This window comes from Osmerus eperlanus, chromosome 12, assembly GCF_963692335.1.
Source record: "Osmerus eperlanus chromosome 12, fOsmEpe2.1, whole genome shotgun sequence".
Classification (NCBI taxonomy): Eukaryota; Metazoa; Chordata; class Actinopteri; order Osmeriformes; family Osmeridae; genus Osmerus; species Osmerus eperlanus.
The window spans coordinates 866,831-1,011,009 of NC_085029.1; the positions used below are offsets into that span (position 1 = coordinate 866,831).

Consider the following 144,179-nt stretch of genomic DNA (forward strand, 5'->3'; position numbering starts at 1 on the left):
CAGCAAATGAGAGGAAAAAAAGCTATTTTATTTTTACAACTTTTGATCAGGTGGTCAATACCTGACCACAAATAAAACAAAAATACAATCACCACACTGGCAACATTTCTTTTTTGTACAGTTACAGTAACAATTTACAGAAGAACAGAACATACTGCCCAATACTGAGGCTAACATCAACTGTTAGAAACACTACATCACCCCCTAAGCTTGTTCATGAACACCCAGTAACGCTACCCCTGCAGCTGTCTCACTACCCCAGTAACGCTACCCCTGGAGCTTCCTCACTACCCTAGTAACGCTACCCCTGGAGCTGCCTCACTACCCCAGTAATCACTGACTGATCATTGACAATCTCCCTCTGCTTTCTCACATCTCTACAGACACTACAGCAACCACCAACCCTCCAGTAACAACAGACCCGACAATAACAACAACAGAGGCACCAGGTTTGTTGTCGCTTCATGGTTTATTACCAGATGTTACTTAACTTAAAGGAGACATGACATGCTGTTTTTGGATGCTTTTATATAGGCCTTAGTGGTCCCCATATACTGTATCAGAAGTCTCTTTCCCGAAATTCAGCCTTGGTGCTGAATTACAGCCACTACTAGCAGTCCCACAAGGAGCATTCCTCAGAACGCGCTGTTTTGGTGTCTGTAGCTTTAAATGCTAATGAGGAGCGGAGGGGCGGCACCATGCGCTAATGTTTACAATGGATGTATCGCAATGGCTGTATCCCCGTTGCTGTAAGATGCCTCGAATTTGCCCATTCTCATCTGATAACCCTGGTTTGCAGAGGTACACACTCAGTCATTTCAATGAGGGGAAAGGCGGATATCGCGCGCGCCATAACACCAACAGCAGAACGGTTATCCAAATAACAAAGAAGTGTACAACAGCAACAGTTACAGCATGTGTATTCACACACATACTTGATGCTATCTACCTTTCCATTAGCGACAGTAACTCAGCTGTTAGCTGCAGAGCTAATGTTACAGCCACATTCTAAGGGTAGCAAGCTAGGTAACCATATACAGTAAAGCTACAAAATGATATAGCGTTAGTTAACTTACTTGTCCGAGGTTAGTAGCTGGACGAAGGAGAGTTAGTACTGATCCAGAATTTAATTTCAGCAAGGCCAGTTTTGTATTAGCTCAAGTTGAGGAAACAGTTGTGGCTGAAGTGTTTGGCGCAGACATACAAAACAAATGCGCCTACAACAGAAGTTGTGTAGGCGCATTTCCAGAGAAAATAAAATTAAGATACTGGGTCTTCAGAGGCTCGGATGAAGGAACTGTAAAATATTTTTGTTTTCCTTTGTACATCCAAACTGAGCAAATGTAATGCTTCGTTCGTTTGCAAGCCATGATGTCTCTCGAGGATAAAAACACTTGCACGGTCGTAGCTCAGTTTCTTATGGGCGGGCCAGATTCTCTGGGCGGGCAAAGCAGAGAGAGGGGAGGTAACCTTCCTCCTTGTGACGTAACAAAGAGGAGATTTTCAAACTGAGCAATTGAGCTTTCATTTTCTGAAAGGCGGAGAAGAACACCCAGGGCTTGGTTTACACCGATCGAAAATTCTAGCCACTGGGGGACCAAAGGCAGGCTAGGGGAACTCATATTAATGTTAAACTAGAGAGGGTACAATTTCTGGGGAAATTGTAGGGTGTGCTTGCTTGCGTCGGTTGGACAGGGGTCCGTTTTTTAATGACATTTTTACAACTGATATTTCTGTATTTTATATAAAAATGCATACTTATTATTTATAAAGATTACATAGATTTAAAAGCATTTTTTTTTGCTGCTCATTTACAACTGAAAATACGAGCGAAGTGTAGAATGAAATAGATGTCTTCTCATTTCCCCTGCAAGAGGCAGCCTCATCGTTGAATCAAAACGAATAAATTTGGCAGACCGGTGTACAAATTGACCTAATCTCTAAGACTTAAACGTCCTTTTAAGTTTTCCCTTCTCGTGATATTTTCAGGCATTTAGCCTACTCATATTGCATTCATTCATGAATAAAGAACCCCCTTTGAAGATTATTCTACGACGTTACCGGCAGTAGAAGATGGAATCGCGATTCAAACAGTACCATCTGCTAACTGAAAATATGCCCCCAAAAACGTAAATAAGCTTGACATTTATTTAGTGGAAAATCGCTCATTCATAAAAAGCTCACTGGTAGCGATCATTGTCAGTAACAACGCAAAATGCGATATAGCCCTGTGTGGAGAAGCTGCCCCGGTAAATTGTACTACTACGGTACAATACTAGACTACTGCTGTGTTCGTCTCGGTAGCGATTGCGTTGGTTGAATTGGATTTAACGTTCCGTTGTACGGTTTAGGCTGAAATTAATTATTTTCATGAACAGATTGACAAAGTTTAGGCTGTGGCAATGAAGTTCAGGTTAGTAGTTAGATAGACTTTTGATTTAAGTAAGGGGAGTGCCGAACATGTTCTGTCGCCGTTTGACTTCCTACAGCTGTGTAGATGTTTTTGTAGTGTCTCGCGTAGGCTACAGCGTTGCAGTGATACACTGGAATTAAACCACTGGTAATGATAATTTCACTCACAAATCGTTTACTTGTAATCTAATGTCATAATAAATCCTACAACGAAAATGTATATGTGAGGAATGTTTATTTTACCGATTGAAAACAGATAACGCTACATCATAGACCACTGTAGTATGTGTTGCCCGGGCAACACAGGCTAATGTCATGATGCTAATACTTCAGTGAAATAGTAGACTACTGTTTCCGAAAGTAGATGTACTTCCTTAATAATATCAGCTTATACTGTACATTACACATCACAATTGTGTGTCATATCACAAAGTAAAATGAGTAAATAGTTATCACCCTGGCCTCTTTGCTTGTGGCGTTTCTGCAGCTGCCTTGCAGTAAAGCTATAGTTAGCCTAGCTATCCCCCAAGTTAACAGATGCGAAACGAATGTTCTGCCAAAGGTAGTCACGCGTGTTTTCGTGACGTTAGTGACGTAGTGACGTTAGTAACGTCAGTGACTGTGGCTAGCAAATTAGCCACCGTTAGCTTCACTTTTCGCCACAAAAACTTAACTTCAGCCTAAACCATGCAACGGAACGTAAATTCCAATACAAGCAACTCAATCGCTACCAAGACGAAACTTTTGACACCTACGTTGTCTGTGTAGGCCAAATATTGACTGAGTTTTAGGGGGGCGAAAATAAACAATAAATAATAATAAATATATATGTGAGAGAACAAAGGTTGTGCTCTCGCCGAAGGCTTCAGCACACCCAATAACCTCCTAAAGTGAAGTTTTCATGTCATGTCACCTTTAAGGCTTCTCACTTTAAGAGGAGATGCAATGTTTAATGAATGTAGTTACAAATGTTGGTCTAAATGTGGAAGTAGAAGCTTAGATTGTGAATGTGACTGTCTCAACCATCTGACACATGATTAGGCCGATGTCATAATTCCCTGTGTGGTCCCTGGCCTTGTCACTGTTGCTTTTTGGACCTTGAACTGGCCAGGAAATAATGATGGTTTAGCGCTGTTCATGCCTCGGTTTTAGGCATAACTTAAATTGGCAAAATACTAGGGCGCCCTGAGTTCTTTTCACTAATATCTGCAAAATATACAGTGGTGTGAAAATGTTTTTGCCCCCTTCCAGATTTCTTATTTTTTTTGCATGTTTGTCGCACTTAAATGTTTCAGATCATCAAACAAATTTAAATATAAGACAAAGATAACACAAGTAAACACAAAATGCAAACCTGCCTCGCCCTGTGTGAAAAAGTGATTGCCCCCTACAACCTAATAACTGGTTGGGCCACCCTTAGCAGCAACAACTGCAATCAAGCGTTTGTGATAACTTGCAATGAGTCTTTTACAGCGCTGTGGAGGAATGTTGGCCCACTCATCTTTGCGGAATTGTTGTAATTCAGCCACATTGGAGGGTTTTTGAGCATGAACTGCCTTTTTAAGGTCATGCCACAGCATCTCAATAGGATTCAGGTCAGGACTTTGACAAGGCCACTCCAAAGTCTTCATTTTGTTTTTCTTCAGCCATTCAGAGGTGGCCTTGCTGGTGTGTTTTGGATTATTGTCCTGCTGCAGAACCCAAGTTCGCTTCAGCTTGAGGTCACAAACAGATTAACCATTTGTACATAAAGAGGAAAGTTTTGCAAAACTGATCACTAACACTGGTTAACTACATTTACATTTAGTCATTTAGCAGACGCTCTTATCCAGAGCGACTTACAGTAAGTACAGGGACATTCCCCCGAGGCAAGTAGGGTGAAGTGCCTTGCCCAAGGACACAACGTCATTTGGCACTTTCTGATTACCAGCCCGATTCCCTAACTGCTCAGCCACCTAACTCCCAAGTCAACTAAGTCAATACCAGGCTATAAAATACAATAAAACAAAAATGATAGGCAGCAAATGAGAGGAAAAAAAGCTATTTTATTTGTACAACTTTTGATCAGGTGGTCAATACCTGACCACAAATAAAACAAAAATACAATCACCACACTGGCAACGTTTCTTTTTTGTACAGTTACAGTAACAATTTACAGAAGAACAGAACATACTGCCCAATACTGAGGCTAACATCAACTGTTAGAAACACTACATCACCCCCTAAGCTTGTTCATGAACACCCAGTAACGCTACCCCTGCAGCTGTCTCACTACCCCAGTAACGCTACCCCTGGAGCTTCCTCACTACCCTAGTAACGCTACCCCTGGAGCTGCCTCACTACCCCAGTAATCACTGACTGATCATTGACAATCTCCCTCTGCTTTCTCACATCTCTACAGACACTACAGCAACCACCAACCCTCCAGTAACAACAGACCCGACAATAACAACAACAGAGGCACCAGGTTTGTTGTCGCTTCATGGTTTATTACCAGATGTTACTTAACTTAAAGGAGACATGACATGCTGTTTTTGGATGCTTTTATATATGCCTTAGTGGTCCCCATATACTGTATCAGAAGTCTCTTTCCCGAAATTCAGCCTTGGTGCAGAATTACAGCCACTACTAGCAGTCCCACAAGGAGCATTCCTCAGAACGCGCTGTTTTGGTGTCTGTAGCTTTAAATGCTAATGAGGAGCGGAGGGGCGGCACCATGCGCTAATGTTTACAATGGATGTATCGCAATGGCTGTAGCCCCGTTGCTGTAAGATGCCTCGAATTTGCCCATTCTCATCTGATAACCCTGGTTTGCAGAGGTACACACTCAGTCATTTCAATGAGGGGAAAGGCGGATATCGCGCGCGCCATAACACCAACAGCAGAACGGTTATCCAAATAACAAAGAAGTGTACAACACTCACGTTACAGCATGTGTATTCACACACATACTTGATGCTATCTACCTTTCCATTAGCGACAGTAACTCAGCTGTTAGCTGCAGAGCTAATGTTACAGCCACATTCTAAGGGTAGCAAGCTAGGTAACCATATACAGTAAAGCTACAAAATGATATAGCGTTAGTTAACTTACTTGTCCGAGGTTAGTAGCTGGACGAAGGAGAGTTAGTACTGATCCAGAATTTAATTTCAGCAAGGCCAGTTTTGTATTAGCTCAAGTTGAGGAAACAGTCGTGGCTGAAGTGTTTGGCGCAGACATACAAAACAAATGCGCCTACAACAGAAGTTGTGTAGGCGCATTTCCAGAGAAAATAAAATTAAGATACTGGGTCTTCAGAGGCTCGGATGAAGGAACTGTAAAAATATTTTTGTTTTCCTTTGTACATCCAAACTGAGCAAATGTAATGCTTCGTTCGTTTACAAGCCATGATGTCTCTCGAGGATAAAAACACTTGCACGGTCGTAGCTCAGTTTCTTATGGGCGGGCCAGATTCTCTGGGCGGGCAAAGCAGAGAGAGGGGAGGTAACCTTCCTCCTTGTGACGTAACAAAGAGGAGATTTTCAAACAGAGCAATTGAGCTTTCATTTTCTGAAAGGCGGAGAAGAACACCCAGGGCTTGGTTTACACCGATCGAAAATTCTAGCCACTGGGGGACCAAAGGCAGGCTAGGGGAACTCATATTAATGTTAAATAACCTCCTAAAGTGAAGTTTTCATGTCATGTCACCTTTAAGGCTTCTCACTTTAAGAGCAGATGCAATGTTTAATGAATGTAGTTACAAATGTTGGTCTAAATGTGGAAGTAGAAGCTTAGATTGTGAATGTGACTGTCTCAACCATCTGACACATGATTAGGCCGATGTCATAATTCCCTGTGTGGTCCCTGGCCTTGTCACTGTTGCTTTTTGGACCTTGAACTGGCCAGGAAATAATGATGGTTTAGCGCTGTTCATGCCTCGGTTTTAGGCATAACTTAAATTGGCAAAATACTAGGGCGCCCTGAGTTCTTTTCACTAATATCTGCAAAATATACAGTGGTGTGAAAATGTTTTTGCCCCCTTCCAGATTTCTTATTTTTTTTGCATGTTTGTCACACTTAAATGTTTCAGATCATCAAACAAATTGAAATATAAGACAAAGATAACACAAGTAAACACAAAATGCAAACCTGCCTCGCCCTGTGTGAAAAAGTGATTGCCCCCTACAACCTAATAACTGGTTGGGCCACCCTTAGCAGCAACAACTGCAATCAAGCGTTTGTGATAACTTGCAATGAGTCTTTTACAGCGCTGTGGAGGAATGTTGGCCCACTCATCTTTGCGGAATTGTTGTAATTCAGCCACATTGGAGGGTTTTTGAGCATGAACTGCCTTTTTAAGGTCATGCCACAGCATCTCAATAGGATTCAGGTCAGGACTTTGACAAGGCCACTCCAAAGTCTTCATTTTGTTTTTCTTCAGCCATTCAGAGGTGGCCTTGCTGGTGTGTTTTGGATTATTGTCCTGCTGCAGAACCCAAGTTCGCTTCAGCTTGAGGTCACAAACAGATTAACCATTTGTACATAAAGAGGAAAGTTTTGCAAAACTGATCACTAACACTGGTTAACTACATTTACATTTAGTCATTTAGCAGACGCTCTTATCCAGAGCGACTTACAGTAAGTACAGGGACATTCCCCCGAGGCAAGTAGGGTGAAGTGCCTTGCCCAAGGACACAACGTCATTTGGCACTTTCTGATTACCAGCCCGATTCCCTAACTGCTCAGCCACCTAACTCCCAAGTCAACTAAGTCAATACCAGGCTATAAAATACAATAAAACAAAAATGATAGGCAGCAAATGAGAGGAAAAAAAGCTATTTTATTTGTACAACTTTTGATCAGGTGGTCAATACCTGACCACAAATAAAACAAAAATACAATCACCACACTGGCAACGTTTCTTTTTTGTACAGTTACAGTAACAATTTACAGAAGAACAGAACATACTGCCCAATACTGAGGCTAACATCAACTGTTAGAAACACTACATCACCCCCTAAGCTTGTTCATGAACACCCAGTAACGCTACCCCTGCAGCTGTCTCACTACCCCAGTAACGCTACCCCTGGAGCTTCCTCACTACCCTAGTAACGCTACCCCTGGAGCTGCCTCACTACCCCAGTAACGCTACCCCTGGAGCTTCCTCACTACCCTAGTAACGCTACCCCTGGAGCTGCCTCACTACCCCAGTAATCACTGACTGATCATTGACAATCTCCCTCTGCTTTCTCACATCTCTACAGACACTACAGCAACCACCAACCCTCCAGTAACAACAGACCCGACAATAACAACAACAGAGGCACCAGGTTTGTTGTCGCTTCATGGTTTATTACCAGATGTTACTTAACTTAAAGGAGACATGACATGCTGTTTTTGGATGCTTTTATATATGCCTTAGTGGTCCCCATATACTGTATCAGAAGTCTCTTTCCCGAAATTCAGCCTTGGTGCAGAATTACAGCCACTACTAGCAGTCCCACAAGGAGCATTCCTCAGAACGCGCTGTTTTGGTGTCTGTAGCTTTAAATGCTAATGAGGAGCGGAGGGGCGGCACCATGCGCTAATGTTTACAATGGATGTATCGCAATGGCTGTAGCCCCGTTGCTGTAAGATGCCTCGAATTTGCCCATTCTCATCTGATAACCCTGGTTTGCAGAGGTACACACTCAGTCATTTCAATGAGGGGAAAGGCGGATATCGCGCGCGCCATAACACCAACAGCAGAACGGTTATCCAAATAACAAAGAAGTGTACAACAGCAACAGTTACAGCATGTGTATTCACACACATACTTGATGCTATCTACCTTTCCATTAGCGACAGTAACTCAGCTGTTAGCTGCAGAGCTAATGTTACAGCCACATTCTAAGGGTAGCAAGCTAGGTAACCATATACAGTAAAGCTACAAAATGATATAGCGTTAGTTAACTTACTTGTCCGAGGTTAGTAGCTGGACGAAGGAGAGTTAGTACTGATCCAGAATTTAATTTCAGCAAGGCCAGTTTTGTATTAGCTCAAGTTGAGGAAACAGTTGTGGCTGAAGTGTTTGGCGCAGACATACAAAACAAATGCGCCTACAACAGAAGTTGTGTAGGCGCATTTCCAGAGAAAATAAAATTAAGATACTGGGTCTTCAGAGGCTCGGATGAAGGAACTGTAAAATATTTTTGTTTTCCTTTGTACATCCAAACTGAGCAAATGTAATGCTTCGTTCGTTTGCAAGCCATGATGTCTCTCGAGGATAAAAACACTTGCACGGTCGTAGCTCAGTTTCTTATGGGCGGGCCAGATTCTCTGGGCGGGCAAAGCAGAGAGAGGGGAGGTAACCTTCCTCCTTGTGACGTAACAAAGAGGAGATTTTCAAACTGAGCAATTGAGCTTTCATTTTCTGAAAGGCGGAGAAGAACACCCAGGGCTTGGTTTACACCGATCGAAAATTCTAGCCACTGGGGGACCAAAGGCAGGCTAGGGGAACTCATATTAATGTTAAACTAGAGAGGGTACAATTTCTGGGGAAATTGTAGGGTGTGCTTGCTTGCGTCGGTTGGACAGGGGTCCGTTTTTTAATGACATTTTTACAACTGATATTTCTGTATTTTATATAAAAATGCATACTTATTATTTATAAAGATTACATAGATTTAAAAGCATTTTTTTTTGCTGCTCATTTACAACTGAAAATACGAGCGAAGTGTAGAATGAAATAGATGTCTTCTCATTTCCCCTGCAAGAGGCAGCCTCATCGTTGAATCAAAACGAATAAATTTGGCAGACCGGTGTACAAATTGACCTAATCTCTAAGACTTAAACGTCCTTTTAAGTTTTCCCTTCTCGTGATATTTTCAGGCATTTAGCCTACTCATATTGCATTCATTCATGAATAAAGAACCCCCTTTGAAGATTATTCTACGACGTTACCGGCAGTAGAAGATGGAATCGCGATTCAAACAGTACCATCTGCTAACTGAAAATATGCCCCCAAAAACGTAAATAAGCTTGACATTTATTTAGTGGAAAATCGCTCATTCATAAAAAGCTCACTGGTAGCGATCATTGTCAGTAACAACGCAAAATGCGATATAGCCCTGTGTGGAGAAGCTGCCCCGGTAAATTGTACTACTACGGTACAATACTAGACTACTGCTGTGTTCGTCTCGGTAGCGATTGCGTTGGTTGAATTGGATTTAACGTTCCGTTGTACGGTTTAGGCTGAAATTAATTATTTTCATGAACAGATTGACAAAGTTTAGGCTGTGGCAATGAAGTTCAGGTTAGTAGTTAGATAGACTTTTGATTTAAGTAAGGGGAGTGCCGAACATGTTCTGTCGCCGTTTGACTTCCTACAGCTGTGTAGATGTTTTTGTAGTGTCTCGCGTAGGCTACAGCGTTGCAGTGATACACTGGAATTAAACCACTGGTAATGATAATTTCACTCACAAATCGTTTACTTGTAATCTAATGTCATAATAAATCCTACAACGAAAATGTATATGTGAGGAATGTTTATTTTACCGATTGAAAACAGATAACGCTACATCATAGACCACTGTAGTATGTGTTGCCCGGGCAACACAGGCTAATGTCATGATGCTAATACTTCAGTGAAATAGTAGACTACTGTTTCCGAAAGTAGATGTACTTCCTTAATAATATCAGCTTATACTGTACATTACACATCACAATTGTGTGTCATATCACAAAGTAAAATGAGTAAATAGTTATCACCCTGGCCTCTTTGCTTGTGGCGTTTCTGCAGCTGCCTTGCAGTAAAGCTATAGTTAGCCTAGCTATCCCCCAAGTTAACAGATGCGAAACGAATGTTCTGCCAAAGGTAGTCACGCGTGTTTTCGTGACGTTAGTGACGTAGTGACGTTAGTAACGTCAGTGACTGTGGCTAGCAAATTAGCCACCGTTAGCTTCACTTTTCGCCACAAAAACTTAACTTCAGCCTAAACCATGCAACGGAACGTAAATTCCAATACAAGCAACTCAATCGCTACCAAGACGAAACTTTTGACACCTACGTTGTCTGTGTAGGCCAAATATTGACTGAGTTTTAGGGGGGCGAAAATAAACAATAAATAATAATAAATATATATGTGAGAGAACAAAGGTTGTGCTCTCGCCGAAGGCTTCAGCACACCCAATAACCTCCTAAAGTGAAGTTTTCATGTCATGTCACCTTTAAGGCTTCTCACTTTAAGAGGAGATGCAATGTTTAATGAATGTAGTTACAAATGTTGGTCTAAATGTGGAAGTAGAAGCTTAGATTGTGAATGTGACTGTCTCAACCATCTGACACATGATTAGGCCGATGTCATAATTCCCTGTGTGGTCCCTGGCCTTGTCACTGTTGCTTTTTGGACCTTGAACTGGCCAGGAAATAATGATGGTTTAGCGCTGTTCATGCCTCGGTTTTAGGCATAACTTAAATTGGCAAAATACTAGGGCGCCCTGAGTTCTTTTCACTAATATCTGCAAAATATACAGTGGTGTGAAAATGTTTTTATTATGTAGTACATGTGATGTACTGGCTAAGTTCAAAGTTTATTCTTGTCTGCCTCGGAGTAACTAGATGTTCTTACAGAGTTTTTCCCACCATTAACATTATTTTGCTGTGAAGTTACACCCAAAGTCTGAGTATTTTGTTAATTTGATTTTGAGTTGTGTGAAATCCTTGTTTATTTATGGTTTGATCTTTGGGTTGAATCTTGCAAATTGTGTGTTTGTGCGTGTTTTCCTTTGGGGAAAAACTCAGTAAGCCATAGATGTTTAGCCCCTTGGCTCATTTTATGGATAGCAGTGCATCTGTTAATGTAATCTTCTTTTATACTTTTATTGTACTGCTGTACAGTAAATTATATGCATTTGGGAAATCACATCTCTGTGTATCATTTAGTTGACAGACCCACGACTTTTAGAACAAGTTATTGTGCCCATCAGGCACTCCTTCCAGTGTTCCAGCCTGTACAGGGAATGCTGACACTTTTCAGAGTCTTCCCAAGGAACCAAACACTCGACGGGCTGTGATGTTTGTCTATGAAAAGATCCCTGTGCAGTTCGACCCTCAATTACACATTTGCTTGAACCATTTCACCGAGGACAGTTTTGAAAACCTGGGACAATGCAAAGCAGGATTTGCTATGAAGCTGTTGCTGAAAAGAGGTGCTGTTCCGACCTTATGTTCATCACAGCCGCAAGCTGTAGTATGATGTTGTCGCTAACAGTTATTAGCAATGCTAACGTATCCTGCCTGTATCTAGCATTGGTAGAATGTGTGATGATTTAGTTTACTGGCAATGGGGCTAACGTTATTTCATGCTCCTGACTGTTTCATTCAAATAAATAACCTGTGTTGTCATGTAAATCTACAATTCAAGATGCATGTTTGTCCAGATCTATTTTTCAGCAAGATAGCTAGAGCTAACTGAAGCTGAGTTGAATCACGATAGTTTGTTTGCTAAAGGCCGCAATATGCTTCTCCGACTCCGTTTACGGATGGGCGGGCTTACGGATACGGACGGATACGGACGGATAGACTGCGTTTATGGTTTCTCCGTAGTCTGTGGGTGCTGAAAACAATTCACCGCCAGAAGAGTAGGTGGCGCAACGTTTTTTTGTAAGTCGTCGTCGAGTGGTTATTTACCTAGGTTATCGAGAAGTCGGAGCAAATTTACAAATTAGCCATTTCATCAACAAAATATGCACATTTTCAACAACTACACTGCCCATTTCTCATCACATTTGAATTCAGATGCTGAAATACATGTACTGTTTAGCTGAAATATGAATTGTAAAAACTTACAGCAATGGCGGTCAAAGGATTCTGTTCGTCCTGTTTATCACGGCAATCCCTGACGCAAGCGGTTCGTAATACTGACCAATCACAGCCAAGGGGGTATCCGTAACTATCCAAAATTACGACGGATAGTTAGAAAATTCAGGAGGTGCACGTCGAGCTCTCCGGGGCTCTCGGAGAGGGCGTTCCCCGTAGAGGAGGGCGTTCCCATGTGTCCGTTTTTTGCAAAACGGAGAAGAATATATCGGCCTTAAGCTGTAGTGCTATCGTCACACACCTAAGTCGATCCTGTTTGCTTTACAACAGAAGTGGAAACAACTAACAACAATCATTTCAAATTATATCTAGTCAATCTGTTGAAAACAGTGTTGTGTAGACACAATAGATTTATTTGTAAGTTTTTATTTCAAGTCTCCACCTTCGATGTTTCAGTGAGTGCTGTTGGCCGTGTTGCGTCTTTGGTCCGCAGCTTCACTTGTTGTTGACCAACCAATCAGCGCGCAGCTCATCTATATATTCATGAGCATATCATAAAAGGAGAAAACCTAGCGTTTTTTCCCGGGACAAATTCACTGGAAGCATCAGGGGGCATAGAACAGCACCCGGGCCATTTTCAACCCAACAAATGTTACATACCCTATTCGGAGACCTTAAGGAACAGTGTGAAATACCCAAAAGTTTTTTACAGTTTTTTACTAATTGAAAATAAAAAAAAACAGTCCGTCGAATACCAGATGTATTGTGGCTCCAGTACGTTGGCCCACAGCACGAGATGGAGGCGGCCGTCTATGGGCAACACGCGGCACAACCAATTACCTTGTGGCTTGACGATTAGGGGTGGGGAAAAAAATAGATTCACATTTGAATCACGATTCAGTCTTCTAGCGATTCAGATCGATTCACAAATGTAAAAATAGATTTTAAAAAATTACGTTGTTTTATTCTTGTACGACAAAAACACAACTGCCTATCACAGTAAAATAGAAACAAGTAACAATAAACAGCAAACTGGAATCAAATGTAAGCATATATTACATTTGACAATGTAAGCTTTTTTTATTTCTGATTAAATATCGAAAAAATCATGAATCGATTTTTTATTGAATCGTGACCTCGGGAATCGATTAGAATTGTGAGGTACCAAACGATTCCCACCCCTAGTGAGTGGGATTTAAAAAATAAAAATGTTTTTGTTATTCTTGTACGTTTATTTATTTTTTTGTACGACAAAAACACCTAACTGCCTATCACAGTAAAATAGAAACAAGTAACACTAAACTGAAAATTGGAATCAAATGTAAGTATATATTGAATCGAAATTTGATGATTTTCTTTCTGATTAAAAATCGTGAATCGATTTTTTATTGAATCGTGACCTCAGGAATCGATTCGTGAGGTACCAAAAGATTCCCAACCCTAGTGATGACGGTAGGAAAGTTTGGTGACCAGATCGACGGCGTCCAGGAGAATATCAACAGAGTTCGTCGAAGAATGTGAGGGTCCAGATGAATGGAAAGTTTCCTGTATTTGGCTATCCGTCAAATTATGTCCTTTTCCAGTCTGACACAGTCCCTTTTTGAATTGTAACCCACAGTGGATTTGCCTATCCGACAACTCACCAATTACATTCCGAAAATATGGTAACCTAGTTGGCAACACAACCAACTCACTTAACTTTACTATCCTAAAGTTTAAGTTTTATAAAGACGGAAACACTATAATCAAAACTCGACACACACAAACTCGGATCTGATCTCCACCATCTTCTCTCCTCACTCACTCCTCTCTTCCCCTTTGACCCCGGACACAGATTGGACAAATCAAACAGTGATGAAACACAATTGATTGAACAAAAATATTAAATTCAACATTAACTTAACAAACATGATGATTTTATAAAACCATATACAGTAACAAAACACATTCATAAAATAACAAACAAATATAAATTATTATACTGGGTTGCAATGGCTTTGCTTATCATTACCACCCCATCCATAGTCCTAGTTTGGTTAATATTCTATCCATATCACAAGAGATTGCAAAGCCCTGAGCACATCAACGCAAACTGTAAATACCAGCCATTGACCAAATATTCATCTGTTTGATAGTGTTTAAGTTAACATAGACATTAACTGAACATCTCACTGTGTGCAGCTATGCAGGCTGATGGACCCACCCCTCCTGGCATTTCCCATCCAGCAAAAGACTGTAAATAAAAGTAGGCTTACATGGGGAGAGAACTACCAGTAGCTACCATACATAGGCCTCTCTGCATCCATCTCTGTGGCAGCAGTCAACTTCTCTTCATCATCATAATCATCATCATCATCCTGTGATGGAAAATAACTGCACTAACTGATATTTACTTTGTATCATGTCCAATATGATTAAAGCCAAGGTAATGTATACTACAATCACAAGCTTACAGGCCGAAGCAAAATATGCCAATCACATTCCACCACTTTTTCACCGGTAATATTAACGGACAGTGTTGTTAAATGTTCAATGTATGGACTGGCTACTGGATTCAAATGTATGCATTGACTCCCACGCTAATTGACTCTCCTTCATTGCAACATCCATGTTGATTTTTTCAGGTATATGCTTAGATTCACCAAAAACACATATTAACACATCTAACTGAAGTGGGGTGAAGTAGGAGGACGTTCTTTGTCGATGGGTGCCATGGTGGATCCTAGTGTCGGAGTTCCATTGATGTTGGCTTTATATAGTCCTCATGCCTGCGCTTAACTCAGAGTGGACATGTCCAATCAACTCTGAATATGTATATTCAGAGTTGATTGAACTAATTCAAATAAGCGTTTATGCAACCGAAAATTCTTGATTTTCCCATTTTAGAGCTCAGGGTTAGACTTACAGTTTGTTAAACCCGCTTTCTGGAATACCCCCCTGGCCAAGATAAAGCAAAGCAATGCGACAAAAACAACAACACAGAAGTTACACAGGGGTAAACAAATGTACAGTCAATAATATACAGTAAGTGAAATAAAGAAAAGGCAATAAATAAGACAAACACTTAACAATAAAAGAGTTACGTGGAATAAGGTAGGAACAATATGGGAATGAGGTAGGTAGTTGGATGGGCTATTTGCTATTTGCTGTGTACAGCTACAGCGATTGGTGAACTGCTCTGATAGCTCCGAGTGGTGGCATACAACTAACGTGGATGTGGTCTCAGCAATTGATAATAAATTTTGGTAAAAAAAATTGAGATTTAGCAAATACACATACAACATGCCACAACTAACGCCCACACCAAGAATGGCCCATATCAGACCTTAGGGGGCGCCACAGGCCACGCCCAAATGTACATTTGTCAACGTGATGGCATTGCCACCGTATTGCTCCAATCCTTACAAAAGTTGGTGTTCATGCCTCATTTTTTATGAGGAACGAAAAAGCCTCAAGGACCCATAAGGTCCGCCAGGATGGATTTTCCTGTACAGTGACATTTTGCGAAAAAACCTTCTTCTCTTGAATCAAAGATCCAATTTACTTTATATTTCGTATATATGTGTATAATTGATGTCTTTCAAAACATTACTTGGGAAAAATGAATCAAATACAACATGGCAAAAAGGGGTGTATGTATGTAAATGTACACATTGCCCCAATAGGTTTGTGTCACTAAATCAAATGTCATTTTGAATGATGGTTTTTCAAACGTAAAAGGCTTTAAGATGACATCCGTACCTTGATATGTGAAAATATGACAGAATTACAGCTGTTTGAGCTTGGACCAAATCTGACAATGCTTGCCATTGAAGAAACGTCTTATTTTATCCTCCAGTAACTGAACTAAATAAAGTCCTGGGGCCTCATGTATAAAGGTTTGCGCAGCTTTCATACCAGAAGATGGCGTACGGCCAAAACTCAAAGTACCTACGCACAGAAATATTCACACGTATAAAACCGGTCGTACGCCAGGTCCTGCGCACCTTTCCTTTATAAATCACAATCAACGTGAGATTGACCGCACGTGAACGAGCCACTGACCCCGCCTTGCTTCCTCCCATAAATGAATATGCAGATGGACTATAAATGTGCTCCTGAGGTCATTTATTTGTCTGAATTACTGTATTTCTTCGAATAAACGCCGCCCTCGAATAAACGCAGAACCAAAAATGAACGTTATTTAATAAACGCTGCAGCGTTTATTCGAAGAAATACGGTAAAATGGCTTAACACGCAAAAAAGAAAAAATTCACAGACTGTGAGATCGAGGTTCTAATAACAGAGGTGGAGGCGAGAAAATGTGTCCTGTTTGGCGGCCTGTCATCAGATATTAGCGACAAAAGAAAGTCGGCGGAGTGGAAAACTGTCACTATTGCGCCCTTTCTTGTTTTTAACCTGTAGCACTTTGAGATTTAGCTCAATGTAAAGTGCATTACAAATAAAATCATTATTATTATAATAGGGCCATAAATGCTGTGGGTTCGGCGAACCGGACCATGGCAGAAATTAAGAAGACATGGTCCGATGTAAAACTTTAAATTAAGAAATGAGTGGTGGCGCATCGTAACAGTGATTTTGTTGTTCGTTTGACACCCTCAAGTTTAACAGAAGTTATTAAGTGGTAGCGGATTAAACAGAAGGCTATATAGGATTTCCCGTTTTGGGTTTTGGCATTTTGATGTGATCATCCACATTCATGATCAAACTTTTATTTTTATATTTTTGAATAGTCAACGTCATAAACGTAATAGTGGTAACTTTATTTTGTAATGTTTGGTGAGTTTCGGCACTTTGCACAAGACTTTGCAGACGGCTCGCACATTCTCACGTCAAGTAAATCTTTATACATCACAAAGTGTGCGTGAAAACCAGCGTACGCAAGCTTTTTGTGCGTACGCAACGTTTATGCATGAGGCCCCTGGTCTGGGAATGGCTCAATTGGATGAGATACTGTGCTGGTAAATGTATCCTAGGTTCAAAACCATCCTAGGTTCCTAGGTTCAAAACCAATCAGTAGCATAGTTTTTCATTTTTTCTAGACGGTTTCTAGTCTTCTGGCCAATCCTCCAGTTGTAAAACATAGCAACGAGACAAATTGCTGCTTGCAGCTATATTTTTTACTTGTTATTGGAGAATGTTATAAACCAGGGGTGTCAAACTCATTTTCACCACATCAGCATTATGGTTGCCCCTCAAAGGGCCAGTTGTAACTACGATGTAACAATGTTTACGATGTAAAAACATTTTAGCTGTAGCTTTTGTGAAAATATTTTGCTGCGATTGCAGTCCGCCTTTTAATTCTTAGACAATCTGCTGTTTTTCTTGGAGGCTACATTTGGCATATTTATCTCTGTGTTGTCAATATGCCAACAGAGATTGCCCTCTTTAACGACCAATATCACCTCATAACACAAAATACATACCGGTTTTTCTCCTTAAAGCACAAATATGTATTTGCTTTCCCATCTTTCTTGAAACTGCCTTCCATCCAGAGCCGGATTCAGCCTGCTTTGACTGGAGGTGCAGTGAACATTTCTGGGGGGTAGAATGATTACTGAAAGGGATTGTATTATTTTTTTATATTAATACAATTTTTGAGACTGCTTATCGATTCGAGTGTTAATCATGCGCGGAGCCACACTTCCTAAACATTTGGGGATTAGCCCAAACTTTGGACGTATTCTGGGTTTGATGTGATACTAGATAGGGACTTCCACAGTTAATGCGAGCGCACATAGCGCACAAGCAAAAAAAAATTGCCTTAATTTGAGTGTAAAATAGCTGTTTGAGCTCTATGTAAAATAAACATTGCCGTTTTCCAATTGGTAAAACTTTGTTTAGTGAAGGTGATGTCTTTATCATTTCTGGCACCAAATTGTCAACAGGGGAAGCATAAATATGCATCTAGCTTGGCTGAGTACTCGAACCAAGTTCGAGAGCGATACCAACTTGGGTTGAATGCCCATGGACCTTGGCTGAAAATGCGCATGGGGTACGTTTGCAGAACCGGCTGCATAGGAGTGCTGTCATTCAAACAATGCTCGCCTTCACCCACAGTTAAACTTGGAACTTTGCGTTAAGTAGTTTATGGTCAATGCACGCTGTAAAGCAGCATAGACTTATTTCAATACACCATTTAAGTTTCCGCGGGCCACATAAAATAACGTGGGCTTCAGTTTGACACCTGTTATAACAATAAGAAACATTTCATTTTCCATAAGACCGTCCAGTGATTTCACTTTAGGAGGTTATTTAACATTAATATGAGTTCCCCCTAGCCTGCCTTTGGTCCCCCAGTGGCTAGAAATGTTGATAGGTATAAACCAAGCCCTGGGTTCTCTTGTCCGCCTTTGAGAAAATGAAAGCTGAAATGCTCGGTTTTGAAAATGCTGGTTTTATGACGTCATAAGAGCGAAGGTTACCTCCCCTTTCTCTGCTTTGCCCACCTAGAGAATCTGGCATGCCCATGAGAAACTGAGCTACTACGACCATGCGAGTGCGATATCGGTTTTTACTCAAGATCATGGATTGCAAACAAACGAAGTACACAACAAGTTGCTCAGTGTTTGGATGTACAAATGAAAACCAAAATGTTTTGTTCCTTCATCTGAGCCTCTGAAGACCCAGGGCCTCATGTACTCACGCTTTTGCGCCCATTTCAGGCGTATTTGTTTCGCAATTTGCGCGTAAAAGCATGGCGAGGTATGTACAAACATGCCGCACTGAGGTAAAAGCGCAGACTGCCTGTAGCGGGAACTGAAAATGGCAAATTGTGCTTTTCCATTTCATGCATATGCATTCACGGGAGGGTCAAGGGAAAAGTGGGAGTTTCCCATAAAGAGATGGGAGGGGATGCGTAAAGTGCGCCTAATTATGTATTCCGTGGTATGTACAAAAACCGCCTGTGAAAGCGCACCTCTATTTTGCGGTGACAATTCTCCGCCTGTTAAAAGCAGACGTAAACCAGGATGTGCATATGCCTCCTGGTGAAATGGCAGCCGTAACCCGAGCAAGACGAATTTTGCCACAGGGATCACACTTTTTGAGTTGAGTGAACACAAAATCATTACGCGTTACAGATTAAGCAGCCATGCAATATTACAGTTCCTGGAAGAAATCAAAGATTACATCGAATCTCCGACTCGGCGTTCACATTCCATTCCAGCAGTTGTTAAACTCCTTGCTACATCACAAATATTGGCATCAGGATAATGTCGTCGCTGTTTTGACTTTGGTGGCTGATCCATAATAGAAAGAGAAAAGGAGGCCCATTCAATTGCGCATTTAAATGCTTGCAATGTACGGTATCGTGGGCGGAGAAAGGCGCTGATTACCCGATGACCTGCAGGCTTCGTAAATACAACGTAAACTGAAGTATCACAGCGTGCGCAATCTGCGGGTTGGCCATGGCGCTAATAACGCTACGTTTGCAAATGTACGTACATGAGGCCCTCAGTGTCTTAATAAAATTTTCTCTGGAAATGCGCCGACACAACTTCCTAAAGTTTTGTATGTCTGCGCCAAACATTTCAGCCACGACTGTTTCCTCAACTTGGGCCAATACAAAGCTGGCCTTGCTGACCGTCTGAAATTAAATTCTGGATCAGTACCAACTCTCCTTGGTCCAGCTACAAACCTCTGACAAATAAGTCAACTAACGCTATATCATTTTGTTGCTTTACTGTATATGGTTACCTAGCTTGCTACCCTTAGAATGTGGCTGTAACATTAGCTCTGCAGCCAACAGCTCAGTTACTGTCGCTAATGTAAAAGTAGATAGCATCAAGTATGTGTGTGAATACACACACTGTAACGCGAGTGTTGTACACTTCTTTGTTATTTGGATAACCATTCTGCTGTTGGTGTTATGGCAGGAGCGATATCCGCCTTTCCCCTCATTGAAATGACTATGAGTGTGCACCTCTGCAAACCAGGGTGATCAGATGAGAATGGGCAAATTCGAGGCATCTTACAGCAACGGGGCTACGAGCCATTGCGATACATCCACTGTAAACATTAGCGCATGGTGCCGCCTCTCTCCTCCTCATTAGCATTTAAAGCTACAGACACAGAAACAGCACGTCCTGAGGAAAGCTTGTTGTGGGACTGCTCGTAGTGGCTGTAATTATGCACCAAGGCTGAATTTCGGGAAAGAGACTTCAGATACAACATTAGGGGACCACTAAGGCCTATATAAAAGCATCCAAAAACAGCATGTCATGGGACCTTTAACAAATGTTAAGTAAAAACATAATTCAAACAGACATGAAAAAATAAGTGCATTATGTTAATCTTTTAGCAGTAATCAAAATGTAGTCAAAGGTATATTAACCATTTTTTATTTTTAAATATTTCTGAATTGGTTACCTAGCTGGTCAGCACCTCTCCATTGTGTTGTTTACAAAGTTTTACAAAGTGAAAATATGAAATTCTGGACTGCAGAATGCAATTATAGAGCAGTTGACGTATCACTGCCTTAACATTAAATATTCAAATATGAAAAATATAGTTTTTTTAATTATTTTGAAAAATGTGACAGGTTCCAGTCACAGTTTTTTTTAATTTTTTTTACAGTTTTCATTTTAAAAAACTGTAAAAAAAAATTACACATAACACAAACCATAATTGGGCCGGGTACAGTGCAATGTAGTCAGTACAAAAATACTGGGTGTTAAAACACATATCTAGGATAAGTAAAGAAAGCAGTATCCTGGAATTTGATAGTGTGAATATTGTTTTATTTTTATGTACTGAAATAATCATTAGAACGTTGAGCGCCGGTTAACACAAAACAATCACACCTCTCTTAAGCTTTCCAGGTTTATCAACATTCAGATACGTGTATCTTCTACAACTAATTTCAGATTTCAACTATATTTCATTTAAGAAGCATACGGATTCTGGTTTGGCATAATGAAAATTACTTTTATCATATCTTTGATAAAAAGAGGTGTGATTCGGTAAAATAGTCACAAGAGGACCTTATGTTACTAAGGAATCTGTTTCGTTATGTGCTGATTTGAGCCATGGGATGAATCATGTCTCAAACAGGAGGGATGGAGATAACGAAAGAGTGTTTATAGCATTTGGATTTAAAACTATTCAAGAAAACTTTAAGAAAAACACTTTTTTAGCATACCCTATTTGCTAGATTAATAGTTATGGGAACTGTATATTTTATGTGATGATTATGTATGACTATGTTTCTTTGATCTTTTTTGATCTTCGAACCCTGGAAGATTAGCCCTTAAAGGGCTAAAGGGTATCGCAATAAACAGAATAAACAGAATACCTTTATCAAAACTCTTAAAAACCGTAGATTTGACTATTTTGACTTAAAATGTTATCCCATATACCTTCAAAGTATATTCATAGTTTCCTCTTCAAAACATCAGTGTTTCAGTTCATAACCTTGCATGATCCTCTCTAAACCAATCTTTTATGTAACTTTCTAATCGTTTCCTCATAATTTTTCACATACATTTCCTCAAACCATTCTTTGACCAACACAGCTGGTTGGCGTTTACCGTCTATTTACTTAATTTCGCTCTAGTATAACTCTTCCAATTGTATTAGATCCAATTTATAAACCAGGGGTATACCCTCTGGGATCACCTTTGTAAGAGCTCAACGTAATGGGACTCTTTTAGCCCCCAACTTTCTCCATCTCTCCTCGGGATTTCTGTAACTTCTTGGTCAAAGGAGAAAAAAAAAAAAAACACACTCCTCTCTATATTTATTCAACTCAATCTGACTCCACACAAATATTACAAGTTCAGGGACTCTAACCCTTGGAGAGGACTATAACCTCTCCTTTTTTATAAACACAAAACAAGTTCAGGGACTCTAACCCTTGGAGAGAACTCTAACCTCTCCTTTCTTATAAACACATAACAAGTTCAGGGACTCTAACCCTTGGAGAGGACTCTAACCTCTCCTTGACAAAGACAAAACACGTATAGGGACTCTCACCCTCTTGAAAAGGACTCTAACCTCTCCTTGACAAAGACAAAACACATATAGGGAATCTTACCCTCTTGGAGAGGACTCTACCCTCTCCTTGACAAAGACAAAACACGTGTTAGGACTCTCACCCTTTTGGAGAGGACTCTAACCTCTCCTTGACAAAGACAAAAACAAAACACAAAAACGGTTGATTTCCCACCACTGTTGGTTTGATTAGGTACGATGAAACATAGTCATCGTCTAAATTTGGTTCTCAGTTCCGAATAGCAGTACACTGAATTAACAGGTGTCTGCTTACCTTTTTTTTTATGTTGAGGGGCCCCTGACGATTACGTCTGCCTCCTCGTACCGGTGTATGGGTCTCTCTCCCGATCCGTCGGTCAGGCCGGAACCCTCTGGACTCCCTCTTTTCAGCGTCGGGGTCAACAGTTGAAGGACTTAAATTCTTTGTGTCTATTCCAATATGTAATGATGGTATTCAATGACACAAGTCTGTGTTCTAGAAAGAGTGGTCTGGAGTCGCAGAGGTCCGATAATATCAGCTTTAATACAGCAGTTGGAAATCAACAAGTACAGAGCTCTGGGGTTGTCTACGTTTCCCTACCCGCAACAGAGTTTGGGTTGGTTCACGCAGTCCAACTGGCTGTCTGTCCCTGCTCCAGCATATATTATACAGTGCAATTAAAACAGAAAGATGAAAAGAGGGTTGAGCTTGTTCTCTCGTGCATCAGGGAGTTGTTCTTGCCGACGCATCCCACCTGCTCAGGTGCCGTCTCTACCCCACAGATGAAACTGGCCCTTCTAAATGTTAGATCACTAAATAACAAAACATTTCTAGTTAATGATCTGGTCAAAGAAAACAACTTAGACTGCATCTATCTAACAGAAACCTGGTTAAACAATGACACGGCAACAGCAACTTTGATAGAAGCGTGTCCGCCTGATTACAGCTTTCACCAAGTTTCAAGGACATCAAAAAAAGGTGGAGGAGTCGCAGCTATTTTCTCCTCTAAACTGTTGTTCAAAATCACTGAGCTAGGTGAATTCACATCATATGAATATCTTTCTATAGAGCTCAAAACCGAATCAATACTTTTTGTTATTATATATCGGCCACCCAAGCACTCGCCAATATTCATACAAGAATTCTCTGAACTATTATCACTATGTGTCACTAGATATGACAAAGTAGTTTTAAACGGAGACTTAAATATCCAAGTAAATAAAAAAGCAGACCCAAGAACTATTGAGCTCTTAAATCTCCTTGACAGTTTCAATCTAACTCAACACATAACAGACCCAACACACCGGCACGGAAACACACTAGATCTAGTGATAACAACTGGACTAAATATCAATAATATTTCAATAACTGATCTACCCCTCTCAGACCATCATTATATACTTTTTAATGTGGAAATTATCCTAACAAAAAACAAAAAAGAATTCTTAGTCCATAGAAGATATTTAGACAATACAGCTATGATGACATTTTCTGAACAATTTGCTCTATATGAGCCGACTAACCATGATTGCTCTCTGAATGAAATGGTAGAGAACCTCAATGATGCACTATTATCTGTGTTAGACTCTGTTGCACCACTGAAAACCAAAAAGAAGTGCACAAGCATAACCTCCCCATGGCTGAGAAATAAAAATGTTAGTGAAACGAAAAGAAAATGCCATGCAGCAGAGAGAAAATGGAGGAAAACAAAGATCAATATCCACTACAATATCTACAAAGATACACTAACCACCTATAACAAAACCATCCGTCTAGCAAGGAGAGAATATTTCTCCAACATTATTACAGAAAATGCCAGAAATTCCAGTTCTTTTCCAGTTAATATGTTGTTAGTTATTTACTCATGCTTTGTAAAGGTAATGTAAATGGTTTGTTCACCATTTGCTAATGCTTTCTATACCAGCTCATGTACCATTAACAGATTATAAACTACTGGTTTGCAACTATATTAACAAGCTGTCTATAAAGTATGGTAATGCAGTTATCAAACACCTTATGAATTGTATTATGAATCAAATCCATAATGTTTAACAGTGTTTATTAATGATTAACATAGCATTTAATAATAAGCTTATTAACTATTTAATAATGTATTGTTAATGTTTCAAAATGTTTTATAAAGGGTTAACTACCTATTAGTTAACACTTTGTAAATGCCAAAAAGCGTTGACTTATTATAAAGTGTTACCAACATTTTTCCTGTTGCTATATTCACTAGTGCACAGTTCCCGTGATGCATTCGGTGATTAAGATGCCACAAATATTAATAACTGGAATTATAGATAGTGCCGTGCCCGTGATGCAGCTGGTGATGACAGTTCAAGAATTGTACTGTAATGTATTATACATTCTTTACCGACCACCGCCCCTTTTCACCAGAGCGTGTTACAAATGTTTTGTGTGTGCCTTTTTTGTTCAGATCCTTGTATCCCAAACCCATGTGGGGTGGGTAGCACCTGTCAGAGGCGTTATAATGGCTCCATCTGTTTATGTGAACCCGGCCAATCCTACTCTGTCAACGAGAAACGTTGTGAAGGAGGTGGGTATCTTAACATGCATGCAACCCATAAATAACCTTTATCACTCAAGGTTAGTATCTGTTGGCATATCAGCCTCCTTAAAGGCTTTTAGTTTGTTTTTTGAGTGATTTGCATAAATTATTTGGGGGTCTATGCCTGTACGTATTAGGTGTTAATATGTTTCAATCAAGTAACTAGGGAAGTTGATAGATTTAAAGCTATGATAAAAACGTTTTAGGGGGGGACAAACTGTCAATTATAAAGTGTCTTCCCTCCCTGGGAAGACATTCATCTATTTATTAGGTTTTTATCTTTTTGTGGTTTAGCATATTTTAACCTCTTGTTTTTACATTTTAGCCAAGGTTTTCCCTGGATCTCTGGTCCTGTCGAGTGCCTTTAAGAAAGGGATGGAGGATAAGGCATCAAAGCTGTTCCAAGAGAAAGCTGACAAAATAATTAATGCGGTAACATTTTGTTTCTGACAAAGTTTAAAGGATTTTCTTGTCACTTTCAGAACAGTGTAAGACCGCAGCCTTATCCACCACTATACCAAAGAAGGTGGTAAACCTAAATCTATTGACCTAGCAAAAAAGTGGTGGTTTGGTCTATTAAAACTAATGATCAGCCCGGGATTTTAACTAGGCGTATTATGGTTTGGGATGACCATATGATTTTCTGGGTCACAAAAACTCATATTGATGATGTCTTTATTAGGACATGGGGCCAGTTGCAAAAAATAGACAGTCTTAGACTTAAATGTTACTTTGTCAGACTTGCCATAGACAGGTATTTTACCTGTTGCATAAAGCTTCCCTTTGAGTGACTAATGTAACGGTGCGTTTACACTGCAGCGATGCAAATCGCTTACCATCGCATGCTTTCCCACAGTGCACCACGCTCGGGGGCGTGTCAGACAGATTAATGCAGAGTTGTAGTTCTCTAAAGTCACTGTTGTAGTTCGTATAATGTCATGGAAAAGTGTGCAGACTTGGGTTTACGTACTCGCAAAATTGATCAAAATACAACTTGTAGCCTATACAAAATACAAAAATGTTTAATAAACATACAAGTTGACGTGTAAAAATGTTTGATTATATTACTCAAAGTGTCTGCTAATCTGTCGATACGACTAGGGAGTCCCAGCCAGGCTAGCTAGCTAGTTACCACAGAACGAAGTTACGTAATGTGACAAGACTGAATTTGAAAGTACAAAAAACCCACCAGGAGCACCGACAACATCGGCAACCCTGCGCCAGGCCTCATTCTTTTTATTAATGTCTCTGTACAAATACAGAGACGTATCGTACAGGACTGGATATGCAGCTACACAAGCGATTAGTTTCTCCTCCATCTTTAAACTGAAAGCTAGAAATGTTTACCATGGTTGCTACGTTATGAGAAACAAGAAAACACTCCGATTGGCCATCGCTAGCGAAAATCGTTCCTCATTTGCATAAAGTTGAGAAAATCTCAACTCGAATAGCTTGGATCGCGTTGCGTCGCTACCCACAATGCACCACGCAAGCGATTCGCCTGGTTCAATTGAAAATGAATGGAAAGCATGTTGTCACGTCGCTCGCGACGCTGCAGTGTAAACGCACTGTAAGACTGACTTTTATGTGTTGCCTGTCGCGACACAATAACGGCAGAAGATTGACACATTTAAACTTGCTGAAAAGCTGTATCTGTTGGTGGAATACAATACTAAAAAAGTTGTGTCATTAAGTTCATTTGTATGCGTCTTTAAGCTTCTTAATTTAACCTCAACACTACTTCCATTTATCTCCAACAACTCCGACGCAGGTGACTAGTGTCAATGCAATGACTTATGTTTTCATCTACTCACTCGTTTAATAAAATTACATTTTAGTCGAAAAGCAGACCCCAGTTAAAATTCTGAGTTAACAAACGTCAATTTCCTTTTTGTAATAGATTATGCTAAGATAACAGATGGTTGGCATAGCAACAAATCCCTTACCGCAGGCTTAGCCAGGGGGAGAGGGGGAACTTTCAAACCTCAAATTAAGTCAGTCTTACTATTTATGCAACAGGCAGACTTAATTAGACTAGTCTAACTTTACAATTTAAGACTGTGTAAGGCTAAGACTAGTCCTTAACTAAGTTTATGCAACTGGCCCCAGTCTCAAAGTCAAAAAACAAGTTCAAGTATTGAAATTAGGTAATTGATTCAGTACAAACTTAACCCTAACCCTAGCATTTTCTACCCCAATCGCAGATGAGGAAGATTTTGGGTAGTGATGTTGATGGATACCTCCAGTCCACAGTGTTGGAACTCAGGTCAGTGTTGTTATTTTGGTGGATTTTGATCTTTTGTAAATATATATATATATTTTTTTTTTGTTGTTGCATGTTTATCACTGTGTTATATCACACTTCCATTTAATTACACTTTTTAATAGTTTACGAACTGAGGATACAAGTTGTTGTAGCTTTGCAAGTGGAATTGTTGCCCATTCCTGCTTGATACAAGCTGCTCAACAGTCATAGGTCACTATTGTCTGGTTCTTCTCTTCATGATGCGCCATGCATTTTCAATAGGAGATAGATCTGGACTGCAGGCAGGTTAGTCATGAGCTCGGGCCAAGAGAACTCTGCAGTGTTTTTGCATAGCGTTGATGTCTGGCTTCCTCCTTGAGTGACAGAGTTTCAGGTTGCATTTCAGGATGCAGCGGTGAACTGTGTTAAGTAACAACGGTTTTCTGAAGTACTCCCAAGCCCACGTGATTATATTTATCACAGTTGCATGAAGATTGCTCAGGCAATGCCACATGAGGGCTCAAAGGTCAAACACCTTTAACAGTGGTTTCTGGCCTTGCCCTTTATGCAATGAGATTTCTCAGAATTACCTGAATCTTTTCACAATATCATGCACAGTAGATGATGAAAGACTTAAATTATTTTACAATCTTGAGTTGAGAAATGTTCTTTTTGAACTGACTGACAATGCTCTCATGAAGTTTGCCACAAAGTGGTGAGCCATGACCCATTCTTGCTTGCAAAGACTGAGCTTTCGGGGGATGCTCCTACCATGTCCAATCTTGATACCCTCCCCTTTTGGTTATAACCTGATTATTGTAGAACCCTCCAAAATGGTGTTACATGAATATTCCCCCCAAAATTCAGTTTGTTTAGAGTGCAGGTATCAAATTCTAAATTTGATATTTACAAATCACAATTAAATTGGTCAGTGTAAACATTGAATATATTTTATTTTTACATTTGTTGGTCAAGGTTTCGAGAGACTTGATAACCCATTTTTGTTTTTATTGCATTTTAGAAAATATCAAAACCAGAAGTCCAAGTCAAACATTGGAATTCTAGACTTACCATTAACAATAACAGTTGGAAATGTCAGCTAAGAAAGTTAATGCTTCCAAAATGATCTTTGAATTGCACCTACTGAAGGCAGTATTGTCACTGAAATGAAATGTAATTGTAAGAAAAACACATTGGATAAAAAGAAATATAAGGAGAGGGTTTAACAATGGTCAATTGTGAAACTAAAATACATTACAAATTAGGAATAGGCATTTGACTATTATTCGACTATTTCACTGTTAAAATAGTATCCGAAAAAACGTGAGGATATCCGTATAGTTTGTATTTTTTAATGCTGCTGCGGATCTGTTAGGCAATTAGCCTGATATGACACAAAGAATAGGCTACAGTAAAAGTGGTACAAGTATTGTGACCGTAAAGATATTAGATTAAATAAGGGTTAAATAAAGAAAACAAATGCAGATCAATTTATTGAACATGATGAAAAGACAATGGACTTGAAAAGATGCTGCGTCTTCAGACGAAGGCTCTTAACCGAGCTAAGCCTATTACCGTGTTAAATAAAAAGTACAAACATTGTATGAACTTACACACATTAGGTTTTAAGTTTAGGTCATTGGTAAAAGCAAACAAAAGACACATGGAGAAATGTTGCATAGGCTATTAACTTGAAAATAAATGAATAATTGGAACTGGAATACGGCGCACAACCACACGAATGTAGAGTACGGAGGTGATTTAGGATCAGGCCGGCAGTTGACAAGACTTGATGCTGGACCTGAGGTTACTGGTAGGGATGCACCGATACCATTTTTTAAGGACCGAGTACGAGTACCGATATTTTTTCTCTGTTACTCACCGATACCTATACATTTGGAATTTCAATTTTTTTTGGGGGGGGTGATGTGGCAGTTTTCCAAGCACAACACAGTGAGACTAATGAATGTAGGACAGCTTATTTATTATTACTCGAATGAAACAAGTATTATTTGTATGTGCTTATCACAAACTTAAAGCACAAATGTCAGTGAATGTCCAATAACCTTCAAAGGGCATAATTACCTGTAAGAAAGGCTGGTGGGATCAGCCAATAGGAGACAGAATACGCTTGTCAGACTTTGGTCTTCCGCAGTAATACCGCACTAAGTTTTCTTTTATCAATGAGCAATCTTTAATTTAGTGAAATGGTGCGTTCATGATAAAATTAAGTTGGTTGTTGTTCTTAGTCCTCGGATTGTTTAACCTTATTTAATTCTGCAAAGTTTATAAATAGTCTATGTAGCGGTTGGAGAATTGTGTATACTGCGCTGTGGAAGTTTCGTTTTCGACAGTGGTCGGATTTCATCAATAGGGCTTATAATGTTAATAGACCGTATAATATTTGTTTAATTATGGCATTGGTAACATATTATTTGTGGTTTATTCTGTAATATGCTGTGTCGGGAGTGTGATGTTAATTGTCTACATTCTGTGTTGTTTTAACACCACCACACTCATTCATGTAAGAAACTGAAAATTGAGCTAATTTCCTAGCAATAAATCTACAGAAGAAAGCCATGTCCAAGAGTTGTGTTTTAACAGGCACCCCGGGAGCGAACACAACGCACCAACCAGCTATATATATTTAGTTATTTAATTTCTCACCTACATTACCACATATAGTCATAATATTATTTTATTTTTTTAAGGTGAGGTATCGGTCTTTGGTATCGGGGGTATTTTTACGAGTACAATACATGAGCCTGGTATCAGTGTACAGTGAGGTACTGCTTAGCCAGGACATGAGCCTGGTATCAGTGTACAGTGAGGTACTGCTTAGCCAGGACATGAGCCTGGTATCAGTGTACAGTGAGGTACTGCTTAGCCAGGACATGAGCCTGGTATCAGTGTACAGTGAGGTACTGCTTAGCCAGGACATGAGCCTGGTATCAGTGTACAGTGAGGTACTTCTTAGCCAGGACATGAGCCTGGTATCAGTGTACAGTGAGGTACTGCTTAGCCAGGACATGAGCCTGGTATCAGTGTACAGTGAGGTACTGCTTAGCCAGGACATGAGCCTGGTATCAGTGTACAGTGAGGTACTGCTTAGCCAGGACATGAGCCTGGTATCAGTGTACAGTGAGGTACTGCTTAGCCAGGACATGAGCCTGGTATCAGTGTACAGTGAGGTACTGCTTAGCCAGGACATGAGCCTGGTATCAGTGTACAGTGAGGTACTGCTTAGCCAGGACATGAGCCTGGTATCAGTGTACAGTGAGGTACTGCTTAGCCAGGACATGAGCCTGGTATCAGTGTACAGTGAGGTACTGCTTAGCCAGGACATGAGCCTGGTATCAGTGTACAGTGAGGTACTGCTTAGCCAGGACATGAGCCTGGTATCAGTGTACAGTGAGGTACTGCTTAGCCAGGACATGAGCCTGGTATCAGTGTACAGTGAGGTACTTCTTAGCCAGGACATGAGCCTGGTATCAGTGTACAGTGAGGTACTGCTTAGCCAGGACATGAGCCTGGTATCAGTGTACAGTGAGGTACTGCTTAGCCAGGACATGAGCCTGGTATCAGTGTACAGTGAGGTACTGCTTAGCCAGGACATGAGCCTGGTATCAGTGTACAGTGAGGTACTGCTTAGCCAGGACATGAGCCTGGTATCAGTGTACAGTGAGGTACTGCTTAGCCAGGACATGAGCCTGGTATCAGTGTACAGTGAGGTACTGCTTAGCCAGGACATGAGCCTGGTATCAGTGTACAGTGAGGTACTGCTTAGCCAGGACATGAGCCTGGTATCAGTGTACAGTGAGGTACTGCTTAGCCAGGACATGAGCCTGGTATCAGTGTACAGTGAGGTACTGCTTAGCCAGGACATGAGCCTGGTATCAGTGTACAGTGAGGTACTGCTTAGCCAGGACATGAGCCTGGTATCAGTGTACAGTGAGGTACTGCTTAGCCAGGACATGAGCCTGGTATCAGTGTACAGTGAGGTACTGCTTAGCCAGGACATGAGCCTGGTATCAGTGTACAGTGAGGTACTGCTTAGCCAGGACATGAGCCTGGTATCAGTGTACAGTGAGGTACTGCTTAGCCAGGACATGAGCCTGGTATCAGTGTACAGTGAGGTACTGCTTAGCCAGGACATGAGCCTGGTATCAGTGTACAGTGAGGTACTGCTTAGCCAGGACATGAGCCTGGTATCAGTGTACAGTGAGGTACTGCTTAGCCAGGACATGAGCCTGGTATCAGTGTACAGTGAGGTACTGCTTAGCCAGGACATGAGCCTGGTATCAGTGTACAGTGAGGTACTGCTTAGCCAGGACATGAGCCTGGTATCAGTGTACAGTGAGGTACTGCTTAGCCAGGACATGAGCCTGGTATCAGTGTACAGTGAGGTACTGCTTAGCCAGGACATGAGCCTGGTATCAGTGTACAGTGAGGTACTGCTTAGCCAGGACATGAGCCTGGTATCAGTGTACAGTGAGGTACTGCTTAGCCAGGACATGAGCCTGGTATCAGTGTACAGTGAGGTACTGCTTAGCCAGGACATGAGCCTGGTATCAGTGTACAGTGAGGTACTGCTTAGCCAGGACATGAGCCTGGTATCAGTGTACAGTGAGGTACTGCTTAGCCAGGACATGAGCCTGGTATCAGTGTACAGTGAGGTACTGCTTAGCCAGGACATGAGCCTGGTATCAGTGTACAGTGAGGTACTGCTTAGCCAGGACATGAGCCTGGTATCAGTGTACAGTGAGGTACTGCTTAGCCAGGACATGAGCCTGGTATCAGTGTACAGTGAGGTACTGCTTAGCCAGGACATGAGCCTGGTATCAGTGTACAGTGAGGTACTGCTTAGCCAGGACATGAGCCTGGTATCAGTGTACAGTGAGGTACTGCTTAGCCAGGACATGAGCCTGGTATCAGTGTACAGTGAGGTACTGCTTAGCCAGGACATGAGCCTGGTATCAGTGTACAGTGAGGTACTGCTTAGCCAGGACATGAGCCTGGTATCAGTGTACAGTGAGGTACTGCTTAGCCAGGACATGAGCCTGGTATCAGTGTACAGTGAGGTACTGCTTAGCCAGGACATGAGCCTGGTATCAGTGTACAGTGAGGTACTGCTTAGCCAGGACATGAGCCTGGTATCAGTGTACAGTGAGGTACTGCTTAGCCAGGACATGAGCCTGGTATCAGTGTACAGTGAGGTACTGCTTAGCCAGGACATGAGCCTGGTATCAGTGTACAGTGAGGTACTGCTTAGCCAGGACATGAGCCTGGTATCAGTGTACAGTGAGGTACTGCTTAGCCAGGACATGAGCCTGGTATCAGTGTACAGTGAGGTACTGCTTAGCCAGGACATGAGCCTGGTATCAGTGTACAGTGAGGTACTGCTTAGCCAGGACATGAGCCTGGTATCAGTGTACAGTGAGGTACTGCTTAGCCAGGACATGAGCCTGGTATCAGTGTACAGTGAGGTACTGCTTAGCCAGGACATGAGCCTGGTATCAGTGTACAGTGAGGTACTGCTTAGCCAGGACATGAGCCTGGTATCAGTGTACAGTGAGGTACTGCTTAGCCAGGACATGAGCCTGGTATCAGTGTACAGTGAGGTACTGCTTAGCCAGGACATGAGCCTGGTATCAGTGTACAGTGAGGTACTGCTTAGCCAGGACATGAGCCTGGTATCAGTGTACAGTGAGGTACTGCTTAGCCAGGACATGAGCCTGGTATCAGTGTACAGTGAGGTACTGCTTAGCCAGGACATGAGCCTGGTATCAGTGTACAGTGAGGTACTGCTTAGCCAGGACATGAGCCTGGTATCAGTGTACAGTGAGGTACTGCTTAGCCAGGACATGAGCCTGGTATCAGTGTACAGTGAGGTACTGCTTAGCCAGGACATGAGCCTGGTATCAGTGTACAGTGAGGTACTGCTTAGCCAGGACATGAGCCTGGTATCAGTGTACAGTGAGGTACTGCTTAGCCAGGACATGAGCCTGGTATCAGTGTACAGTGAGGTACTGCTTAGCCAGGACATGAGCCTGGTATCAGTGTACAGTGAGGTACTGCTTAGCCAGGACATGAGCCTGGTATCAGTGTACAGTGAGGTACTGCTTAGCCAGGACATGAGCCTGGTATCAGTGTACAGTGAGGTACTGCTTAGCCAGGACATGAGCCTGGTATCAGTGTACAGTGAGGTACTGCTTAGCCAGGACATGAGCCTGGTATCAGTGTACAGTGAGGTACTGCTTAGCCAGGACATGAGCCTGGTATCAGTGTACAGTGAGGTACTGCTTAGCCAGGACATGAGCCTGGTATCAGTGTACAGTGAGGTACTGCTTAGCCAGGACATGAGCCTGGTATCAGTGTACAGTGAGGTACTGCTTAGCCAGGACATGAGCCTGGTATCAGTGTACAGTGAGGTACTGCTTAGCCAGGACATGAGCCTGGTATCAGTGTACAGTGAGGTACTGCTTAGCCAGGACATGAGCCTGGTATCAGTGTACAGTGAGGTACTGCTTAGCCAGGACATGAGCCTGGTATCAGTGTACAGTGAGGTACTGCTTAGCCAGGACATGAGCCTGGTATCAGTGTACAGTGAGGTACTGCTTAGCCAGGACATGAGCCTGGTATCAGTGTACAGTGAGGTACTGCTTAGCCAGGACATGAGCCTGGTATCAGTGTACAGTGAGGTACTGCTTAGCCAGGACATGAGCCTGGTATCAGTGTACAGTGAGGTACTGCTTAGCCAGGACATGAGCCTGGTATCAGTGTACAGTGAGGTACTGCTTAGCCAGGACATGAGCCTGGTATCAGTGTACAGTGAGGTACTGCTTAGCCAGGACATGAGCCTGGTATCAGTGTACAGTGAGGTACTGCTTAGCCAGGACATGAGCCTGGTATCAGTGTACAGTGAGGTACTGCTTAGCCAGGACATGAGCCTGGTATCAGTGTACAGTGAGGTACTGCTTAGCCAGGACATGAGCCTGGTATCAGTGTACAGTGAGGTACTGCTTAGCCAGGACATGAGCCTGGTATCAGTGTACAGTGAGGTACTGCTTAGCCAGGACATGAGCCTGGTATCAGTGTACAGTGAGGTACTGCTTAGCCAGGACATGAGCCTGGTATCAGTGTACAGTGAGGTACTGCTTAGCCAGGACATGAGCCTGGTATCAGTGTACAGTGAGGTACTGCTTAGCCAGGACATGAGCCTGGTATCAGTGTACAGTGAGGTACTGCTTAGCCAGGACATGAGCCTGGTATCAGTGTACAGTGAGGTACTGCTTAGCCAGGACATGAGCCTGGTATCAGTGTACAGTGAGGTACTGCTTAGCCAGGACATGAGCCTGGTATCAGTGTACAGTGAGGTACTGCTTAGCCAGGACATGAGCCTGGTATCAGTGTACAGTGAGGTACTGCTTAGCCAGGACATGAGCCTGGTATCAGTGTACAGTGAGGTACTGCTTAGCCAGGACATGAGCCTGGTATCAGTGTACAGTGAGGTACTGCTTAGCCAGGACATGAGCCTGGTATCAGTGTACAGTGAGGTACTGCTTAGCCAGGACATGAGCCTGGTATCAGTGTACAGTGAGGTACTGCTTAGCCAGGACATGAGCCTGGTATCAGTGTACAGTGAGGTACTGCTTAGCCAGGACATGAGCCTGGTATCAGTGTACAGTGAGGTACTGCTTAGCCAGGACATGAGCCTGGTATCAGTGTACAGTGAGGTACTGCTTAGCCAGGACATGAGCCTGGTATCAGTGTACAGTGAGGTACTGCTTAGCCAGGACATGAGCCTGGTATCAGTGTACAGTGAGGTACTGCTTAGCCAGGACATGAGCCTGGTATCAGTGTACAGTGAGGTACTGCTTAGCCAGGACATGAGCCTGGTATCAGTGTACAGTGAGGTACTGCTTAGCCAGGACATGAGCCTGGTATCAGTGTACAGTGAGGTACTGCTTAGCCAGGACATGAGCCTGGTATCAGTGTACAGTGAGGTACTGCTTAGCCAGGACATGAGCCTGGTATCAGTGTACAGTGAGGTACTGCTTAGCCAGGACATGAGCCTGGTATCAGTGTACAGTGAGGTACTGCTTAGCCAGGACATGAGCCTGGTATCAGTGTACAGTGAGGTACTGCTTAGCCAGGACATGAGCCTGGTATCAGTGTACAGTGAGGTACTGCTTAGCCAGGACATGAGCCTGGTATCAGTGTACAGTGAGGTACTGCTTAGCCAGGACATGAGCCTGGTATCAGTGTACAGTGAGGTACTGCTTAGCCAGGACATGAGCCTGGTATCAGTGTACAGTGAGGTACTGCTTAGCCAGGACATGAGCCTGGTATCAGTGTACAGTGAGGTACTGCTTAGCCAGGACATGAGCCTGGTATCAGTGTACAGTGAGGTACTGCTTAGCCAGGACATGAGCCTGGTATCAGTGTACAGTGAGGTACTGCTTAGCCAGGACATGAGCCTGGTATCAGTGTACAGTGAGGTACTGCTTAGCCAGGACATGAGCCTGGTATCAGTGTACAGTGAGGTACTGCTTAGCCAGGACATGAGCCTGGTATCAGTGTACAGTGAGGTACTGCTTAGCCAGGACATGAGCCTGGTATCAGTGTACAGTGAGGTACTGCTTAGCCAGGACATGAGCCTGGTATCAGTGTACAGTGAGGTACTGCTTAGCCAGGACATGAGCCTGGTATCAGTGTACAGTGAGGTACTGCTTAGCCAGGACATGAGCCTGGTATCAGTGTACAGTGAGGTACTGCTTAGCCAGGACATGAGCCTGGTATCAGTGTACAGTGAGGTACTGCTTAGCCAGGACATGAGCCTGGTATCAGTGTACAGTGAGGTACTGCTTAGCCAGGACATGAGCCTGGTATCAGTGTACAGTGAGGTACTGCTTAGCCAGGACATGAGCCTGGTATCAGTGTACAGTGAGGTACTGCTTAGCCAGGACATGAGCCTGGTATCAGTGTACAGTGAGGTACTGCTTAGCCAGGACATGAGCCTGGTATCAGTGTACAGTGAGGTACTGCTTAGCCAGGACATGAGCCTGGTATCAGTGTACAGTGAGGTACTGCTTAGCCAGGACATGAGCCTGGTATCAGTGTACAGTGAGGTACTGCTTAGCCAGGACATGAGCCTGGTATCAGTGTACAGTGAGGTACTGCTTAGCCAGGACATGAGCCTGGTATCAGTGTACAGTGAGGTACTGCTTAGCCAGGACATGAGCCTGGTATCAGTGTACAGTGAGGTACTGCTTAGCCAGGACATGAGCCTGGTATCAGTGTACAGTGAGGTACTGCTTAGCCAGGACATGAGCCTGGTATCAGTGTACAGTGAGGTACTGCTTAGCCAGGACATGAGCCTGGTATCAGTGTACAGTGAGGTACTGCTTAGCCAGGACATGAGCCTGGTATCAGTGTACAGTGAGGTACTGCTTAGCCAGGACATGAGCCTGGTATCAGTGTACAGTGAGGTACTGCTTAGCCAGGACATGAGCCTGGTATCAGTGTACAGTGAGGTACTGCTTAGCCAGGACATGAGCCTGGTATCAGTGTACAGTGAGGTACTGCTTAGCCAGGACATGAGCCTGGTATCAGTGTACAGTGAGGTACTGCTTAGCCAGGACATGAGCCTGGTATCAGTGTACAGTGAGGTACTGCTTAGCCAGGACATGAGCCTGGTATCAGTGTACAGTGAGGTACTGCTTAGCCAGGACATGAGCCTGGTATCAGTGTACAGTGAGGTACTGCTTAGCCAGGACATGAGCCTGGTATCAGTGTACAGTGAGGTACTGCTTAGCCAGGACATGAGCCTGGTATCAGTGTACAGTGAGGTACTGCTTAGTCAGGACATGAGCCTGGTATCAGTGTACAGTGAGGTACTGCTTAGCCAGGACATGAGCCTGGTATCAGTGTACAGTGAGGTACTGCTTAGCCAGGACATGAGCCTGGTATCAGTGTACAGTGAGGTACTGCTTAGCCAGGACATGAGCCTGGTATCAGTGTACAGTGAGGTACTGCTTAGCCAGGACATGAGCCTGGTATCAGTGTACAGTGAGGTACTGCTTAGCCAGGACATGAGCCTGGTATCAGTGTACAGTGAGGTACTGCTTAGCCAGGACATGAGCCTGGTATCAGTGTACAGTGAGGTACTGCTTAGCCAGGACATGAGCCTGGTATCAGTGTACAGTGAGGTACTGCTTAGCCAGGACATGAGCCTGGTATCAGTGTACAGTGAGGTACTGCTTAGCCAGGACTTCTTGTACTGGTCCTGCTTGATATTCCACCACTCCAGTGGGTTGGCCTGGGCCTTTGCTTTTTTTAGTAGTCCTCTCCAAAAAGTGTGTCACCCGGGCAGGGTGACCAGAAGCATGACCCTGAAAAGGACAATCCCAAAAAGGGGGGGGGGGGGGTTGAGACAAGTTTAGTCTAAAGATAACTAAGAAAATAAGACAGTACCATTCCCCAAACTATTTTGATTGTAATAGAAATTAAAATATATAATTTGGTCAGCTCAGCAGCTGTTGTTTTATCATCTGTTGTTGTGTTCGGAGCACAAAAGGATGTTAAGGAAGAGTGCCCGACAGAACTAGCATTATCCTTGTGCCGTTGCATAGCGCAGACATGCTGCTCTAAAGCCCCTTTCCCCCTAATACTCACGTATATATCAATGTGACAGAGCTTACAGAAGGCATGATATTGATCTTTGCTGCTCTTATTGGAGTTCTGAACTCCAAGTAGGTTTGAAGGTCTTTTTTTTTTTACATCTGAAAATTATGCGAGTGGTAAATTGCGACGGCAGGAACGGTCAAAAAGTAGGACAAAAGGGTGAAAAGGTGGACACGCAACAGCGGTCCGGACAAAGGGCTGGAAAACCTGACGAAATCCGAACATCTGGTCACCCTAGTTATGGGGTGTAGCGATGTGGGTGCGGGAGTGCGTCAGTGTTATTGGTGTGGCAGGTGCTGACTCTGCTACACATTTCTGACAGCTTTTCCGTGATCTAGAGGTGGAGAGGCTGTTCCAGTGCTGTGGTGGAAATGGCTCACCAACCTCGCACTTGCTCCCACTACCCAACTCACACTGGCCACTTTGAAGCCATCATTTAAAGCCAGCTGGAGGGTATGGGCAAAGCAAGGCGCAGACTCCCACTATAAAATGCCCTGGTTGTCCAGCACCATGTTATTGCCATGTTGTGTCCCACTCCTCGGTGGGGAAGTTGGGAGTTTATGTTTACTACTGTGTGCCTTTCGTTGGAGCATCATTTGCACAGCGCTCCTCATGTCCGGGGAGATATGACAGGTGATAGTTGTGTATGACTCAGTTGTCAGAGCAGTCCGCTCATCTGTAGTGTTATCAAAATTCTGTGACTTCAAGCTCTGCTTTCTGATTTCGCACGTATACTCTGAGGTAGTGCAAAAGGGTAAAAGTGTGTTCATTTCCTTGGCTTGGCTCATAGATTTCCTTGATTTTGCATGGAAGTTTGCACTGACCATGACCTCACCGCTTATACCTGCAAAGGCATACAGTGGCATGCAAAAGTTTGAGCACCCCTGGTAAACTTTTCTGTTACTGTGAATGGCTAAAAGGTATATATGACACATTTCTTTATTTTAAGCAAGATTACTTTCCATCTTTTACAAAATAACTAAAAAGGAAGAGGGCCCGAAACAAAAGTTTGGGCACCATGCATGGTCAGTACTTAGTAATACCCCAGTTTGGCAAGTATCACAGCTTGTAAATGCTATTCACGAGTTCAGTAATCACACCATTGATTGAATATAGTTTTTTATTGAAGCAGGGCTGGTAGCAAGGCCAAGCCCGATGGTGGAGGAGGCTGGTAGCAGAGCCAAGCCCAAGGCTGGTAGCAGAGCCAGGCCTACTGCAGTGTTGTGGAGGCTGGTAGCAGAGCCAAGCCCGAGGCTGGTAGCAGAGCCAAGCCTACTGCAGTGTTGTGGAGGCTGGTAGCAGAGCCAAGCCTACTGCAGTGTTGTGGAGGCTGGTAGCCGAGCCAAGCCCGAGGCTGGTAGCAGAGCCAAGCCTACTGCAGTGTTGTGGAGGCTGGTAGCAGAGCCAAGCCTGAAGGCCGATATATGCTTCTCCGTTTTCCAAAAAACGGACACATGGGAACGCCCTCCTCTACGGGGAACGCCCTCTCCGAGAGCCCTCGGAGAGCTTGACGTGCACCTCCTGAATTTTTCTAACTATCCGTCGTCATTTCAGATAGTTACAGATACCCCCTTGGCTGTGATTGGTCAGTATTAAGAACCGCTTGCGGCAGGGGCAGGGTTGTCGTGATAAACAGGACGAACAGAATCCTTTGACCGCCATTGCTGTAAGTTTTTACAATTCATATTTCTAAACAGTACATGTAAATCAGCATCTGAATTAAAATGTGACGAGAAATGGGCAGTGTAGTTGCTGAAAATGTGCGTATTTTATTGATGAAACGGCTAATTTGTAAATTTGCTCCGACTTCTCGATAACCTAGGTAAATAATAACTCGACGACGACTTACAAAAAAACTTTGTGCCACCTACTCTTCTGGCGGTGAATTGTTTTCAGCACCCACAGCCTACGGAGAACCATAAACAAAGTCTATCCATCCGTATCCGTGCGCCCGCCCATCCGTAAACGGAGACGCAGAAGCATATTTCGGCCTTGAGGCTGGTAGCAGAGCCAAGCCTACTGCAGTGTTGTGGAGGCTGGTAGCAGAGCCAAGCCTTGAGTGGTTGGTGTAGGCTGGTAGCAGAGCCGAGCCTGGTGCTGATGGAGGAGGCTGGTAGCAGAGCCGGGCCTGGGGTCCTGGGAGGACGAGAGTGTGATTAGGGGATGCACAGAATGGTGATGGAGGTGATGTGAATGGTGCATGCATAGTTACCAGGCGTGGACTCAGGGTGTGGCAGAGAGTCCTTATGGGTCACAGCCGAGCAGCAGCTCAAGCAGATTCCCAAAAGGAACAGACTCACCTACGGGCTGCAGCGAGGCTGATGCGAGCCTGAGTGTGGTGAAGGTCAGGGAGGTTGGTTCTGACATATGAGCGGTATGCCTGGGAGGACCAGCGACCCAGGAGCTGTATGGTATGGTCGGCAACGCCCTGGCTGGAAGCCGAGGAGGCCGCGCCGATCCTTGGAGCCGCACCAGAAATACTTTTCCATTGGACAGCTTGGATAGCCATCTAATTAGACAACATTCCTTGGAGGAATGACATCTTGGGTGTGGAGGTGGAGGTCTTGGAGGGGTGCCGTCATGGGAAGATGGTACAGGAAACAGAGGATCCTCTTGTGCCAAGAGTCTGCATTTCTGGAGGGAGAGATGGGAGAGGGAGTTAGTGTAATAGCGAGGCGGGGCTGGTAGCAAGCCGAGCCTGATTGAGTGTAGGAGGCTGGTAGCAGAGCCAAGCCTGATGTGGTTGGTGGAGGCTGGTAGCAGAGCCAAGCCTGATGCCGTTTGGGGGCCTTGCGCCAGTGGAGATGAAAAGGGGCCGATAGTGAGGAAGTCGTCCAGGAGATGAACGAGGAGGGACTCGGAGGAGGATCCAGCGGAGTGCTTCAAGAACAGTCGAAGATGCACGGTCCGCTTTTGCATACAATGCCAGGCGGACGGCACGCAGTTCGAGTCCTGCCAGTGAATCCCAAGAAAACCTGGAAGGCGGGCGGATGGGAGGGCCTCGAATGCGGTCACGAGGCCTGAAGGCCGGTCGGGCAAGACGAGCGAGAGTGGGTCCCGCCGCAGAAGGATCACACACGGAGGCTCCGGCAGGAAGACAAGGAGCAACCTCCGCCATCGAAATCGTGGCGGTCCACCAGGGTCGTGCCTGTGGGGCTGGACGGGAGGGGCTGCGGGGAGATGGGGCGGGGAAGGGCAGGGCAGGGGAAGGAGGGCCGGAGGAGACGAAACGGGGGCAAAGGGCCAGGTGTGGGGGCTGGGGACGTGCACCCCGGGGCCGGATGGGAAGGAGCACCGTACAGGGAGCAGGGCAGGGCAGACCGGGAAGCGAAAACCCGACAATAGAGCAGGACAGGGCCACGGGACCCGTCAACGGTGCGAGGGGCAGTAACCCGGGATGGGAGAAGGTCGTCCAGGTCCACGTAATTACCACGGCTGCCCGGAGGGAGGGAGACACAGGGGGGAGGCCAGGAGGCAGAGGGGGCCACGGAGTGGGCAGTGGGAGGCGCCGCGGCCAGCGAGAAGGCGGAGGCAGGGGTGGCCGGGCCCCGACAGGAAGGGCAGGACGTCCAGAGCGGAGCCACCTGCAGGAGGGAAGGCACAGGGCAAGGTTAGAGGGGCGCGCCTGGAGGAGGCAGGGCCAGACCCAGAGCAAGAGTTGACGGGAGCCGGGGCAGGGGAATGGGGGGAAGGGGCAAGGCAACAGGCAGGAACCCGCCAGGCATGGCCCAGCAGCGGGAGAGGCAGGGCGGAGCGGGAGGCGGAGGCAGGAGCGGGCAGGGTGCCGACGGGAAAGGCAGCAGCTGGAGCGGGCGGGCACGCCAGAGCGGAGCCACCTGCCGGAAGGAAGGCACAAGGCACGGTTAGAGGGGGGCAGCCAGGAGGGGGCGGGGCCGGGTCGGAGCACGCAGGGGCAGGTGCGTGGCAGGGGGGCGGCAGAGAGCCCATGGAGGCGAGGATCGCCGTGAACAGGGCAGGAAGGTCGGCGAGGGCGGGAGCCGAAGGAGGGGCGGGTGAGGCAGAAGGCGGGGAGTCGCGTCAGCCCCCGGACTCCCAGAAGCAGAGGCAGAACAGCCTGGCCTACAGATCCAATCTGCACAAGCGGATCCCCCAATCCCGGAGGAGGTGCTGCAGGCCTGCAACGGTCCAATCCGATGGCAGCGCTGGCAGGTCCGAGGCGTGGGACCGCGGAACGGTCGTAGCGCGGCAAGAAGAGCCAGAGGAGGAGGGGAAGCAGGGCCGCGGCGCCGCAGCCAAGGCCGGGAAGGCCGAGGAGGAGAAGTCGGGGCCGGCACAGGCAGCCGCCGAGGCCGGGATCAGCGGCGAGTAGAACAAACTGCAGCGGAGCAGGAGCAGCGGGAGCTGGAGCATCAAACACAGAGCAGCAGGCAGGCATAGTGATAGCGAGACAACGGTTGTACGCACGTTCGACATGATGACAACATGCTAGCAGAAGGACCAGAGGAACAGAAGAGACTTTATAGAGAACTCTTAATTGACAACGGGGAGCTCGTCGCATTCTTCCGTGCTTTCGCTGGGCTGATGCGTATTTAGTTGATTGGAGTGGAGAAGGAGTCTTGGGGCCCTATCTTGCACCCAGCGCAATTGACTTTGTCAACGACGCAAGTATCATTCCTAGTTTGCACTCGACGCAAAGCGGACTTTTCCCTCCTGTTACGCACTCCCCTTCTGACGGAGGAGACCGTAACGCACCGCCACACGTGGGCGCTCTACAATGTGGTTGAGGAGGTGAGGTGGTGCGGGAGACCAAGCAGACAAACAAGGGGGTACCGTTCAGAACTAGGTTTATTACAAACCAAAACACGGTAAATGGGAAAAGGGGCTGGGCGGAACCAAAGCAAAGAAATTAAAGATCCAAAAGACCCCTAAGCTTTCTAGCCTGCAGTACCTGCTAGGCTCACTACCTAAAATAAGTACAGGGGGTGGTCCACCCAGGTCTTACCTAGTGTTTGTAGACAGAGGTTAGCTACGGGTGATGTAAGCCCCAGGGCCTCTAGCCTAAACACTCCTGGGGTGCTTTCCCCTTTTCCCTGGGACAAACGAGGAAACAAATAGTAAACGGATGCGATTGGTTGATTGGTGACGGATGATTAGTGGATGCAGGTGGGAGCTGGTGATGACGTGATGGTGCTGACTCGCTGCTGGGTGTAGGCCACTCCCCACATCGTGCCGACAGAGAAGAGCCAGGGATCGGCAAAAGGACTAAAACCTGATCCCCTGGATTCAAGTCACGGCTTACCGCTTTCTTGTCATACCGGTGTTTCATTCTTTGTTGTGAGGCAGACAGGGCCTCTTTGGCTACTGCACATGCATCATGCAGCCTGTCACGCATTTGTCTGACGTAGTCTACCACGCTTCTTTTAGCAGAGCCTACTGTGTTAGGAGCCAGTATTTGTTCCTTCAGGACTTTCAAGGGTCCACGAACCGTGTGTCCAAACACAAGCTCCGCTGGACTGAACCCTAAGGATTCTTGCACTGTCTCGCGTATGGCGAACAGCACTAGTGGCACACCCTCGTCCCAGTCTTTCTGGGCATCCGCGCAATATTTGTGCAGCATCGCTTTGAGGGTCTGGTGCCAGCGCTCCAAGGCACCTTGGCTCTCCGGGTGGTACGCACTTGATATGTTGTGGGTTATGGACAACATCTGTAACACTTTTGCAAACAACTGAGACAGGAAGTTTGTTCCCTGGTCTGTTTGCAACACTTTGGGTAGACCGAAGGTAGAAAAGAACTTGATCAATGCTTTGACTACAGCCCTGGCAGTGATCTTTCGAAGAGGAATAGCCTCTGGATATCTAGTGGCACTGCACATCACAGTTAATAAAAACTGATTACCAGCTCTAGTTCTGGGCAATGGGCCGACACAATCTACTATTACTCTTTCAAATGGCTCCCCGATCACAGGTATGGGGTGGAGAGGAGCCCGAGGTATAGTCTGGTTAGGCTTCCCCATCAACTGACATGTATGACAGGTTTTGCAGTATTTAGCTATGTCGGATTTCATCCCTGGCCAAAAGAAATGCCGAAGGAGACGATCATACTTTTTCGTTATCCCTAGGTGGCCTGACCAATCGTGATCATGGGCCAGGGACAACACCTGCTGCCGAAGCGGTGTAGGGACTACTACCTGGTATACTGCGCTCCAAGCTCTGTCAGGCGTCTGTGCTGCCCACCTTCTCATAAGAACCCCCTTCTCCAAGAAGTAGGCTCTTTCCTCATCTCTCGCATCTTCCAGCAACACAACAGAAGCAAAGCATTTACAAAGAGTCACATCGTCTTTCTGCTGTTCAATCACTGTCTCAGGGGTGATCGACACAAGAAACGCATCTAACTTGGGCAGGTTTACTGCGTCCCCTCTTCGGTCAGCCGGGCTCAAACCAGGCGACTCAGGGAGGACACATGGCTCCTCACCCTTTTCGGCATCTCGGCCAAAAACGGTCTCAGCCAAATTCACTACATCACCGAGCCTTCGGGACTGAGCTCGGGTAACCACACACGCCGAGAAAACATCTGGAAACGTCTTCGACAGGTCCTCCTCTTCTGCCTCAGGGGTTGGTTTGTCTGACACTTCTAATACTGGTGTCACTCTACCACCTGCTATGTCGTTTCCCAACAGCAGCGCGACCCCTCTTATAGGCAGACTGTCCATGACTCCAACACGGAAACGCCCTGACACTAGGTCGGACGTCAAATGGACCCAATGCAAGGGCACCGACTTTGTCTCCATTTCAATACCCTGCAGCATAACATGTGAACCACAATACGTCTCTGCAGACCAAGGCAGCGCACCCGTAAGCATAACTGATTGCGCCGCACCGGTGTCTCTTAGGATCTGTATGGGCCGGTGACCAGCTTGCGTCCCCGTCAGAGAGACCAAGCCAGTTAACAGAAACGGGGTGTAAAGGATGTCGGGTTTTATGGGCGCGGACTCTGCGCAGATTTCCACCGGACGTTTACCATAACAAACCAAGTTAACCCCTTTTGGTTTACTGACGAGAGGCATGGGATTTCTGTCTTTGTTTCTCAAAACCGGACACGTTGCGATCAGATGACCATACTGGTGGCAATAGAAACACTCGCGTACCTCCTTCGTAGGAGATGGTCCGCTGGTGGAAGGGCGAGCCGGACGAGGCACTGACGGCACGAACTGTCTACTCTCAAAACGGGGTGCAGAGAATACACTCTTATGTGTCAACGTGTACTCGTCTGCTAACACTGCGGCCTGTGCCAAAGTGGCCACCTTCTGTTCGTGCAAATGGACCACAATACTATCGGGGAGGGTGTTCCTAAAATCCTCTAACAACATTAACTCCCGGATACCTGCGTAATCCGTAGCATTGCTGGCCGAACACCAGCGATCAAACAGAGACTCCTTGTCTCGTGCAAACTCAACAAACGTTTTAGTCGCGGTCTTCTTGTGGTTCCTAAAACGCTAGAAGCTTCGGGAACCAACTCATACGCTCTGAGAACCGTGGCTTTAACCACCTCATATTGAAGACTGTCTTCCAGGGAAAGAGCAGCAACAACATCCTGGGCTTTCACAGACAATTTGCACTGTAAGAGAAGCGGCCAAACTTCGGGTGGCCAGTGCAGCGCGGTGGCCACACGCTCAAAAGCCGAGAAATAAGAATCAACTTCCGACTCCCTAAGTGGAGGAACTAGAGCAATATGCCTACTCACTTCAAAGCGAGCCTCAGGCTGAGTAGGAGGCGGAGTCACACAGGAGCCAGCCTCTAGCTCCAGTTGTTGGATTCTTATTTCCTTCTCTATCTCCAGTCTCCTGATTTCTAACTCGAACTCTCTCTGTCGAATGCTCTCTTTTTCCTTTAGCTCCATCTCCAGCCAAGCCAGCCTCACCTTGAGCCTAGCCGTGCCATCAGAAGATAACGGGTTGAACCGGGGTGAAGTGAAGGGAGTACGAGGAGCCCCTTCCTCTTTTCCGTCCTCAGACGATGCAAAAAGTGGTCCACCTGTCCCCCCTCCTGAAGCCCCTACTTCCTTCTCCTTTATGGACATCACTCCCCTGTCCATTAAACCATCCCTGACCTTTTGTAACAGCTCATCTCTAAGGGCTTGTTTGGGAACAGGTATCTGGAACTGTTCAGCTATCGCCTGTAACTCCGCCTTCCGAAACCCCACCAAATCTGTAATAGTGGGTGCCTCTAGGAAACGGGACAAGGCTGAAGCCACCATACCCAACACGGCACTACGCCCACACAGACAACAAACACAAACCGAATCCCGCAATGCACATCCACAAACAACCACACCTGCCCCCATCTGTTACGCACTCCCCTTCTGACGGAGGAGACCGTAAAGCGCCGCCACATGTGGGCACTCTACAATGTGGTTGAGGAGGTGAGGTGGTGCGGGAGACCAAGCAGACAAACAAGGGGGTACCGTTCAGAACTAGGTTTATTAAAAAACAAAACTAGGTTTGTAATAAACAGGGTGGGACACGTAACACCTCCACAGACGCACGTCGGTAAATTCAGAATCAGAATGGGTTTTTATTCACCATGAAAGTTTGCACAGACAAGGAATTTACTTTGGCCGAAAGATACCGACCGAGGCAGCCATTATCGGCACCCCCTTGAAAGATTTCAGCAGAAACATGAGGAGAGGAGAGAAAAAGTCAACCCCCAGACTATGCTCCTAGAGGAGTACAGTGTGGGAACAGGAAAAAACACCTCAGCACATAGGCACATACATTGTACAACATTACTCATGACATGCAAAGGGGGTGGGAAGCCAGCGCAAACAAGCAGCATCTGGATCTGCGGCCGTAAAAGGCGCTGGTCACAGACCCGCCTGCCACAGACCCGCCTGCCACACTGGGGGAACGAGCAGACATAGGCGTTGGATGGGGGTGGGAGGATGAGGCCTGGGCTGACGCCTTCGCCTAGGCCACAATCAGTCAGATTCACAGTTCGCAGTCTGTATTGCCATGGAGACATCCTTGGTCATGACCCAGACAGAGACCGCAATCCACAGGTGTCTGTGGGAGGGGGGAAGGGAAGAGACCACAACAGAGTCTCACTGCAGCGCTCTCCAGGGGAGTTGTTGTTCCAGCAACGGCCTTGGCCAAGGCCTGTGCTGGTTACGGGGCCGAAAGCAGATAAGATTGTGGTTGTTGTTTGATCGAGTAGCCGTATTCAATTTCCACGTCTACACATTATGGTCTCAAAGTCGGTCCACTTTCCTTTGCAGGGCCGCTAACTTCTCCATGATGTTATCCATATTGCGTTGTAAAGTCACAGTCTGAGCGCCAACAGCTCTGCCCATCGCATCAATCATGTCGGGCAGCCTTAGGGGGCTTTTGACAGCTGTAGCCGTTTCATCAATTTTCCGATATACCAGGGCAGCGCCCAAATCAATCAGCAGAAAGCTTGTAATCATGGTTCCGAATAGGTAGATGTCTTCCACGTCCTCCACGGAAAGCCCCGCTAGGCACACGACACGCCAATTCTCCCACACGTCCATCGAGTAGCCAGCTGCGAACGTCCCGTCAGGACAGTTAGGTTCCCCCGAACCCAAGCTTCTCTTCGAGAAGATGGTGTCAATTGTGTTGAGAGACCAGCTAATCTATTCCATGTTTCTTGCTTCGGAGAGTGATGCGGAGAGAGTCTCTCGAGTATACAAGACAATACGATAGAAGCCAAGCAGGGAAGGTCAGGGGAGGGGAGGGGAAAAATGCGACCGCCTTTGTCGAGAGCCAAAAGGTTTAGAAATTTAGGGAATGAACTTGCGCTCCCGGGGGCGGTTCAGCGGAAAAAGGAGGCGTGTTCTGGCGCAAACGTTCCCTGGTGCTATTTTGCAGTTTCAGAAAAACAATTCCGCTACAGACCAGGAAAAACGTAGTCTAAAGTCAATGGCGCATTATTCAGAAGCTATTTTAAGGGCGCATGCGGCATTCTTGACCCGTGTGCACTGCTGGCTAGGCCAGGGTCTTCTTCCTGCGAAGCGATACATTGTTTAGATTTATTGTATGGCTGTGTTACATTTCTTTCATGTCAATTATTAAAAAGATTTTCATGAGAAATGTCTATGTATGTGAACTTTATTTGTAACAATTGTGGCAATTTCCTCCCACGCCTGTTTAACCGAAGCTAATTTGGGTGAGTTTATTCTCCCATCCCAATCAGAATCAGAATTCGGTTTATTCGCCATGTATGTTACACAAACACGGAATTTACTGTGGCAGGAAGGTGCAAACAATAAACATATACAGGTCTTAAATTAAGTAAAAAAGTACAATGGTTAAACTAATTCTAAGAATTAAAAAATGTAAAAATATAACAATTAAAAAATGTAATATATATAAAAATAAGACTAAGAATTTGAATTAGCTGCATGAGTGTGAAACTTAGTGCAATGAGAAAACTGCTCTGCCTTTCCCATACAATGTCACTTCTCTATCTTTTACGGCCCTGACGAGAACGTCGGTCTCCTCGGCTGTGAACGGCTCCTGGCGTGTGCCTGGCAAATCCGCCGTTATCATAGCAATCCGCCATGGAACAAGCGCTGCTCTTAAAGGGAATGTGAGATGACGCTCTGATTGGTTTATTGCACTTTACGCCCAAACCACACCCATTAGTAATGTAGCTACTTCAGACCAACCCATTTTAGATTTGCGCCAGACGCAAAATCATTTATCCCGCCGGTATAATAGCAACAGCGCGAGTCCCACCCACAAAACTACTTGCGCTTAGCGTTTTGATACTTGCCTTTCAGATCGTTAAAATAGGGCCCTTGGTGCGCTATCTTCCTCCCGAACTTTAGTTGGTTAATCTAACTCCATTTTATAACCAGCTAAGAGTCTTTAAATTCTTGTTTGGGGGATTTTTGCCCATTCTTCTTTGCAAAAGGCAAGGATTCTGTGAGATTCTTGGGCCATCATACACTGTTCTTTTGATTTTTGATTATGTTGAGGGACTGTGAGGGCCATGTCAAAACCTTCAGTTTAAGGTAGTCCATTGTGGATTTTGAGGTGTGTTTAGGATCATTATCCTGTGGTATGAGCCATCCGTTTTCCATCTTGAGCATTGTTATAGTGGGATGTTTGCTTCCTGAATTTGCTGGAATTTAATAGATTTTTTATCAATTTTGACTTAATTCTTCCCTCTACCAGTGAATGTTCCTCTTGTTTTGAGGCCTATCAGATTACCTAAACCCTGCTGCAGTTTTGAGGCCTATCAGATTACCTAAACCCTGCCGCAGTTTTGAGGCCTATCAGATTACCTAAACCCTGCTGCAGTTTTGAGGCCTATCAGATTACCTAAACCCTGCCGCAGTTTTGAGGCCTATCAGATGACATTGATCTAAAACGCAGCATTTTTTAGGCCTATCAGATGACATGATCTAAAACGCTGCAGTTTTGAGGCCTATCAGATGACATTGATCTAAAACGCAGCATTTTTTAGGCCTATCAGATGACATGATCTAAAACGCTGCAGTTTTGAGGCCTATCAGATGACATGATCTAAAACGCTGCAATTTTCCTTCATCTATCTGTATTTCCGTGCTGGGAGTTTGAGAAATTCTCACAGAAAACTTGCTAGGAAGTGTGAATTGCAGTTTATCAACGCTCAAAATGTTAAACAGAGGCACTCACAGGCCTTATCAACATTCCCAAATTGAAAATCTTAGCTGTTTTCACAGTCCTGTAGACGAGACTTTCGGGAACAGATTGACAAACTTAAGACCATGGCATTAAAGTATTATGAAAAGAAAGCTCGCATTTTGGATTTGTTGCTTTTTCCTGTTGTACCGAACTCCTATCGAACTGTGACCCCCAAACCGAGGTACGTACCGAACCGTGACTTTTGTGTACTGTTACACCCCTAATGAACACATACTCCACATTGTAGGGGGTTAAATATTGGCCAAAACGAATTCCCCTGTGGTTTAAAGGAAGATGGGAAACTGAACAGTGTATTTGCATGAACCAAATGATGTCAATACCAATGGAATTACAGTTTTGACTATTTATGGGTTAAATCAGAGTAAGAATGGTCAAAGTAAGGTTAAATGAAATATACATTTAATAACATTGCAAATGAATTAAATAAATTACAAAGCAAACGTTACAAAATGAAGGGTAACTCTTACCTACGCTACCATGATTATTATAAATCAGAGAGAGAAAGCAAGATGTGAGGAAGGAGAATGAGTACAAGGACGAGCCAGAGCTGAAGAGAAGGTCACAGGAGATTAAGAATCCAACGAACAATGCTTCACAATTCCCTTTATACACAAGATCAACCAATCAGACCACTTCTTGACCCTTACTTATCAACACATGACTAGCAATGCTACAGTAAGTTACACAATAAGGTGTGAGAACCATCAAGCAGAGACACCGTCCAGTAACTTCATATTTTAGCATATGAGAGGTGGGGGCAGGATGACACCCATCCTTACAGTTCAGTCACCTTTGTCATTCAATTTCACTTTACAGTAAGATAAGAACAACATTTTGTTTCAGTGGGCTCAGGATAGTGCAGGGATGTTCTTACATAAATGGGTATATACTAGTGGTGGGCATAGATTAATTTTTAAAATCTAGATTAATATCACTGTAATCTTGGCGTTAATCTAGATTAATCTAGATTAAAATGGCTGTAATACTGTGTAATGTGTAATACTATATGTGTAATACTAGTGGTGGGCCGTTATCGGCCCACCACTAGTATATACACTATGTATCAAACCTGTCTAAAATATATATTACATATATTACAGCCAGTTATATTAACCTATGTATAAAAATGCTAGTAAAATTATGTATAAAAATGCGAAATTATATAATATTACACAGTCCAGTGAAGCAGTCCTGTAACGGTGTGTGAGGGGGGATGGGGGGATTATTATTTTAACCCTTGTGCTGCTTTCGGGTCACAATGACCCGAAAGCAGCACAACCCATCAACAACCCATCGTTGTGCTGCGACAACTTTACCCAATACAAAAACAAATAAAAAGCATTTTCTTTTAACCTTCGCGCTGTGGGGGGTGTGAGACAGCCCGACGGTTAAAAGAAAATGCTTCACTTTATTTTTGTATGAGTTGTCGATATGTAGAGGAAATTCTGGGCTTTAGTATGAAAAGTAATGTCTTAAATAAGATTTGAATATAAGCTTCTTTGTTCATTGATAAAGGACTGCCAGTGACTAGATTTAAGTGAAGTGTAAGAGGCTGAGGCTCTGTAGGATACTTTGCTCTGTAGGGAAAGAAGTCAGATTGTCTTAAGGTATTTATGATACCTAACTAAGAAGCCAGAGGCATGGAGGTTGGGGGATTCTTGAGTTCCCGTGGCTTAAAGGGAGCTGACCTTTTGGCCAAGAAGATGGCCAAGAAGATGTGTCCTGTGTTCTGTTTGTGTTTCATTAAAGGTATCTTTACTATCCTCATTTAGAGAGGGAGCTGTGACATCAAAGAACTGTGGGACACTTGGTGTGGAGTCAAACTGTCACTGAGTAGTGCTGGCCAATCACAGAGACCGCTATATTGATTGACTGAACATCTAGAAGATCCTTTGTTCTAAGTTCATATAAGGTAGTGCATGTGTGATGGCTCTTCACCTCTCTTCTGAACGACCTGAACGTTGATAATCGTCCATGGTCGCTTGTATAGCGCTGGTATAGCGCCAGAAGAGCGTTATGTGGACGCTGGTGACGCTGGTAATCTTCGGTAATCGTCGGTGATCGACGGAGAACGCTGGTCCAAAAAAAAAGTTTTGAACATGCACAAAAGTACTCATGGTGACCAGCGTTCTTCAACGTTTAATTTTAAACGCTGGATAAAGCTGAAGAACGTTTGTGGAACGTTTGACTAACGTTGCACACGTTTGGCTATCGTTAGATCATGTATCACAGTCGTTACCCTAGCGTTACTTGGTTGTTATTCATCGTTTGCTTTGAAGTGAACAACTCACTTGCTAGTAGCAGAAGCCCCCCTCGCACCCTTATGTCATCTAGGCGGCATGATGTTTACTGTTCAGAACAACTGAATCCACTGATTTTCTAGTGTTTTATACCCGTTTGGTCATAAAACCCACACGCCAGCAAAACGCTACTCTGTCGTAATTCACACGCCAGTGACAGGTCGTCACACGCTAATAGTTTTCAGAGGTGTCTTACTTGGTCGCTGTTACACGCTCCTCATGCATAAGTCCCACCCTAGTCATGTGTTAGTCACACGCCAGATGTGTCCACCTCGCCCTAGAACGCTCAAAATTTAACGATTAGAACGTTCAGAGAACTTTGACCAGAACGTTATGGTGTGACGGGGCCTTAACCCTCGTGCTGCCTTCGGGTCACATGACCCAAAGGTTCATAACGAACCATCGTTGTGTTTACCCAATTTTACCCAATACAAAAACAAATTAAAATAATTTTCTTTTAACCTTTGCAATGTGGGGGGTCTGAGACAGCCTAGCTGTTAAAAGAAAATGCTTCACTTTGTCTTTGTATGCGGTAAATTTGTCGCAATACGACGGTGGGTCACAATGACTGATGGGTCAGAATGACCCGAAGATAACACAAGGGTTAACAGGCAACGCTAATTCAAGCTAGACCTCAATAAGCTTAGACTGTGCAGCCCAGATCAGGCGATCGTCGAAAAGAGGAGTTATGTCGCAAAAAGTAAAGCGTAAACCAGCAGAGGGGCGTTATTTTAAGCAGCATAAATTGAGTTTTTGAGTTTTTTTGGAGTTGTCCCCAAAAAGTTCAATGTTGCCGCAATTAACACGGCAAGGGAGACAACTTGTCAAACCATTACGACCGTTAAAATGCGTAAATTGTAGGCCTACCAAATCTCCTTAACATAACTATATGCAGTTAGGCCTACTGATAATTAGCGTAATTTGATGAGCTGTCTGAAACCGTTCTGACAGTAGCCTATGGCCAATATTCTCAACAGGAGATTGAGAATAATAGCCAGCAATTGAAAATTGTAGGATAAAATTCAAAACACTGAAGAAGGCCATGACAGTTGATGTGGGCTAATAATGTTTTTGTCTTCACATCTTGAACAAAATTAATAAATTAGCCTACTTCAAAATAACTTTGCCATACACATTTATTAACTGATAGGCTAAGTGCTGAGCTTTAATATAAAAGGGAAAGATAACCATGACTCAAATGGGGATTCACTGAAATATGTATTATTGCACAGATCCAGCACAAACTTTCAGATCAGAAGGTGACTCAAACTGTAGCACACTTTGCTTGGCAGAACAGTCATTTAAAATTGCTCAGCATGACTAAGAATATATAATTATTATATTACACGTGCATATTTAATCCAAATCCTATTATTACTATTCTGGCTGACAGTGTATGGACAGCTGCCCCATATTTCCATATTTCCAATTAACATAGTATGCCTCCACAGATCCAGAGGGGGCTTGGACAAGTGGCAGACTGTGGCTGTTTGAAGGGCAGGGGCAGAAAAATTAAAAGGGCTGCTACTGCACAACATGGGCTCTCACCAGTGTAACAATGGGAATGGGACGACACCCCAAGTGTCGTCACAGCCTCACTTTGGGAAAGCATGCCCTAGTAGGTACATTGTAGGGGAGACTGTTGGGCACAGCATCTAATCGTCCAATGGTGCCCCTTGGAAAGGGCACCATTTGGGACACTGTCATGTAGGGGTAGCATAAAGGGCACTTCATAACAGCACCCTTTTCCATTGGAAGTAAGGGCACAGGAACAGTCAAATATATACCATTGTAAGGGCACCTTATAGGGTACTGCATCACATTTTCTCTACTATAAAGGAACTCATTAAGACATGTTTTGAAATTTATAGAGGGCACACTATCATTTATTGCGTTAAGGGACACTCAAGCATATTTCACAATGTGAATGGCAGACAGTAGGGCACTTTGTCTAATTTTTGCCACTCTAGAGAGCATTTTAGAAACGCCTTTTCAACCATGGGGGCACCAGACAGTCACCCCCTGAGTCTTCCAGTGGGCCTGGATACACCCATGGGGACAGTATATTGCACCTATAATATTGGGGAAGCCAGAATTAGAGGTAATATAGAGGCTTGTCAACATATAGGCTACTTTAAACAATGAAAATACTCCTGGCAGAGTTCAAGTATGTCCCACATGCAAAGACACACAGAGATGCAGACAGACAGTGTCAAGGCTTGGCTACAGTGAGTTTGCTTCCTTGTGTGTGATTCCAGCAGACTACATAGTTTAGGCCTACCTACATAGACTGCAGTCTACTACCCTCGTACTCTCCTTTCTATTACTTTCTACAAAGGATGGTAAGCTGCTCTTGTGTTCATTGCCATCTTTAAGAGTTGCTAAAGTGTTTATTTTTTTAAGAATGACAATTAAATCTATCTAGATAAACTATGCTGAACCTATACTTCTACCACAGATACTGGTCAGGGAAGCATTACTTCTGTCTCTGAAGACCCTTGGGGCTGGTGGGATAAACGCTCTTTGTATGATCTGAGCACCTTCATCCACCACAGGGTTGTCAAAGAATGGATACGCCAATTGATTGTAACTTGTCTAAACACTTTGCTTAGTTTCTAAGGCCTTATGTCAATAACCAATGGCTTTTGAAAACAGTTAGTTACATTATTTCTTGTTTATTTAAATTAATATATTTTCTGGAGACGAAGTAAACACGTAAATCATTCATGTCTGCACTTCAAAAAGTCTGAATTTACGTTTCCGAACACGGACTAAAGTGCTTTGCGCGCAGGAATTTAGTCGACGGAACTGTCTTTTGAGATTCTGTTTCCGCCTGTTTGAAATTATTTGCAACACATTTTAGTTTAGCTTGACTTTTAGCCTGACACGGATCAGGCTAGTTCCGAAGTATAGCTAGAACTAGAATAAGCCACCTTAATGGAACGGAACTCTCGCTAAAGTAAGTGAGACTTACTTTAGACTTACTGAATGGTCCAAGATGGCGCCGATGAAGGCTGCCTAGGACGTTAGGTGCGCTCTTTTTTGTCTTGTTTTGTCTGTTAATTCAGTGTTCTGCCAAGATTTCCGGGGTTCTCTAACAAGAGAAGTACTTCTAAACATCAGGACTACAATTCCTGTGGATTTATTTCCCACTTTTCTGCTTCCAGCAGCAGAATTAGTGGGAATTATAGTCAAAGCCACCCTCGGCTTTGTCCTAGCAGCGAAGCGTCGTAGGAGAGGCAAACGAGCCGGTGCACTGGTGCGACTCCGTCGGCTTGGGGCACGCACAGCGTTACCGGGGATATTTCTCTACAACGTGCGTTCACTGAGCAACAAACTGGATGAACTTCAGCTACTGGTGTGGAAAAACTGAGACTTTCATTCATCTTCCATTTTGTGCTTTACGGAGACATGGCTGAGTGAACTGATCCCAGACTCTGCGCTACAGCTACTTTTATCACCCAAATAAAAGTACCCACCGGAATAAAAGTACCCCCTGGAAAATTGCCAAATCAGCACGCAAACTGTGTCCATATGCTATCAAAATGTGTTCATACCAGTGTAAGTGCGCATCTTTTACTGTCACTTGCAATCAGGAATAGAAATGGACAGCAAATATACCATTGCTAGTGTAGCCGATGTGTATCGGTGAAACTCACTCCTCAGGTATGTAACAGGCCACCCGCATCAACGAATAGCTAGCTTTTCGTTGGCGTAGTTGGTAGTGGTGGCGCTTGGGAAGCCAGAGGTGGTAAGTTTGAACCCAGTGCGGGACGATTTGCCCGATACCTCTGACGGAGCTTGCAAGACCACGTCTGTTACACTGGTGCCGTGACCCGGATCACTAGGTTAGCATCAGCTAACCGGCCGGAGTGAGTTTGAGGGGTGAATGTAGCCGATGTGTATCGGTGAAACTCACTCCTCAGGTATGTAACAGGCCACCCGCATCAACGAATAGCTAGCTTTTCGTTGGCGTAGTTGGTAGTGGTGGCGCTTGGGAAGCCAGAGGTGGTATGTTCGAACCCAGTGCGGGACGATTTGCCCGATACCTCTGACGGAGCTTGCAAGACCACGTCTGTTACACTGGTGCCGTGACCCGGATCACTGGTTAGCATCAGCTAACCGGCCGGAGTGAGTTTGAGGGGTGAATGTAGCCGATGTGTATCGGTGAAACTCACTCCTCAGGTATGTAACAGGCCACCCGCATCAACGAATAGCTAGCTTTTCGTTGGCGTAGTTGGTAGTGGTGGCGCTTGGGAAGCCAGAGGTGGTAAGTTCGAACCCAGTGCGGGACGATTTGCCCGATACCTCTGACGGAGCTTGCAAGACCACGTCTGTTACACTAGGAAAAAACTTCAACACTTGTAGTTTGGAAATACATAATCATTATTAGAAAATTTCAAAAAAGAGGCTGTCTGGTTACAAATATATGGTAGTACTTTTCCTCAAAAACTTACAGTCAACATGACTGCAACATAACATGAAAACCACTGGAAATACATAGTTATTACAAAGTAAAAAAAAGAGTCTGTCTAGTTACAAACATACATGTACTAGTACTATCACTTTTCCTAAATCAGCTTACAGTCAACATGACAACCACTACCAAATAAAGCATTGCTAGGAAAATACTTCAATGCCTGTAGCTTGGAAATACATAGTTACAAATCTGTCAAATAACAAACATGCCATGACTACTGGTATACCTCAACAAACTTATAGTAGACACGACTGCCGCGCAGCAAGTGCTCTGATATTTCTAATGACATCATCTCGCAGCACCTCTTATTTGACGATGAGAGGCTCGTTGTCTATAGGTTGTGACTGTCATGCTGGTGTGCTGAATTGGAACCGTTATGTGAGTGTACAGTAGCTAGAGCTAACATCAGAGCCATAATGAGGCTCTGGCTAACATTTACTAGCTTGCACTGACAACCTTCAGTTGGTAGCTAACGTCGTTAGCTAATGTAAGCTACTTGCCAGTAGCTAGCTAGCTAAGGTAGCTAACGTTTTCACATCAAAGAGTTCAAATTTATCTTCCCTTCCGAAAAAAATGCATGGAATTTTCTAAAATTGTCTCGATTTTCCCCCCAAAAAATAAAGGTACCGTCCAAAATAAGAACGTACCGGGTGGACTTTTTGGGTAAAATAAATAAACATACCGGTACGTTTATTTGGGAGATAAGAGTAGCAGGTTTCAAACTGCTGAGAGCGGATCGTGACCCTGTGCTCTCTGGCAAAACGAAAGGCGGTGGTATTTGTTTTTACATTAACAGTGGCTGGTGTGAAGATGTGACAGTGATTCTGCAGCACTGTTCTCCTGATCTGGAATAACTTTTTATTACCTGTAGATCTTTTTACTTGCCACAAGAGTTTGCATCATTCATTCTGGTTGGCGTCTACATGCCTCCGCAGGCTAGGGTCAACGAGGCTCAACGTGTGATCGCCAGCCAGATACTGAGTGTGGAGCATGAAAATCCGGATTCCTTGGTTATTGTGCTAGGCGACTTTAACAAAGGCAATCTCACTCAAGAACTCCCCAAATACAGACAATTCATCAAATGTCCTACCAGAGAAGGAAACACCTTGGATCACTGCTACTCTACAATCAGCAAAGCATACCATGCGGTCCCCCGAGCAGCACTGGGTCACTCTGACCACGCCATGGTCCACCTGATTCCTGCATACAGGCAGAAGCTAAAGCGTTGTAAGCCTGCTGTGAGGACATCGAAACAATGGACCAGTGAAGCTATGGAGGATCTGCGGGCGTGCTTGGACTGCACTGACTGGGACATTTACATTTAGTCATTTAGCAGACGCTCTTATCCAGAGCGACTTACAGTAAGTACAGGGACATTCCCCCGAGGCAAGTAGGGTGAAGTGCCTTGCCCAAGGACACAACGTCAGTTTGCACGGCCTGGAATTGAACTGGCAACCTTCGGATTACTAGCCCGATTCCCTCACCGCTCAGCCACCTGACTCCTATGGGAGTCACATGGGTTAGGGACATGTTCACGACTGCTACCAATAGTTTGGATGAGCTCACAGAGGCTGTGACATCATACATCAGCTTCTGTGAGGACTGCTGTATACCAACACGCACCAGGGTGAGCTACAGGTGGCTGAGCGGTGAGGGAATCGGGCTAGTAATCCGAAGGTTGCCAGTTCGATTCCCGGTCATGCCAACTGATGTTGTGTCCTTGGGCAAGGCACTTCACCCTACTTGCCTCGGGGGAATGTCCCTGTACTTACTGTAAGTCGCTCTGGATAAGAGCGTCTGCTAAATGACTAAATGTAAATGTAAGCTACAACAATGACAAACCCTGGTTTACAGCTAAACTCAGAAGGTTGAGGTCAGCGAAAGAGGCTGCGTTTAGGAGTGGGGACAAAGACAGTTTCAAAGAGTCGAAGAACAGGTTTAGCAAGGCGGTGAGGGAGGCTAAACGACTGTACTCGAAGAGACTAAAATACCAATTCTCTGCAAACGACTCTGCTTCTGTCTGGAGAGGGCTCAGGCAGATTACCAACTACAAGCCCAGAGCCCCCCACTCCACTAACGACTCCCGCCTGGCCAACGACCTGAATGAGTTCTACTGCAGATTTGAAAGACAATTGGACAGTCCTGAACTACCCCTTCCCACCCAGGAGGCCTCCCACCTCCCCCCCTCTACAGTGACGACTCTCTCCATTCAGGAGGGTGAAGTTAACAGAATTTTCAAGAGGCAGAATCCCCGCAAAGCAGCTGGGCCGGACTGTGTCTCTCCAGCCACCCTCAAGCACTGCGCTGACCAGCTGTCTCCGGTGTTTACCTACATCTTTAACACCTCCCTTGAGACATGCCATGTGCCAGCCTGTCTCAAGTCTTCCACCATCATCCCTGTGCCCAAAAAGCCAAGGCCAACAGGACATAATGACTACAGACCCGTCGCCCTGACCTCTGCAGTAATGAAGTCTTTCGAGCGCCTGGTGCTGGTACACCTTAAATCCATCCCAGACCCTCTACTGGACCCCCTGCAGTTTGCCTACAGAGCCAACAGGTCTGTGGACGATGCAGTTAACATGGCCCTCCACTTTACCCTACAGCACCTGGACTCCCCAGCATCCTATGCCAGGATCCTGTTTGTGGACTTCAGCTCAGCTCTGGGAAACGGCCAACTTGGTGACCTGGTGCAGCCAGAACAACTTAGAGCTCAATGCTCTTAAAACAGTGGAGATGGTTGTGGACTTCAGGAAGAACACAGCCCCACTCACCCCCATCACCTTGTGTGACTCCCCAGTCAACACTGTGGAGTCCTTCCGCTTCCTGGGCCTCCCAGGACCTCAAGTGGGAACCGAACATCGGCTCCCTCATCAAGAAAGCACAACAGAGGATGTACTTCCTTCGGCAGCTGAAGAAGTTCAACCTGCCAAAGACAATGATGGTGCACTTCTACTCAGCCATCATTGAGTCCATCCTCACCTCCTCCATCACCGTCTGGTACGCTGCTGCCACTGCCAAGGACAAGAGCAGGCTGCAGCGTATCATCCGCACTGCTGAGAAGGTGATTGGCTGCAATCTGCCTACCCTCGAGGACCTGCACACCTCGAGGACCCTGAGACGAGCGAGGAAGATTGTGGCCGACTCTTCCCACCCTGGACACTCCCTGTTTCAGTCACTCCCCTCCGGCAGAAGGCTGCGGTCCATCAGGACCAATACCTCACGCCACAAAAACAGTTTCTTCCCTTCCGCTGTTGGCCTCTTCAACAAGGCCAAGGGTCCACACTGACTCAAATGACTTCCTGCTTAAAACATTTTGTAATATTTGTATTTTTGTATTTTTATATTGTAAATTACGGCAACTTATATTTTATTTTATTGTATATTTTATTTAATTCTAATTCCACTTAGTACTGCTAGTGTATGTACCCTTAGTATAGATATTCCACATATTAAATTTTTAGGTCCCTATATGTTTATTGTATGCATCTTCCTGCCAAAGCAAATTCCTTGTCTGTGCAAACTTTCATGGCGAATAAATCCCATTCTGATTCTGATTCTGACTTGGCGAAATAAATCTTGCTTTTCCTTAATCGACGTTGATGGCACACCCCCCTGGTAGGCTAATCCACAACGTGTATGTGTTTACATACTTCGTGGATCCTGATTGGTGTCGGCGCCGCAGCTGCAACGCATTGATTGGAGGGTCACAGACCATATACAGCGCAGATGAAATGATTCAGACTACAGCATTTATATGTTTAACAATATGAAATTGAGTTTTTGGTGTTTTAAAATTACACCAAATTTATTTCGGATTATTCCAACATCAGAATACAAGGCGCAGGGAACTTAGATGTTCGTAAACGCACAAACTGCAAATGTTTACTCCTCGACAGGTCTGCAAACGCCTTTGTAAACCGAGATTTGTTAAAACGTTTGTTAACCGAGACCGTAGGTTGAGGTTTACAAACAAATCGTTTTAACAAATCGCGGCGACAGTTTTCTCAGATCGGCTACCGATAGCTGGGACGGGCGGCCCTACAGTAAAGATACGCATCAGGGAGGATGGATGGGAGCATGGCCGTAGTGATGGCATCACTAGACAAGGTTTTACCAATTGAAAAACATCTGTTTATTTTACATAAAGCTCAAAAAACTATTTTGCGCTCAAATAATGGCCAAAAGATTTCGCTCGCGCGCTGTGCGCGCTCGGATTAAGTCTTGAAGTCCCTATCTTGCATCACATCAAAGCCATACGTCCTAAATTGGGGCTCCGAATGTTTACAACGTCTGGCTCCGTGCCTGATTAACACTCGGATCATTAAGCAGTCTCAAAAATTGTATCAATATAAAAAATAATACGATCCCTTTCTGTAATCATGATACCCCCCAGAAAGGGCCGGTCTTGGGCCTGAAACTCCCGGGCTGAAAAGTGCCCCCACTCCGGCCCTGTATATATATGTGTGTGATATCCTGAAGATCAATCAGAAATATATGGTCTTCAGGGGCGCACTGGTGGTTTACTGGTTAAGTGTGAGTATCATTGAGGCTAAAGCTTTAGTGGCCTGGGTTGGAATGCGGAGCAGGCCCTTAGTTGCATTGTTATACCTTCTTTATGCCCCCCAAAATATATTTTACACTAAATATATTTATAATCTTCAGAAGCTTATCTTAACTCAATGACTGGATATTGATCTTCTAGAAGATTTAAATGACAGAAAATATATTGTGCGTAGATGTACCAGTTACAAGAAGTTTGGTTCCTTTTTTTGGTGGTGAGGATGAAGTAAGAACCATGCCTCACTTTGTGGTTGCCAACTTTCTCTTCCCCTCTGTCTGAGTTATTGAACTTGTAAATGGTTTTGTGGTTGCTCTTGGCAATAGTAATAGTATATGAATTGCTTTTGAGTGTTTCGTTCATTGTCACTTGTCAGTTGCATAGACCCAGTATAAAAAAAACTAAAATGTGTAGTTAACCCCTTGAATGGATCTTTGAGTCTGAGGGCTAGATTTATCAAGCCGTTTGCGCCTGTCTCCAGGCGTTAATTGTTTGCAAAGACTGACTTAACCGATGCGGCCTATTTTCAAACAGGGAACACTTTGCAGATTGCCTGCCACATGAGCGAGACAAGTTGCGCTTTCAATATGCGTTCGTGGTAGGGTCATGGGGAAAGTGGGAGTTCCACCCAAAAAGGTGGGAGGATACGCGTAAAGTGCGCCTACTATATATTCTGTGGTATTTACAAAGACTGCCAGTAAGAGCGCGCCTCTATTCTGCTCTATTCTCCGCCTCTTAAAAGCAGGTCTAAACCAGGGGCCCGTTCTCCGTACGTCGCTAACTCAGTTAGCTGGATTTGATTGTTGACGATTTGTCATTATCTTGGATTGTTCGGTTCTTCGAAGCTCATCCTGGACTTGCTGTCATAGCAACAGGTCCGTAAGCTTAAACCTGCTCGGGAGCAGGTTTATTTTATGTAAACACGATTAGATTGAGGCTTTACAAGCAGAGGTGATACAGGAAGTCTGTCACAGACATGTCTTGTCCGTTTTTACTACAGGAACCTGTTGCAGAACGTGCAAGAATAATTAGCAGAATTTAACATGAAACCGAATTAATTGCTCATTGCGTGATAGATAGGCTCCTTAACCCTCGTGCTGCCTTCGGGTCACATGACCCAAAGGTTCATAACGAACCATCATTGTGTTTACCCAATTTTACCCAATACAAAAACAAATACAAATAATTTTCTTTTAACCATTCCAATGTGGGGGGTCTGAGACAGCCCGACAGTTAAAAGAAAATGCTTCACTTTGTTTTTGTATGAGGTAAATTTGTCACAATACGACGGTGGGTCACAATGACTGATGGGTCAGAATGACCCGAAGATAACACAAGGGTTAAGCACAGCGCGATATGCTAACCTATACTTTTTGAGAGGATAGCCTATCGTTTTTTTGTGAGGGTGTCATTTACATAATACATTTGTTGAAACCACATCATATGACATTAAAGATGATAAATGAAAATATGAAAGTATGAAAACATAGAACAACATAGGATCCTGTTCTGAGGCTGCCTTCAGTTCCTGTAGAGTGACCGTGGACTCGCAGAGTGTGTAGCATGTGAATGATCTCGCTTTCGATGTGGTTGACGTCGTTGGGCAGGGCCTGGGCAGGAACTGGCCGAGAGAGAAGGTCCGCAACGACATCATCCCGGCTACTATTTTAAAGTTTTTTCATGCACTTTGCCTTGTAGGGAAGCTGATGTGAAGACATTTCGGTCACGTGCCTCAAAGATTGATGCCACCGTGGAGAACCTATACAAGTCCAGAGTCAACATCAGTGAAGCAGGTGTCACAAAGAAGATTGAAGATGCCCTCCAGAGCTGTCAAAACGGGACCTGTATTGATAATGTGTTTGTAAATGCCGTTTACACAGGTATGTAAATGCCGTATACACAGATATTCCGGTCTTTTATATGTCCACTGATATTCTGTGTCACTACAGATTAACAATTACTTTGATTTGGGATTGAATAACTTGAATTTTCAAAGGTTTCTACTTCTGAAGCCATCACATATATAGAACGGTTTTCAGTACTGTAATTTTATTTTACATACATTTACATGTTGATGTCATGAATACATTAGAAGGTAATGAGGGGAAATTTTGATTTTTCTCCTTTATCCACAGACACTAACCTTTGTTCCCTGAAAGTATGCCACACGGAATCAACATCTTGTAAGGCAGCTGATGGTGTCTTTGAGTGTCAATGTAAAACGGGTTACATAAACACCGGACATAGCAACAGAATATGCACAGGTGAGGCCCCCCCCCCCCTGCTTCTGGTGGTTAGCTGTGTTTACATCAATTGATAAGTCAGTCAATTGCTGTTTGCTTGCTTACTTTATGGCTGACAAGCTGGACGCGATAAAAAATCATTTTATATGCACGAAATCAAGCACGTAACTTTGCTCGTACCACTGTGTCTGATCTGGTATTGTGGTTATGTTTTATGTTAAACTCTCTCTCCAATCTGCAGATTGATAATAGGCCTGCGTATAAATCCCTAACTGAACTAAACTTAGTCATTAGACTACGTGTGTTAATGAAGAGACGGACTAAAACAAACTGTTTCTTCAACAATATTATTGTAGTCTGTAAATAACGGGTCTATTTTTTTAAATATTTAATAAAATTGCACTATTTGGTCCAGATTTGAGCATTAACGGGAACTTAAGGTGAATAAACACAAAATATGTGCCGGTTGTTGTGTGTGAGTCTGGCCAATCATGAAATAGCTGTGTTGTCATCATAGCTCGTGCAGTTGCTCTGGATAAGATGCACTGTTTAACTTTTCATAAAGTTCATGAACTCGTCAATGTCACTTTGTCAACCCACCAATCATAGCCTGGATGGGGCGGGACATAAAACATTTGACGTGCTATAGCAAACCTTCATTGGAATAATACATAATTGGTTATGATTGTTGACAAGTCAGTACAAGCATTAACACCATGGGCAGAGCGGGGGGTGGCTTCTGGGGCTTGAGCCGGGAATGTGTCTTCAAAATAAACTGTTTTTGCAAAACAAAAAGCAGAAAGTGCAGAGTATGTACAAGTCTCCAAGGCAACCGCTTGTTGCTAGGTCCGTAAAAACGTTTATTTACCTCTGCGAACTTTCAGGAGGTATATAAACGGATTTATTAACTTTTGAGAACGTCTTCTGGACCAATAGGAACAGCATATTGGTCCAATTATTACACTAGTATATAAGAAACTGCAAACGTTTACTCCTCGACAGGTCTGCAAACGCCTTTGTAAACCGAGATTTGACAAAGCGTTTGCTGACCTGTCGAGGAGTAAACATTTGGTTTCTTATATACTACAACAATACGTGGGAAGATGTCGAATCTGGAGCAGCCGCCATGTTGTCAGAGCTGCACTTGCACTGGTGACGTCACTACATCTCCAAGGCAACATATCAACAACATCAATTCGTCTTCTGTCTGCTTCAGATACTTCTTTAAAACGGGAAGCGATTGCGGGGCATTTGCGGACCTGTGCAAAAACCCTTTTTTTTTTTTTTTTTTTGCAATTTAGGCTACTTTGTTGCCGAGCAGATGCCACGTTGTTAAGGTCAATGGCTACATCTCCAAGGCAACCGCTTGTTGCTAGGTCTGTAAAAACGTTTATTTACCTCTGCGAACTTTCAGGAGGTATATAAACGGATTTATTAACTTTTGAGAACGTCTTCTGGACCAATAGGAACAGCATATTGGTCCAATTATTACACTAGTATATAAGAAACATAAATAAGATATATACGATGAAATACATAAACACACAAGATATGTATATAAATAGTATAACTATGAATATACTATAAATAAATAACAACTGTACAGTAGTTATAAGGTGTGTGGCGGTCCAGGCCAGGGTGAGGGGGGGGGGGGGGGGGAGTATGGTCACTGGAGGAAGGTGTGTGAGGGGGGTTGACTAGGGGAGCTATCACCGTGGTGCAGAGTTCAGCAGGGTAACATCCGCAGGGAAGAAGCTGTTCTTGAACCTGCTGGTCCGGAAATGGAGGGCCCTGTAGCGCTTCCCAGAGGGGATGAGGGCAGTCTGGGGATGGGAGCTGTCCCTGACCCGTCTCTTCATAAACTGAGTGACTAAGTTCAGTTGTTCTGGATTTTAATAAGTATTATCAATCTGCAGATTGGGAGAGAAAACCAGTCTTTTGACCATAAATGACAACACAACACCAAGCTTAGGTCTCAACCAGGTCTCTCTCCGATCTGAAGGCTGGAGGACCATCTTTTATAGGGCACAGTGTTGCCACAGTTACTTTGAAAAAGTAACTTAGTTACGTTACAGATTACTTGATTTTAAAAGTAACTTAGTTACTTTACAAGTTACTTGATTTTAAAAGTTAGTTACATTCAGCAGCTGCTGACAACACCCCCGCCGCCTCAACATAAAAATAGGTGCGTTCGACTTCATGCAGCGCCGGCGTCCGCCTGCAGCTGCCTGCAGGCAGCCGGGCTGACTTGAAGCAGCCAATGGCATTCTCAACTTCAAGGCACATTTCACACATTTCATAACATTTCAAAACCTTAACAATCAAACAATACTTTATCTATTACTACCCAGCACAGCATACATGATTATAGGATTTAAAGAAGTATTAGGTAGTACCCAATCACAGGTGAAAAGTACAAAGTCAATGAAGTGAATAGCTTTTGTTTAGTTCTCTAGACAGGGCTCCCAGAAATGACCTTAACGCTCCTTCTAATTTCCTCGTTCAAAGTTGCATGGAGAGAGCCCACTGCACAGCAAATGTCTTTGTATAGCCCTTTTTACACGCAAGCATGTCACAGAGGGCTTCACGCCCATAGAACTGCCCCTCAACCAACCTAAACCCTCAAGGAAGACAAGGAAAAACTCCCAGAAAAACTCCCAACAGGAGAAAAAATGGAAGAAACCTTAGGAGGAGCAATTCAGAGAGGGACCTGTAATGGCAGAAATTCAAGCGGCACTGTGCAGATTTGAATAGTCAAGAGATGGCGGTTACAATAAATTTATTTTGCTTATACAGATCATGATTTAACAAAGTACTTTGTGATCAGTCATAACGAAGGAGGTGCTAGCCACAGGTCGTTCGCCAGAGTGATCCAGAACAACCCCAAAACCCTGCCTTATATAAACTTTAGATCAAATGGTTATTCTGAACTCTGTGATTGGTCAGCACTGCTCAGTGACAGTGACTTCATATCAAGTTCCCACGGTTCTTTATTGTGGCCTCTCTCCCCAAACCAGTAGATAGTAAAACCACAGGGGTTCACCAGTCAAATGGTCAACTGTCCTTTGTGTGGGCCACTTCAAACAAGTCTACAGGAAGGGTCAGAGCAGCAGATCACAATAACAATACAGTTGAATCCACATTTGTCTCCAGACCAACTGTCTCTTCCTCCCCAGGTGACAAGAACTCTCTCAGGTCACCCAGACTTCCCGTCTCCTAGTTATAAAACTGCAAATGGCATCTCTACCAAATGTAGTTGACTCTTAATCAACTTTAGACTTCCGTTAAAACACATTCCTCATATATGAAACACACACATTATAACTGTATTCCAAAATTTCCATGACAATTCCAATTTTTTTTTTTTTTTTTTACAATTCCATAAACCCAAACAGTTAATTAAGAAAAATAATTCAAACATTAACATAAGAAATGCTAGTCTCAAGACAAAACCCATTGTACCCCGTACACCACAAAGTCCAGGTTGTCGGAACTGATGCCATCTTTAGTTGGATGTAGGCAAACTTCTGTCAGGCGGTGTAGTCTAGTCGAATCGATTGCAAACGACGATCAAATTGCTCAGGGCAACTTTCAACAACACTGCACTTTGCGCACAGCTCGGAAATTCCTTGGTACTACGCAGAACGCGTATCCTCTGCTTCCGTCTCCAGACAAGGTGCACGCAATGGTTAGCGTGTATCCACGTTGCTCTCCCCTCGATCTTAACCGCCGAATTGGTCGTCAGGAGAATCTGGTATGGCCCCGTCCACCTTGGATTCCTCCAGGCGTTTCAGGTCCTTCACCACGATCCAGTCATCTGGTATCAAATCATGCAGCGGTCCAGTCATAGGAATAGTCTCCTTCACCTGCCTGTGAATCTCACACAAAATAGACTCCAAAAAGGTTGCACAGTGATAAACAAGCACATTCTCACAGAGTTAAAGGTAACTGACTTCTTGTCGTCTGACTTCGTCTTCAAAGTTCTGTTCTCTCATTCAACTGAAGTGATTAACACAATGTTGAATCCTATCAACACCAAAATAACTTCCTTAAACAAGTGTGACCCATTATCATTACATATCCTCAAAGAAAAATCCCATCGAAAATAATCTAAATTAACAAAAGCTTGATCACTGAGCCCCTGAGAAGTCTAAAACTTCTTCCCATCAACAATCATTAAACAGTATCACTTCTCCAAAAATTGAACTCTACAAAATCCATCTATCAATACCCAAATGGTTTCTCTAACCTTAACTGTGAAGCTTATCGTGTTTAAATTCCTTTTCTCATAATACTTGTCCCACATATGAAATATTAACAAAAAAATGACTATGCATCCATTACAAATCCTCTTGTATGCTAAAATGATGCATTCTTGATATCACACAAACTGTAGAGGCATGATCTTTCCATGTGTTAACTTAGCAAAATCTCAAGATAAATGTTTTATGCAGACCATACAACCTCCATTTTTTTATTCTCATATCCTTCCTTTTTCCAAAACGCATTTTCTTGTGGATTTGTCCAAGTTCGAATCTCCATTCCACCATTCCTTTCTCCATCTGTCCGCTGTATTCTGTAATTCTTATCAAATATACTCAAACAAAACAAAATTCTCACTCTGGGTTAAATACAGTCCAATATTTTCAACTCAGCAATATCATATCAAACCCTCACAATCCTATCACAAATCCAAACTACTGAAACTAAATTCATAAAACCATAAAACCCCCATAGTCACTCTCTGTTTGGATCAGTCAGTCATAAATTCCTAAACGTCATCTCTTCCTCTCTAAGAAGCCTGCGCTTCCCTTAAAGAATCTGTAACAAATGTTGTATCAAGTTCACACAACAATTTTCCTCAAAAGAGTCCTGTAAGCCCAAATTTGTCAAGTTAGGCTCATCCGGACATAGCAACATCATCTCATCACTTCCTGTAAACATATCAACATCAAAAACATATTCTAGTTAGTTCATCAATGCATTCAGACAATCTATAAACTGCTCCAGCTAGTATCAGCACTAGCATTTTCCCTGTGGAATAATCACAATTGTTAGAGTGAATTCCACATTTGCATACAGCAAGTTGTTCTATAAGTGAAAATAAGAAACTTCCTGTTTCCATACCTTTCCCAAAATCATATGTAACACCAATGATGTATTTAACTATCAGTAAAAATATGTTAACTCTTTTCCCTTTTATGAATTAACAAGCTTACACTGAAGCAAACAACTTTTGAACCAATTTGTTATAAAATAAAACTATTTTAGAAAACAGCCAAATTACGAATAACCTCAACTTTTAGTCTCTTATTATCTTTTCTTCAAAAACCTTTAGGAACAGTTCAAATGAATACCTTTAAATTTCAGATTCCCTTTTAATTTTTTTTCTGTATTTAAATTCACCAAATCAAATCTCTCTTTTTCCAAGACATGTAGAAAACCAGCATCACTACCCTAAACCAGAATTGAATCTGTATGATTCCAAAATAAAACATAGACCATAAAATGTTCTTAATGTAACCATTAGCCAAACATATACCCCATCTATATTTCTATATAGGTTAGATAGGTAGAACTTCATAACTTGCTTTGGCTGCAGTCCAGAACAAGCTACTTAGCACAAACCATCACACCACAATTTATCAGACTTAATGAGTCTTCCCAAATTATTTCAAAACCAAATTATCATAACCCTCTTCATGAACCAATACCATAATAAAACAACCTCATCACAGCCTAACTGTTTATCCCAAAACATTGTACCATGCCCTTAAGACAAAAGAAAATATAAACTCTCCTTTTTTTCTTTTAAACCTTAAAATTCACAATTTAACATAAACCCGTAAAACAAAACCTTATTCTTTAACACCTCAAAAGTTTTATCAAAGCATGTAATGTATACACCTTTGAATATTCCTATATTTACCAGCTATCTCAATTACTCTTTGTTAGTGAATCAACTCAAATAAACAATCGCGCATTTCAAACTCGCATCAAACAGCGCGCTCTGGAACAAAGCAAAAACTCTCAACCTTTTTTCATTTCTTTTAAACAACACAGATGGTTGGCGTTTACCAGCTATTCACTTAATTTTGCTAAAGTATAACTTTTCCAATCCAATTAGAACTAATTTATGAACCAGGGTCTAATTTCTGCATTTTTATGGATACCATCACACACCACAGATTTTCCGCTCGTAAATACAAGTTCTGGTCTGAAAGGCTCCTACCTCCCTGTTTGGCTAGGATTTAGAACAAATGTTAAATCATACATTCGTAAACCACCAAACTTCGAATTCATCTAAACGGACACATCTTTCACCATTAATACTCACATAAGTATGCAGAATTACACCCTCTGGGATCACCTTTGTAAAACTCATCGTAACGGGACTTTTTTTTGTTTTTGTTTTGTAGCCCCCACCTTTCCTCGGAATTTCTGAAACTAATTTAAAATGTCCTCAAACAAACAAAACCTTGTTAGCAAATGTTTCAAAATACTCATCACCCAACATATTTCAAAAATAACCAAATTAATATGTAAATTCGCTTCAAATTTATCTATTTCTCTAAATTTTCGTCTTGGTCAATTTCTCAATTTCCATCTGCGCATGCGTCATGCGGTTACTCATCCTGGATCTCAAATATCAAGCTGCAATTCCTTTACTAGCCTGTACCCGCCTGTCGGTGTGCTAGTTTGTTAGCCAATGTCGTTGCCATAGTTGCAAATTCAACTTCCTGGACTCTCCTTTGTCTCAGGACAGAGCAAAATGCACTTCCTCCACGTTTTCACCATTAGCCATTAACCAACAAAGTCACGGCCTTTCTTTACAATTACAACCTTTACAATTCTATCAACCATTAGCACTATTTTATTTTCAACATAAAAATTTGGCTCCGAAATCAACATATGCACCCAATATCACTCGTCAGAGAATGACAGTTTACCCATGTATTAGCATTCTGGTTGGACAAAGCTTCAACTTCAAGTCCATTTAAATAGGTAAATATGAACCACCAAACCCAACACATTTCAACAAATCATCTCAGCAGCAATAAACACACATATGTAGTACCTTTGCCCTTGACAACAATCGCAATTCAGTCTCTCTAACTAGTTCCCCTTGTATACACTTAAGTCCCTCGGACTGGCTCAATCTTTCTAATCACTTCTTCATAACCCTTTACATATTTCTTTAAACAACAGTAACATCTGTGAACTCCCACAAAATTAAAAATAAAACCATCGAACATTTCCAGACATAAACAAAAATATTCCTTAAACAACATAACATTTCCGTTTGAACACATAACTTTCTATAAAAGTTTCAATAACCCCGGGATTGTAATTCTTAAAATGAATACCGCTTTTATTGCCAAAACTGGCCTTTTACCAATTATCCTACCCAAACACTAAATTTCCAGCGCGTTATTCAACAACGAATCAAGCTCATAATATAGAAAATCGGTCTGTACCTAATTTCCAAATCAAGAGTATGGCAACTCACAATATTTTCTTAAGTTCGACAAAGAAACAGAAACACACATCTGTTTTCCCAACCAATATACTTCACAATTCAACGTCAAATTCTCAATAAAATGAGTGAATTTATTATTATTATTTGTATTTATTTTTTTGCACTCACGTGTGGGCACTGCACGCAGAATGAGCTTCACTGAAAGAATCAACTTCCGCTAGGCTCAAGCGCATGCGCCTCTTTTCAAGTGGAGAATTCAGTCAAAGAATTAACATTAGCATTTTCAAAACAGAATGTCTCCGTCTTCAAAAACAAATGCCTTCTGGCGGTAATCAGACCGATGTAAAGTCTAACATCAAACATATAACGGTTAACACAGAGTTGTAAAACAATCGTCTCTCCTCTACCAACAGTGTCATAACCGATAAACATTGTACGCCACCATTTCGAAACTCAACTTCCGGTCACGAACCCCTCTGATTTGAGAGTTCGCTCACAATTTCCAAAAAAACTTTCAACAGTGATGACACATCTCCGGACATTCACGTACATTTTGCTCAAATTCACACAATTAAAGCACGCATTTTGGATTGACCTAGCAATTCGTGTTGGCCTACATGTTTTTTTCAACAGCATGTCAACACGCTCTGCATCAGCTTTGACCATAGCCCACAACACGCTTATTCCAAACACAACAGGGACTCAAACCCTTTGTTCCGGAGAGGACTTTAACCTTTCCTTCTTGGAAACACAATGGCAATTGCAAGTCAAGGCACAAGCTTCAATCTTTGCGGGAATCCAAAGCAAATCTATAAAAAACATTCCAGGATCCTACTTTCTTGACTTTTCCTAGATATAACCGGCTGTCAGAAGAAATGGCAAATGTCTGACCTCTTCGTATTCTGTTCTCGCATTCCCGCAAACCCTCATGCGCCCGCGCATCCTGCCGCAACACCCCTGGCTGCGGATGAGGCGAAATTTGTTTGCGGAACAGCCAGAAAATCTCAATCGTGAATCTGTGGGGAAATAGATGAAAAATTCCCCACACTATTCTGTCCTAATATTTCTTTATCCCTCTACCTATCTCCATCCAATCAGAAAAAAAAGCTCTCCAATCAGGCTAAAATCTATTCTTTTCTCCACTTAAAAAAAAAAAAAACGTGTATCTATTTCTCTCCACAACCTATTTCGCAATACAATAAGGTCCTTAAAACAAAACGACTCCACACTCGAAAATCCACATTTATCAATCCATATTTGCATTTGCAATAAACTATCGTTACCATACTTTTGCTTCATGTAATCGATGTTTGGACAGGTCAATTCTGCCTCCAGACCATTCATTTTTAGAATTACAATCCATAAACAATAACCAACGACGGAAAATAAAGACACAATTACTCCTTTTTGTTTCTAAAAACAATTAAATTCCGACTTCCCAACTGTCAATGAAAATAACTGCACAATCATAAATTACAAATATTCAAACCGAAAAAATAATTAAAATTTCGAAAAATAATTAAAATTTTGATTTTTGTAATTTGTATATAGCTTGAATAATATACACCATTAGTTACTCATACTTCTTTTAACCTCAAAAAACATAAAACAAAAATGAACACGCGTGTTGCAAACTTAAAACCTCTACTTTGAAATTTCACAGGCCTATACTTCCTAATTTTTTTTTCTTTGTTCTCCACCTTCAGGGACTCAAACCCTTTGTAAACACTCTCACTCACACAGCTGACTAGTATACTTTTCTCTCGGGACTTAGAATCACGTTTTGGCCGTAAATAAATAAGAACTGTTATGACCACCAAAGCCAATACAATTTCTCAAACTATCACTAACCCAACATATTCTAATCCTAGGGTCTCAAAAGACACATAACACGATATAACATGTGAATTTATCACCCTTTTGTGCGCTCGTCAGCACACTTTCCCTGCATGCTTTTTTACGACTTTCACGTAAAGGATAAGTTCTCCGGCCTTATCCGATTAATTTGTACGACTTGCACATACAGGACAAAAGATCTTCTCCGGTCTCCGCCCTATTAATTTCGTACGACTTGCACGTACAGGACAAAGCTCTTCTCCAGTCTCCGCCCTATTACTAACTAAACCGAATTATTGACCATAGTCTAAACAACACACATTTAGACAACTCAAATTACACAGTAACCAAAAGAATATCTCACCGGTTCTTTTGAAGACCCCGCGTCAGCCACAAAACGTCCAACGGGCGCCGCCCCTGGCCCTGCCGTCTCACGCATGGCGGAAGGAAAGGCGGTTTTTTGCCGGAAGATCAATTCGCCGAGGGGAGCCGCCTGCTGAACGCCGTAGACCAATGAGGATCCCCCTACTGGCCACCAAGTGTAATGGCAGAAATTCAAGCGGCACTGTGCAGATTTGAATAGTCAAGAGAATAAATTTATTTTGCTTATACAGATCATGATTTAACAAAGTACTTTGTGATCAGTCATAACGAAGGAGGTGCTAGCCACAGGTCGTTCGCCAGAGTGATCCAGAACAACCCCAAAACCCTGCCTTATATAAACTTTAGATCAAATGGTTATTCTGAACTCTGTGATTGGTCAGCACTGCTCAGTGACAGTGACTTCATATCAAGTTCCCACGGTTCTTTATTGTGGCCTCTCTCCCCAAACCAGTAGATAGTAAAACCACAGGGGTTCACCAGTCAAATGGTCAACTGTCCTTTGTGTGGGCCACTTCAAACAAGTCTACAGGAAGGGTCAGAGCAGCAGATCACAATAACAATACAGTTGAATCCACATTTGTCTCCAGACCAACTGTCTCTTCCTCCCCAGGTGACAAGAACTCTCTCAGGTCACCCAGACTTCCCGTCTCCTAGTTATAAAACTGCAAATGGCATCTCTACCAAATGTAGTTGACTCTTAATCAACTTTAGACTTCCGTTAAAACACATTCCTCATATATGAAACACACACATTATAACTGTATTCCAAAATTTCCATGACAGACCCCCTCCTCCAGAGACGGTTGTCCAGAGACAGCACTGTACACAGCAGGCAGTACACATCTTCCAAGCACAAACCACAATAAGCACAACAACGATTAACATGGCCAATCCAGTGATTCCCATTTGAATGATAGTCGAAAAGAAACCCCCAACAGAGGAGGTCAGCCAGTCAGCAAAATTCCAAGCTTCAGGTTCCCCCAAATCTGAAATGATCTCTTTAATGTGCGCAGCCATATTTGTGATATTAGCAGATTCATCTGGGATAAAAGTACAACAGTCATGACCTATCACAGCACATGTACCTCCCTGAGCTGACAAAAGATAATCCAGTGCCATTCGGTTCTGTAGCACTACCTGCCTCATGGCCTTCATCTCAGAAGCAACCGCAGTTAAGGCGTCGGCTGTCTCATTACCAATGGACTCCAACCCTACTGCTAAGCTCCTAATATCTCTAAAGGCAGTGATAACACCATACACAGGGAGAATGGCAGCTGAAAAATTTGAAAAGTGGCTGTGTATTATTGACTCCAAGTGATATGATCCCAGCTTCTTCATGTGTATTAATAATACTTCTCTTGTGGCGGTGCCACCAATCTTTGGGCAAGGGGTGCAGGGGCAACCCATCTACAGGTCTGAGGGCTCCTACAATAAACCCAAGGTAACATGTTCCTGACCAGTTGGCTGGCAGGAAATAATAACAACTCTTACCACATACCCACATGGTGCCATTGTTAGCTGCATGAGGAACCCAAAATGGATCTGTTGTTATACTTATCAGTCCACCTTCAACAGGCAAATCGGACAACTTTGTATAAGCATATGTAGACACAGTATGATTATACGTGCTGTTCCCCAATGCCCTCCCTGTCCCGTTATGAGTCAGACATAACCAAGCAGGTGGAGCATAGGCTAACCACAATGGGGGTGAATAGGTAATTCCTTTAGGAATATGTCGTTTGTGTACAGTAACATTTTTCACATTCAACCCGATGCACGGCCACCTCCAGATCTCACACATATCTGCCTTAGAGAGTGGGACCGCTATCCAAGGATAGGTTCCTGCATGTTGGGGAATCATACCACACACCCAACACGACCCATTTCCTCTCATTTTCACCTTTCATTTCACCTTTAGGAAGGTGTTGGCAAAGTATTCAGTCTTCATGTGTACTACAAGGTGAGGGTGTCAATGTTCAAATCAGTTTCTTTGGGAGCATGTAATAATGACTCTGGTAGTGGCTCATGTCTGCGATATCTGTGGACTTGTGCGTCCGGTATCAGTAAATGTCTGTCAGGTGTGTGCGTCAGTTTATCTGTGGATGTCATCTCTCGTCGTAGCTCAGGCAGCAGCCTCGGTTTCCTTGAAACAACCGAGTTGTATCCTCTGCCTCAGTATCCTCTCGTCCCCGTTCTGGGTGCTGTCATCTGCTTCATGTAGAAGCCTGAGGAAGACTGAAAGTGTCTTCCCCTCTCCAGGCTCCTCTCTCTGGTTTCCCATCTGGGTGCTGTCATCTGCTTCATGAATCACACATGGGGGAGAGAGGCATGGTAGCAACAGCAGCCCCTCTGTCTTTCTCCACATGTGACTCACCTTTCGACGTCTTCAACACCTCCGGGTGGGTGCTCTTTGGGACCTCCTTCTCAGCGCCCCTGGATTGGAGTGCTGGATGGCGGGGTCCTGGTTCTGGCTCAAATCGGGCCGCTGGACTGGAACCTGCTCCCGGATCAGCCGCTGCAAACGGGTCTCCACCCCCATTGGTGTACTCCCGGAGGAATAACCCAGTGGGGATGAGACAAATGGCAAGTTGGAGCAGGCACCATTTGGAGGTGCACCTGCTCCTCCACCGGCCCCTGGCTCTCCGTTGGGACCCTCCACCGTGTTGTTCGGTGGAGGGGCCGTTTTGCAGTGTGTCGCATGGATCCATGTCGGATGACTCTCCACTTTCACCGCTGTGTGAGTCACCAAGAGAACCAGGTATGGACCGGTCCATCTCGGTGAGAGGGCAGTCCTCCGTTTGTGCACTTTCACGTACACATAGTCTCCCGGTTGATAGGGATGACATGGCTCCCCAGCGGGTTCAGGCAGGGTAGCTTTCACCTGTGAATGCACGACCCTTGCTGCTCTAGTTAGGGCGTAACAAAAGTTTAACATTGTATCATCCATCTGGTGGATATCCATCTGTTTCAATGATAGTGGGGGAGAGACAGGCAATCTCATTGGTCTCCCTAAAACTATCTCGTGTGGAGAAAGTCCATTCCTCCTCTGGGGAGTGGACCTCATGGCCATAAGAGCTAGTGGGAGTGCATCAGGCCATTTTATGCCAGTCTCTTCACATATCTTGGCTAGTTTGTTTTTCAAAGTTCCATTTTGCCTCTCCACTGCCCCCGCAGACTGTGGGTGGTAGGGACAGTGGAAATGCTGGTTGATCTGGAGAGCTTTACAAAGTTCCTGAACAATTTGACCTGTGAAATGTGAACCTCTATCACTGGACAGTCTTGTGGGGATCCCATATTTACAGATCACATCTCTCATGAGAATCTTGGCTACCGTGGTAGCATCAGCTTTCCAACATGGGTAGGCTTCTACCCATTTCGAGAACATGTCAACAATTACAAGTACATACTCAAAATTACAACACTTGTTCATCTGAATAAAAGGACCACTTGGTGGCGGGTGGGCTGCGTCTCTTCTTTTTGGTCCCTTTTTGGGATTATGCTGCTGGCATAATAGCACAACATAAGTAGATTACTGAGTAATGAGTTGTGTCGGCTGGAATGCAGCTGAATATCGTAACTGGCACGCCAGGATGTGTTTTTACTGGCCTTCTTCAAAGGGTAAATTGGGGTATTACATTTGCACTTAAAATGTACAATGATTCCTTGTGCTAACAATGATTCAATTACTGGCTCAATTCCCTTTTCTGCTTCCTTACTGATAGGATACTGTGGTTTGTTCGGCAAAGGTTTTCTTGTATCTATAGTGATTACAACTGGGATAGCTTTCTTAATGCGTCCTACGTCATTTGCATGCTCAGACCATAACTGCTCGGGCACAACTGCTAGCAAGGCCGCATCTGTGGTGGAAAAGTCGGAACTATCTCTGCAGTCCACCAATGGAGCTTTATGGGAATACAGAATGTGATAGGCCAAGTGTTCCTTCTCCTGAGGAATAGATAAGAACACTCCATCAGTAGTACATTTAATGTCACAATTCAGTTTGCACAACAAATCCCTTCCCAACAGATTTACTTCACACCCTGTAGTTAAAAGGAACGCATGCTCATCACTAGGGATGGGTATCAAGAACCGGTTCTTGTGTAGAACCGGTTCCCAGTTAACCGATTCCTTGGAATCGGCAGCCAAATTATTTAACGATTCTGCTAACGGTTCTCTGTGCCGTTGCGCATGCACAAACTTTTATAGTTTATTCAGACTGCAGCAAACATGGCAACTAGGAAGAAGCGTTCTAAAGTTTGGTTGTATTTCACACAACAAAATGACAACAACACCACGAAGGGAGGAAATACAACAAATATGAAGAAGCCATTGAACACACAGCATGGAATGAAGTTACTGGAATGTCATGTGTTCGATGCATGCAGCAGCGCAACTAACGCTTCATCTCTAACTAAGGTAGAGCTAAACTCCTCAAAAGTGTTTTGAGGAGTGACCACTTGTCACTGTGTGAAGCAATTTGCCTTTATTGTGTATAGTCGATTAAGTTATCTTCTGTCCTGTCGTTTAAAGCATACATTTTATCTCCGGCATTTGTCTCCCATTATTGATCACTTCACGTTAATTATCGGAGGGCGTGTGTTATCAGCAAACGTTCGCGTTGTCGTGTTAACCCATTATTAAACTGAGCATATCGATTTTTAATCCATTATTAAACTTAGCATTTTAATTGTTTAACAGAATGGCCGATGTTTGACACTGTCATATTATATGATTTGACCTTGGCTGAAAATCGAAGATTCTATAGCTAAGCTAGCGTAGCTAATAGAAGTGGAGAAGAGCAACGGAAAAATTTAAATGTGTATGTATACATACTGTATATGGTGTGCAGCATTATAGAAAATTATATAAAAGAAAATTAATGTAAATAAATCCGTTTGTGCTCTTTTTTCCTCCCCTTGCCCAATAAGAATCGATAAGAGAATCGATAAGGAATTGAATCTATAAGCAGGAATTGATAACATTTTAACAATTCCAATTCCTTATCAATACTCATCCCTACTCATCACTCAATGGACCAATATCAACTATTAACGGCTTGCTAACCACTGTTTGAACAAGAATCCCAGCTACTCCCACTGCATTGACTGTGTGTCTTGATTTTGGAAAATGCAATTGCAATAACAGATCTAGTTGCTCCTGTGTCTATCAGAAAAGGAAGGTCTCTGCCTTCCACTCTCAACGTAATCATAGGTTCATTATCACTAGACACAGTAACTACCGGCATACATGTTGATGTTTCGAGTCATAGGCCTCCCTAGTGTTGTTGTTGTCTCTGACTTTGAGGCGGCTCAAACGGCTCAGTATCAGACCAAGCCAGCTGTCTTTGTTGGGGGCGCTGATTCTGGGACTGTGAGAAACCATTGTACTCAGGGCGATATTGTTGGTTAGAGGGGGACAGGTTCCCATACGAATGCTGGGGGTTATTACCAAACTGCACTTGCGCCTGAGGGCACTCGTTCTCCCAGTGACCTTTCTTCCTGCAGCGTCGACAAACATCCCAATCCATGTCATCTGTCTGTCTCCCCCCCTCGAGTTTCTCCCTATTCCTTTACCTCTACCTCAGCCCCTCCCCTTGAATCCTTTTTCCTGTTGTTCTAAAGAGCTTATTTGCAAAGCCATTAGTTTCTCAACTTTCTTTCCTGCATTTGTCTGCATTAATGTAAAATTATGCTTTGCATAATCCATAATCATATCAACAGTTTTGTTCTCCCAATGCAGAACCTGTTTCTTGACTTCTACCTAGAGTTCAGGGAGCAATCCACACATGAACACATGACAAAGTGGCACAGGGGAAGCAGCCGCTGTAAACCCAGAATGTTTGTCAAATATCCTAGCCTTTCCAGGTAATCTGTAGGTAGGTTCTTCATCTTTTCTCTGTTTGCAATCATACACTTTGTTCCAGTCCAGCATACCAACTCCCATTTTTGGTATCACAGCTATCAAACGGCGTTTAAGTGCTTCATATGTTCCATTTTTGAGTTCAGCGTTTGGTGCAGGCCAGACTTGTGCTGCGTCATCCTCATCAGGAATCAATGCTTTTAGTTTTCTCAACACTCCAGGCTGGAGTGCTGCCTCTAACAATTGATTCAAATCTAGAAAAGTAGGTCTGTGTGCATTGATAGTTATTTACAGCTCTCTTACAAATTTAGCTGGGTCTTCTCTTATGTCAGGGAAACCCTTTCCTAGCTCCCTCAGCTCAGTCACTGACCACGGGCGATAAAGGTATATAGGCTGTAATGCATCAGGACCTGGATAAGCTTGCATAGGGTACATGGGCACTGGTGGGTCCAACTGGTCTGTGTTACACACCTTTCGTGTTTGATGTGTATGGGGATCTCTTTCTTTGCTTGATTGACATGAACCCCGAGCTGATCGCAAACCCCGACCTCTAGAGATTACCCTCTCTGTGTGTCGCTGTGGGTCTTTGCTCAACTGTCTCAATTTCATTAGCAGTAGAGTTTCTTCTGTACTTCTGGGTCTACCGGATCCATCACATCTGCAGTGGTGCTTGTAACAGCAAGTAACTCTTCAACCTTCTCTGGTAGTTTCTGTGCTGGCTGCACCTGGCCCGCTGCTTCACCTAACAATGCATTTTCCCTGTCTCTGGGTCTCCTCTGCATAGCCACAGCCATAGCAACAACATCATCTTCATCGTCGGTAAATAGGCTACAAATCTTAAGTAGTAGTTTCCCTTGAGACTTAGTGCTACCTTCAGCCTGTTTCACAACTACTGACTCCTCACAATTTGTTTTGGCACTGTTAGTCTGTTCAAGCAACTTCATGTTAGCATGTTCAAGCAATGTCTCAAGTTCCCTCACTCTTTGAAATTGTTCAGTCTGTCTCTCAGTCTGTCTCTCAAGACGCTCTAGTTCATTCCTAGCTTCTCTATCAGAATCCGTTTTAGCTTGAAATGACCATATTTTCTCAAGATAGCCAATGCCATGTCGTCTCGTAGCTTCAGTTATAATACTATATCCTAAACATTGGCCAGCTGACAAATTGTTTACACGTCCGACTTGTTTCCTTGTCTTTCAAAACCGCTTTTAAACTCTCCAATATTTTTACGTCAAATGTTCCCTCCAACGGAAAACAATGTGTCAGGTCATGATTAGTCCACACATGCCATTTCTCAATGCTTGACACTGCTTGAATTCCATGTAAATCAAACATATATCGGGCTGGACTGTTCTCAGGTAACAACGTCTCTATCGTTCTTGTAGTGGAAGTTAAATTACCCATACTGAATTACAATGTAGGCTATCTGTAACAAAATCTCGGTATGAAGCCAACTCTATTGATTTACTGCAGCAAGAATCACACAGCACTTTAGAACAGTCACAAAATCACATAGCACTGTAAATCTGTCACATAGCACTATTGAAGAATAAAAGAACAACAATATAATTAGCTAGTGAACTACAAATATGGCCTTTTCAAGCCAAACTATCCTCGCCTTCTGGGCTCTCGATCATGGGACGCGCATACAAAAAACTCAACTTGGGAGCGCGCCTACAATAATTTCCACAACTCCGTTACGTCATGAGTAACAAAATAACCACAATTCGTGCTTAAGAGAGACGAGTTAATCAATAAACTGCCAGTCTATCTTTCCCTCAGTATTTGATTATGTCCTTCGCTGATCATTTAATGCCAAGTTTGTCAGTAAAAACCTAACTGTCCCTTTACATTGTCAAAGTATTCCTAACTTGTTTAAAAACCACTTTACCCTTAAAAGTCGATCTCTCGCATAAAGCCTTTGACCCTAATACATTATGACCGCACACCTACTGTGCTTGGTTTTAAGAAAAACTCAAAACAACACTTAATACAGTTACAATTCAAACAAAAAATCCCAATAAGATCTCATGCATCTTAAAAGTAACATATACATTTTCTTGTTTGGTTCAACCCTGGTCTGTATCTGTAAAACCATACACTCTGTTAACAGATCCTTTTCTCCCTTTCTCTAAACTTAACAATGGTAGTAGAACCATGTACAAGTGTGCAGTCCTAGTAGGTGAAAAGGGAGTAGAGGACAGGGCTCAGCACACAGCCCTGTGGGACACCGGTGTTCAGGATGAGGAGGTGTGGTTCTCTAACCTGACAAACTGGGGTCTGTTGGTTAGGAAGTCCAGTATCAAGTTGCTGAGGAAGAGTTGATGCCCAAATCACTGAGTTTGGTGATCAGTTTGGAGGGGATGATGGTGTTAAATGCTGAACTGAAGTCAATGAACAGCAGTCTCACGTAGGTGTTGTTGTTGTCCAGGTGGGAAAGGGCGGAGTGTAGTGCCATGGAGATGGCGTCCTCCGTACTCCTATTCTGGCGGTAGGCGAATTGGAGGGGGTACAGTGTGGATGGCTAACAGGTTTTGAGGTGAGCCAAGACCAGCGTCTCGAAGCACTCCATGATGGTGGGGGTGAATGCATTATGGCTCGCTGCCTTGGAGTGTTTTGGCACTGGCACGATAAAGGTGGTTTTAAAACACGTGGGGACAGCTGCTTGGGCCAGTGACATGTTGAAGATGTCGGTCAAGACCTTGGTCAGCTGCCCAGTACAGGCCCTGAGCATGCATCAGGAGATGCCATCAGAGCTGGTAGCCTTGCGTGCATTGGTCCTGCTCAGCACACACGTTGGTGGGGGAGAGTGTGAGAGGCTGGTGGTCTTTGGGGAGCACAGCCTTGATGGCTGCCTCCTGGTTGTCCCTGTCCCGATTTGACACAGAAGAAAATTGCTCCTCGCGTGCAACAAACTACAATCCGACAACACGAACCGCCCCTTCTCCCAAAAAGCGAAACCAAAAAACAAATGTAGGAATGCAAATACATTTTTAAACAAAAAAGGTCAAATGCAGTAACTCTTCTCCTTGTTTCACTCAGACTCAAAACACAATTTAGCTTGCTAACCACCAGATGTGACGAGGCTGTCAACTAGTGATGTGTCGTTCCTTAACGATTTGTTCATTTTGAACAAAGCTTTAGTATGACTCGGGAGTTACAAGTAGTTTCAGAGAGGTATTTGTTAATTTTCTCGTGGCAACACATGATTTGAAAATTGCCATTTATTATCACACTAGCATTTAATTATCACGGCAAACAATTACACTGCTCTGAAAAGTAAGTAAAGTAAAACAAAGTTAAAATAACTAAACCTGTAATTATCACAATCAACTAGCAATTACGTGAAAATGAATGAGGTAAACAAATCCTTTCTGTTCCCTCTTCTGAGCCTATGCAGATCACGTGATTTTTTTCTCTCTCAAAGACTCGTACATGAAGACACGGTCGGGAGATGAACGAATCCTTCCGATTTCCTCTACCCAAATATTCCAAAACATTAGCCTTCTAAAATAATTGTCTGCCAAGCTTGTAAAATCATAGAATGTGTTACAGTCTTCATTGTCTGGGGGGAAATATTATGGTCACCTAGTGGCAGTGATGTGCGGTGATGTCAGTAAGATGCTAGGTACTGAGTTAGGAAAGCCAGATTACCTCATTTATTGTTTGGGCTAATACGTCAAAACAGTAAACGTTACACACAAGCGCGGCACACACGCACCGTCGAGTTCAAGACATTTCCAATCAGGATGACATATCGCACGCGCGCACACAAACACCAGTAGTTTATGTCCAGCATCAGAATGCAACCATCTTTATCCTTAATTATTGCACAGCGGCCAATTATGTTTGTCAGTCAGCAACAATGAAAACACACACTGCTCCATTGAATATGAAGGCAAATGGCTTGCAGTTTGCATTATTTTGAACCACACTTTGAACCACACGTGCATATAATCTACCACACGGTAGATTATATGCACATGAAATCCATCCGCCGCTCTTTCCTCATGAAGACGTCGATCACAGCGTTGTAAACCTGTGCGCTCCACCGAAGCTGTAGTGGCTGGTAATGTCAAGACCAGTTGCAGCAACTTTGTTGCTTCAGGAACAGTTGCTTCCAAGTCATGTTATTTTAAAAAGTCAAGAAGCTGTGTCTGTGATTTGCCCCTTAGTTCTTGTGAGCCATACAACCCCAAAAGATCACTTACATTTACATGTAGTCATTTAGCAGTCGCTCTTATCCAGAGCGACTTACAGTAAGTACAGGGACATTCCCCCGAGGCAATTAGGGTGAAGTGCCTTGCCCAATGACACAACGTCATTTTGCACAGCCGGGATTGAACCGGCAACCTTCTGATTAGTAGCCAGATTCCCTAAACGCTCAGCCATCTGACTCACTTTTCAGCCTGACAAAGTCAAAGTACCTTGAATACTTTGACAGCTTCTCCAGTTTGCTGTCATCAAACTGGCGCAACATCTCTTCAAACTTTTTGCAATCTACCAGTCCAACGAAATCGAGATCGGAAAAGTTATCCACAAACCTGGTCTTCATCTGAACATTGACTTTGTTCAGAATGCAGTAGTAGATTTGAGCTTGTTCTGTTTAGTTTGACAGCCCATCTTGTGTCTCGCGGTGAACGAGTTCCATCTCATCACATCTTTCATCAAAGTGTGCATGAAAACGGTCAAAATCTTGTTGCTTGCTGTCCAACACTTTCATTGTGTCTTTGATGCGATTACAGCAGAATCCGATATCCATGGTTTTGGACTGAAGGATGCTAAAGAGAGCATTGGTGTTATTGAAGATCAGTAGGAAACAGGTTGTCCGTTTTGAAAGCCAAAACTCAAACCCAGCAGACATTGCCAATGTTGCCACATTGCCAAAGTTCCAGTTGTTGGGATTGTCGCTGATTACTTTAAACATGGCACGTAGATCTGGAAGGTGAAATAAAATTGTTTGGAGCAGCCTTGAATTGGAGCTCCATCTGGTTGCTGCTGCTCTGGGGATGCGGCGTTTGAGAGTCTCATCCAGGAGATGGGTGCATTTGGATGATTGGATGAAAAAAAGCAGAAAGTCCCTCAGCTGTCTTGAAAAAGGTTCTGCACTCGGGGATGCATTTCGCGGACTGGGCTAGAACCAGATTCAACTTGTGTGCATAGCAATGCATGACTATAGCTTCAGGCACCTTCTCTTTAACCTTTGCCTTCTCCCCATTTAGCTCTGAGGCCATGACAGAGGCTCCATCGTATGTCTGCGCAACCAGTTTATCGCAGCAGTTGTATTTCTCTAATGTACCCCATACATACTGCGAAATAGCTGCTGCTCTCCGGTCATTGCTGACATCATCAAAGCCAAGAAAGGCTTCTTTACTTTATTTCCACATACATAATGTAGAACAACAGATATTTGGGCTTTATTTGTCACATCAGTCAACTCGTCCACCTCCACAGCAACAAAGGGGGCCGCATTTATGTCACTCCTAATGTCAGTGAGGAGCATGTCTGCCACTGAGTCCACCAGATCATTTTGTATTCTTTTAGATGTTCCAGAAAATACAGTAGATGTACGTAGATGTCTAGCCAACCTCTCGTCTTTCTCAGCAACTCGATGTAATTGCCCCTATTGCTACAGCTAGCGTTTTCATCTTTGCCACGAAAAGCAAGCTCTTGCTTTGCAAGGAAGCAGGTCGCATTTATCAGATCCTTAAATACCTCTCGGTTTTCCTTTACCTTTTCATTGTGGTAGGTTATATTCAGCCTCCTTTGCTCGTCAAGTGCATGGTCAATCCGAGATTTACCGAAGGTTTTCAGCGTTATTTGACACTGGATGTGAGCTGGCGACTTTTCATGCTTGGTTAAAGCTGCGGGCAGGTTGTTCAAATCACAGTATCCCGTTGAAGTCCAAAAAGTCTGACTCGTTGAAAAATCAGGCAGGGATTGCAGTACAGCCGCTGACTGTAAGCATAGCCACATAGACAATCTTTTCTTCCATACCAGTCTGTTTGAAACAATATGACAATTTGTTGTCCCTTTTGCTGCAGTAGTCCGTTTAATCTGGCGTAGACCTCCCTCTTTCTATTAACTCCTTTTTCGAAATAAAATCAATCTTGGAGAAATTCCTCAACTCTGTGATATCGGAGGACACCGCTGCTGTCATTGTGACTTTAAATTTCACAGGGATTACGCTTAAAATGTAGCTGGTGTAATGACATTAGCTGCGCAAATGTCCAGTAATATCTCGATTTTAATTGGTCCATGTTTGATATGTAACGTAGATGATTACTGGCATAACATTTACGTACAAAGCCACAGCAGTAGCACTAGCGCTAGTGTGAAGTCGGCTAGCTCAACCAAACATTCCGGTATGTTCCTATTCAGCCATGTCTTCGAAGACAACAAACTGACCACCTGGTACTTTATCAATGTCACAAGCTCATCCGTCTTGTTGGTGAGTGATGTCACATTACGTTTTTTTTCGGAAATAAAGCCGCGGCTTCTACCCCGATTTTACAGTTTTCTTGTGGCTGTACGGCTTATAGCCCGGTTTTAGAACAAAAAAGTGGCTTCATCCCAAGATCTCTACAGACCGTGCAGCTAATTTAATGCTCAACACTTGGGGCTTATTACTTGAAAGAAGAAACTGTGTCGTCTCAGTTACACTATCAGGGCTTGGAAATACAGTGACTTGCTAAAGTAAGCAAATGGCTAATAGAACATAACTTTTCATAATAATTTAAGTAAATTAAACAGCTGCAAGACCCAGTGAAATGTTATGTACAGCTAGCAAGCTAACATTAGCTAGCATCAAAAACGACATTCAACTTCGGTAGGCTATCCTCAAGTTACCTTCCTGACTCGTGGCTCCGTACCGTGGTAGGGAAACCTCAGGGTGAAAAGGCTAGCTTCCCTTGCTAGCCTGGCTCGTTGCTGGTACAGGGCTGCCAACTTTTCCAAAAACCTTGGCATGAGATTTCGTAGCAACCCCCCCCACCCCCCCCCCCTGGGGCGAGCTATCGCAAGCTTCACCCCCCCCCCAGGCGAGTTTACACGGCTGTTTGCGCGTCAATGATGCTTCACTCCGTTAACCTGCGCCTCGTCCGTTACTGTTTACAACGTTAGCTTGGCTACTTGTTTGGCGTTGCCTTTTCAGCGTGATATACAATGTGTGGCGTGAGAGCGTGAGAAATGTTTGAAATGCGTGTCACACGGCGAAACCGTGAGAGTTGGCAGCTCTGCTGGTAAATTTGCAGCCGGGACAAATCCACAGTGCACCGGAGAAACAGTGAAGGACTCCAAAGTAGCCTTTTATGCGAACCGGCCTTTCTTAGTTAATAATATTACTTGTAACAGTAAGTTGCTAAACGTTAACTTGGACGATGTACTGTGTACAGTAACCCAAATAGTAAAGTCATACATCGACAGGGAAAAAAACTGTCTACTTGTGTCACACATTCCCCGGGCCAAGTTGCTAAGACAACTGTAGGGGGTTAAATATTGGCCAAACAACCTAAACGAATTCCCCTATGGTTTAAAGGAAGATGGGAAACTGAACAGTGTATTAGCATGAACCAAATAATGCCAATACAAATAGAATTATAGTTATTTGACTCTATGGGTTAAATCAGAGCAAGAATGGTCAAAGTACGGTCAAAATGAAATACGCATTTAATAACATTGCAAATGAATGAAATCAATTACAAGGCAAACATGTTACAAAATGAAGGCTTTAAATCTTACCTACTCTACCATGATAATTGTAAATCAGAGAGAAAGCAAGAGTGGGACAGTAGGACAAGGGAGAACTGAGGAGAAAGGTCTCAGGAGATGAAGAATCCACAGAACAATGCATTACAATTCCCTTTATTCACCTGAACAACCAATCAGACCACATCTTGAATGGGGTGTGAGACCGTCCAGAAACTCCAGACTTTAGCATATGAGAGGTGGGGGCAGGTTTGACACCCAGCCTTACACAACTGTCAAACAAACCCACGTCACGCACACAAGTAACCTACGAGGCTCCCTCCAAAAAAGGGAAAAGATTCGTCTGGTAACACTTAGGATTTGCAAGCTAGATAAACTTATACTATATATGAAATAATTTTGTAGACATAACAATGGATTTTGCCACTAAAGAATTGGCTTTATTTCTGGACATACAACCGACATCGCCTATACTCGTGCATTGCTTGGTATTGTAGCGGTAATGCTCTTGGTACCCAGAATGCCCCGCTGCAAGCTGAAAACCTACGAAGTTAAGGGCATTAGCTTAGTTAGATAAGCATTGTTCAGAGTTCTATTGTTGTGTTCGTTCTGTTTTGATATGTGTAATGCTAAGGTCTGTAGTTTAGATAATTTGAGTGTTCACCATGATTGGGAATTTTGTCTAGTTAGATGGCTATCCAAGCTGTCCATTGGGAATGTGTTCTCTGATTAAATAAACACACAGCAAAATCGACAGACTCAAATTAACACTATTGGAGTTAATTTTAACACTTTTAAAGTGTCCCATGGGGTCCACACTCCAGTGTCAATGTAACACTTTTTAAAGTGTTGCCATTTTAACACTGTTATATAGTTAATTTTAACTCTTTTATAGTTGAAATTTAACACTACTCAAGCGTTAGTTTCTCAACACCAGTGGGTAGTGTTAGAAATTAACACTCACAGGAGTAATTAAATTAACTCTTAAAGTGTGATTTGTATACTATAAAGGAGTTGCCTCATTAACACTATAAAGTGTTATTGCTGTTACTCCCCCCCCAAAAAAATATTTAATATAAATGTCAATAATGAAAAATCTTGGTCAATAAAAAATATGAATGACAAGTTGATTACTTTAACAGTTTTATTTTTTCAAATGCATCAACATTACTTAATATTTTTTCATTACTGTCAATTTATCTAAATGTAACAATAAGGCACTATGTACGCTCTTCGACTATTCTCATTAGAGCACTGCTTGTCAAATGGTCTAAAATAAGTCAGTTCTTTCACAGAGATGACAGAAAACTCATTCATTTGGTCTTCAATACAGTATGCATTTAAGTGGTCATCATAGTACATTGTTTCTACATTACAGGATATTATGAAAGCACGCTGTTCATGTATTATAATATCACAGATCTTTTTGAACACAGGGAGATCATCGGTACATCCAGTGCATATGTACAACCCATCCTGGTACTCAGTACCGTAATATCTGACCCACCTTGTACTTGTAACATTTGAACAGGCTTCTAAATGTAATGTCTCACTAATTTCTTCCCCACCTTGCAAGTTGCAGATTTCTTTGGATGATGTAGGACCAAATTCAAACCTTCTAAAGCAATAATTTTCATAGTTAAATGCCAATTGACGCTGATGTTGTTTTACTAATGATTTGGTGAGATTCTTAAAAATTTTGCCACATCTTTTAAAAAAATTGTGTTTAGCTTCAAATCGCATGCACCAGATGTGGATAAGAGGGCCAATTTTTTTAATGCATCTGGGATAGTGTACCATCAAGTGGTGCTTGGGAATCAACTTCTTGTCAGGAAACAAAGCTTTAAACAGAGTGTGGTGATCACAGATCAGATGTTTCAAGTAACATATCATTCCATCAGTTATGGTGTAGGAGAACACTATATTGACAATCTGAATCAGAAGCAGCAGAAAGTTCCAGTGACTGTTATTCTTTTCAATGACATCACCAAATATTAGTGGAGTGTTACGCAGGAGACGCCATGACTGGATGGCATTCAAACCCAGGTGTTTGCTCTTATCATCCATTTTGACCCCACTTGGTTTGTTTTTACGCTCTGTGTAACCATAATTAAAGCTCTGTATCCTGTCTGACAATGTTTTCAAAGAGATATAGTCCTGTTTAACAAGGTATTCAAAAACCAGCTTAAGTTCGTACTGTACTACACCCTCCAGCAGATCGTGCATGATGTCAACAGCATAGTTGTCAGTGCTATGGAAATACTGTAAGGAGTTGAGTACACATGACTTTTTAACACCATATATTGACCGCAGTTCAGGATTTTCATTTAGTGCCTTACAATGTTCAGTATAAAGCTCTTTGGAACGGAAAATTAACCCAGGATGATCTTCAGTAAATATAGATTGAATGTCTTGCTTACTGATTAAACAAAATCTACAGAAATGGGTTGCGCTGAATGATTCTACAAAGCCCAACAAGCCATTTAAAGCCAAATTATCTCCCGTTACTTGAATGACTGAGCCAAACAATGGTTGTTCAAAACAAGGAAGCTTTAGGCCTTCAGTTTCTAAAAGCTTCAGGTCATCAATAAGAGGCTTTAGTATCACATCAAAACTGTATTTTTTCAGATCTTCAAAGTGAAACAGAACTGCAAGATGTACATTCATCAGAACTGAGTTACACTTGGGTGGAAGATTTTTTAAAGTAAAGTAGACACAACCTAGTTTGTGGATCCCCTTTTTGGAACCAAGAGGGTTAGCCGTTTCAAAGTCATCGTAATATAGTAGAATCTGTAAAGCATGCTTTTGCTGTGAGAATAGGGCATGGTTTTGGCAATATGACCCATCATTGATGTCTTTGTAAATGCCATTTTCACTGTGTTTGTCCTGTAGAAAGCTTTCTCTTACTTGATCATTTTTGAATATGGATTTAAGTGTACCCAGAATGGGTACATACATGCACTTGTCTGTTACAGGAACCTGACTGTATACCCTTGTTATTCTATCTCTGCGCAAATCCAGTCTCACCCCGAGGACACATTCTTTAGGTTCATTTATTTCCCATTTTTCCTCATAATATTTACGCCTTTTTGACTCTGTGTTTAATTCTGAAAAAGGATTACCTAATTGATCAAAACAATCATCTATTCTGGATCCTGTAGTGTCAGTACTTTCTGAAAACAATGTCTTAAGAACTGCATTTTGTGCCTGACTCTTAACATCATTGACAACTTCTTCCATTGAACAAACAATTGTTTGTACAGCACTTTCAGAGATACCCGATGCTTGCAAATGCGCAACAATTGATCCACACATTGACAATAGTTGACTTGTATCAACAGAGCTTTGTGAGTTTTGCAAAGTGGCAACAAAAGCTGGGCGATCATTTGAACATTCCGCCTCACAAGTAGAAGAAGTAGAAACATCATGAACAATGTCAATCTCTTGATCAATCTGACTATGCACCTTGCTGAGGTGCTTTCGGAAGCCACTATAAGTACAAAATGATAATGGGCAACGTAGCTCTCCACATTTTAAACGCAACTTTTTACCAGGATATAAACCATGTTGGAATTTTAAATGTTGACAAAGAACCACACAGGTTTTGTGGTTAGTTTTACATACAAAACATGTCAACATCTTCAAGGCTGTTTATCGGTTACAGCATCACGCTGCAGCAGTCGTGCTCGAACTTCTTTAACACGGGGGCTTTCCTTTGCTCTTCCGACATCGATGTTATAAATAGTAGTTTGGATAAATGTGTAGAAATTACAGAGAGCTTCGTCATATGAGAGACTGAAGACGTAGTGAGCTTTGAACAGTTCATCAAAAGCTGCCACTGATGTGTGTGCCTTGCATGGGATTGGTTTTCCATCGATAATAAGGTAGAACCTTTGGATATCTTTCTTTTGCTCACCCATGCAAAGGAGGAACGGTTGTCTTGCATCGGCACTCTGAAGGAAGGTAGTCATACTGGCTCCTTCCTGTAGGTAAGTAAAGGGACATAAATTACTATCACATCTCTTTCTGCAGATATAGAGCAAAATGACAATTGTCTCAGAATACCAAGATCCATTCCGAGATTCTTGGTGTAGATTCAGATCTATAATGTTTAAAAAGGAACTTTTGCATACCTTAAGATATCTAACAAGATGGCTGGTTGCTTGAGCTGAACTGATCTTGGCAGTTTTTTTCTGGCCCCTTGAAGTTGGAGGGAGCAGATGCAGCAGCAAAAGGATTGAGGACATATCGCTGTCCCATCCTAAAGGCATTACAAATATATGTATTTATTTAGTATAGTTAGTATAACATTGAAATATATATTTTAGCAAAACTTTTTATACTGACCGTTGTTGTCTTCAGGTTCGGGTTCAGTTGCTGACAGCAACTCATCTATATTCTTTAAAGACTTGCAGTCTGCGATGATTTTTGGCTTGAAGAAAGTTGACCACTTTGACAGGAACTTCTGAGAAACTTTGTCACCAAACATCATCGAGAAATCCTGGTCGATCTACAAACAAAGAAAACAATATTTTAATATAAAGGTTTAAGCATACCTGACAAAATTGATAAAAGGTCAAATACTGAAATGGAAGATTGAAAGAAAATTAAAGACATTATAGTATAGTGCAGTAGACTATTTTATTGTCCTGCACTGTACTATATTACTGTTCTATACTGGACAGGACTACTACTACCAAAGCAAAAGATTTTTCTTACCAATCCAGGTACATCAAGGAAACGAGGGAACACATCCAGGACTGAAGATGATGCATCATCACCAACCATCTTCTGTCGATACTGGAAAGTCGCTCTCATCTTCTCTTTAACCACAGATTCATCGCTGGAATGTCTTATTGTAGATATCGCCTCCCTGCAATCCTCACCAAATAGCTGTTGACAGGTTAACAGTGATTCTCGTCTGGTTTTCGGACCATCCTGAAGAACAGTCTTGGAACGAGCCCGTGAACCAGCAAAGGTGTTGCGTTGAACCGTCTTGATCCTCCATGAAATGAAGCCAGTATTACCCTCAGGATCATAGTAGTGTTCCTTTTTAAAGAAAGACCCAAACAGAGGCATCTCGTGCTTTACTTTAAGAATAAGTTACTCAACACAATAATTGTAGACAGTGAATATACTGCAAAACATATTACAAAAACAGGTGGAAAATGCAAGGGTGAGCAACCTATAAAAACTCATCTGAAACAAGATGAGTACAAACTAGAAAACTGAATAAAATATTGAAATCACACTGATTTGGTTTTCAGATAGAAACCAAGAACTTACATATCCATGTTTGGACAATGGATCTTGGAGGTATGGAAAAAGAGTCACAATTCCCAGTGCATAATTTGTTCTCACGCTTGACGGTGGAATCCTCCTTTCAAAATAAGTCATAGTTTACTTTTAAGCATGTATGTTTTGTAAGAATAAATACACCTTTACCACTAACACAGAACAGCATTATTTAGCTACGACACATGACTGTTCCAATAACAAAGTGACATGCAATTCTTACCCATGTAGCTCCATCATGTCTGCAACCAGGATGTTCACCATTTGTTTACGTGTTGCATCTGTTAGTGTTTTAGTCTTATCATACTCGTTGAAGACTTCTTCACCCTTTGGATTCGCCCTTAGAACACCATCAACTTTCTAATAATTAAAAAGTAATGCCATTAGAATAATTATATTATTCTAATGGCATTACTTTACTGAGAATATATTTACAAAACACTTGTACAAAAAAAAAAACTAATTAATTGAGGATTTGAAATGGATGTATTCAAAGCTTACTTGTCTTGCTTCATTCTGATCCATTAACCCTGTTGGGTTCCTCCTCTTTCTTGTGGATTCAAGAATAACTGTAGAATCTGAAGAATGGGATAAAGCTGGGGATAGTGCAGTCTCTGTCACTACCAAGGATGAATGGGATGAAGTTGGGGACAGTGAAGTAAGTACAGAGGAGGATGCTTGATCTGCGACCAGCTCAACATCCAGATCTACAAAATGGCAGACAGAACAAAGACAATTTAAATGTACCCATCAGTAACAAAACAATTTTAATACAAATTTAAAAAGTTCTGAGCATAATATATTCTTCTTTAATTACTACCCATGTATATATCATATGTATTTAAGATAATGATCAATAGTATATCAAATTATTGCATAGTTTGAGGTCCCTCAAAAATATATTTCGACAAAAAACTGTGCCTTCTACTTGGCGCTGCCTGTGATACCTCATCAAATCCCTGCCTCCACATCCTTACCCATTACTGGTAAAGGAATCTTGAAGGTCAAGACACCTGACTTGACAAGCTCATCAAAGATATCTCCATCCACCCCTGTTCCTGACATATCTGTGATGGTGAGCTGGCCCTCACTGAAGCTGTCTAGCTGCAGACTAAACTTATCTTTCACTAGAAGAATAAAAAGTATAGTACACAGCAATAACAATATAAATTAGTCATGGAGATTATTTTTTCATGTTTGGAGACAACTGTCATTAATATTCTAATAACACTCGTACTTTTGACCTCTTTATTAAGAGAATGGTTAACATTGAATGTTCAACTACAGTGAGAACAGTATTGAATGCAAAACATATAGCCATAAACTACAAACCTTCTTGAAGGAACTTATCAAATTGAAATACTTCATCAGTCTCTGGAATTTTCACATATTTTAGGACTCCTCCAATCTCCACTTTCGCCAACATTTCCTGTAAAATTATATAGAATAAACATGTTATTCAAGCCAGACTAATAAGGTCCAAATAGGAGCCAGAGTCATGCGTATCTAAAACAAGAGTTATTAGCACATGAAAACAACATGAATTAGCACAGTGCTAATAGTCTTTTATCAAAGCCTATTGAATTTCCACTTGTCCAGCAGCCATTTCTAGCCAGGCTGAGTCAGTCGGTAGGAAATAAATACCCACGTGCACCTGTTTTAAGCATCATCATTAGATACCAGCAGAAAAGTCGAAGAGCTTAGCTAACCTCAGCCCTAAGCAGAGCTTTAACATGGCATTCTGCCTAAAGGTAGTCAAACTGGAGTTGTTATGCACTTCAAAGTTTGCGCATATGTTGCATGAAATAATTCCATTCGATTGTGAAGAGAGTTACGCGATGTAACTCGTGGCGCTGAGTGAACGATATGCAAAAAAAAAAGCTTATTTTAGAAAGGAATCCTTCAAATTAACTGTACTATTGTAACTTCAAATTAACTATCTACACGTCTGATAATCAAAATGTTATTTAGATATACATATACACAGTCCTCATATCAGAATATTTGCTTCCACGCGGCTTACACGTGGGAGCTCTTAGCTAGACTACCTAGGTTTGCTAACTAGACATTTTTTTTATTCAAAAGAATGTTGGCATAACTGAAGTAACGTCACAACTTACATTGCCAAACTTTAGAAACTCAACAGAAATTCCATTTAGCTCACAGTTAGACTTAATAGACCAGTAATCAGAAAACGTGTGACAGTAGAAGAAACAAACGCTTGCTAACGTTAGCTTGCCAGTTACTGTATAGTAGGCGAAGACTTAGTTTGTCCGCTCTGGGCTAACGTTACGGTTGCTAGCTAACTGACATTAGCCCTGGCTGGAGTAAAAACGGCAGCCGAACAGTTAGCTAGCTATAAATATCATAGCTCTACCAATGTCTAAATACATATTTCCATCTGTATATCACTCATTAGGTAATCTAATTAACTGTTACTTACCGACACAATGCAGCAAGATTTCTTCAACTGACTTCGAACAAAAAAACTGATGTGCGTTCCAGTTGCGTTGTGCAGCGACTGAGGTAAATTACTTGACTCCCGCCATATGGTTGCTCTCGCGAGATTATTGTTCCCATCAGGCTAGAGGGTAGTTACACCAGAGAATGTTCTGGTTACACCCTAGCTGTGAGACTGACAACTCCGAGAGTTGGTTTCACAATAACAATTATAACACTCCATTTTGACCCCAACTCTTTTGTGGTGCAGTGTGAAATCCAACAGATTTAACAACATAAAGATTTAGATCAATTCCAAATAGAGTTTGATTGACTATATCTTAATCAACACCAGACTTTTAACTCTGCTTAATTTGCTGTGCAGTCGTGAGCATTGTTCCGCTCAACGCAAGCCGGCGCTACGGTATCGTTGTTCCCGTTTAAAGTGCGGCCTATATTCCAGTGTGGCCTGTACTTTACACCGCTCGGCCACCTGACCCCACAGGTGGCCGAGCGGTGAGGGAATCGGGCTAGTAATCCGAAGGTTGCCAGTTCGATTCCCGGTCATGCCAACTGACGTTGTGTCCTTGGGCAAGGCACTTCACCCTACTTGCCTCGGGGGAATGTCCCTGTACTTACTGTAAGTCGCTCTGGATAAGAGCGTCTGCTAAATGACTAAATGTAAAATGTAAATGTACTCCGAATTACAAACACAAAGCTCCCATTCTGGTGGGGTGTGGCTAATGGAAAATGAAGCTTGTTTTCCGAAAAATATGGTGCCTGTGAAAAGCCCCTGCTCCAGCCTGATACCGCAGGATTGCTGCCCTTGTCTGGTGACAATCAAAGGAAGGCAGGATTGCTTTGTCTGAGAATGACAAAGGTTTTTCTGACGCCGTCTGGTTTGACGCCGTTTTGTATGAGAATGACAGAGGTTTTTCTGACGCCTTTTTGTCTGAGAATGACAACGTTTTTTCTGAGACTGAACCCGTTTCGCCTGAGTCTGACGACTTTTGGTCTGAGACTTGACTTTTCGTTTGAGAATGAGAATTAAGTCTGAGATCTGAGGATGTCCTAAAATGAACACCGTATCCAGGAGAGTCAGTTAGAGCACAATTCTTGGACACAGCTTTCTTTTGTAGCTCTAGATTTATAGCTAGGAAATTACCGGAGTTTTCCGTTTCTTAGCCTACATGAATGGTGGTGTTGAAACAACACAGAACGTAGACAATTAACATCACACTCCCGACACAGTGTATTACAGAATATACAACAAATAATATGTTACCAATGCCATCATAATTAAACAAATATTATAAGGTCTATTAACCTTATGTTAATAAAATCCGACCACTGTCGAAAACGAAACTAACATTCCACAGTCCCACCGCTACATAGACTATTTATAAACTTTACAGAATTAAATAAGGTTAAACAATCATAGGACTAAGAACAACAACCAAACAACTTACTTTTATCATGAACGCACCATTTCACTAAATTAAAGATTGTGAGCATTAAAAAGAAAACGGTGCGGTATTAGCCTACAGCAGGAGACCAACCGTCATTTCTAATAACTCTAGCTGGCCAACAGGACTCAATGACTACAGACCTCGTCTTCCACCATCATCCCTGTGCCCAAAAAGCCAAGGCCAACAGGACATAATGACTACAGACCTGTCGCCCTGACCTCTGTGGTAATGAAGTCTTTTGAGCGCCTGGTGCTGGCACACATCAAATCCATCCCAGACCCTTTCCTGGACCCCCTGCAGTTTGCCTACAGAGCCAACAGGCGTGTGGATGACGCCGTTACCATGGCCCTCCACTTCACCCTACAGCACCTGGACTCCCCAGCATCCTACGCCAGGATCCTGTTTGTGGATTTCAGCGCTGCCTTCAACACCATCATCCCCGCCCTGCTTCAGGACAAGCTCTCCCAGCTGAACGTGCCCAACTCCACCTGCAGGTGGATCACAGACTTCCTGTCCATCAGCACCACATCTCCTCTGGGCTGCGTCCTTTCCCCTCTGCTCTTCTCCCTGTACACCAACAGCTGCACCTCCAGTAATCCGGTGTCTTGAGTCATCATTTTCAATAACGTAACGTAGGCCCTACAGTTGCACAATCACTGTAGACTCTACTTGGGGCGATTATTTCAGCGCCCTTTAGGCATCATTTTCGAGGACACTGATTGGCTAAATATGGTATATCTTGTCAGCAACAATCAGCAATTCACCTATCGCCAGCAGGTTGGTTGGCGCTCGATTTTTCTAGCGCCCAAGATGTTGAGCATGAAGCAAATCCCAAAACAGAATTTGTGTATATATTTACACACAACACGTTATTGTGTATAGTTAACACAGTCATGCTTAAAAGAGTAGTTATTGTTTAGAAAAATATATTACATGAAAAACAAAAATGGAAAACACTTTTCACCAGGGAGGGGCCCTCCCAGAAAAGGCAGACATGATTATCTTTCTCCATAAGATGCTAACTGACTGAAAAGGGACAGGTTCAAGTTACTGCAGTGCCAATGGTTACTTACGATCATCAAATATGTATACAAAAATAATCAATCATATTGATTCTCCTTGTTGTCATTGTATAATTTTAATGTCAATGTGCTAGAGTACAGTACAAAAATAACATCTGTCCAATGAATTATGGTGCTCAATGTATAATCATTTATACATTATACATATATATCAGTAACCTGCTGAAAATCCTGATCGATTTTCACAATATACAGTATCGAAAAAAGTATTGTGAAGGTATTATATCGAATTGAAAGGTATCGGTTTGGCATCGGTATCAAACATTTTCGAACGATACCCAACCATAGCCACAAGTGGTCCACAGATTAATTATTTATTTATTTAATTATCTGTAAATGTTGAATTATGACTTTGAGGCTGTAATAATCATAAAAAATAAAAGCATTGTTTTCTCATTACCAATGCTAATTATATTAGTGGTCTTTAAAACAATGCTTAAATGATCTTTCAGCACAGTTTAGTTTCTCATAGTGGAGTCTTTAATGTTGCAATAAAGAATGCTATAAATTAAATGTATATTTGTATAAAGCCAAATGCTTTGGGGTAGAAATTCAATACATGATCCCTGAGGTTGAACAGCAGTGTAATATGTCTTCTGAAATACATTTTTAATACGGTTGAGTCTAGTATTCGTATTCTGATAAACACTTGTCTTACTTCAGGGTGGGTTCAGCTGCCTTTAAGCATGCTATAGTGCAGCTTCTTATCAAAAAGGCTCATCTGGATCCTCATTTGCTCTCCTATTTCCAAGCTACCATTTCAGTCTTAAGTCTTGGAAAAATTAAATAATTTATCAAATGATAACATTTGTAGATAATCGTGGCATCCAGGAAAAGTTACAGTCTGGTTTTAAACCATGCCATAGTACAGCAACAGCGCTTTTAAGAGTTTTTAATAACCTTCTCGTAACTGTTGATTCAGGGACCTCTGCTATTCTGGTGCTTTTAGACCTGACTGTTGCCTTTGACACTGGATCATAGGATCCTTCTATCACGCCTTGAACAAGTGTGTAGGCATCTAAGGTACTGACCCTCTCACGTGTGGGGTTCATCAAGGTTCCATTTGGGACCCCCTCCTCTTTGCACTGTACAATATGCTGCCCTTGTGGTACATTTTTTAAGAAACACAATATTTATTTTCACTGCTTTGTTGACAATGTACAAATCTATTTGCTGATGAAAACTGCTGAAGTAGAGATTCTGTGCAGTCTTTGTTGGACCCATTAAAGGACAACGAAAACGACAACTTTCTCACTCTTAATGAAAGTAAAATATAGATTGTTATGTTTGGACGAGTTGACTTGTTGGGTGACCATGTTGGTTCTCTGGGCTCTTTAGCTTCTCTCTATCGATCTTTTGTTTAGAATCTTGGTGTTATTTTCGATTTTATGGCTTTTCGGCTCTTTTATAGGCAGATTATTTTAGTTGTCAAAACTAGCTTCTTTCAGTTAAGACTCTTAGCAAAGGTTAAGGCCTATCTCTCTCCCAAAGATTTCAATAGACCTTTCCATGCTTTTATTACTTCTCGGCTAGATATTGTAATTTTGTGTACGTGGGTGTAGAAGTCATCTCTTTGTTGTCTGCAGTTAGTGCAAAATGGAGCTGCCTGTCTTTTAACTGTAAAAAGAAAGCAAGAACATATCACACCAATCTTGGCCTCTCCACTGGCTTCTTGTCAGTCTCAGAATTTATTTTAAGATTATATTGCTTGCTTTCAAGGTTTTAAATGGGTTGGCGCCACCTTATCTGGCTGAACTTTTACACCACCATAATTCCAGTTATGACTTAGGAATTCCAGTTAAACTGATTATTAGGCTCGTCGATCATAGGACAGATTACTCACTAAAAGTCTTATTTTACATAACAGAAAATAATTTGGCCATGAGATTTGTCTCTGGTCCATTGGTATCAGTATGTGTCCTTACATTGGTACACCAACCATATTTCTTCATCTGAATTTTTCTGCAGCTTGTCCTAGTGGGGAAAAAGCAGAGGATAATGGTTGTGTCAAGTGAGTAATTAAGATATTATTTAGATTAATAAGTCATTTCTGCCATCACAGATCTTATCTTTAGAATGTGATCATCTGGCCATCAAGTTGACATTTATAATATATCTAAAAGAACTTAAAAAAAATTGTGACTTAAAACTTAAAAAACTGTGTTTCAGATGTTCATTTGGTCTTTCTGGATTTAATTGCAACGAGAGTAAGTATGGCCAAGCCGATCATATTTGCAGCATATTAATTTAGATCTTGTGTTGTTTTACGAACTGACTTGGTTGTTCTGTGTGTGTGTGTGCGCCTGCCTGCCTGTATCTCCCTTCTCTCTGTATAGGATGGCAGTTAACTCTGGTGATCGTTGGATCTGTGCTCGGGGGTGTGCTGCTCATCACGCTCATTGTTCTGTCTACAATGGCATTCAAGTTAGTCACACACACACACCAAACACACACACACTCATGAAGACAGTCTACATCCCTTAGAATGTTTTTTAATCTTTTGCACAGCCTACACAGCTTTCCACCAGTTATGCATACATAAAATAAATCTCCACAGCTATCCACCTCTTTGCTTACCAGAGAATTGTGTACATACAGAAAAAACTAAAACTTTGATAATTAATAGGAATTCTGAGGCAGTTCTATGGAGGTTTGCAGGGAACTCATGCATCTCTGCAAGTGAGCCTTAATAGTGGACCATGTCGTCTGCCGTCTGCCAATACAAAACTAATATCGAAGCTGGTTATCTAGAAGCTGGTCCAACATAGGCAACTATTCCATCAAGGGTCAATCAAATGCTCGCTCCTTGACCCTTTCTCCAAGATGAGATATCACCAAGCAAATGAGAACGTTTAACAGATTTATCATATTTAGAAAATAATGAAAACTGTTTGGACAGTGCTAAATTGTTTGACATCATCATGTTTGGTATTCCTATATTTTTCTAAGCTCTAAGTATGTACTATTCCTTTAGTTCTGCTAACCATACCTGAGTACCAAAAATCTCAAATGGGTGGAATGATTGTGACTTGTCTTCCTTAGACCATCAAAGGAGAAGTCTGAAAACAACATCTATGAAAGATCCTATCCTACCAAAGCTCCTGCTACCAATGTGGGAATGACCACTTTCCAAGCTAATGCTAACACAAGGGTACCTCAAATTCCTAGAGCCAAGGCTAACAATAGCTGGAATCATGGTAGCAACCTAGAGATGACGGAGAGTGGCAGCCAACATGCTCTGATCATCAGGGACAAGAGAGGGGTAAGAGAGTGGGAGGTGACAGAAGAAGAGCGTTAGAGTAACAAAGTGTTGATGAGGATATATAAAACATACAAGTATGAAATAATGTGTAGAACTGTTCAATTGCAATGGCTTTGCATCCCCAACAGCAGAGCTTGTGTTGGTGTTACTCAAAATAATAGTGTACCAGTCTGTTACATTTGAAAATTTGATTTTAATATTATAGAAAAAGTTGAATGTAAAGTGTGTATTTCTCATCAGTGATGAGGGTTATTTAAAATATAAGAATTGGTTCAGATTCAGTCAAAAGTAATAAAATTGGAATTTAATAAACAGAAGGAAAAATCCAACTAAGCTTAAAGGTTCCACTTTGATTTCCTTTGCTAAGGTAACCTTCATATGACCCTGTACTACTAGCCAGACTAGCCACCAATGAGAAATACACTTTATCTATTAACAGTATGAAGTTTCAACAATTCATTGTGTAATTTTCCAAGCCTTGCAGATTTTAATGCATTATTTTCTCATAACACGCTCATGTGTTTTATATAACGGTCAAGTGAGTGCCAGATGAACTAGCTAGCTACAGTAAAGACTTTTAAATATATTGTGAATCTAATCAAAGAAGGAAAAAAAAAAAATATGTTATAATATATTTAATCATATTTATTATCATTTTACACTGATCCCAAAGTATTTTATTCTTTTTAGAACCAGGACCCAGATGAGATGAAGAACCCATACAACAGGAATCCATACAACCAGAATCAGGGCCAGCCCAATCTTTACTACATGCATGACAATCCATAACTAGGAGCCAAGGCCCGAGAATACATAAACATGCACATTGATTTTGTGATTAACTAAACTAAAATGCACTCTGTATTCTATTGTATTGCAATTTCCCCTTTCTTACACAAAGTGCATATCTTTATAAGGGAGGGAGTCAGGTGGCTGAGAGGTTAGGGAAGCGGGCTAGTAATCAGAAGGTTGCCAGTTCGATTCCCGGCCGTGACAATTGACGTTGTATCCTTGGGCAAGGCACTTCACCCTACTTGCCTCGGGGAGAATGTCCCTGTACTTACTGTAAGTCGCTCTGGATAAGAGCGTCTGCTAAATGACTAAATGTAAATGTAAATGTTATAATGACTGAACTACCTCTAATAACGGTAATCTATAATGATGGATCCATCTCTATAATAATTGACCTTTCTTAAATGACCGAATAAGTTATTTCTGAAGGCGTGCCAATTTAAAATTGAAGATACATATCAAATTTATTTTATAAAAGAATATCTAATACATTTTTACTTCAGTTTGGTCTAATTGTACAATGTTTTACCTTTGCCAGTTGATTTTCTTTACATTCCTTCAAATGTACCTACCAAAATCAACAAATCAACTTGTGTACACTTTGCAAATGAACTTATTAAAATGTGATAAATGTAATGAATAAAGCATTAAAAAACATTTGTCGAGACAGAAAACCCACAAGAACAATGATGACCCACATGAACAACACATGACCTAAAGTCCATGTAGCACAGTATGACTGAGGCTCAAACTTTTGAAGTATTCAAAATGTTAACAAATTAGCACAGTATGGCTGAGGCTCATAAACTGTTGGAGTACTCAAAATGTTAACAAATTAGGCTGGCACATACATGTGTAGTGTCCTATGGACCAGTAAGGATGTGAGATTGTTTGTGTTTGACATGTGAACCAAGTACAACTCATGCTAGGTAAACCTGGCATATTACAGCAGCTTTAGTGCATCAGCTTGCTGGTGCAGAATTTAGCTGCACTTCATAACAGTAACAATTGTAGTCAGGCCTATGTGGTGGAATTGACTGTGCGCTGACTATAAATACTCAGTTTGCATTGCAATACCTGGCAGAAATTCAAAGAGAAACTCAGGAAACAGCAATAGGGAGCTGGCCCCTTGTGTACTTGTACTTCAATCATCAAATCATTGGCGTGACCTCTAGTGCTCATGGGAAAATATTGCTAAATGCATTTTTCCGTAGCGGGGGGTAAACATTATAGAACGAAAAATAAAATAAACATTGCATTCATTAATAATCATGACTTTTTATTACTTTTTATGAAATGATATTAACTGTCAGTAAAAGAAAACAATGTTTTGGGATTTTATGGTATAGATGCACTAGCAAAATTAATTAAATCTAATTTCTATATTTTATTTCAGTAATGTGCATGTAACCCTCATGATACAAATGAGAAACTAGGTTTGGAAGAACAATATGAGACTTGTAAAGTTAATGCCGAGAACTAATATTTTTTAAACAAGTTCATGCCGCCTTTTTCTTTAAAATAAAAGTTCAGTTGCTTTGCTAAATGTTTAGAATCCTATTTAACTTTTGCAAAAGTTATTTCTGAAAACAACTCGTAGAAACAGCAACACAGTAGATTACTTGCTGGTAAACTGCTCAGAATCCTCAAAGGAAAAAATGCATGTCAGTGAACATGTCAGAATGACAAGTCGTTGTGTCAATGTTTACAAATGCTTTGCCATGTTGTCAATATAACACTGTACTCTCAATTTTTTTAATGTAAACTATGGTTTAAGGCAGTGGTTCTCAACCCTGGTTCAGGCTTCTGCGTAGCTAGATTACGACTCATTCATTTGAATCAGGGGTGTCAGAGCAGTCCCTGAAGACCAGGGTTGAGAACCACTAGTTTAAAGGGGTCATTGCAGAACCGAATTTACCTTTTCACAGTTGAATAACGACAGTTCAGTGGGTAAAATGGACATACAGTGAACCTCAAAGTCCATTGACACCTCTTTCCTATGCAAATCTCACAATAAAAAAATGTAGCTGTAAAACTGTCGGTTTAGAAAAACCTCCACCTTTTTTGGCTCTGGTCTGTACCTTTGTCACACCCCAAAATTTGCTGCGTGCTGCGCTGTGTACTTCCACAGAATTACAAAGATTGGTTCCTAAGGAACCAAACACTCGATGGGCTGTGATGTTGGTTTATGAGAAGATCGACCCTCAATTACACATTTGCTCGAACCAATTCATTGAGGACAGTTTTGAAAACCTGGGACAATGTAAAGCAGGATTTGCTATAAAGCTGTTGCTGAAAAGAGGTGCTGTTCCGACCTTATCACATCACAACCGCAAGCTGTAGTATGATGTTGTCGCTAACAGTTATTAGCAATGCTAACGTATCCTGCCTGTATCTAGCATCGGTAGAATGTGTGATGATTTAGTTTATTGGCAATGGATTGTTATTTCATGTTCCTGACTGTGTTTCATTCAAATAAATAACCTGTGTTGTCATGTAAATCTACAATTCAAGATGCATGTTTGTCCAGATCTATTTTTCAACAAGATAGCTAGAGCTAACTAAAGCTGAGTTGAATCCCGATAGTTTGTTTACATTTACATTTATTCATTTAGCAGACGCTTTTAACCAAAGCGACTTCCAAGAGAGAGCTTTACAAAAGTGCATAGGTCACTGATCATAACGAGATAGCCCCAAACATTGCGGGTAGCCAAAACATGAAGCATACATTGTGAAAAACCAAATAAGTGCCAAGAACAAGGCAAGAACCATAAGAGCATGTAGTTAAACAAGTTACAATTTAACAACATGAACCTCAAAAGTGCAAGAGTGTACCTGTAGAAAGCAAGCAACAATAATATATTTCACAGCGAGTACAATAATTTTAAATCAGTTACAACTAACCAACAAGAGCAACAAGTCTCTCAATAAGAGTCATTGTGATCCTGGTGGAAACTAACATTGTTTGCTAAGCTGTAGTGCTTATACCTAAGTCGATCCCGTTTGCTTTGACTTGTACTTTTAGCTTGAGGCAATTTTTTCCAGGGTCTGCTTCTTTTTAATGACTGTCATCGAAAGCTGTTTACCTTATAGGCCTAACAGCTGTTTACTTTATAGGCCTATTAATTTCGCAAATGCGAACAGATAATCTAAACGGCGAGAACAGCATCTCTCTCAAAGACACAGCATGTCTTTGAGTTGAGCAATACACGGGTGGACTTCAACAGTGCCTGGCTCTCTCAGTTGTTCTCAAAATGGGGTCCGCAAAATAATTTGCCATCAATGATAAAATTGTGCTGTATCATTAAAAAGTGAAAAAATATATAATAATCTACAGATGGGGACCATTTGCACCAATTACATTTACATTTAGTCATTTAGCAGACCATCTTATCCAGAGCGACTTACAGTAAGTACAGGGACATTCCCCCGAGGCTAGTGCCTTGCCCAAGGACACGTCATTTTGGCATGACCGGGCATCGAACTGACAACCTTCAGATTACTAGCCCGATTCCCTAAATGCTCAGCCACCTGACAATCAAACAAGCGTATTGTGTCCCTTAAGGTCTTTGCACACTGGACGGGACACAAATAAATAATTCTATTGAATATTTCGAAAAATGTATGACGCACCTCAAAACGCGATTTTGCGAAAAAATTATTAAGGTTCTAAAATGATTCGCGCCACAGGAAAAAACAACAATGGACTCAACATCAAGCGATGATCAGCTGGTGCTTCTTTTAATTAATAGAATCTGAGACAGAAAACAAACAATATGAAAATAATTTTCCAAAGCCCTTTTATGTCATGAAGAAGATAAGATTGTTATAGTTAGCTAGCTTTAACATTATCTAGTGTAGTTGGAAGTTTAAACAAATACGTTTTACATTTGAAGCTTGATATACACACACCAATCGTCACACTGAAGCTCCTGTGCTATTCCTCTCCATATGTTGTCTTTAAACTCGTTGTCCTTGTAGTTATTTTCTTTTGTATCATATAAAACTGGGTGCTGAGAAGTAGTTTGATAGTTTGATTATGTGATGTAATCAACAATATGCGTTTTGATTGGTCAGATGTGTACATGTCGATGCAAAACCTCAGAAAAACTGACCTTGGTTTAAAAAATAATTACCGCAAAATCGCTCAGAGAAATAACGTCTCTAGTGTGAAAGCTTACTTTGACTAGATAAATATGAATTAATAAAATTATTATTCATTTGCGAATTAAACGCACGAAAAAAACGCGTCCAGTGTGCAAAGACCTTTACTCGCACCCACGTTAGGTTTAGGCAGAGCGAGCGAGGCCAGATATACCCCGAGCGAGACAATCTCACAAGGCACAGAGGACACACCTGCTGATGTATTAAATACAAAGGGTCTTTCCTCCTGGTCAGGCAGCTACTGTGACACAGAGAGCCGTCCAGGGTGAAAACAGGAGAAGAGTTTACTTAACCCTTGTGCTATCTTCAGGTCATTCTGACCCATCAGTCATTGTGACCCACCGTCGTATTGCGACAACTTTACCGCGTGCAAAAACAGACCCCCCACATTGCGAAAGTTAAAATAAAATTATTTTTATTTGTTATTTTATTAAAAAGGCTCAAGACGCACTTGTTCCGGGAGTACAACGGTACTTAGGAATGGTTCGCTTGACCCGATGTTAGTTTCCTCAAGGATCACAATGACTCTTGCTCAGAAACTTGTTGCTCTTGTGGTTAGTGGTAACTGTTTAAAAAAAAAAATTTTTACTTGCTGTGATATATTGTTTTTATTATTGTTGCTTGTTTTTTTTTCCACAGGTACACTTGCACTTATAGCGGTTCATGTTGTTTAATTGTAACTTGTTGTAATTGTAACTACATGCTCTTATGGTTCTTCCCTTTGGCACTTACTTTGGTTGTTCACAATGTGTGCTTCATGTTTTGGCTACTCGCAATGTTTTTGTGGCTATCTTGTTGTTATGATCAGTGACCTATGCACTTTGTGAAGCTATCTCTTGGAAGTTGCTTTGGATAAAAGTGTCTGCTAAATGAATAAATGTAAATGTATTTGTTTTTGAATGGGTAAAATTGGGTAAACACAACGATGGTTCGTTATGAACCTTTGGGTCATGTGACCCGAAGGCAGCACAAGGGTTAAATGGGTCACAGTTGAATAACGGCAGTTCAGTGGGTAAAATTGACATACAGTGAACCTCTTTCCTATGTAAATCTCAATAAAAAAAATTCGCTGTAAAACGGTAAGTTTTGAAAAAGCCACCTTTACCTTCACCTCAACGGTTACCGACAAAATCATACAACAGCTTGCGGTTGTGATGAACATAAGGTCGGAACGCACCTCTTTTCAGCAACAGCAACAAATCCTGCTTTACATTGTCCCAGGTTTTCTAAACGTCCTTGGTAAAATGATCGGTGTCGAGGGTCAAACTGCACATGGATCTTCTACGCTACGGTACATCATGCCCGTCTAGTCAATGTTAGCTAGACTCTAGCTCATCTGCTTTTTATTAACGCTGATTTGCAAGGAATGCAACAACAGCTAGATAGCGAAAACACCTAGACTGTAAACTAGTTTATCTTGCTAACGCAAGAGCATAGGTAGAATGTGTGATGATTTAGCCTAGTTTATTGGCAATGGGGCTAACGTTATTTCATGTTCCTGACTGTTTCATTCAAATAAATAAAACGTGAAATACGAAATACAAAATCCCCGATTTCCGGGAGATTTGACTGTAGAGCAGCAGCGTGCCACAACCCACCTGACGGCCAGGCTTGGCCAGATAACAGAGGAGCTGATCCACATGCGTGTCGAGGAGGGCACGGTCCGACAGGCTGCATCACGGCATCTGACAAAGATGACTTCGACCGATGATCCTGAAGCCTATCTTCACACCTTTGAGGTGATTGCCCGGCATGAAGGCTGGGACCCGGACAAGTGGGATGGCATCCTAGCGCCCTTCGTCACAGGGAAGGCTCAACGGGCCCACCAGGCGTTATCCCCAGAGGACGCCCTCCGGTACCCACGGCTGAAGGCAGAAATCCTGAACCGTCTTGGCCTTTCCCCATTGATGGCAGCGCAGCAGTACCATGCCTGGAGTCAGACCCCCCAGCCTCCCTGTCCGACAGCGAATCGATGACCTCCACAGGATCACACAACGTTGGCTGCAGCCCGACCCCCTCAACCCCGGCGAAATCACAGAATGGGTAACCGTGGAGCGTTTTCTGAGGACCTTGGGGCCACATGGCCAGCATACACACCCCATCCAACCTACAGGAGCTGGCGGTGGCTGTCGAAAAGGCGGAGGTTTTCCGGACCATCCCAGTCGCTCGGAAAAGGGACTGGGAAGCTGCGCCTTTCCTCCCCAACCTCAAGGGGCCCCCTCCGGTCAATCGGAGAGAAGATTGGCCCCGTCCAGGGCCGGCCCCAGCCTCCAGGGCACCCACTGCCTGGGACGAGCCCATGCCTACAGACCCAGGCTTGAACACCAACCTATCCAGGGAAAAACCATGGCAGGTTGGGTGTGCAGTACACGGCTCGGCATGGCCCAAAGCACCAACCTGGCCGGTAAAGGTGGGAGGAAGGACCGTAGAGGCCCTGCTGGATACAGGGAGCTCTATATCCCTGGTGCACCCCTCTGTGCTGAACCCTCAATACCGCACCGAAGGCACTCTTTCCGTTGTGTGTGTACATGGAGACGTCCATCACGTCCCTGCCACAACGCTGAAGATCCAGGGGACTGTGGCACAGGTCCGAGACCTAACAGTAGGCGTTGTCCCAGGCCTTCCAGTTTCCCTCCTCCTGGGGCGCGACTGGCCAGACCTGGGGACCCTATCACCTGCCAAAGCGAGGCCCCGGAGGAAGAAGAGGGCCCCGCCTCACCAACCCTACCAGAAAGTGTTAACAAGCCCTCCTCTTCCTGCCTGCTTGGGTCAAGAGGAGACCGAAGCCGACGCAGAAGGTGAGCCTCCAGACGTCTCACACCCCTTGTCTGTGTTTTCGCTTCCAGGCGGTGGGGGCTCCCTGAGGAGGGAACAGCGGGAAGACCAGAACCCGAAACACTGTTGGGGACAGGTCCAGGTGGTCGAGGGGGACCGACAGGGAGGTGGCCGGCTACCAGATACCTACTTCCTGGTACGGAATGGCCTCCTTTACCAGAACACGATACGCAGAGGTGAGCAAGTGGATCTGCTGGTCTTACCCAGGCCCAAAGTTCCAGCGGTGCTCAGGATGGCCCATGGCCACCCTCTGGGTGGACACCTGGGAGTGGCTAACACCCTGGAGAAGATCCGTGACCGCTTTGTTTGGCCCGGCATGAGAGGGGACGTAGAACGACACTGTAGACAATGCCCAGTTTGTCAGCGCACTGCACCTCGGCGACCACCTCCAGCACCATTGGTACCACTCCCCATCATAGATGTTCCGTTTCAGCGGATCGGGTTGGATATCGTGGGGCCCCTCCCTCCATCATCCCGGGGCCACGAATACATCTTAGTCATGGTCGACTACGCCACCCGGTGGCCAGAAGTCATCCCGCTACGGAAAGCCACATCCCAGGCCATCGCCAAATAAATCGTTCTCCTCACCAGTCGAGTGGGAGTTCCCAAGGAGATCCTGACAGACCAGGGCTCCCCTTTGTCTCCCGCCTGATGAAGGACCTGTGTGGGATGCCGAGGGTCGAACATCTCCGAACCTCTTTTTACCACCCCCAGACAGACGGCCTTGTGGAGAGGTTCAACCAAACCATGAAACGACTGCTCCGACGAGTGGTGGACGAAGATGGGAGGGACTGGGATCTAATGCTCCCATACGTCTTCTTTGCCGTCCGGGAGGTTCCCCAGGCTTCCACTGGGTTCTCCCCGTTCGAACTGGTGTATGGCCGACGACCCTGTGGCCTCCTGGACTTGGCGAGGGAGACCTGGGAACAACAGCCTTCCCCCTGTCTCACCACCATTGACCATGTGAGAGCCATGGAAGACCGGGTGCAGAGAGTGCTCCCTCTTGTGAGGGAACATATGGAGCAGGCCCAGATGGCCCAGAGGAGAGCGTATAACAGACAGGCCCGCCTACGCGTCTTTGCTCCAGGGGATAAGGTGATGGTGATGGTTCCAGACGCCCGGAGCAAGTTCTTGGCCGCCTGGAGGGGCCCATACATCATCGCCGAGACGCTTAGCTCGGTCCACTACAGGGTGAGACAAGAGGGAAGACGACGGGAAAACCAGGTCTACCATGTCAATCTGCTGAAGGAATGGGAAGGCGAGGAAGACCCCGTCCTATCTGCCACCGTCACTTCCCCACAGCTCCTCGTGCCTCTCGGTGACGACTTGTCCCCAAGCCAGCGCCAAGACCTTCGAGAGCTAATCAGCCAACATCACAACGTGTTCTTGGAAAGTCCGGGCCGCACCACACTCATCCAACACAACATCAACACGACCCCCGGGAAAACCGTTCAGCTACGGCCATATCGCATACCAGAGGCCCGGCGGAAAGCGGTTGAAGAAGAGGTGGTCCGTATGAGAAACCTGGGCATCATTGAGGAATCCCGCAGCCCTTGGTCCAGCCCAGTTGTAATGGTCCCCAAGCCGGACGGATCCTGGCGGTTCTGCAATGACTACCGCAGGCTGAATGAGGTTTCCGCCTTTGACCACTACCCCATGCCTCAGGTTGATGAACTGATAGACAGATTGGGCTCAGCACGTTTCCTCAGTACCATGGATCTCGCGAAGGGCTACTGGCAGGTTCCCCTGGCCCCGGAGGCCAGAGAGAAGACGGCATTCAGTACCCAAAGCGGCCACTGGCAGTACAGGGTCCTGCCTTTCGGCCTCCATGGGGCACCAGCCACGTTCCAACGACTCATGGATGAAGTCCTGCGACCCCATGGGGGCAATGCTGCAGCCTATCTGGATGATGTCGTTGTCTACTCCGTATCATGGGAGGATCACCTGGTCCACCTCCGGAAGGTCTTAGGGGCCCTACGACAGGCGGAGCTTACGGCCAACCCTAAGAAGTGCTGCTTGGGCCTGACGGAGGGTTGCTACCTGGGCTTCACCATTGGACGGGGTCTTCTTAAGCCCCAGACGAAAAAGGTACAGGCCATCCTAGAGTGTCCGAGGCCCAAAACCAAGACCCAGGTTCGAGCATTCCTGGGCTTAGCCGGGTACTATCGTCGATTCGTACCCGGGTTCTCTGCAGAATCCGCCCCTCTCTCTGACCTTACCAAGAAGACCATGCCAGAGCAGGTCAAGTGGACGGCAGACAACGGAGCAAGCGTTCCAAAGGTTAAAGAGGGCCCTGACGACTGAACCAGTGCTGCGTAACCCAGACTTCTCGAAGCCTTTCGTTGTCCAGACCGACGTATCGGATACGGGCCTTGGTGCGGTCCTATCACAGGAGTTTGAGGGAGAGGAACACCCTGTTCTGTTCATCAGTAAAAAGCTGACTCCCGCAGAGAGGAAGTACGCGGTGAAAGAACGAGAGGCCCTCGCCATCAAGTGGGCGGTCCAGGAACTCCGTTACTATCTACTGGGTTGCCACTTCACTTTGATCACGGATCATGCCCCATTGCAGTTGATGGCAAGGGCCAAAGACACCAACGCTCGCATGACCAGGTGGTTTTTCTCCCTCCAGGACTTCTCGTACAATGTCCGTCACCGGTCCGGGGCCCAACACGGCAATGCCGATGGCATCTCCTGCCTCCACTCTCTCTGGGCCTCCTTCCTCTCTCCTGCTGGGCCCGGCTTTGCTCCTGGGGGGGGGGGGGGTATGTGACAAGGGGGCCTTGTCAGCCATGGGCCTGGCAGCCCATTGGCCTTGTTACCGAATCAAAGCCTCAACGAGGCACACCTGTTGCTCATCTACCCCACTCCTGGTGAGTACAAAAGGGGACAACAAGGGGTGATATGGTGGTTGATGTGTTTTTTATGCTACACAGACTCGCCGTAAGGAGAGAAGAGACCAATGAAAGAGCCAGGAGGGCCGGAGGCAAAGACCCTTGAAGAAGAGACACGCCAACATAACTTTGTTTTCTTTAAATGTTTTTGTTTTGTAACAAGAGGTGCTATTAAAACCCTTCGGCTTAACTTCTCCCTTGGAGTCTGTCTCCGTGCTTCACAGTACCCGAATGGCAGGCGCATGTACTCGTACTTCTTCCCTTCGAAGGCAAAACACAGAAATCTCCTGTGCTTCAGTTTGATAGGCACATGGAAATACGCGTCCTTCAGATCTATGCTGATCCCAAAGTCGTTCCGCTGTACACAAGACAGCAAACGCTTTATCGTTAGCATGCGAAAGGGCCGTTTGGCCACACTCTCGTTGAGCATCCTCAGATCTAGAATTGCCCTCATCCCCCGTTTTTCTTCGGAACCAGAAAATAAGGGGAGTATAGACCCGAGTTCTCCTGGTCTCGGGGATCCGGGATCACTGTCCCTTTGATCAGCAAGCTTGCGCGAGTGCCTTCATCAGGCAGGATAACAGTGTCTCCCTCACCCCTCTGAAAGGAGGGGGAATCCGTATGAACTGGATGGCATAACCCTCTCTCAGTATCTTGTCTAGCCAGCATGGCAGTGTGCACGACTCCCGCCACTCTACATAACGCAGAGAGTGGCGTGCGTTTAGCTGCACCGAATCGGCGCCACAGCCCAATGTAGGGTCGACTTGAAAGGGCTGGGGCTGCGCCCCATAGCCAAGAGAGGTCTGAGCCCTGTCTGCACTATGAGCCTCAAGAGGTCTCACTGCGCGACCAGAGTTCTGTGCGTACTGTCGCAGCGGTGGCTCATGTAACGTGATAACAGTCACACTTTGTGTTATGGTGCCCGGAGGCGAGTAGCGGTCTGGCCACACGCTTGCTAGCTGCTCGATGGTTTGGTGTCGCTCGTTGTGGAAAACTCACGCTCCAAAACTAACTCATTAGCCTGCTCAACAACAGTACGAGTGCTCAGCTCTGTACCCGTCGAGACCGTAAGAGGCACTGAATGGAACACTTGTCTTTCTTTGAAAGAGTGAAGTGGAGGTCCAAACCTCTTTATTCCACACACATACAATGGAGAGGGAACCAAAGTCTCGGTCCCAGCCTGCGTCGCCGTGGCCGCTCTTGCAACCCGACGGCGGGCTTGTTTCCTCCTGCTCTGAGGCGCACCTGTGGAAGCAGAGGACACGGGAGCAGCTTTAAGCTTCTTCTGCAGGAGCATATGCCCTAGCTGGTGCTTCCTCTACTCCTCCAGTCGTGAGAAGCGTTCAGAGGCTGACGCCACAGCCAGTCCAAACAAACCCTCGCTAGCCTCTGGAGCGTTGAGGAGGGCAGTCTTGTCCGCCTCCCTCATGGCTGTGAGAGACAACCAGAGGTGGCGATGTACCCCCACGCTGTTGCCCATCACTCTGCCAGCGCAAATCGCTTGCGCCTGATTCAGATGTAACGCCGGGAGATGTAAGGGAGTCAGGTGGCTGAGCGGTGAGGGAATCGGGCTAGTAATCCGAAGGTTGCCAGTTCGATTCCCGGTCATGCCAACTGACGTTGTGTCCTTGGGCAAGACACTTCACCCTACTTGCCTCGGGGGAATGTCCCTGTACTTACTGTAAGTCGCTCTGGATAAGAGCGTCTGCTAAATGACTAAATGTAAATGTAAATGCAAGACAACGCAGAGGAGACGGTAGGGGCGGGAGCCGGCTCCTGGTCATCCTCTGAGGCTGAGCTCAACACGTTCCCTTTTACCTCAGAGGTTGATCGCAATGCGTCTGGGAAGAAAGCCTCCAAAGTAAGGTCCCGCCCAGACGGTTGCGCCTCATTAGCCGCCTCGAGGTGATCCTCAAACTCTGAACTCTCCTGGTCGAAGAGCAGAGCAGAGACCACATCCTCGAGGGGCTCCTCCACCTGAAAGAAATCGTAGCGCAGCCGCCTCTCCGAAACGGAGAGACCAGCGCACAACTGACAGACAGGGGAGTCCACCAAACCGTCCCTGGCATGCCGAGGTCCCATGCACACAAAACAGAATTCGTGGCGGTCTCCATCGGCATCCAAGTAACGGCACCTGCATTGGGCTCTTAAAAGAGCCTTGCGTGGGAGCGGTGGAATGTAAATACTAATTTAGAAAATTCTTCAAGTCACTAAATTCAGAACTAACCCATGCTGAATTTTTGGGGAGGATGAGTCAGTACTTATATAGGGCACCTGTGTGAGTGACAGGTGCGGATACATTTTGATCTTCAGTCATTAGCTGCACTAGGCAGCGGGTAAACCAATAGCAGCAGAGCTCCCCTATGGGGCGGAGTTCCAAGAAATAGAACCGTCCCTTCTCCCACTTTTAATTTTTTATTGCATAAAGGCATCATTTGTTTTTACAGCTTTCTCATTAAAGGAAACTGCCCACCTGTCAGTCACCACTGCCCTCCAGTCTGCCAGAGCGGCTTCAAGGTCATCCGTCATCATTCTGCTGGACCTTTCTGCAGCGTTTGATACGGTTAACTATCAAATCCTGCTGGCCAGATTTTCTGAGATTGGGATCACTGGCACTGCACTTCAGTGGATCTCATCCTACCTGTCGGGAAGCTCCTACCAGGTCTCCTGGGGAGGCAAAGTGTCAGCTCTCCACTGGTGTCCCACAGGGCTCCGTCCTTGGACCCCTCCTCTTCTCCCTGTACACCACCTCTCTTGGACCAATCATCACCTCCCATGGCTTCTCCCACCACTGCTATGCCCACTGATCCGGGGATCTCAGCTAGGATCGAGGCCTGCCTCACAGACATCTCCGCCTGGATGACCAAGCACCACCTCCAGCTGAACCTCGTCAAAACAGAACTCCTCATAATCTCGGCTAAACCCTGCATCTCCCACGATCTCTCAATCACCCTGGCATCTGCGACGGTGACCCCTTCATCCTCTGCCAGGAACCTTGGGGTTACCATGGACGACGAGCTCTCCCTCACGGCCCACATTGCTGCAGTCTCCCGGTCGTGTAGATTCACCCTCTACAACATCCGGAAGATCAGGAGATACCTGTCTGAGCACTCCACCCAGCTGCTAGTCCAAGCACTTGTCCTCTCCAAGTTGGACTACTGCAACTCGCTACTCGCTGGTCTCCCAGCATGTGCAACCCGCCCTCTTCAGAGGATTCAGAACGCAGCGGCCCGCCTGGTCAACAATCTACCCAGACGCTCCCATGTTACCCCGCTCCTCATCTCTCTCCACTGGCTACCTATCATGGCCCGTATCAGATTCAAGACCCTGGTACTGACCTTCCGAGCAGTGAACGGGACTGCACCCGTCTACATCAAGTCTCTCCTGCAGCCTTACACCCCCACCCGTCACTTTCGGTCTTCTTCAGACAACCGCCTGGTGGTCCCACCGCTCAAGACCGCCCGGTCCCAACACAAGCTCTTCTCCTGTCTGGCCCCCCAGTGGTGGAATCAACTCCCCACCTCCATCAGAGACACTGACTGTCTCTCCACCTTCAAGAAAAGGCTCAAGACGAACTTACCGAACGGTACTTAGGAATGGTTCGCTTGACCCGATGTTAGTTTCCTCAAGGATCACAATGACTCTTGCTTAGAGACTTGTTGCTCTTGTGGTTAGTGGTAGCTGATTTAAATTTTTGTACTCGCTGTGATATATTGTTTTTATTATTCTTGCTTGTTTTTTTTTCTACAGGTACACTTGCACTTATAGCGGTTCATGTTGTTTAATTGTAACTTGTTTAACTACATGCTCTTATGGTTTTTCCCTTTGGCACTTATTTTGGTTGTTCACAATATGTGCTTCATGTTTTGGCTACTCGCAATGTTTTTGTGGCTATCTTGTTGTTATTATCAGTGACCTATGCACTTTGTAAAGCTCTCTCTTGGAAGTCGCTTTGGATAAAAGCGTCTGCTAAATGAATAAATGTAATGTAAATGTAAGCAAAACATAGCTGATTCGTTATCCAGACTGTTGGGACAGGATACTAACAGTAAACAACATATACATGGATCAGAGGAGTATGTAAGGTGTGTGGCCATACATGCCACGCCTCGGGCGCTGACGACCAGGGAAGCAGAGGAAGCGTCGGCAGTCGATAAAGAACTAACAGAAGTGAGAGAGGCTATAGGAAGTGTACATTTTGATAAATGCAAAGCTTACGCAGCCGTGTCAGGTGAACTATGCAGAATAGGACACATTGTGCTAAGAGGGACACGCATTGTCCTCCCTCAAATACTGAGGACAAGAGCAATCACTTTGGCACATGAGGGTCACCTGGGAATTGTTGGAACGAAACAACATCTCAGGAGTCAGGTGGCTGAGCGATTAGGGAATCAGGCTAGTAATCTGAAGGTTGCCAGTTCGATTCCCGGCCGTGCCAAATGACGTTGTGTCCTTGGGCAAGGCACTTCACCCTACTTGCCTCGGGGGGAATGTCCCTGTACTTACTGTAAGTTGCTCTGGATAAGAGCGTCTGCTAAAATGACTAAATGTAAGTAAAGTGTGGTGGCCGGGAATGGACAGAGCGGCTGAAGGACACTTTAAATCGTGCCCCGGGTGTCACACTGTAGCCCGCCCAGACCCACCAGAACCACTTAGACCCACACCGCTGCCAGATGGACCATGGCGTGACATGGCAGTGGATTTACTTGGCCCACTTCCAACAGGCCAATTGATCTTAGTGGTGGTAGACTATTACAGTCGTTACTATGAATATGATGTATTAACATCTACCACGCCACCAAAGGTCATTGACTGTCTAGAAACTATATTTAGCAGACATGGTCTGCCAGTCACACTGAAATCAGACAACGGTCCTCAATTCAGGTCGGAGGAATTCCACAACTACTGTGGAAGTAACGGAATAAAACACCGCCTAAATGGGCCCAGGCAAATGGAGAGGTGGAGCGTCAAAATGCGTCACTGCTGAAGCGGATCCGCATTGCCCATGTGGAAGGACTGGACTGGAAACGGGAACCTAGAAGATATGTCACTGTCTACAGAGGCATTGCTCACACAACGACGGGGAAAAGCCCGGCAGAGCTGCTTTTCAACCGGAAGATGAGAGGGAAGTTACCAGAGATGACCGATTCACACACAGACCTGGAAGTTCAGGATCGAGATGCTGAACAAAAGGCAAAGTCCAAGGTGTACGCTGATGCACAGCGAGGTGCTCAGTACTCAACTGTGAACGTGGGGGACGAAGTTCTACTCTATCAAGACAAGGTGGACAAGTTCACAACTAACTTCAACGCCACGCCGCAGAAGGTGGTTAGCAAAACGGGGAACTGTGTGGTGGTTGAGTCTCCGGCGGGGGTGAGGTACACCAGAAATACATCCTTTGTAAAAAAATATGTCAGCAGGACACCATTACAAACATCGGCAGAGGAACTACAGGCACAGGATGTACAGATGGCTAACGCTGACACGCAAGGGCAACCAGCCATGTCTGTGTCAGTGAAAGAACATAATCGGCCTCATTATGAGACGCAAATGGACAGGCCGAATAGGAAGACCAGAATGCCTAAGAACCTGTCTGACTATGTTATTAAGTGAGCTAGACAAGTACAAACGAGTTTACATGTTTATTTGCATTAAGTTTGTTTAAATAAGGTCTGCAAAATATTTGTGTTAGATTTGCAAAGGTAGACTCTGATTTTGTTGATTTAAGTAATTGCATTGTGTATGACATCAGTTAATGGGTTAAAGCGTTCAGTTTCAAGATATGGTTATCCACTGAAGAGTAAAGTTCATGTCCAAGTAAAGGAGGGATGTCATGTACTGAATGTCATTACTAGGCTTCCGTAGTTGTCAGGAAGTGGTATTGTATGGCGGTGCAAATAAAGTGGCTGGCGCCAGGTGCAACACCAAGGAATCGCTGGTCATGGTTTAATTCAGGAGACCAATAAATACATAAACATAACAAATACAAACTCAGCAAGAATATGGTCCACCACAAATCTGCAAGTAACAAATGTGAGACAGATTCTGGATGCTCACCACAGAAGCTACAGTTGGAATTAATGTCCTTTTTATATTTCTTTAAATAATGACTAGGTATACCTTTAAACAACACTAGAGTTCCAGATGGGATGGCATTAAACACTATAGTGTACTCTCTGAGAGTAATGGGAACATTATAAAGAGTCAAGAAATCCTCATAGCTTAGTAGTACACCCTCAGCATTGAAAAGTTTACTCACCAATAGGATGTTGCTGTTCAACCATTTTTCCATTAACCCTCGTGCTGCCTTCGGGTCACATGACCCAAAGGTTCATAACGAACCATCGTTGTGTTTACCCAATTTTACCCAATACAAAAACAAATTAAAATAATTTTCTTTTAACCTTTGCAATGTGGGGGGTCTGAGACAGCCTAGCTGTTAAAAGAAAATGCTTCACTTTGTCTTTGTATGCGGTAAATCTGTCGCAATACGACGGTGGGTCACAATGACTGATGGGTCAGAATGACCCGAAGATAACACAAGGGTTAATAAAGATTTGTTTCTGTATAGTATATTCTTATTGTTCCAAATGAAGTATTTATGTGGACAAAAATTGTGTTTGTATATCAGAGACCAGGCTAACAGAACTTGTCTATGGAAAGCAGATCATTTTGCAGGGATCTTATCAATATTATAATTACAGAGTAGTACAAAGTTGAAGCCTCCCAAACGGGAAAAGATAAGGTATAAAGTTCCATATTGAAGTTGGATTTTTAAAGAAATGTTTGGCCCAATACATTTTAAAAACATTGTGTAGAATGAAATATGATGTCTTCTCATTTCCCCTGCAAGAGGCAGCCTCATAGCTGAATCAACAAATACATTTGGCAGACCGGTGTAAAAATTGACCTAATCTCTATGACTTAAACGTCCTTTTAAGTTTTCCCTTCTCATGATATTTTCAGGCATTTAGCCTACTCATATTGCATTCATTCATGAATAAAGAACCCCCTTTGAAGATTATTCTACGACGTTACCGGCAGTAGAAGATGGAATCGCGATTCAAACATTACCATCTGCTAACTGAAAAAATGCCCTCAAAAACTTAAATAAGCTTAAAATTTATTTAGTGGAAAATCGCTCATTCATAAAAAGCTCACTGGTAGCGATCATTGTCAGTAACAACGCAAAATGCGATATAGCCCTGTGTGGAGAAGCTGCCCCGGTAAATTCTACTACGGTACAGTACTAGACTACTGCTGTGTTCGTCTCGGTAGCGATTGCGTTGGTTGAATTCGATTTAACGTTCCGTTGTAAGGTTTAGGCTGAAATTAATTATTTTCATGAACAGATTGACAAAGTTTAGGCTGTGGCAATGAAGTTCAGGTTAGTGGTCAGAGACTTTTGATTTAAGTAAGGGGAGTGCCGAACATGTTCTGTCGGCGTTTGATTTCCTAAACAGCTGTGTACTGTAGATGTTTTTGTAGTGTGTCTCGCATAGGCTACAGCGTTGCAGTGAGCAACACTGGTTTGAAACCACAGGTAATGGTAATTTCACCAACAAATCGTTTACTAATGTCAGAATAAATCCTACAACGAAAATATATATGTGAGGAATGTTTATTTTAACGATTGAAAACAGATAACGCTACATCATAGACTACTGTAGTATGTGTTGCCCGGGCAACACAGGCTAATGTCATGATGCTAATACGTCAGTGAAATAGTAGACTACTGTTTCCGAAAGTAGATGTACTTCCTTAATAATATCAGCTTATACTGTACATTACACATCACAATTGTGTGTCATATCACAAAGTAATAAATAGTTATCACCCTGGCCTCTTTGCTTGTGGCGTTTCTGCAGCTGCCTTCCAGTAAAGCTATAGTTAGCCTAGCTATCTCCCAAGTTAACAGATGCGAAACGAATGTTCTGCCAAAGGTAGTCACGCGTGTTTTCGTGACGTTAGTGACGTAGTGACGTTAGTAACGTCAGTGACTGTGGCTAGCAAATTAGCCACCGTTAGCTTCACTTTTCGCCACAAAAACGTAATTTCCACTTAAACCATACAACGGAACGTAAATTCCAATAGAAGCAACTCAATCGCTACCAAGACGAAACTTTTGACACCTACGTTGTCTATGTAGGCCAAATATTGACTGCGTTTTAGGGGGGAAAAAGAAATAAAAATAATAATAATAATATATATGTGAGAGAACAAAGGTTGTGCTCTCGCCGAAGGCTTGAGCACACCCAATGACAGATTTTCTTATAGTGTGTGCGGTTTTTCCGTATGAAGTTAAACAACAAACGATCAATTGCTGTAACGACCTTATCATCAACATGTATGGATTGTATGGCAAGCCGTTTTAACATTTATTTCTAAAAACGTACTAGTCACTATTTAAGTTACTAGTACTTATTATTTAGTTACTAGTAACTATTCCAACAGTAGTGACTAATCCAATAGTTATGTACTGTCCTCACCAAACGTTGCTCCTAGAGAACGTATGTCTGGCTATACAGCAAGCTAAAGACTCCCTCAATCATCCCTTCAAGGAACAAGCAAGTGTCGAATTGGCAGGTTTAATAAAGAGAAATTGTAAAACTGTAACACAGAAATACAAAGCCACGGTAAGTATATTCACCCTTACGCCACAATGTCACAGGATTAAACAAGATGACAAGTACAACATACATGTAATAACTGATGACAGTAGAGTAGCCTAACTAAACCGAACGGAATTAGCATGCTAAATCGCTAGCAAAAGTGCTAACCACCTGGCGATCTCTATACAGACCTAATTGTACAACAATAACGAAATATTATCGTATATAACTGTATATTAACTTGAACACTTACAGATGATGCCGTCTTAAGTACTCCATACGCCACCTGGCCCAAACCGTGTCGGCTGAAGGCCAATATATGCTTCTGCGTTTTTCGAAAAACGGACACATGGGAACGCCCTCGTCTCCGTGGAACGCCCTCTACGAGCTCTCCGTCAGCCCTCGGAGAGCCCCGGAGAGCTCGACGTGCACCTCCTGAATTTTCTAACCCGAATTATACTTCTCCGACTCCGTTACGGACAGACGCACGCACGGAGTCGGACGGATTGGTTGAATTTATAGTACTCCGAAGGCTGTGGGTGCTGAAAACAATTCACTGCCAGAAGAGCAGTTGGCGCTGCACTGCGATGCTAACTAGGTTATCGAAAAGTTATAGCAAATTTACAAATTAGCCGTTTCATCAATAAAATAAGCACATTTTCAGCAACTACACTGCCCATTTCTCGTCACATTTTAATTCAGATGCTGATTTACATGTACTGTTGCCTGAAATATGAATTGTAAAAACTTACAATAATGGCGGTCAAAGGATTTTGTTCTCTTGTTGGTCACTGCAACCCCGCCCCTGACGCAAGCGGTTCTTAATACGGACCAATCACAGCCAAGGGGTATCCGTAAAATGACGGACGGACGGATAGTCAGGAAAATCAGGAGGTGCACGTAGAGCTCTCCGAGGGGCTCGGAGAGGGCGTTCCTTGACGGAGAGGGCGTTCCCTGTCTCCGTCTCCATAAAAACGCAGATGTATAAATCGGCCTTATCCGTCGTAATTTCGGAGAGCGACGGAGAGCTACGGAGACCCCCTTGGCTGTGAGGGATGTAGGCGATGTAGGGATCCCTGTAGGGATGGGCGAACGATGCCTTGTGAAGCTTTGGTGGTTTCTTCTGGATTGTGCCGGCCCAAAGAGCCAAACTATCGGCGCATTGAAAATGAACAGCGTCATATAGCAGCCGTTTAAACTGGCTGAATGAGGCGTAGTGGTTGTCTCCGAAGGTAGACTACCCTACGTTATTTAATATTTTAATTAAGGCTACATGTGTTCATTTTTATCTGATATTAGTGCTCACACATTAAAATGTTGTGATACATCTGAAGGCCGTTAGAATTATATCATTTTCTCACAGTAAAAGTTAAAGAATATCTTCCGAGGCTCCCTGCACTGGGGCGCGAACTCGGGTAACCAGCCTCGCATTATCAATACGTTGTCGTACAACGCTTTAACCAGGTACACCACCGAAAAAGCCGTTACCTGTTGATGCGGGTGGACGGACTTTATACGATATGGTTTTTATATCAATTAAACTAGATTACACAGATTTTTTCTTATTCTTAACATTTGTGATATGTAGGCCTATTGTGAACTGGAGGGACTTTATTTTTACTAATTATTATTACTGTTGACAATGTTGACGAATCATCAACATTTGTTTTCTGGGCACTGTATAGACCTACCTAGTCCTATCATGTTACGTTTCATTTCAATAAAATAACACAACACTCAAGTGCACAGATTTATAATTATTACAATACGGATTTGGCTAAATAATAATAATAATAATGATGGAAGAAACTCGAGCGATGCCTGGTGCTGCTTCTGTGAGATTTGTCTTTAACAAGAAGCGGTGGCTTCGTTCCTTCTATGGCTCTGGTTCAGAAGAGCGGCAAAACTTCGAACCAGTTTGTGACGTTTGAAGCATTGAACGTCATCTATCACGTGGTTTCGTAATTTGATACAAGCTCCAAAACACTTTTTCGAAACTGTGCGTATTGGTTTTGCGACACAAGCATCGATGCGTCAGTGTCATACGTCCCATCCCTAGTGATTGGTCAGTATTAAGAACCGCTTGCGGCGGGGTTGCCGTGATAAACAGGACGAACAGAATCCTTTGACCGCCATTGCTGTAAGTTTTTACAATTCATATTTCAGCTAAACAGTACATGTAAATCAGCATCTGAATTAAAATGTGACGAGAAATGGGCAGTGTAGTTGCTGAAAATGTGCGTATTTTATTGATGAAACGGCTAATTTGTAAATTTGCTCCGACTTCTCGATAACCTAGGTAAATAAACACTCCACGACGACTTACAAAAAAACGTTGCGCCACCTACTCTTCTGGCGGTGAATTGTTTTCAGCACCCACAGCCTACGGAGAACCATAAACGAAGTCTATCCGTCCGTATCCGTGCGTATCCGTGCGCCCGCCCATCCGTAAACGGAGACGCAGAAGCATATTTCGGCCTTAAGACCTCGTGAGTGAGATGAGAATGTCCAACCTGAAGGAGCATAGAATCTAAGATGCGGCGAGCTATCCCTATCATACTTTCCCAAGCACCTACCATGTGGGAAGAGTGAGGGGGGTTGAACACCCATGTACATTTCTGGCTTGAGAGGTAGTTTTCTACACTTGTCTGGCCAGAGTTTGGAAGATCCAGCTTCAACTCCTTGTTTGCTCCAATGAAGTTGGTTCCACAGTCTGAGCGCAACTGCTTAGCATGGCCTCTGATTGAGAAGAATCTCCTTAGCTTATTGATGAAACTGGAAAATCTCATTTACATTTAGTCATTTAGCAGACACTCTTATCCAGAGCGACTTACAGTAAGTACAGGTACAATCCCCCGAAGCAAGTAGGCTCAAGTGCCTTGCCCAAGGACGCAACGTCATTTGGCACAGCCAGGAATCGAACTGGCAACCTTCCTACTAGCCCGATTCCCTTCCCTCCATAATCATTGATTCAATGACTTCAATGTGGATGGCTCTGGTACACATAAATGTGAATAACACTGCCCATCTTTTGCTGTTGGCCTGCCGCCTCTCGTGCGGCGTGCGGTTACCTCCCAAGGTTCTATACTGTAAAACTTAAATTAATGTTAATAGTATTTGTTTCAATCACTGAATGAAGCCTGCCATATTTGGGACAAGAATTGGGACAATTAAATTGCTTGCACAAAACTCTTGATCAGAACTCAGCATTTGTTTATTGTTGTCGTTCATTTTACACCGCTATGCGCAGATACCGCGACGGTGCGGGAGAGAGAGAGAAAGAGTGCGTGTGTGCGAGCGAGAGGCCAAGGTCTGCGGTCTTGGCCATTAGTTCATTTACTTCTTTTTGTGTAAGTAATATGTTGTTAAATATGTTTAAACTTAAATAACTTAGGCCTACCTACAGTATACAAGTTGTTGTATCTCGTCGTATTAATTTGTCCTGTTATTGACGTGCCTAATGCACAACCAGAAATTCGAATATATTCGAATATATGTGTTTTTTTAAAGGAAATATTCGAACGTCATTTTTGAGCAATTTTTGCCGTCTTCCATGCAAGTCAACTGTCAGCAGTGACGCTGAGGCGCACGCCCACCCGCAAAGCAGACAGACGCGCCGCTGCTGCCGTGGATTCTACATTCTAATATAAATTTTCACATTCGAATTTCTGTTTTTAACCACTATTCGAATATATATTCGAATTTAAAATATTCGTTGACAGCACTAGTTACTAGTATCTATTCCCGATTTACTAGTAACTTTTCATTAGATACTAGTACCTATTCTTTAGTTTCTAGAATTGATGGCTTAAGGGCTGTACAGTAGTTCATCCACCCTTACATTGGGAGTTAGGGTTAGTCTGCCGGGTACGAGTCTTTGGATAATTTTTCACATGACCTGCATAGGCGCAGTACTTGTAGCTAGAGGAAACATAAATGATTTGTTCATTTTGACTGGGTCTTGGGGTACGGGTCTTTGGATCATTTTTCACGTGACCTGCATAGGCTCAGAAGAGGAAACAGAAATGATTTGTTTACCTCGTTCACTTACGCGTGACTAGGTTTGTAAGACGTGAATGATATTCGTTCACAAGTAATAATTACAGGTTTTGTTATTTTAACTTTTTTGTACTTAACTTACAGTTCAGTGCAGTGTAATTGTTTGCCGTGATAATGAAATGACCATTTCAAATCATACAAACTGTCATGATGCATTATTTTAATGCAGGAAAGAAAAAGGTGCAGTTGTCCAGAGGTGTATTTGTCATACACTGTCGGTGCGCAGTGCTTAGCTTTTTTGGAGGCCAATGGGAGATTAAGGCGAGCGGGAGTTCAGGGATCGTGACGATTTATTGGCCCACAATGATGACTGGTTGATAAATCGTTAAGGATATCCGAAAAGCCATTCTTTTGTATCTCTGTACTGAGTGAGCTGGGCCCTGTGTTGGAATGCATTTACATTTATGCATTTAGCAGACGCTTTTATCCAATATTCCCAAGTTAAAGTCAAGCAAAACTCAAGCACATCAACTGTAAAAGTTCTCTGCAACTAGGACTTTTCAGCAGGAACTGGCAGACAGGTGAGGGAAAGACAATCCACCCTCGGTCATGTGATGCCCGAGGTGTGTGATGACATGATCCGCCTGTCCCCAAGGTACATTAGATTCCCTTTCACTGCGGTTAACGAGGCCGACATTAAAACGGTTTCCCAAATGTAATCAGTGCTATCGACTGCACACATGGTATGTTAAGAGCAGGGTTGATTCTTTTTTTGTAAATCAACCCAATTTGCTGTGGTCAGTGCCTATCAACAGAAGAGCTACTGTAGCTCAAATTGAGGAAAAGGTTAATGCTGGTTCTGATATAAAGGTGTCAGAACACCTTTAGAGAAGAAAGCAAGCTGGCAGAGCGATGCTTTGAGCAATGTTCTGATGGGAAACCTTGGGTCCTGCCATTCATGGGGATGTTACTTTGACACGTACCACCTACCTAAGCTTTGTTGCAGACAATGTACACCCTTTCATGGAAACAGTATTTCCTTATGGAAGTAGGATAAGGCTAGCCTGGTCCTAACCAGACTCTCGTACATTTTATTTGTACAGAGAGTCTGGGATTGCTCTATTGACAAGCATTAACTTCCTTTAAGGCGGGTACTCTGTTGAAGTTTAAAACTATTGGATCTGCCCGGAGCCACCCAAATTAGGGCGCAACATTAACGTCATCGTTAACAGCCACTCCCTCTGTTCGCTGATTGGACCGCCAAAAATGTTTCTGGCAAAAACTGACTAATATACCGAAAGCCCAGACCTAGTACAGAAGCTAAATGAAAATTGAAAAGTACGTAGGAGGGCAGAGCCAGGCTAGGATAAGGCACCCTGCTATAAAGCAAACATTTATCAGAAATGTTTTGAGGAACACAAGTTTAAGGTTTTGAAGGCACACAATATGCATCTAGGAAAATGTATTACATTTTAAAGTTAAACAACAATTAGGTGCACTTTGAGAGCAAAATTAAGAGGATAGATCAATGTAGAATCTGTGCTCTTGTAAACAATGTCATGTTCTTTTAACCATAAAGACATTTTTTGTATAGCATACATTATAAAAAACAATTAAACAAACGGGATTACCTGTGTTGAACTAATTTATTTTCTATAAGTCAAAAGCATCACTTACTGTAAAGCTAACACACATCCAATAGACATCATTTTTTATTAAAATTGTTTCTATTAGATGATGTAAGATGGGTCTGTAAACCTCTGCCCACTCAGCCTCTGATTGGCTGTGAGGTTTAGGCATTAGAAGTGACGATTGGTTCCAGAGCCAATGTAAAGTTGCGACGCACGGGTAAAATGCTGTGTTGGACACGGCCACGCCCCCCCCCCCTTTTTTTTCTCATCGTATCTGCACGAATCACGTAGGTTACCCATTTTGGTTTCAAAAAGGTGAGCTTCACCTAAGTTAGCATGCCTGTACATGACATAAAAGATCTGCTGCTCACGTCTTGGTGCCAGATACCACAGCACCCCTTCAGAGGTCTAGTGGAGTCCAGCCTCTATGGGTCAGGGATGTTTTGGCGGTAAAAGGGGGACCTACACAATATTAGGCCGGTGGTCATAATTTTATGGCTGATGTGTGCTACTTCAAGATGCATGCCATTCATCTTAAATTGCACACCTTTTTTGCTTAGGTGTAATTATTCCATATCAATATGTACCACCACAATGTGTGTGTGATTTCTCAATAACCCTCCAGGCCTCTGTGAAGTGTGAACCAGATATGACAAACCTGCTCTCTGGGGTTCATAGGGTGCCCCAATACAATTGTTACTGAATAAATTGCTATGTAGGCTCAACTTTATCTTAAAACAAAAATAAAATGGAATGCAAGGTCACTGATTCTCAGTACATACATTTATTGTAGAATGAATCTAGGTTAACGTACATAAATCAAAAGAAGAAAAATATACAGGTTTGAGAGACTTGGCGACATAGGTCATGAGCACTGAGCTGAAATTGACCAAAAGTATTTACTTCCACAGTTTCTTGATAGACATGTTCTTCTCACTGTCCTTCTGCATCACCTGCAGCACATACAACATGAGTGTAGTTATTAGCCGGTACACCAGATCATACTTAACAGGCTCACAATGAAAATGGGCAGTAATAATGCAACAGGAATAATGACTCAAGTATGGAATGTGTGAGATAAAAAATTATAACATTTGCACATAACCAGACATCCCAGACATATTCCTATATTAACAAGCAAGTTGGCTACTGATGCACCAATGAGAAAGAAGAGAGCGCCTATTTAGGCATTGTATTATAATAAAAAATAGCCAGTAGTTCCTGTGGTGTTCATTTAGACCAGTCCTCTGCACAGTTCACCCTCTACATCACCAGAGTCAACAATGTGTTTTAGAAGATCACTACACCAGTTTAGAAAATTCATCCCAGCCTGTTAAAATATAATGAACAAGAGACAAACCTTCGCAACAGCCATCTCAAAATCCTCTTGGGTGACATGCACTCTCCTCTCTCTGAGGGCATACATCCCAGACTCTGTGCACACACCCTAAGAAACACACCAACACAGTTAGACAGGAGATTGTGTGTTGTTTTTTATCCTTCTTGGTTTCATCCCCTGTATCGTACAATACTAAGAGTTTTCCAGCATCGTACCTTAACTTCAGCCCCAGAGGCTCCTGGCATGAGCTCAGCGATCTTCCTCAGGTTGATACCTCGAGTCAAATTCATTTTACGTGAGTGGATCTTCAGGATGTCCAGTCGGGCCTAGGAGGGGGACAGAGAAATTACATGGAGTCATGAAAATCATTATACCTGCCATGATTCTAGAACTGAATATTATTAGATACTGATTTTATTAGATACTGCATTACAATGCAGTAAAAAGAGTCTGGACTGTACCAACCTCCTCATTAGGAGGGGGGAACTCAATCTTCCTGTCAATGCGTCCAGGTCTCAGAAGAGCGGAGTCCAGAATATCAATGCGGTTGGTGGCCATAATGACCTAAGGGACAATTAAGTGATAATTACAAACATTACAGATGTTACGTTCATTCATTAATAATTGTATTACTTTGGAAAAAAAAATAAAATAAGCAATCACAATAGTTACAAACGATTCAACTACATATATCAAAAATAAGGGAGGTCAACGGAAATCAGTAATAAACTATTAAGTTCTGCTTTTTCTACATATTCCCCACTAGTTAACTTAGCATTGAGACGTTTACTAGCAGGCAGGTTTATGTCCAAAATGCTACAGCTTAACTAGCTATGTGCACTGTGATGTCATTGTTAAGCAGTCTTGATTTACCTCAGGTGTACTGCTTGCCATCAACAATTACTTTTTTTCTTGTTACGCTAGCAGTGCTTTCTATGATAATTATTTAATGTGATGTACGTCTCTGCCCTTTGTTGTTATTCAAGTCCCTATGCACATCATTAATTTACACTATTACATTATTTTCCTTTATATGCATTTATAATTTTACTTGATTTAGTTACCTTGAAATGTTATAGTATTTGTATCTTATTTAGCTATTTCTTTAATCATTGCAACGTTGTTGATCAGAGTCTCATCTTAAGCATTTCACTATCCAAGTGTCACTCTATAATAGCAAATAAAACACTGACAACACAAACTTCATTCAAATAACACGTCCAATATCAAATATGCGCTTACAATATAAATCAGGGCCGTGTCTGCTACCCTTGCAAGGTCTGACCCAGCTTGTCTAGAATCCTTTCATTCATACAGGGTTTCTGCAGGTTTCAATAAGTCAAATTTAAGACCTTTTTTAAAGACATTTTAAGACCATAAATATTGAAATTTAAGGCCTACATCAGCGGTCCCCACCTTTTTACCAGACAGGCTTCATGTAAGACATATTTTTACGGACCGGTCTTCAAGGTGTGGCGGATAAACACAACAAAATCAAATGGTACGACCATCATAAGTTACTAATAATATATAGCCTATAATATGGAGAGAAAAAAAAGTAAATTCATGAAAAACACAATTGACCTAAACGATGTGTGAGTGGGAGCCCTGCGCTTGTTTCTGTGCAACCAAACGGTCCCATCTAGGGGATCTATTTTTTTCACATTTTCTGCGGTTATTCAGACTGAAAATCTGTGGAATTCCGCTAACCTTCCTGTTCTTATGTCACAATGACCGAAGATGTTCCACAGCAGTTTGACGCCAAAGGTTGATTGAATGTTGACAGATTGTGTGTGTATTGATCCATCCTCTTAAATATCGCCTGAAAACTCCCTGGTCCTGTCTATTGCTGTAATTTGGTTGATAAGTGTTTCCGTGTCAATTCTTCAGGGCTGAATCTTGGCATTTTTGGGCAGCAGTGCTCGCGTTTGACGTCAAACACGTCACAAAGCAAGGGAATCAGCAGAGGACAGCCCAGGCAGATAACCAGTGGGCTGATGTATGAGTTTTTGGTCTTTATGTTTCTAGTTTATTGTAGAAAGACCTTAAAATAAATAAATAAAAAAAAACCTTCACCAATGATTTAAACATCGAGAAATATTGTCGTTATACGCGTTATTATGCTATGAGTTTACTGGTCTGACCCACTTGAGATAAAAGTGGGCAGTATGTGGCCCCTTAACTAAAATGAGTTTGAGACCCCTGCTCTAGAGCTCCGCTTTGTAGGCTACGACAGAATACTTTGCTGCTACTTTGTAATAACTTTCTGCGGCCAGCGTTTCTGGAAATGAACGAGGGTAAAACCTTTTTTTAGACCTAACTAAATTAAATTGAAGACCTCGGATGAAAATCTGGCAGTTTTTAAGACGTTTTAAGGCCTTAAATTTAAAGTTCTGAATTTTGGACTTAAGAATTTTTAAGACCCCGCCGCAACCCTGTTCATAGTAAGCCATGATGTGTTATTTTGCCTTTATAACAAGGTGTTTCAAATAATATGTCAATTTCTGTTGCACCATCCCCCATACACTGCTCCATGTTCACTCACATTCCTCCTTACATGGAAGGACAGGCTCCATGTGGGTACGCACCTTAATGTTCTTAGTGGCCTCAAAGCCATCCAGCTGGTTCAGAAGCTCCAGCATAGTCCTCTGTACCTCACTGTCACCCCCAGAGCCACCCTCCAAACGCGAGGAGCCAATCGAGTCAATTTCGTCCATGAAAATTATGGAGGGTGCGTGCTCCCGGGCCATCACAAACAGCTCCCTTACCATGCGGGCACCTGGCAAGAAGGAGTGATGGCATACAATATGCATCTAGTCTATTGGTATCAAAGATGCTTACGTGAAGTATGAGATGCCTTCAATCACAATAACAATGCAGGTTGCCTGTCATGATTGTGGATTTGTGACTCACCCTCGCCAATGAACTTCTGCACCAGCTCAGAGCCAGACACCCTGATGAAGGTGCAGTCAGTGTGGTGAGCCACAGCTCTGGCCAGCAGAGTCTTCCCTGTGCCAGGAGGCCCGTACAACAGCACACCCTGGACATACAAACACACAGATAAGTATAAATCATTCACCTTTCAGGTCCACACCTTCTGTTTTAATCTGGGCCATTTTTGCCATGTTATTATTTAAATGATTCTAATACTTTCAAAATGTCAGAAAACCTGTATATAATTAAAAAAAACTGTAGGGCTTAACTCTATGGTGGTGGGGGGGTTTCTGAAGGACAAGTGTCTAAAAAGCTTACTGTCGAGCTCTGATTTCAGTCTACGGAATCAAGTATTCAACATAAGTCCTTATGCCCAGTGAAGTAATTTTCGGGCCATAAAAGGTAACAAGGTAAAGGTTCTTACATTAACAAAAAGTGTTATATTTCCCAAAACATCCATTATTGTAGTAGACCAAATTATGCCAATTTAACTTTTTTGTGGAACCAACAAAGCATAACACACAAAATGCTAAGCTTGGAACTCATTGCCTGGCCCAGTTACCCACCTTTGGCTGTGCAATACCCAGTGCCTCAAAGAGCTCTGGGTGCTTGACTGGCAGTTCTATCACTTCCTTGATCTCTTTGATTTGCTTGTCAAGGCCACCGATCATCTCGTAGGTGGAGTCAGGCACCTTTTCTACCATCATGAGTGACACCAGAGGGTCAACTTTATTTGGCAGGATCTTGTGAAGGGTGTAGCTGTCATTGCGTAGAGCCACACGGCAATTTGGGGTAACCTTGTGTGATAAAAAAACAAAACATGAAATTGTTAGATTTTGTCAAACTGTATAGTTTCTTCTTACCAACATAAAAATGACAAAGCAAAAAAAACATTAACAGATTCTCCACATTATTTTATACAGCTTGACAATTTCAAGTAATAATTGAAGAACTACCTAAATCTAGCAGGTTTTCCCAAGAAGACATATGAAGAGGTCTGAATACTTTCCAAAAAATGCTATACAAATACATACTTACATCATTGATGTCAATGTTCTTATCCACATCAACAACAAACTTTCCCTCTGGATGCACCTAAAACGGACAAAACTGTAGTCAGACTGTTGAATTGTGCACAATGAAAAAATTATTTGCACAATAAGTAGCCACAAAAAACTGCTCACTTTGACCAACACTTTCTTCTTGTCCATTGCCCTCACTACCTCTCCCACATAGGATCCTTGTTCCTGTAGCAGCTGCAACTCCTCACGAAGCAGACGCACTGGAAACATATTACACAAGACTGATTGGTTTGTTATACATAGTCCCATCAAATACTTATGGGATCTTTTAACCTTAAATAAGCAATGGTAGCTATTATGTTTTTTCTAATTTCACTTCAAAACTAATCTAAACAATGGAGTATAATATAATGCACACCTTTTGCATTAAGCTCATTCCGCTGGGCCTGCAGACGTCTCAGATTCTGGCTCTTGTCATTCACGGTCAACTAGAGAATGGAGACACGTGAGGGAAGTTTTTCTCATCTCAACGGTTATTTTGCACACCAAAAATGTGTTTTGGAAAAGCCTGTTTGTTAACTCACCTGCAACTCCTCAATTTTGGAAAGATAATACTGCCTGAGACCAGAACCACCTTTATTGTCCTCCATCTCCATCTGCCAATACAAATCAGGTCCACACAGTTTAATGTGGACTCATTTGGTTGTTCTTTTAATGAACACTTGACCGGTCGGGATTTCACTCTAATATTACTGTAACTGTTAGCTGCTCCTGGTATTCTCTAATTCCTGCTCTCCTCTCTGTCCCCCCTCCACACATCCCTTGTGGTGTGGGGGGTGTGAGCTGACAGCTTCTGCCTGGTCGTGGGTCGGTCAATGCTGGACCTGGTCGCCAGTGGACGTCCATCTGTGACAGTCTGCCAAAGCTGGATCTAATCGCCAACCGGAAACCAGTCTCCATGACGGACGACAGCGAGTTCCGGTCCCTTTCCTCACCCCCCGGCCTGTGATGCTGCACTGGTCACAGTCCCCAGCCCTGTGGCTTCCTCTGCAATACTGACATTTACCAACTGATCCAAGCTGAACACTGGATTTTGATGTTTCAACACCCATTGACACTTCCCTGCTGTATGACTATGTTAAGCCTGTGTTCTGCTCTTTTTCACCAACCGTCTCTGGAAGGGATCCCTCACTGAACTGCCCCTCCCAAGGTTTCTTCCATTTTTTCTCACCTCTTGTGAGTTTTTCTGAGAGATTTTCTGGGAGTTTTTCTGGGAGTTCCTTGAGGGTTTAGGTTGGTTGAGGGGCAGTTCTATGGGTGTATGCCCTCTGTGACATTGCTTGTAAAAGGGGCTATACAAATACATTTTGATTTGATGAACAGCTCTGTGAATCCCACATAGTCCTAAGTATCCAACTGGACACTTGATCTGGGATTGGATCAGCCTGGTTGGGTCACCTGGAGGTGGGTGTGTGATGTTGAAAGACCCAAAAACACTATATAAAATAGAGTTTCCATTGACAAATTATATTTAGGAAAAACATCAAGTTCTGTACCCTATCAGTATTATATCAGTTGTCACCAAAAGGTCAAAATAAGGTTACACTTATCTGTGAGAGAAATTTCTACCATAGATGGTACCGACGGTACCCCAGAGGTGACACAGGCAGACATTTTAACAACCCAGTCATTCATGTAGGTGTTCTTTGGGTGTCTTAGAGATCTATCTTCCACCTTATGATTACTTTTTAAAATGTTTTTACCTGTGTTTACTTAGAAATGGGTAATTCGTAGATAAGTTGATAACCCTCACTGCAGTAATATTGGCGTGGAGACCCTTGGTCAGAAAGAGATTTTGTACCTGTATCCTAAGGCATATTTAAGACTAGACAAATACAGGCTTCTCGTTTAAGAAAATGTAACAGAAAGCACACAGAAAACACTACAACTAGTAGCATAGCTAAAACAGACTGAATTTTCCCTGTCGTTTAATAGGATAGCGTCTTGGAATTACGAGCGCAATAAAAATCGACAACGTTTGAGTTGTCTTTATACTACATGGACATTTTAAAATAAGTTGTACATGGTAAAAGTATTTTATCATTAATTAAAAAGTGTTTTGTCGCTTAAATGAATGAACGGAAGACAAAAGTAGCTTAAGAGACGTTACCCATCTGAGTCTTTCGACGGAAAAAAACTCAAAACCTTTTAAAACAGAACTGTTTTTTTTTCTTGTTACATAGCTACAGTAGTTAATATCTGTACTTTATAGTAGTTACATTTATACAAAGCCATGGTTTCACCGGGAATGACTGTTAAACCCGCATTTCTCTCAAACTTGTTTTTCGTCCGTAACTTAGTCTAGAGATAGTTTGGCTTTATCATTTAGGCTACCAATTCACCCAACGACTATGAAGATCACAATAATCCACAATCATGCATGTCAATGAAAGTTAGTGACAACCATCCAGTAACACAACAATTTTATAGCTACTGTAGCTAGAACGCTTACAGTACTAGAACTAGCTAGTGCTAGCTGCTTAGCTTAGTCAAGCTACAATGAGACAGCAAACCGTCAGGATCCATTGTCATGTTCACTATCCTCACACTAGACACAAAAACCAAACATGTTACGAACACCAATTTAACGAAATACTTGTTTTTTGTTCATTATTAATGTGTTTACTATTTAAACAAATTGTTTAACTATAAGAATTTAGAATTAACAACAGAAAATGACTTACATGGTCCATTCCGTCCAACGCCATGTTGAAATCTTCAGCTTCCGGTATGGCGAAAATCTTCTTCTGTTGAGTTTGTGTCAGATTGCACGATTGAACGTTTATGAGGTGCATCGCCGTCTCCTACTGTAAGGGAGTGTAAAAGAAACCAAACAACCAGAAAACCCAAAACTATATCCTCACCCCAGTTTCACGAAGGACTGTGAAGAAAGCCCTACACATCTCCCTGCTGCTAAAAAGGAAACTTCACCCAATAAGGTTGGGTGTTATTAAATCACTCATTTTGTGCAATTTAAGTGGCAGTTGTCAGCCATCTTCAAATTGTTCCGTAGGCTACTGCAACCTGTATATAAGTCTATAAGAGACTTGTTGCTCTTGTGGTTAGTGGTAACTGACTTAAATTGTTGTACTCGCTGTGATATATTGTTTTTATTATTGTTGCTTGCTTTTTTCCACAGGTACACTTGCACTTATAGCAGTTCATGTTGTTTAATTGTAACTTGTTTAACTACATGCTCTTATGGTTCTTCCCTTTGGCACTTATTTTGGTTGTTCACAATGTGTGCTTCATGTTTTGGCTACTCGCAATGTTTTGTGGCTATCTCGTTGTTATGATCAGTGACCTATGCACTTTGTAAAGCTCTCTCTTGGAAGTCGCTTTGGATAAAAGCGTCTGCTAAATGAATAAATGTAAATGTATAAGTCTATGACTGCAACCAATTGGGCCGGTGTTGCGTGAAAAGATTTCTAGAATAAATGGATAAGGTGAATTGGTGTGGTGTCACAGAAAGGGGCAGGGCACAAGTCTATCAGGAAGCTCCGATGAGAAAATGCATGCACAACATGTCCTAGATTGCCCAAATTCACCCTACGTAAATAAATACACTAGGAGGTGACTCCCAGATACAAGAGTGTTGACAGCACTGAGAAATCCTCACAATATTACAAGGCCTGTCCTGGGGGTTGTTCCATCAACGTCGATTAAGGAAGTCTTGCTTACTTCAGCGAGAGTTCCGTTCCATTAAGGTGGCTTATTCTAGTCTAGTTCTAGCTACGTAACCAAGGTAACTTATACTTCTCTGCTTCGGAACTAGCCTGCTCCGTGTCGAGCTAAACTAATAGTCAGGTTCACTGTATATATTTGGGGGGGATTTGCTAAACAATAAATTTTTGGAAAGGTTATTGTATACAGACATCCTTGTATACAGACATACAGGCTTCCTTCAGATTTTAACAGCTAAACCCACATTTTCAGGGTCAAGGAATCCAATGTGCTAGTTACAAAGCTACAACTTTACCACATTAACCCATAGATGAATAAGTGGGTCAAAAAAGACCCAGTGTGGTTGTTTTCTTGCAATATCATTGTAATGAAAAGTTGTTCGCATTTAATATTCCATGTTCCTCAAAATCATCATTTTATCATCCCATTGAAATACATCCACAATATGGGTAAAAAAATTACACATCACAAGCAGTTGGTCAGATAAGTCGGAATTCCTTTTATTGAAGAGTTTAAAATTAGCTAATGTAAAACGTGGATGTTCTAGAACTATCGACATGCACATTTAGACCACAATATGATTAAGCAACCTTTTTAATTAGACAGTTTCTATACATCATCATCATCGCTTTCATTAGGGGTGTAACAATATATCGTGGTACAATACATTGCGGTACAAAAATTTAACAATATGTATTGTGGCGTCATGACGATATTTTTCGATATGACATTTGTTTTATCCTATTGGTTGAGCTACCTTCGCGCCACATCTTGCACCTGCGTCTCACGTACACACAGCATTGAGCATTCACAGCAGTGTTGCCAGGTCCCAGTTTTCCCGCGGAATTGGGCTACTTTTGAGGTGTTGCCGCGGGTTGAATTTTTTGTCCGCTGGTTCGGGCAGACCTATTTTGCATGCAAATTACATGAATATCTTTAAATAAAAATACATATTTTAAATGAAATAATTTATTTATACCCAAATCCTACCAAACTGACTCCAGATCAGCACTGTGCGTGTGTGCCTAATGCTCTCAGTCTCCTGAGAAAACCTCCTGAAAACTTCTTTTAATGCTGGCATACTAAACATTTGGTGTTACTTTGTAGATATTACAATACATTTGGCAATGATAGCAATGCTGTTGGACTTTTAAAGCAGTGTATATGGTTTGGCAGGGGCATATTTTGAGTTCTGATATTGGGCTGGTTTTTGGGCTGGTTTTATTGGCCATTGGGCTGGTTTTGTCACACAGACCTGGCGACCCTGATTCACAGCTTGAACGGGGCCTAGCAGGGTCTAGCAGGGCAAAATGAGTTACTCCCTTGAGTAACTGATATAGAACAGTGGTTCTCAAACTGTGATACACGTGACCCCTTCTAGTGGTACGCGGAGGAATCTCAGAAATATTTAAATACTTTAACCATGATATCATTGAAATGTGATTTTAAATAAGTTTTGCCTTCCCTATAATATTTGCACGCGCTAGGAACTTACTGTTCCCGGGTAGTGGCGCATGCAAACATCCACAATGTTTGCACGATGTTAACTTAGCTTTGATTCATGTAAAGTAGCATGATTATACGTCAAAATTAGGCAAGGTAGCGCAACGTGATGCAAACGTTACAAGCTGATGCTGCACATTATTTGAGACACGAGTGGATCTCTATATTTTTGTAACTATTCACAGGGCATTTGTCATTATCTCCATTACTTCAAAAAGTCACGTGAAAGTGTAAGGGTTTTCCTCTCCTTCACTCGCAGTCCACCGGCGTGCGAATACAAACAATGACGTTATGGTGGCAAAATAAATTAACACATTTTAACTTTTTACTGATGATGGGCTTATCGTATTGATGCAGCCACAAAAAAGAAGAAGTTTATTTAGCCTCTTTCTCCAGAGGGGCAGATCAGCCAATCAGGGCAAACAGGCTGTTGCCCGGGCAACACTAGCCTGTACCTGTGCACGTCCCTGAGGGTAGGCTTACTACTGTAGCGTCGGTCATAATGGTGGTACTTGGAGTCAAATATTTTCTGAGGTGGTACGGGTGTAAAAGGTTTGAGAACCACTGATGTACACAAACATTATTACTTAACATACAGAAGTTCAAATAAAAATATTTGAACATTCTTGAAGTTGATTTAGAATTATTATTTTTTCTTTCTGGGGGGTTCAACATATACGTATCGTATCGTGACGCCAGTATCGGGATACGTATCGAATCGTGAGCTGAGTGTATCGTTACACCCCTAGCTTTCATACATCACGGCTTGGGAATCGTCATCGTTCTGGCACTGGCTGCTGCACTGACACATGTCAGTACAGGCTAAGTCCTTAGCTCTGCAGGAGCACCTCCCAGAAGAGCAGTAACATTTACATTTGCATTGAACCAACTCAAGGATGGCCTTTGGGGCTGGGAGCACCTCTGTGGTCACTGGTTTGAGCATGCCATCCGAGTGTTTGAAATATCCGTTTTGCAGAGGATCCAGCTGTGGATCCTGCAGAGCAATGGCTGCCTGTGCCCATACTCTTGTTTGGACATGGACTCTCAAGATGTGCTGCTTCAGAGCTCCAAGTGTTGGAGGGAGCTTGTCACTTTCATGTTTGCAGAAGAGATGCCATCGCAGTTGAGGGATTGCCTTGATGTTGATCCTCTTGGTGTCACGGCCACAGCCGTGCCCCCGTGTTGTTTTTGGTTTTGCCCTGCCCTAGTGTTTCCCTGTCATTGTCTTCACCTGTGTCGTTAGCTTCATTGTGTCCACCTGTGTGTCGTTTGGTTCTGTGTATTTAGGTTTCTGTTTTGTGTCCAGTCTTGGTCTTGTCATTACTACTACCTGTGTCGTGTGAGTACCCTTTCTGTAGTGAAGGGCAAATCGAGGCTTTTCGAAACACCAATACAATTGAAACATTAGAGTCGGGGCCTTTGAAACGCTCAAAACCTTTACTCAACAGCGACATCTGCTGGCAGCTACGAGTATACCAAAACTAACAGTCTTATAGCTAATTCCACATTGAAGTCTTAAGGATCCTTGTGGTTGAATGGAATTATTGCCGTCCTGCAATACAGATGGCGTGGTATCGAATTCGGGAGCGACGGCTTTCATCTAACAATACTATTAAGCACAAGTATGATTTTCGAGCTGTATGAGCCAATAAACTCAGTATAAAGTTGTTACATATATTTTTTTTATATACACACAACAGCACACAAACAGACAAATAAACAAACAGGATTTCGCTAATGGCACACAAGTAACTAACTTTCTCTAACGTTCTCTAACTGTTTCTGACGTTCTCTAACTGTCTCTAACTGTCTCAAACTCTCTAAAATCTCTCAACCAAGGTCTCACGCATTCAAAACCTTGGCTTTGTCGCCTCATTTTATACCCCGACACGTCAGAGTCTTTTGGCAAGTACGAGACAGGTTTCGTTCAAGATCACGTCACAAAACGTTTCGAAACACGTTGACATGTGACCGGAAGTGTGTTTAAAACCCGTCTTGAAACGTTGTTTACGATGCAGTGAGTGTTGAATGTGTCGGGACAGTATCGACACCGCAGTACCGAGCAGACCATCACTACCTTTCTGTGTCCCTGGCGTGTTCAGTAATAAACCCTCTTGTTTTCGACATGGCTGCGTACTCTCGTGTATTTGGGTCCTACCCCTCCTCACACCGTGACACTTGGGTGAATAAGCTGCACATATAAAGGATTCCAGGGCTGACAGCATTCCTTCTGTCACATCTGCTTCATCCAAAAGCATCTGCAGAGCTGTGACAATATCTTCAACTTCTTTGAGGTAGACCTGCAGCCAGGTTGCCTTGCCTATGCGGGAGAACCTTCCAGTGTTGTCAGCCCCAGTGAATGCATGGAAGGCTGGCAAAGCCTTTGTCTTTCTTTACCTAGAGCTCAACACAGTGGTTCAATCTGCACAACACCAGAGGCCATAGAAATGGACGTGTTCTTCAACATGAGATGCTGTGACTAGCACTAAAACATCTGTATCTGGTGAGAAAAACACCAACTGTGCATCATGTGGGTTTTCACTGTGATGCCAGCACAGCCTGGTGGATCAGCAGTGTGTCTGCTTCTTCGTGGTTGTTTTGATCAGCTTGGAGGATCCCTTGTTGTACTGGCAGCAAGATCACTCTTATTCTTGTCATGGGAGAGGACCCTGCTCATTGGGATGTGTTTGATGTTGGTGTCATCTCTGACTTGATACTGAATAGAAGCTTTTCATTGTCTTCGTTTATCTGTAGTTGCACTCTTCAGAGAATCTGCCCTATATGTGTCAAACACAAGGATGATTTCATCATAATCTCGTGTTAGTTGCATCAGTCTGTCATTGAAGCAGCCACTCAGATCCTTGACTGTCAATACAGTCGCTGTTTTTTTGCTCAGCTTCTGCACAAGCACCATACTGTCCAGTGTTGCCACAATTACTTTGAAAAAGTAATCTGATTACTCCTTTAAAAAGTAACTTAGTTACTTTACAGATTAAAGTACATAAAAATGACAACCGGTTTTGCCAACACTCACTTTATAAGAAGTGCATTTTTAACAGTAATGAACACAACAACAATTAATGTATACAACGAACCTTGATATTTCAATCTTTAGCTGACAAATACTCAAAATAGTGATTGTATTTCCAACTCGAAAATGCGCATCTCTCTCCTCCTCCATTGTTGTTTGTGTCGCTGCGCCTACTTACATTTACATTACATTTTGTCATTTAGCAGACGCTCTTATCCAGAGCGACTTATAGTAAGTACAGGGACATGAGGCAAGTAGGGTGAAGTGCCTTGCCCAAGGACACAACGTCATTTTGCACGGCCGGGAATCGAACTGGCAACCTTCTGATTACTAGCCCGCTTCCCTCACCGCTCAGCCACCTGACTCCCTTGCTTCCATTGTTTCCAAACATCTCCACTGTAACTTAGCCGATGAGAGGCAAGACACAAGTGTAATGTTGATTTATAGACCTAAGAACGCACTTGGAAAAACGACTCAAATCGTAGGCCTAGCATACTTGGGGGAAAATAAGTAAGTAAGTAAGTAAAGTTTATCTGTATAGCACCTCTCGCAGATAAAATCACAAAGTGCTTCACAACAAAATGCAATATAACACTACAAATAAAGAATACAGAACATTTAAATAGAAATAGAAACATGACAGACAACCATAAAAAACCCTCAACTAACTAAAAGCCTGCTTGAATAGCAAAGTCTTGAGTTGCTTTTTAAAAGCTTCGACAGAAATTGCACACCGTAGAAAGGGAGGCAAGGCATTCCACAACCTAGGGGCCACTGCTCGGAATGATCGATCCCCTCTAGTTTTAAAATGGGTACAGGGAACCACTAAAAAATCAAACCATAAAAAACGCAGCGAGTACAGTAAATCTGAGATCATTTGCAAACCATTACTTTTCTAAAAAACATGGATTTAGTTGCGGTTCGTTGCCTTTGTTCATGTAATAGTTTATTAATCTTATTTGTCACATATAATCAAATCGAGATGGCACCGGAGCAAAGGGGCTTGAGGAAAGTGGCGACTCAGTCACTGGGAGGGAGTGGTAGGTCTATGTATATACACGTGACGTGACCCTCATGCTGAAAACGTGACTTAATTGTCGCATAGGCTACATGACTTCACTCCCAGAGACGCAAAAAAAAGAAATCAAATATATATTTTACTATTAATGACAAAATAGTAACGCACAGTGACTTGGACAAGTAACTTTAATCTGGGAGTCAGGTGGCTGAGCGGTTAGGGAATCGGGCTAGTAATCTGAAGGTTGCCAGTTCGATTCCTGGCCGTGTCAAATGACGTTGTGTCCTTGGGCAAGGCACTACACCCTACTTGCCTCGGGGGAATGTCCCTGTACTGTAAATCGCTCTGGATAAGAGCGTCTGCTAAATGACTAAATGTAATCTGATTACTGGTTTGGAAATAGTAACGCGTTAGATTACTTGTTACTGAAAAAAGTGGACACGTTACTGGCATCACTGATACCGTCCACCAGTGCTATCTTCCGACTTCCCTGATCAGTAGACGTGAGGTCTGTGAGTCTTGTATCCATTGCATCTTGGTGAGTAGAATTTCCAACTTGAGGCGGCTGATGGTCTTCATGGGGCATGTCTTCTTTTGTCAGCTTCTCAAGTAGATGGATTAACTTGGACTTGTCATGGCATGGCAGAATTGTTCCATCAGGAGCGAACAGTGCCCTTGGTGTCAGAGTGAATTCATAGTTTCCTATGGCTTCTTTCTGGTTGATGTCTCGGTTTGACCTGGCGAGTACCATCAGCCTTGCAAAAAGGTCCTTGGTGTCCTTCAGATCCATAGTATTGTCTCTGAGTTTCACTGTACTCTTCTTGTTCCCAGACAGGAACATCTTGTTGTTCTCTTTCTTTACAGGGGCCCAGAGGCTGACATCTCCATTGATACGCTCTGACACATAGTTTTCATACAACTTCTGGCCAGTGACATCAGCATTCAAGATGTGTTATACACACTCATCTGGGATGTAGGCTTGCGTGATCACATTGTGCAGGCTGTCACCTTCAGTGGTTAAGGGGTTTCCATGGCTGAGTATGTCTGCCTTGATCTTGTCGATTGTATCATGTGCCCTCTTGACTGCACTTGGCCCAAGCTCATGATGCTCTGTGATTCTGTCAGCTTCCATGTCAAACTGACTCTTGAACTCTTTCGAAAGACAAGAAAGTTCTGGTGTGACCATGAAAAATCTCTGTCTGGCATTGGCATTGTTGGAGATGCCAATGATCCCAGAGCTAAACATCATTAGCTTGTTCAGGTGTTCGCATGCATGGTCTGCCCCAACAGACACAAAGGGAATGACATTCTTGGTGACTGATATATTGCCTGCTCGTAGTTCCTCCCATGTCTGAGGGTGATTGGTCCTCATGTCTGCGATGTATCTTGGCCAGAGACGCTTGTACTTGATGCGGTCCATGGCAAAGAACAGCTTGCTCTGTGCTTCTCCAGCTTTTAGATGGAGTTCTAGGTCAGCATTCCGAGTTGCCGCTATAAAGGACAGGATTGTTTCCACATGATGTAGGTAATTCATCATGGCCTTGAACATTGCATTCTGGGATTTCTGTTCCTTCCATTTCTGGAATGCTGTGATGACCTCAGCAGTAGTCAAGGCTTCCAAGAGGATGCTGTTTGCTTGCTTCACAGATTCAGCCTTCGTGTCTTTCCCTTCATAGCAGGCAGCTTCTACTCCCTCTGTAGCCTTCAGGCACACATCTTTCAGTTGTGAGTTGTCCTTGAGGAACTCTTCCAGAGCCATTTCAGAGAGTGCTACATATGAGTAGATATGGGCATGGAGAGCTTGCTTATAGTGTGTGCATTTCAAGATTTGACTTGTCGTGGCAGGACCATACACATAAGCTTCCACCCAGGCGTCATCTATGCCCGAGTTCTCCATGGAGGCACCAAGAGCTCTGAGGGCTGCCATGACATCCTGAAACAAACCCTTAAATTGACTGGCTACTTAACCCTCGTGCTGCCTTCGGGTCACATGACCCAAAGGTTCATAACGAACCATCGTTGTGTTTACCCAATTTTACCCAATACAAAAACAAATAAAAATAATTTTATTTTAACCTTTGCAATGTGGGGGGTCTGAGACAGCCCATCAGTTAAAAGAAAATGCTTCACTTTGTTTTTGTATGAGGTAAATTTGTCGCAATACGACGGTGGGTCACAATGACTGATGGGTCGGAATGACCCGAAGATAACACAAGGGTTAAGCCTGAGCACACTTCTAAGTTCATAAGACAGAACTTTAATAAGCACAATGCATAACTTTAATAAGCACAATATATTCTTTAATCCCTCTTTTGATCTCTGAAAACACCATAAACATCAATCAACATAGCCAGGACCAACCACCGCCTCCTCGTCCTGGTCAACCAGCCCCAGCAACGGCATTTGGAACCCCGTCTTCGGGTTCTCCACAGCCGAGACAATGATCCGGTTGCACAGGGACCTGATACATGGGATACAGCAACACCCACACAGAGCAAACATGCACAACATACCAAATTCAATTTGATGCCCTGACAGGCGGGTATGCATACCTCCGGTGGATTGTTCTGTCTATCTCTCCAACGGTTGTGGTAAATAAAAAAAATATATACATGAAAGCCTATGACTAAGCCGAGCAATCCCAGCCAGGCTAACCCTGTAACACACGTCATGTTGATATTGATATAGCACACTCTTAAGTAAAATAGCGGAAACCTTCTTAGTCCAGTACAATTCTAGTGTGGTCAAGCAGTATCACTCTTGACCTAGTCGTAACCCTCTTTTCCGGACTCTCACATTCGTAGCAATAGCAAACGGTTCACTGGCCCTCCTGGCCCTTCTCCACCAACTTCTGCAACGTACGACTGGATTCTGGAGCAGCACAACACATGCTCCAGTGGTACCACGTACTTCCTTTCCCCAGCACCCTTAGGGCGTGCAAGGTTCTCTCGATGACCTTGAATGGTCCTGTCCATAAATGTACAACAGGCTTCCCCGAACATCTGATGATGTATTGGGGCAGGTGGGGCAGGGTCTCCAAGGGGAAGGGGGGGGTGGTTCTTAGGCATTCTGGTCTTCCTATTCGGCCTGTCCATTTGCGTCTTATAATGAGGCCGATTATGTTCTTTCACTGACACAGACATGGCTGGTTGCCCTTGCGTGTCAGCGTCAGCCATCTGTACATCCTGTGCCTGTATTTCCTCTGCCGATGTTTGTAATGGTGTCCTGCTGACATACTTTTTTACAAATGTTACAAACCCTCCCCAGATGGAAGGTAGTTGCCTAGGGCGGGGAGAGGATGCAACGCTGCAACCCCAATAGCTAACCAGGAAACGAGACCAGGTGACAGGGAACACAGGGATATGTATGTAAATGTTTATTGGCTGGATAGGTAACCCCGACAAGGGTACAAGGGAACGGAGAGCGTTGCCAAAGAAAAGAACGAAGTAAAACCACCCTGTCTGCCTATCCACATCCTAACTAAACAAAGGTACAAAGGGTGGCACCCGCTCCTTACCTAGTGTTTCTCCAACAGGTAACTACCTACGTGATGGGAGGTGTAAACCCATGGGTAGCTTGCCTGTCCCATTGTTCTTTGCCGGGGGGGCGAAAGAAAAGCTACACCGAGTGTAGACCAAAACGAAACAATACAAACAAAACAAGGGAAAACAAACACGAACGAACCGTCAAAAAACAGAACGTCACAAGAACAAGCAGCACACTGAAACAAGGTCTGTCAGCTCTCTCCCCCTCCTTGGTCGAACTGCGCGGTGTCTTATGCCATCTCCAGTTGATTGGTCGGGAGCGGGATACGGGACCGGCCAATCAGGACGCGCCTGTGAGAGGAGGAGGCAGCGGGGAGGGGACAAAAAAGGGAGTGCGAACAGAACCACAGAACACAGAACAGCACACAACAACAAGGGCCGTAACACAAAGGATGTATTTCTGGTGTACCTCACCCCCGCCGGAGACTCAACCACCACACAGTTCCCCGTTTTGCTAACCACCTTCTGCGGCGTGGCGTTGAAGTTAGTTGTGAACTTGTCCACCTTGTCTTGATAGAGTAGAACTTCATCCCCACGTTCACAGTTGAGTACTGAGCACCTCGCCGTGCATCAGCGTACACCTTGGACTTTGCCTTTTGTTCAGCATCTCGATCCTGAACTTCCAGGTCTGTGTGTGAATCTCTGGTAACTTCCCTCTCATCTTCCGGTTGAAAAGCAGCTCTGCCGGGATTTTCCCCGTCGTTGTGTGAGCAATGCCTCTGTAGACAGAGACATATCTTCTAAGCTCCCGTTTCCAGTCCAGTCCTTCCACATGGGCAATGCGGATCCGCGTCAGCAGTGAGGCATTTTGACGCTCCACCTCTCCATTTGCCTGGGCCCATTTAGACGTTGTTCTTAGGTGTTTTATTCCGTTACTTCCACAGTAGTCGTGGAATTCCTCCGACCTGAATTGAGGACCGTTGTCTGATTTCAGTGTGACTGGCAGACCATGTCTACTAAATATAGTTTCTAGACAGTCAATGACCTTTGGTGGCGTGGTAGATGTTAATACATCATATTCATAGTAACGACTGTAATAGTCTACCACCACTAAGATCGATTGGCCTGTTGGGAGTGGGCCAAGTAAATCCACTGCCAGGTCACGCCATGGTCCATCTGGCAGCGGTGTGGGTGTAAGTGGTTCCGGTGGGTCTGGGCGGGCTACAGTCTGACACCCGGGGCATGATTTACAGTGTCCTTCAGCTGCTCTGTCCATTACCGGCCACCACACTTTACTTCTGAGATGTTGTTTCGTTCCAACAATTCCCAGGTGACCCTCATGTGCCAAAGTGATTGCTCTTGTCCTCAGTATTTGAGGGAGGACAATGCGTGTCCCTCTTAGCACAATGTTTCCTATTCTGCATAGTTCACCTGACACGGCTGCGTAAGCTTTGTAT

General features: G+C 43.2%; 2 protein-coding genes across 2 annotated transcripts; one reads left to right on the top strand and one right to left on the bottom strand.

Annotated features, from left to right (window-relative positions):
- Nucleotides 1-7,658: 7,658 nt before the first annotated feature.
- Nucleotides 7,659-100,511, top strand: LOC134031618 (protein HEG homolog 1-like). Its single transcript, XM_062475326.1, has 11 exons — nucleotides 7,659-7,721; nucleotides 24,604-24,723; nucleotides 25,061-25,167; nucleotides 26,940-27,001; nucleotides 62,368-62,549; nucleotides 62,805-62,933; nucleotides 98,429-98,471; nucleotides 98,630-98,667; nucleotides 98,797-98,884; nucleotides 99,503-99,722; nucleotides 100,413-100,511. Exons 3-11 carry the CDS (start codon nucleotides 25,111-25,113, stop codon nucleotides 100,509-100,511), a joined length of 918 nt encoding a protein of 305 aa, XP_062331310.1. The 5' UTR covers nucleotides 7,659-7,721; nucleotides 24,604-24,723; nucleotides 25,061-25,110.
- A 24,903-nt stretch (nucleotides 100,512-125,414) lies between these two features.
- On the bottom strand, nucleotides 125,415-132,825 carry psmc5 (proteasome 26S subunit, ATPase 5). The gene is made up of 12 exons (XM_062475143.1): nucleotides 132,686-132,825; nucleotides 130,526-130,597; nucleotides 130,360-130,429; nucleotides 130,104-130,201; nucleotides 129,958-130,014; nucleotides 129,486-129,716; nucleotides 128,899-129,025; nucleotides 128,574-128,764; nucleotides 126,451-126,549; nucleotides 126,201-126,311; nucleotides 126,007-126,093; nucleotides 125,415-125,599 (listed from the first exon to the last, which is right to left on the bottom strand). Exons 1-12 carry the CDS (start codon nucleotides 132,794-132,796, stop codon nucleotides 125,546-125,548), a joined length of 1,308 nt encoding a protein of 435 aa, XP_062331127.1. The 5' UTR covers nucleotides 132,797-132,825; the 3' UTR covers nucleotides 125,415-125,545.
- Nucleotides 132,826-144,179: the final 11,354 nt, after the last annotated feature.

What these genes read in the sequence shown, in the direction of transcription:
- LOC134031618 (XM_062475326.1), top strand. Translation starts at nt 25,111, where the DNA reads ATGGAGGATAAGGCATCAAAGCTGTTCCAAGAGAAAGCTGACAAAATA. An exon ending in CTGACAAAATAATTAATGCG is followed by an intron (nt 25,168 to 26,939) that starts GTAACATTTTGT and finishes CCCCAATCGCAG; the next exon opens with ATGAGGAAGATTTTGGGTAG. An exon ending in TAGCAACAGAATATGCACAG is followed by an intron (nt 62,934 to 98,428) that starts GTGAGGCCCCCC and finishes ATTTTTCTGCAG; the next exon opens with CTTGTCCTAGTGGGGAAAAA.
- psmc5 (XM_062475143.1), bottom strand. Translation starts at nt 132,796, where the DNA reads ATGCACCTCATAAACGTTCAATCGTGCAATCTGACACAAACTCAACAG. An exon ending in GAATGAGCTTAATGCAAAAG is followed by an intron (nt 130,202 to 130,359) that starts GTGTGCATTATA and finishes ATATGTTTCCAG; the next exon opens with TGCGTCTGCTTCGTGAGGAG. An exon ending in TGGGTATTGCACAGCCAAAG is followed by an intron (nt 129,026 to 129,485) that starts GTGGGTAACTGG and finishes TTGTATGTCCAG; the next exon opens with GGTGTGCTGTTGTACGGGCC.